This window comes from Filicampus tigris, chromosome 8 (genome assembly GCF_054856515.1).
Source record: "Filicampus tigris isolate MCC_2025a chromosome 8, RoL_Ftig_1.0, whole genome shotgun sequence".
NCBI lineage: Eukaryota > Metazoa > Chordata > Actinopteri > Syngnathiformes > Syngnathidae > Filicampus > Filicampus tigris.
In genome coordinates, this window is record NC_141224.1 from 26,996,985 (window position 1) to 27,141,163 (window position 144,179).

Here is a 144,179-nt window from a genome sequence, read left to right on the forward strand (position 1 = left end):
GAAGGATCCCAAGGCGTTCCCAGCAAGCCGGGAGACATAGTCTCACCAGCGTGTTCTGGGTCGTCCTCGGGGTCTCCTACCGGTGGGACATGCCCGGAACACCTCACCTCACCGCTGGTCCCCTGTGTTGGTTAAAACATTTCTTAGCGGGCCAACAAACGATTAACGCTAACGTATGTGCCGTTCACAGGTGCACTCGGTAGTAATTACGGTGCGTGTGCATTGACTTCACAGTCTTTATTTGAGCTATGTAGAAGGCTAAATGTGCACAAAGTTGTAATCCCGATGTAATTGCAGCACTGCAAAGTACTTGCTCTAAATTGCCGTATAGCGCAGGTGACTGCTATGAGTAACACTCGACGTGAAATTAACAGAACTTAGCTTGGTAAGAAGAAAACCAAAGGGGTCAACACCATTCTGTCCTTCAGCGTAACTTTTTTTTTTTAACTAGGAGCACAGTGGCCCATCACCTGGAGTTTCAGGGGGGCAAGTTAAAAATCCTAGGGCCCATGCCACAAACAGACTTCCATCCATCCATTATCCAAACCACTTGTCCCAAAATTGAAAAGAAAAAAAGTCACTTTCTAAAATCTTAAGGGGGAAATGCCAACAGAGAATGTAGTCCTGTAGTCCTGCATTTTTGGCAGACATCATTTCGACAAGAACTACATAAGAGCAGTTGCTATTTGCAGAGTGGAAAATTTGCATTACAGTATAACCACTACACTGAAGAAATGGTCTTGAGTTTACTTTATTATTTTGTCAGTGCAAATAAATGAAATCAAATCAAATTTATTTAAATAGCACTTTTCATACAAAAAGAATGCAACTCAAAGTGCTGTCCAGTAAAAATGTCCAAAACACAACATAAAAAGGATGACCCGCCCTTCCTCCCAACAAACCCAAAGATATATATCCGCCAGTACATCAGCACTTGCACCTACACACATACACACACCCCACATATACACACAAAGCACACAACCGTATAAACTTTGTTAAAAAAGACATGACAAGGCAGAGAGGAACCATATGGGAAAGGGTACCCAAGGGGGGCTCGTTCACGCTGAGGGGAATGACAGTGCACGGGCCACAGGGAGTGCCGCCATCACAGAGACCCCGGGCCCGGATCAGCCGGGTGGACCCTACACAAAGTGTAGAGGCCCCCGACCACCCGGACCCAAGGAGCCCCTGCGATGACGGCCCCTGCGGGAAGGGCAGCCACCCCCCCCAACGCGGAGGGCCCCCCATGAGGAAACACTGGAGCTAAAAGCTAACAACAGTAATATAATTGAAGAACTAAAATCAGTAAACTAAGAGAAGAAGAATCCTGAGTCAAAATAAAAGATAAATTACTTAAAATTAGGTAAAAACCAAACTAAAAAGGTGTGTCTTGAGCTTCCTCTTAAAAACATCAATAGTCTCTGCGGACTTGACGTCCTCTGGCAGGCTATTCCAAAGTTGAGGACCAAAATGGCTGAATGCTGCCTTGCCATGCGTTTTGGTCCTCACCCTTGGAATAATTAAAAGAGGACCTCAGGATCCGCGAGGGCTGGTACGATAAAAGCAAATCAGATAAATAAGATGGCCCAAGATCATTAACACATTTATAAACTAATAAAAGTCCCTTAAAATCGATCCTGAAACACACGGGTAGCCAATGCAGCGATTTTAAAACTGGTGTAATGTGCTCCCGCCCTTTGGTTCTCGTCAGCACCCGAGCTGCTGAATTCTGGAGTAGTTGTAAAGAAAAAATACTCTTTTTGGGGAGGCCAGAGAGCAGAGCGTTACAATAATCTAAACGACAGGAAATAAAAGCATGCATCAGCACTTCCGTGTTAGCCTGAGAGAGAAACGGGCAGACTCTGGCGATGTTCTTAAGGTGATAGAAACCTATCTTGGTTACATTTTTAATATGAGGAATAAAACTGAGCTCAGAGTCAAAGATGACGCCCAGATTCTTCACACATTCTGAGGGTTTAAAATCATGAAACAGTTCTTTGTGCACTATATAAATAAAGCGGTACTGTATTGTATTATAGGAAATATGAGTAGTGTAAATGGCTACAGTTTTTCTCACTGTGTTGCATGCACTTTTTTTTTTTTTCATCAGTTTTTTTTGTCCTTACTTTTAGTCTCCCAAGAGCATCTTAAATAGCTCCTCAGATTTGGGGTGGGATGGGCGATAACCCATGCCCGATATGAAAGTGGACGGTGGTGAGAGTGGAACATCCCACTTTAGCAATGTGCTTCTGGAATTTAAGATTGCCTGGCCATTACAGAAATTATATAGAATATTGTAATCATTTAAATGGGAAGTCAACCCAAATGTTTTTTTTCCAAAAATATATTCTGTGCAGGCCCACTAGTTGAACCATGCCATTCTGATTAGTATTACGTTTGTGGAATATGAGTTAAGCAGCAAAATCCACCACTTTTTAGCCATTAGCTAGACTGGGGATACTCACCCCGAGGTCTCACAAATGTGGCGGTCTTGCTTCACACTTCCATCCATTTTAGGTAATATAAATTAAATGGGTGTCATTGTGAATGTATATTTTGCATATCAATTTGTGATTCATGTGGCCACTGATTTTTCTACTTGCACTACTAAAATGTCCGGTTATGCCTATGCCTCGAATAGATAAAAGATGTCTGGAGCCGTGGGCCTTACACATACAATGCTGTGCGTGTCCACTGCTGCTAAACATTTGTCTATTCCCAAGCATGTGGACGGATTTGTTGGGTCCACAGCAGCATGAAGTCATGCCAGTTCCTCGGATGTCAAAGGGCAGTCAATCTCCGGGACATGGACACAATAGCTGGAATCACTGGACACAAGGCCACTACTTTCCCAGTAAATCATGGGGATGTGCAAACCCTGTAGGTGATGTGTAATAATTCATTATGTTGCCTGAAAAACTGCATGTTTTGTGTACCAAAGTTCAAAAGGACTTACGCAATCATTTGACTCTTGTAACTTGTGCCACAATTGGTAAGCGGTACCATTTGACTTAGTGCTCATTGGATGATTGTCCCAGCCGTCTTTGAAAACATTGTTGGGCTTGTAAGCGGGAAACACATTGACAGGCGATAAGGTGGACTCTGCTGGACAGGTTCAGATCATCTTCCTCCAGCACGGCATGTAGTGGAGCCAGGTGATTGCTGCGTAGACATCTCGTCAGAGAAGTTCAATTCTGCCAAGTCCAAATGTAATTAGTTCAGCTTTTGAAATACCCTTGTCTAGAAAGAAGATAAGTAGGTATCATTGCAAACCATGTGAGTCATAAAAGAAAAAATAAATTGAGTATAGGTTCAAAAATGATTCTACTAATCGGCTATCATATCAAGCTTTCATAAAAAATGATTATTTTCATACTTGGTTTAAAATGTTCCAAATACTTCAATTTTCACCCTCTGAACAGTAAATATTCTCAGGTCTATGCAGCCTTTGATGAAAGCACCTATTTTTTTTGCTTTTTCAAAAATAAGACATTTGAAAACATTTGCTTTTACTTAAAAAAGAACGATCAACATTTTTCAATATGCTTTGATGTGCCAAAGACAGGGACATTAGCTAGACTGGGGATACTCAACCGAGGTCTCCCAAGTGTGGCGGCCATCTTGGACAGGGACATTAGCTGGACTGGAGATACTCACCCCGAGGTCTCCCCAGTGCGGCGGCCATCTTGGGAAGAGACATTAGCTCGACTGGGGATACTCACCATGAGATCTCCCCGGTGCGGCGGCAATCTTGGACAGGGACATTAGCTAGACTGGGGATACTCACCTCAAGGTCTATCAGGTGCGGCGGCCATCTTGGACAGGGACTTTAGCTGGACTGGGGATACTCAACCGGAGGTCTCCCCAGTGCGGCGGCCATCTTGGGCAGGGACATTAGCTAGACTGGGGATACTCACCCCGAGGTCTCCCCGGTGCGGCGGCCATCTTGGACAGGGACTTTAGCTGGACTGGGGATACTCAGCCCAAGGTCTCCCCAGTGCGGCGGCCATCTTGGACAGGTGGCCATCTTGAGCAGAGACATAAGCAGGACTTGGGATACTTACCCCGAGGTCTCCCAAGTGCGGCGGCCATCTTGGACAGGCGGCCACCTTAGGCAGCGACATTAGCTAGACTGGGGAGACTACCTCTGTTTTCACCTCATTGCGGCGGCCATATTGGACAGCGACATTAGATAAACTGGGGATACTCACCCCAAGATCCCCCCCAGTGCGGCGGACATCTTGGACAGTGACAACAGCCAGACTGGAGATACTCACCCCGAAGTCTCCCCGGTGGGGAGGTCATCTAGGACCGGGACTTTAGCTAGACTGGGGATACTCAACCTGAGTTCTTACCAGTGCGGCGGCCATCTATGGCAAGGACATTAGCTAGACTGTGGATACTCACCCAGGGGTCGCAACAGTGCGGCGGCAATATTGGGCAGGGACATTAGCTAGACTTGAGATACTCACTTCGAGGTCCCCCAGGTTCGGCGGCCATCTTGGACAGGCGGCCATCTTTGGCAGGGACATTAGCTAGACGGCGGATACTACCACCATATTGCGGCAGCCATCTTGCACAGGGACATTCGCTCGACTAGGGATACTCACCCAATGGTCGCCACAGTGCGGCGGCCATATTGGGCAGGGACATTAGCTAGACTGGGGATACTCATCCCGAGGTCCCGCAAGTGCGGCGCCCATCCTGGACAGGCAGCAATCTTTGGCACGGACATTAGTTAGACTGGGGATACTACCCCCGTGGTCACCACATTGAGGCGGTCATCTTGGACAGGAACATTAGATAGACTGGGGAAACTCACCCCGAGATCTCCCCAGTGCGGCGGCCATCTCGGACAGGGACAACAGCTCGACCGGGGATACTCACCCTGAGGTCTCCCCAGTGCGACGGCCATCTTGGACAGGGACATTAGCTAGACTGGGATACTCACCCTAAGGTCTCCCCGGTGGGGCGGCTATCTTGGACAGGGACATTAGTTAGGCTGGGGATTCTCACCCCGAGGTCTCCCCATTGCGACGGCCATCTTACACAGGGAAAACAGCAAGACTTGGGATACTTACCCCGAGGTCTCCCCAGTGCGGCAGCCATCTTGGAAAGGCGGCCATCAGAGGCAGAGACATTAGCTAGACTTGGGATACTCACCCCGAGGTCTCCCATGTGCGGCAGCCAGCTTGGACAGGCGGCCATCTTGGGCAGGGACATTAGCTAGACTGGGGATACTCACCCTGTGGTCACCACAGTGCGGCAGCAATCTTTGGCAGGGACATTAGCTAGACTGGGAATACCCAACCCTTGGTTGCCACAGTGCGGCGGCCATCTTGCACAGGGACATTAGCTAGACTGGGGATACTCAGCCAGAGGTCTCCCTGGTGCGGCTGCCATCTTTGACAGGGACATGAGCTAGACTGGGGATACTCACCCCGAGGTCTCCCCGGTGGGGCGGCCTTCTTGGACATGCACATTAGTTGGACTGGGGATTCTCACCCCGAGGTCTCCCCGGTGCGGCGGCCATCTTACACAGGGACATTAGCTAGACTGGGGATACTCACCCAGTGGTGGCCACAGTGCGGCGGCCATATTGGGCAGGGACATTAGCTAGACTGCGGATAGTCACCCCGAGGTCCCCCAAGTGCGGCGGCCATCTTGGACAGGAGGCAATCTTAGTCACGGACATTAGCTAGACTGGGGATACTACTCCCGTGGTCACGATGTTCTGGCGGCCATCTTGGACAGAAACATTTGATAGACTGGGGAAACTCACCCCGAGATCTCCCCAGTGCGGCGGCCATCTTGGACAGGGACAACAGCTCGACTGGGGATACTCCCTCCGAGGTCTCCCAAGTGCGGCGGCCATCTTGGACAGGCGGCTGTCTTGGGCAGGGACATTAGCTAGACTGGGGATACACACCCTGTGGTCGCCACAGTGCGTCGGCCATCTTGGGCAGGGACATTAGCTAGACTGGGGGTTATCACCCCGTGGTCGCCACAGTGCGGCGGCCATCTTGGACAGGGACATGAGATGGAATGTGGAGACTCACCCCGAGGTCTCCCCAGTGCGGCAGCCATCTTGGACAGGGACATTAACTAGACTGGGGATACTCACCCCGAGGTCTCCCAAGTTCAGCGGCCATCTTGGAGAGGAAGCCATCCTGGGCAGGGACATTAGCTAGACTGGGGATACTCAGCCAGAGGTCTCCCTGATGCGGCTGCCATCTTGGATAGGGACATTAGCTAGACTGGCAATAATCACCCCGAGGTCTCCCCGGTGGGGCGGCCATCTTGGAAAGGGACATTAGTTAGACTGGGGTTTCTCACCCCGAGGTCTCCCCGTTGAAGCGACCATCTTGGACAGGGACATTAACTAGACTTGGTATACTCACACCGTGGTCTCCCCGGTGCGGTGGCCATCTTAGACAGGGACATTAGCTAGACTGGGAATACTCACCCTGTGGTCACCACAGTGCGGCGGCCATCTTGGATAGGGACATTAGATAGACTGGGGATACTCACCCCGAGGTCTCCCCAGTGCGCCAGCCATCTTGGACAGGGACATTAGCTAGACTGGGGATACTCACCTAATGGTATCCACGGTGCCGCGGCCGTCTTGGACAGGGACATTTCCTAGACTGGGGATACTCACCCTGTGGTCGCCACAATGCGGCGGCCATCTTGGGCAGGGACATTAACTAGACTGGGGATACTCACCCCGTGGTCGCCACAGTGCGGTGGCCAGGTCTCCCTAGTGCGGCAGCCATCTTGAACAGGGACATTAGCTAGACTAGGGATACTCACCCCAGTTCTCCCAAGTTCGGCGGCCATCTTGGACAGGCAGCCATCCTGGGCAGGGACATTAGCTAGACTGGGGATACTCACCCGATGATCGCCACAGTGCGGCAGCCATCTTGAACAGGGACATTAGCTAGACTGGGGATACTCACCCCGAGGTCTCCCAAGTTCGGCAGCCACCTTTTTGACAGGCGGCCATCTTGGACAGGGACATTACCTAGACTGAGGAAATTCACCCCGAGGTCTCCCAATTGCGGCGACCATCTTGGACAGGCAGCCATCTTGGGCAGGGACATAAACTAGACTGGGGATAATCACCCCGAGGTGTCCCCAGTGCGGCAGCTATTTTGGCAGGGACATTAGCTAGACTGGGGATACTCACACCATGGCAGTGCTGCGGCCATCTTGGACAGGGACATTACCTAGACTGGGGATACTCACCCCGAGGTCTCCCCGGTGCGGCGACCATCTTGTACAGGGACATTAGCTCGACTGGGGATACTCATCCCGAGGTCTCCCCGGTGCGACGGCCATCGTGGACAGGGACTTTAGCTACACAGGGGATACTCACCCCGAGGTCTCCCCGGTGCGGCGGCCATCTTGGACAGGAACATTAACTAGACTGGGGATACTCACCCCGAGGTCTTCCAAGTGCGCTGGCCATCTTGGACAGGCGGCCATCTTGGGTAGCGACATTAGCTAGACTGGGGATACTCGCCCCGTGGTCGATACAGTACGGCAGCCATCTTGTGTGTGATGAGCTACTGCAGGTGCAGTGGATTGCGGTACTAGTGATTTTTAGTAAATTACTTTGTTTTTATTGGAGAACTATTTCCTGGGTTAACCCAGTGCTTCATATTTGGACTCATTTCTTCTTTTGTTCTCTCAACTCCAAGTCTTGAGAGCTCAGCCGCTGCAACACCCGGTCCTCAGTTTCTTTGTTACTTTGATTCTTCTCTTAATAAAGTTTGTTACTTCAACTGTCTGCTCTTGGGTCCTACCATCTCCAGCCTAACTTGCAACAGAAAGCTAATATAAGAAATATAAAAATTAATTAACCAGTATTAAGGGAATACCTGGAGGTGGGGCTCGATGGTGAGCACCTGGTGGCCGGGCCTGCACCCATGGGGCCCGGCCGGGCTCAGCCCGAAAAGGACACGTGGGTCCCCCTTCCCATGGGCGCCTGTACATTGGGGTTTACCCCGGTGGACGAGAGGGTAGCCTCCCTCCGCATGAGGGTAGGGGGACGGGTCCTGACTGTTGTTTGTGCTTATGCACCAAACAGCAGTGCAGAGTACCCACCCTTTTTGGAGTCCTTGGAGGGTGTGCTGGAGGGCGCTCCACCTGGGGACTCCATCGTTCTGCTGGGGGACTTCAATGCTCACGTGGGCAATGACAGTGAGACCTGGAGAGGTGTGATTGGGAGGAACGGCCCCGCCGATCTGAACCCGAGCAGTGTTCGGTTACTGGACTTCTGTGCTCATCACGGATTGTCCATAACGAACACCATGTTCAAACATAAGAGTGTCCATATGTTCGATGATCAAATTTGTAGTCGTATCATCGGATTTGCGGCCACATGTTTTGGACACTCGGGTGAAGAGACGGGCGGAGCTGTCAACTGATCACCATCTGGTGGTGAGTTGGCTCTGATGGTGGTGAAAGATGCCGGTCCGACCTGGCAGACCCAAACGTATTGTGAGGGTTTGCTGGGAACGTCTGGCAGAATCCCCTGTCAGAAGGAGTTTCAACACCCACCTCTGGCAGAACCTTTCCCACGTCCCGGGTGAGGCGGGGGAGATCGAGTCCGAGTGGACCATGTTTCGTGCCTCCATTGTTGAGGCAGCCGATCGGAGCTGTGGCCGCAAGGTGGTCGGTGCCTGTCGTGGCGGCAATCCCTGAACCCGCTGGTGGATACCAGCGGTAAGGGATGCTGTCCAGCTGAAGAAGGAGTCCTATCGGGCCTTTTTGGCCTGCGGGATCCCGGAGGCAGCTGACAGGTACCGGCTGGCCAAGCAGATTGCAGCTCTGGCGGTTGCTGAGGCAAAAACTCAGGTGTGGGAGAAGTTCTGGGAGGCCATGGAAAATGACTTCCGGACGGCTTCGAGGAAATTCTGGTCCACCATCCGGCATCTCAGGAGAGGGAAGCAGTGCACCATTAACACTGTTTATAGTGGAGATGGGGTGCTGCTGACCTCAACCCGGGACGTTGTGGGTCGGTGGGGGGAATAAATTGAAGGCAATACTGTGGCTTTAACATTTTTAGCTGTCAAGGTTTAGTGTATTTTAAAATGGAACCAAAAACTATTGTATATGTGACGAGGGTGGTGGTAACGCCAAACTCATCACTTTCAATGTAAAACAACATAAATTTGACATGTTAGCTTCTTCTTTCCCATCAATTGACCAATACAATATTATAAAATGTTCATTGCATAAAAGAAAATACAAGTCTTAAACTCACCAAGTCCCGTTCAGTAATTAGTACATCACCAATGTAGAACAGGTTGTGAAAAATAGAAAAATAAGTCTTTCTTCGTACAAAAATAGCATTCGATAGCTCGGGTTCCTTCTATTTCATCTTTTTCGTTTAGCAGCAGCTCCGTGAGGACTTAACAGGTTCTTATTTTATGACACTATGTTAACCTGGTTTACATATACATATATAGATCGGGGTGACCAGCAGCCTTGATCAATGCAGCCGCTGGTTACTCTGGAAACCTCAATCGCGCGATAAAAAAATTAATGGCCTCAAAAGGGATTTGGGTTAACGCCGAGAATAACGCGCTAAACTGACAGCCCTACTAACACACACACTAAAACACAAGATTATCCACAACACAAATGGCAATCACATAGATACAATAATACAATACAATTTTATTCATATAGCGCATTTCGTAACAGCTGGAGCTGTAACAAAGCACTTTACAAATAATAAACAATAAATAATAATTAAAAAAACAAATAAAAAGGCCATAATACACAAGTGTTGATCAATAAAGTAACATAAAACACTATATACAATTGACACCGAAAAGAGCCGAAAATGTCAGGTCTGATCAAAAGCCAGCGAATAGAAATGCGTTTTCAACCGGGTTTTAAAAGTGGACAGAGAGAGGGCTTGCCTAACATCCAATGGGAGGTCATTGCAAAGGGAAGGACCAGCAGTTGAAAAGGCTCCATCCCCTCTGAGGGTCCGCTTGGTCCTTGGCAGCTGGAGCAGCGCCTGGTCGCAGACCTGAGGCTGCAGGAAAGTGCGTAGGAGTGGAGGAGCTCGGAGAGGTACACCGGGGCCAGGCCATTTAATGATTTATAGACAAATGGGAGAATCTTAAATCGAACCCTGAAATGCACTGGGAGCCAGTGAAGGGAGGCCAGAATTGGTGTTATTTATTTATATACAGTGTATATATAAAACACACAATCAGTTGAACCAGTTCACTGGAGCAGCACCCTTCTTACATATACACTATGCATACTTTTACTATGAATGCTATGAAAGTATCCATAAAGAAAAGTAAAATAAATTGTATCGGTGTATATGTACCTTTATGTATCCAAAACATTTTGCTTTGCTTCACAAAGGTGCGAGGCACGGGCCATCCCATCCGGTGCTCGGTGAGACTTTGGAATTTCTAACTTCAGTTTAATAATAAAAAAACTTTATTTGACAGGGACAATCCAGTCAAACAAATACAAGCTTGCAGCTGATGTGATGCATGTAGAGGTTATAGCTAATACTAATTCTCAACTCCAGTCCCTAGCTGGGTTTATTGTAGTACAATGCAGGTATAAAATATACATCAACTAAAAAAGCTAAAGAAACCAGACAACTCAATATTCGATTCGCAAAAATTGCAATTACGGTATATGACATAAAACTTCACTTAAAATAAGAACAAAAACAAAACATGTTTTATAATTCAGTAATACCACATAAGACATTACAAGTGAATACTTTTTTACCTCCAGGGCCAGTTTCTGAGCTGGGAAACTTAAAAATAAGCACTGTGAGTAGTCAATTCACCCAAGGCGCGTGTGGGAGACACAGCACTTAATGCCACTTTGTTATTTGCCCTAGGGGCGGCTCCCTCCCCCAACAACGGGTTCGCTGCCGCACCAGCCGATAAGCTATGACACTTCATCAGAGGGCTCCCCGTCAGCCGGCCTCGTGCTGGTGTTCAGGTGGACAGCTCCTCTGGCCCGCGGGTCCCTCCCCAGCACCGCAAGCGACCACGCCAATGCCGCCCTCTTCCACACCCGGTGCACCCGCTCGACTCTGAGGCAGAGACGCCCCACGATCCAACCAGCCACAAAGCCCGCCACCTCGTCAGCATTCCTTCCTCCCCCGCCCCCAGTGATGGAATGGGAGCCCCACGAACCCTCTAAGTACTCACAGCCGCGACCTGTAACCTAAACTTGGAACCTTCCAAGCCTTTGTATGATCGCAAGGACTCACCACTGTACATAGTCCTCACCATCTGCTGTCGCAATAGTTGAAAAAAAGCACTACTACTGCTTGTTAGGGATCTGTAAGATCCAACTTGTCCAGCTTGCACATGTATCTCATTATGTCCTTTTCAACAAAGTGAGATGCTGTGAATTCACTTGGACGGAATGTTGACTGATAAACACTAATTTTATCACTGCTGTCCATTGTAAATGCTTCGCCAGTCACCACTACTATTTTGCCAGCATGGCTGCGTAAACAATTGCACATGGGGATCAGTCACATTATGTTCAGAGCTCTTTTGGTAGCATGTAAGACACAAACATGTATTTTGAAAGAAGGAGGGGGTCAGCGTACGAGTAAATTATAAAAACACTTTTTCGACACACTAAAGAGACAATATAAGGGACATTTATAAAAAAAATTGAATTCAGTATAGATAGATTAATTGCCAACGAGGTATCAAGTGGGATGACAAAAGAGTTGGTAAAGGTGGAAGCTGCTACCCCTTACCAACCTGTAAAACGCCCTATGCATCTGAGGTCTAAGTGTCTAAGAGTCTGATGCGTTCCGTGATTGTTTTTCACACAGGTGCATAGTGTTTCAAAGTTAACATAACTGACACACTGTCACATTGTATTTCATGACAAAACTACACTTGTGATCATGTTCTTTGGGGCTTTGTGTTAAAGTTGGGAAAGTAACAGCCTGACATTTGACCACTGGATGGTGGCAGCAGAGGCTCCTACAAGCAGCGAAATGCCACTGTCGCTTATTGTTCTCTATTGTCAGGGCTGATATGAAACCCATTTTCACCCTTTGAATACATCCTGTCAGGCAAAGAAAGTCCCAAAATCAAATCTTCTGGTGCTACTTTTTTACTTTGCCCTTGTGACAGTTCTGGGCAATCCAAGAAGAACTGTCTCTCTCGATACTCTTAATATCTTCACACTACATTGTATGTCACCTGCCACACCAGAGACAATAAAACACCTTTTCTATGCCAGCACCAAGGAGGCATACACATCACTGCCCCTCCCCCCGCTGAACAAAGCTGATCACAACCTGGTGGCTCTCCAGTCTGTGTACAAACCTCTGGTCCGCAGGCAGCCAGCTGTGACCCGCACGGTTCAGAGATGGTCAGGCCGAGGAGGCCTTAAAGGACTGCTTCAGCAGAACTGTGGGGGAAGTATTCAGCGATGCTCACGGGGAAGACATTAGTAGTCTAATGGACACTGTTACAGACTATATAAATTTCTGCATGGAGAACACCATACCCACCAGGATAGTAAGGTGTTTCTCCAACAACAAACCCTGGATCACACCGGACATAAAAGCTCTACTGAAGGAGAAGAGGAGGGCTTTTGCATCAGGCAACATAGAGGAGCAGAAGACTGTGCAGCGCCAGCTGAGGAGGAGGATCAGAGAGGGGAAAAGGTCCTACAGGAAGAGGATGGAGAAGCAGCTGCTGCAGAATAATGCCAGGGGAGTCTGGAGGGGCCTGAAGACCATCTCAGGGCACGTACAACCCAAGACCCGGACTGGGGGGACCTGCAGTGGGCAAATGAGCTGAATCTCTTTTTCAATAGGTTCGATCAGATGCCTGCCCCCACTCAGTCTCTCCTGCTGCAGCCTCCATCTACTCCTCCTGCTGGGTGTGTCACCCCCTCCCCCCTTTTCTCCACAGTCTCCAGCTCCCAGCTACACCAGACAGCCACCACTCCCTCCTGCCCAGCCTTGGCCTTCACAACATCTCAGGTGAAGAACCAGCTGAAGAAGATGAAGGTGAGGAATGCAGCGGGTCCTGATGGCATCAGTCCCCAGCTTCTCAAATCCTGCGCAGACCAGCTGTGTGGAATTGTCCAGCACATGTTCAACCTGAGCCTGAAGCTGGGCAGAGTCCCCCAGCTATGGAAAACATCCTGTCTGATCCCGGTGCCAAAGACCCCCCACCCGAAGGAGCTCAACAGCTTCAGACCAGTGGCGCTGACGTCTCACCTGATGAAGACCCTGGAGAGACTGGTCCTTGTCCACCTGCGCCCCCTGGTGAGCTCCTCAATGGACCCACTCCAGTTCGCATACCAGCCTGGCATCAGTGTGGATGATGCCATCATCTACCTCATCCACACTTCACTCTCCCACCTGGAGAAGGCGGGGAGCACTGTGAGGATCATGTTCTTTGATTTCTCCAGTGCTTTCAACACCATCCAGCCCACCCTATTGGGAGACAAGCTGGAGCGGGCGGGGTTGGCCCACCACCTCACCACATGGATCCAGTACTACCTCACAAACCGGCCACAGTATGTGAGGACACAGGACTGTGTGTCTGACGTGCTCCTCTGTAGCACAGGGTCCCCACAGGGAACTGTCTTGGCTCCCTTCCTGTTCACCCTCTACACCTCGAACTTCAACTACAGCACCCCTACCTGTCACCTGCAGAAGTTCTCTGACGACTCTGCGATTGTCGGCCTCATCACAGGCAGAGATGATCGGGAGTACAGAGAACTTACTCAGGGTTTTGTGGACTGGTGCCAGCAGAACCGCCTCCTGATCAATGCAGGGAAATCCAAAGAAATGGTGGTGGATTTCGGTAGGCGCCATCACTCTTCACCTGCACCAGTGAATATACGGGGAACAGATGTTGAGAGAGTCTCAACTTACAAGTACCTGGGTGTTCATCTGAACAATAAACTGGACCGGAGCGACAATACAGACGCCCTTTATAGGAAGAGTTAGAGCAGACTCTTCCTACTCAGGAGACTGAGGTCTTTTGGGGTTCAGGGGACACTCCTCAGGAACCTTTATGACTCGGTGGTTGCATCGGTCATCTTCCAGGGAGTGGTCACCTGGGCAGGCAGCGTCTCGGCCCGGGACAAGAAGCGGCTGGACAAACTGATCAGGAGGGCCGGCTCTGTCCTGGGCTGCTCCCTGGACTCTGTGGACTCGGTGGGGGACAGGAGGATGTTGGCCAAGCTGTCATCAATGCTGGACAACCCGGACCACCCCCTCCAGGGCACCCTAACAGCACTCCACAGCTCCTTCAGTGACAGACTGTTACACCCTCGCTGTGCAAAGGAGAGATTCCGCCGCTCCTTCTTGCCTGCTGCTGTCAGACTCTTGAACAAGAACATTGTGTAGTCCATACAGACTGGCGGACATTAGTGCAATCGTGCAGTCCTGCACCTGAGCTCATATCGTGCAATACTCAACATTCCCCACTACTGTAATACCGTGCAATACTCAACATTCCCCACTACTGTTAGTCTAGTTTTATTTTTATCCAATGCTGTTCCTTACATTTCACTACAGCACTGCAGCACTGTCACTTACTTAGAGTATTTTTCTTCTGTACTATGTACAGGCTAAAATGAGTGTTCCTCATACTTTTAATGTAGATGTATGTTGGTGTGTAAATACATGTGTATATACACATGTTACTGCGTATGTTTATATAGGTTTGATCCTGAACGTTTGCCATTAATGTTATACATTAATGGCTGCATTATGCCACTGTCCCTGTGTGACCTATATCTTTGCTGCTGTAACACTGAAAATTTCCCCACTGTGGGATCAATAAAGGCCTTCTTATCTTATCTTATAATGTAGCTGTTAATGTACAACATTAGCAGCAAACATTCGGAAACAAACCTATGTTGCGTTTCTTGTAATGTTTCTTAGGGAATGACGTTCTATTGTGACAGCCGATGGCTAGTTGCATGGCCAGTCGTGCAGCACTTGACTCAAGTGCATTGGTCGCCCCCCAAAAATGCAACTTGTGCAATTCGGCCCATTTTTTGGATTGTTACTTCAAACACCAACAGCACAACAAGTTGTGAAGCTGAGCAAGGCACTTTGAAATGCTACTGGGGCTGACAACGAGTTAAGAACCAAGAGACAACGAGAGAGCAGTTGTTTTACCGTGATAGAAAAGTCACTACTGTACTTGGCATTTTGCCATGAATCGCTTAAGAACTACAAGTACAAATTCTGCACTGGTTAAAGTGTGCCAGCTTGTGGCATTGTGGGTAGAGTGCCCGCCGACGAAGGTGCGGCTTCATTCCTGCACGTTACAGGTTAAATCTTTGCTCCGTGCCGTTTCATTTAATTTATTTTTACTATATCACTTTTATTTTACTTTTTTACTATGTTTCAGCGAAAGACTGCTGCTTCCCAACAGACTCAAAAACTCTTTTGTCCATCATGCCATCATGCACATTTACTTCACACTTGATCTTTTAATCTTTAGGTTGCAGATGTGTTTAAATATTATAGTCAGTATATGTTGTTTAGTTGTTTTAATAAGATACTTGTGTTCTCTTTGCACTGCGAATGTCTTCACTTGTTCTGTTTGTTCATGCTGTTAGATGTTGTGCTTTAGTTGGTGTGAAACACTTTGAGTTGCCTTGTGTATGGAATGTGCTATATAAATAAAGTTGCCTTGTCTTGTCTTGCTTATTGTCAGCAATCTAAATGTAGCTGGCTTGCCTCTACAATTTATGCCCCTTTTGTCCATCAAATCAGAGACAAATAATGCGCTATTTCTGCTTGTCTTGATTCATTATTTGTGGCATTTACAAAATAATAAACATCATTAAGAGCCTCACTTTTGTCTTTTGTCAATCAGCTTGTCCATTGTGCAAATACATAACTATCTTATGTCAGGCACAGATTAGTCTGAGTTGATTCTGTTTAATCTCCCACATTTCTTCCAAATGAAATGTCAACATTCTTAGGCATGTTTGCTGCAGGAATAAGCAAGGAATTGGGCAAAGCTTTCTTTGTGACCTAGAGGGATTTCAAGAGCCTCTCTCCCATATCTGACCTGGCAGTGTGTTTCCAGCCCGTCAGACGCCACTGTGGTATTCAAGCAACGTGCCTTCAATCCTTCATGACTCTACAAGGCTCTTCTATGAACACCACTAACTTAAAAAAAGACACAAAGGACTCAAATACATTTACAGCCTTGAAAAACTTAAATATTATACCTCTATAAGACTTTGTCTTTTATAACGTGGATATAGGCAGACTTGTTTTATTTAGTTTACCAATATCAGTGCCAGGGAGGACCTTTTAAATGCTACCAACATGATAATATGAGGTCAAATTGGGAAACACACAAAAATAACTTCTCATTAAATCTATGCTAACAGAGGTTTTGTGGAGGTATTTATAATTCAGTAATTGAGTGCTCATTGTAGACTTTACTAATGAAGCTCCAACTCTAATAAAGATAAATACATATGCTTGCTGCTACAGTTGTAATGTATTAAATCAACTTTGAATAACAGTAATTTGTTTATTTGTCCATTGACTCCATTTGACTGTAGCTGCGGCAGAAAGTAATGAATATGTTTTGGTGAAATAATGTTTTTTGTTTAATACAGCTGAACCAACTGATTTTATTAAAGGTACAACAATGACAACAAAGTGGTACAGCAAAATGTGCATGTATATGTGCAAAGGGATTGGGGTGTAGGCCTGCACTGGGGGCTCTCTGATTTTATTCACAGGATAAATCCCCTGGTGGTCACAACAACCAGGCAGCAAACCTGAGCTGTGTGTGGAAAGACACACACACACATACACATGACATCATCTGCTTCTCCGATGACACTATCACATTGCCCCCCTCTGTGATCCAACCCTTCCTGAAGCCCCAAAAACACTGGAATAGTTTAACAAAGCAGGAATGTCCCAGTGTGTCTTCGGCGAGATAGAAAACACAGTTTCCACCATTTATCTGCCTACATGTCTGTCTGTCTATGTCTGCAACTGTGTTCACACAAATACATACTTTTACAGCACTATAGTGAATTATTTTTTAAATGGAGTGGAATAAAATATTAAAAGCTTGGGCAGACTTTAAAACAGATGCCGAAACAACAGATGAATCTGTGAACACTCACATAATTTTCATAGATCAGAACATTGTGATATTCAGAAAGGCACAACCATGACAATGGCAAAAGAGTGTCACTTAAATCGTGTTAAATCTCCAAATATAACAGCAAACACAATAATAATAATATTAAAAAAAATATACATAGTCAAAAAATGAAACCAGCTCAATAAGATACTGTAATAACTATTCATATTGTGATACAAAGATAAAACGAAAAGTAAATTATAAAAACCAATAACTCCTTCCTTCAATGACAAATGATAAAGACATAGTGTGAAGGTCAGTCAAGCAGGTTATACTGTATGTATTTCACATTTTAAGATTCAATATAAATGAAACTAAAAAGAAAAGCAAAAAACAAAACAAAAATACTCAACTATGGGCCCAGAGTCCTCTTTTGATGCTCATGGACGTGAAATCTTGTAGCTTTTCCCACAGTATGCTGATGTTTTATTTAATGTTAGACATGACAGTGGTGTTAGTTTGGAAGATGATGTAAAAAATATATAAAAAGCCAAAGGAAAAGGAAAAAGTGCAAATCAGTGCTAATGAAATGATGTCTTGCGCGATATGTTGATGTTTTGCGGGACGCCATACATGAGTAGTCTTTCTTTGAGTTGATCCTTTGATGATTGATGACACCTGTGGTATGACCCCACCCATGTTGAAAGATTTTTTTTTTTTTTTGCCTCAATTGAGGTGGATTTTTCTCAGATTTTGTTTGATTTACAAATTGTACTACCTAAGGGACATTTGACTTTATCTCTGTGGACGTGTTTTGTCCATCTATCTCCAGTAGTTTCCACTCCCCTTTATTCCTGAAGTTATGTATGATGGTCTGGACACAGACCTGTGCTCTTCACGTCTTGCTACACGTGATTCGGCCTGATGTGTCACTCCTGTTTGAATAGCATGGATACTATTAGCTCTGTGGTGAATGCTACCCCAAACTGGGCTCCACGGTGATTGGTGTGTCAACACAGGCTGCCTTTCGACAGCCTGTGCAATTGTGACTGTTATGCCTACCGCTTCAAATCCGACTGAGATCTCACGAATAAATGAAAGAAATTTCATCAGATTTGAGCAGGCACTGCAAATGTAGCCTGTGTTGATTGATGCACCAATCAGCAGGGAGCAGAGCGGGAATCCGTTTAACTGCCTGCCCCCTAAGCCATTGTGCTCACTAATTGCCTCTCTTAACTGGAAACAATAACTACTTTAGAACTATCAACATTCCTTGAAAAAAGCTCATTGTGTAAGACATGTACGTAAAAAAAATAAATACTTGAGTTGGCAGTTAGAAATTCTAATTCCAGATTGCTGGTGCCGCATGCTGTGTCTTTTGATAGAACTGAGGACATTACAAGCAAATCAGTGCAATTATTAGAAAAAGCACAGGGCTATAGTGCCCCCCAGTGTTGGCATGATGTACTGTATGTGTCTCCGCCATGGAGCTGGGACAAAGTTAGAAAAATTCGGAATAATTGAGAGCAGAAACATTATGCAAATAGATGTGTCTTCAATTGAGTGCTTTGATGAGGATTTGAAAGAGGTGAGAAAAATGTGTTACCGCAACACTAACCTAATCAATTGAAATAAACCTGGCAAAACCTTTTCTATTGGCTTCCTTTAAATCACAGGTCTTCATTATACAACGACATCTTCAAAAATTCTATATTTCCAGCAGTTTGTGGAAATGGCTTTTTGCATTGCAGCATAAGTGTGCACAAACCAAGCTCCTAGAACGCAGGGTTGGGTGAGTTTGGTGAAGAAAAACCCCAAGAGCCCTGACCTCATCTCCATCAAACAACACTGGGACAAACTACAGCAGATTGTGAGCCAGGATCTCTTGTCCAAACAGGTACAATTCCCACAAAGTGAAAGCACAGACTCCAAGCCACTGTACAGCTGCACATTATACTGCCATGTGGGATCATCCGGCTTGCTGCGGGAAATTATCCAATTTTATCTAATTGGTTTGAAATGTATTAATTGTTTACTACGCTTATGTATTTTGGGCGGCACGGTATCAACTGGTCAACTGGGTTTGATCCCTGCTCTGGCCTTCCTGTGGAGTTTGCATGTTCTACCCGTACCTTTGTGGGTTTTCTCCGGGTACGCCAGTTTCCTACCACATTACAAAAACATGCATGGTAGACTAATTGAACACTCTGAATTGCCCCTAGGTGTGATTATGAGAGTGTATGTTTGTTTGTCTCTGTGTGCCCTGCGATAGGCTGGTAACTAGTTCAGGGTGTACCTACTGCCCAAAGACAGCTAGGATAGGCTCCAGCACCCCCGTGACCTTCGTGAGGATGAAGCTGTATGGATGTATTATGTATCTTTATTCAATCAATGCCAGCTGATGACATCAGAACAATTAAATCATCTTCCACTAGATGGCAGAAGGTTCAGTTACAGTAAACTGTATCTTCCTGTAGTGATTTATAGAACAGAATAATATTTTTTGTGTTCAACTAAACAGACCTAGAAAAAAATAGTATAGCCCTATTTGTAAATGAATTGAGAGGAAGTCGTTATTAGTACAGTAGGTATAGGCCTAAATTTTGTTACATTTTTGTTTTGGTGGTTGGTTGCAGGATTTTTTAGCTTTAAAATATGTGCCCAGGTTCAATGAAGGTTGCACTCTCAGTCTGACTGATTTAGCACTGACCTAGCATGAAACGTTACTTTCATTTTTGTCCGCTGCAGAAGAGCCTTGTTAGCTTGTCATGTACCACATTAAGTAGTATATTTGAAAATACGGAATGTTTTGCTTTACCAGACATATTTAAGGTATGGGTACATGAATTTATGTGAACTCAACTTTTCTCAATTCTCTTGTGGTTCTCACTGTATCCCCTTCAGTTAAAATTCCCCAAGGAGAAACATTAAGACTGCGTGGACCTACATTGCTTCATGTATTTTTACCATTCGTTGTGTCTTTGGCGACTGTGCCTCATTGTAGAAGAGATGTACTGTAATCTCCCTTTATATAATGTTTAGGAATCAACTGTCACTGGATGTCTCCAAACCCCCCCCCCCCCCCCCAATGCACCAAAACAGCAGATTAGGAATACAGAAGTAACAGGTGACATCCACTGACAAAATGCCAAGCTAGTTAGTTTAATGGCCTTTTAAGAACTTCATCTGAATATCCCATTGAACCTAATGAGGGATACATCATTTCCACCTGCAGCTAAAGCGCTGTCCTAGCTCGATGGAAATGTGCAGATAGCAGGTAGACTTTGCCCTAAGACAGGCTGACAACACAGGAAGAGCAGAGGAGACTAAAACTGACATTGGTAAGACTCATTTCAACCGACATTCATTGATTTGAGTGAAAAGACCTATTTTAACAGTTTGTGTTTGTTTTTTTTGGGAAGGCTTGAAATGCAGAAAGAGTATTTTGAGAAGTTGTTACATTTTGTTGTTTCCAATATTATGTAATTGAACATTACGGAGCCCAGATACATGTACTTTGCATATTATGGCTTTTATGTTTGTAAATGTACCATGACGATGTTAACAATAAATCAGTTAAGGACAATTTGATGTTATGCATAGTAATAAGTTCAGTATAGTTTGATTAGTTACAATGGTAACATTATTGTAAATGCTATGCAGAACTACATTTTCTTGAGTATTGACAATTCATTAGGTACACCTTCCATTGATATCAAAATGCTCCATTTTGATAGTTGTTGCTAGAAAGCATGAATATGTTTATTGTGGTTATGTATTGCAGTGGTGTAGAGCTTCAGTTCAACCCAATATACTGAATGTGTTTCCAATGTTTCCCCAATAATGATGAATACACTTCTCTGTGTAATGCAGTGCAGTAGCCTATTACAAAGTAGAACCATTTACCATATATAATTATTTCCTTGAGAAATTGAATGCAGCTTTCAATATATGATAGTGTTGCTATGAAGTGGCTGAGTAATGTCATTTTAAATCAGGTTCAATGAAACAGAATTTGTCATCGTAATAGTATTAGTTACCTCTTTCATGTCAAATGTTTTAAGGAAAATACTGTCCCCTCTTGACTGTATGTAAAAAGGAAATCATGGTTTTAGTATTTTTGTACTCTCTCTGAGATCAATTATCCACCTATGTGGCTATCAAATATTCTGTACATATAGGGCTTTTTTAAATGCACGCTGAAAGACATAACCAAGAATGTTATACTTGCGTGGCTCTTCGACGCTGCATAATACCTTATTTTGAAGCTAATCTTGAATTTTTCACATTGGCCCAGTTGCCAAAGGAAAATCACTGCTGAAAGCATCGACACTATTCCAAACAATACGTTTATCTCACAACTATGACCTACGTTCTTGTGTGCTTCTCTTGCCAAAAAGTCAGTTAGCTTTGAGAAGAATGGATGATGCTAATAGTAGCCGAAACGATAGATATGGACCTTCACCTCCACCCTACAATCCTGACTGTGAGCAGAAAGCATATACAGGACAGACCTATCAGGTGGGTTCAATTTTTTAAAATGTTTGCACTTTTTAAGAGAAAAAATTATTTCTAAATGTTTATCTGTATTTTATGAAACTGAGTTTCTCTGTGACATAGGACAATATTTGAAATTCAAGTACAGTTGAAAATTAACTGGTGGCACACTGAGTAGAAATTATTTTACTCAACAATTGGATAATTGACCTTTGGTTAGCCCAAACATCTACTCTTTCCTTGCATGAGCTGCAATGTTTCTTTGGACTAGGTAGGGAAAGGAGGCATTGCAGTGGTGACTCCACCAAGCATCTATGAAAACATGGTGCACTCAGAAGGACAAGCAGCAGCTGAAGACGAGCACCAGTTTGACCAAGCACCACCTGTCTACTCTCATGGCTTGCAGGACAGTGTTTTTGCAGATTCTGCTATACGCAGAGGTAAGTATGAGTAACATGTCAATAGAAACACAGTTGTTTTAGTTTGAGTGTACCTACTGTAAGTTTAAAGGGACGGGATGGCCACGTTTTCACTAAGTTTATTTTATATATTTTTTTATCAGGAAAATGAAAAGACTTGTCATTGTCTATTTAATCAATAAATTTGGGAGGAATTAGGAAATAAGTGACACCATGAATAACGCCCCTTGATAATAAGAACAATGGCCGTGCCCCCACCGTTCTATCCTTGTTCGGCCGTAGTCACGGGGGGAACCGATTCCAAACTCTCCATTGGAAATCATTGTACTTTCCTTGCTTACAACGTCCAAAAACGGTGATCAATTGGCACCAAAATTTATGTGGACATCCCTACTAATGCCTACTTCAACATATCAAAAGAATTAACCTCTCCGTGGGTGATTTAATGAGAATTGGGAAATGTGGAAGTCAGCAGAGCTACATAGATTTAAGATGGGACCAGCGCACACTGCTTCTTTGCTTAAAAAAAAACAAAAAAACACTGCTTCTTTTCTTTAAAAAAAAAAAAAAATGCTCCTTTGCTGATCACGGTTAGGAAGGGCGAGGCATTAAACACCAGTCAAGATATTTACAGAGACTGAAGTGGGAATGAGTAGACGTGCACATTTATTTGGATGAGGTTTTTTTTCTCTCATCACGTGTGGGGTCTCTCAGTGTTTGGAAGTCGGCCGACAATTTTAAAATCCTACCGTATGAACCAGGCTAAAAACATGCATGTGAGGTGAGATGAAGCCAGAATACTCAAAGAATAACCACGCAAGCACATGCAGAGCATAAAGTCCTGACAGGAAGGCTGAAGTCTGGATTCAAACCGCTTACCTCAGAAGTGGATGTGCACCATGCCACCGTTTTTGCAGTGTTTTCTTTGCATTAAGTTGAAACTGGAAATGTTTCCCTGATCGCTGCTGCAACCTGTCTCAGCTCTTCACCTCCCACGCACAAATCTTATAAAATATAAGACTAGTTGGTAATAATAACCCTAACCCTGAGTAATATGATGCTGAGGAACAATTCCGCATTCATTCTTTAAACACTTGGTGACCTTCAGCTCTCACTGGCAGGGCACATTTCATTTAAGTTTCTGCTTCCAATATCCTAGCACTGTCTTTCTTAACAGGTTTCATAAGGAAAGTCTACCTGACCTTGATGATTCAGCTGCTGGTGACTGTTGGGATCATCTGTGCTTTTCTTTACTGGTGAGGCACCAGTACCTTATGAACCCCTGCGAGCTCTGAGTCCTCTGATTCTAGGCTTTTAGAAATTCCAAAAGTCAGGATACACACGTTGGGTCTGGCATATTTTCAGTTTTATGGCCCCAGTTTATGGAACAGCCTGCCAGAGAATCTCAGAGCTGCAGAGAATGTTCTTGTAAACTTTAAACTTTAAAACTAGGCTCAAGACCCATTATTTCAAATCTAGCTGTTAACTAATATTCATCTTTCTACTTAAACCTTTTTAAGCTTTTAACATTTATTGACTTATTTTTATTTATTTTTAGTACTTTCAGTCTTTTATTAGTATTTATTTTATATGGCTCTTAGATTTTAATCTGTCATTTATTTATTTTGAAATTATTTTAGCCTTTAGAGTTATATATATTTTATGTTCATAATTGTTCATCTGTTCGTTATTGTTTATCTGTATTTTAGCATTTCGTTTATTTTCCAAATGTTTCCTCGCAAGTAGCCGCTGTTATGTACAGGCATAAGTGTGGACAGCCCTGTGAAGGCGTCTGTGTGGAAGGACCCCGAGAGTGTGAGTTAGGATGTTAGCATTAGCGGTTTGGAATAAAACGAGCTCACCATCACGTCACTGTCCGCGAGTTATTCCTACACAACAGCCCCCTGCTCTGGGAGCTGTGGTGGGCCATGGCCGTGGTCCCGCCACTTGAGTCACCGGTTGCTATACGTGCAGCTGGGCGCTCAATGTTGGTTGTGGCCCGCAATTTGGCCCTGATGAAAACGGCTCCATGAGATGGTGTTTTCCTCACAAGAGGCTTGTTGTTATTTTAATCATCTACTCTTCTTTTACCTATTTATTTGTTTATGTGCATATGTGTGCTTTGGTCCCTGTGGGTGGTGGGTGGCTGTTGGTGCGGCGGGCAGGGGTTTAACAATGTGAAGCACTTTGAGTCACATGGTCAGATACGAAAAGCGCTCTACAAACACCAAGTAACACCTTCTGTTCGAGAGGAAGCGGTGTCAGGCAGCTAACTGCTCAGAGCAAAATCTGAAAAAACACTCGGGTGAGTGCAATAATAATGTAGTAGATTTCTATTGTTTTTCTATTTGTTTGTTTATGGTTTTTGAGCAATGTTATTTTAAGTCAATTTGGATGCAACTCAGACTGCCAGATATTGCGCAGTAAATCATGAAGAAAACTAGAAATCTAAGGTCATAGAAACCCACAATGTATCCCACTAGACAGATTTTACCCTAATATACTGTAAGTTAAAACAATTATAATTGTGGTGTTTCCATTATTACCATTTTATATTGTTATCTGACTTTTTAATTCAACTTAATTGTATGAGGAAAACATGTCTGCTGGAATACACCACCACAAAGTAAAATAGTATTTCTCTTTTAATACTAGAATGCCCAAACTCCTCATTTGACACTTCTACCGGCTGAGCCCAAAGTGTTGTCAATTGACTCCAAGGCGAGCTAATATTCCACATCAAGGTGTGAGCAGGTGCTTTTGTTTTGGAAACAAGGCAATTACTGGCACACGGAGGAGTCGGGGGGTTACGCCAGCCCATTTGGAGGAAAGTTTAGTTGCGCAGTCACTTTGTCTTTGAATGAGTTATGACCTGGATTGCCACAGAGAAACTTCAAAAATCAAAACACACGTTTTTTCTGTTCTTGTTGATGTTTATTGATGAGTGAATATAGTGTGCAACTGACTGAAAGATACAGTATATACAAAGAAATGGAATTTGAAGTCAATCCAATCACAATTTTATTTCTTTAAGGAATACACCAAGAACAAAATTACAAGTACCAGAATCCTATCAATTATTCAAAATATACTGCATGTATAAAAATTTGTACAATATATGTAAAGAAATAATTTTGAGCTGAGAGGTGTTGTTCTCATAGGTTTGTGATGGCCTGGATGGCCTGCCATCGGCTGTGTGCATCTCTGCAGTTTTTGAAGTGGGAGGTGATCATTTGGTGTAGTCTTGGTTTGCTTTCCTGATGCCACGGGACATGTTGGCTCTCATTGTTCTCAGACCGGATTCATCCACAGCTCTGAAGTCTCTGGCCTTCAACAGCCTGTGTACGTCCCCTGACCGCCATGGCTTCTGGTTAGCCCAGGTGGTGAGGTTTTTTTTATGTCATCGATGGAACTTGGTGATATAGAAACTTATGGTTTGTGGTTATTGTATTATTATTTTTATTAATATTGTGGTTGAGCCTTTCGCAGCATGTTGTATCATAGCAGCCTTGAAGAGCAGATGAGGCCCTCTCAGGCCTTGTCTATACGTAGCTGGGGTTTTTTAACAAACGTATATCCTCCTCCCGCCTGCGTTGGAATACACATAAAAAAAAACGCATCCACATGAAACCGCGAAAGTGCATTTCCAAACTCATGCCAAGCCTCTAGGCGGCAGTAGTGAGCCAAATACTGTCCATTCAGAAGGAACTTCCGTCCTTTGACGTCACTTCTACGAAACCAAAAACACGTCGCCAAACGCGTTCGGGAGGACCGACAAGAGGTCAGAATTGCTTTTAAACCTTTCAAAGAGAAGTAGTGGTTGGTTGCGGACAAATAAGTAAGCAAGAAGCACCTCGAGAATGGCTATAACCAAAGCAGCGCCACAGGAATCCATGTTGATTCGCATGAAAACACAAGTCGCGCAAGTGACATCAGAGCATTTTTGTCGCATAGTGACAACGTAAATCTCCGGGTCTGACTGTCCACAGCCAAACGCGTATCCAGAGGTATCCACTGTGGCCGGAGTTTTGCGTGTTCAATGAAAAAACTCCGGGGACGTGTGGATGATAGGGCTAAATGCAGGCTAATATCCGCCGTTTGCAAAAACGTGTCTACGTGTAGACAAGGTCTCAGGCCACACTCTTACCTGCTTCAAAACTGGTTTGGCAACTTTCAAACTGTCTGTATGATGGCATTAGCATAACAGTGATGTGATCAGAGATTCTGATGTGGGGGAGGGGGAAGGGTATGTCTTGCCTGGTGAGTGGTGTAAGCTAGAGATGCAGGGTGTTGTCTCTTCTTGTTGGTATATGTACATGTTGATGAAATTTAGGTAGGACAGCATTGAGATCAGTATGATTGAAATGTCCAGCAAGGACGATGAAGCCATCAAGATGTGCTGTCTCATATCTGTCAACTTGTACGTTTCCCCCGGATTTTATTCTTTTTTTTTTTTTGATCAGTTCAAATTGTGTACGCCGTATAACAAATTGTGTAGGGGTGGGGGGGTGGGGGCGTGTTTTTTGTTAGACCGATCTCGTCTTGCCCATTTCGGCTCTAATCCAGAGCGTCCGTTAGGGATTCCGACTGCAAACGTCTGCCGACTTTCACGAGCAAAGCGGAACCCCCCCACCCCCGGTTGAGCGATATACACTGTGTAAGATTCTATATAGAAATGTCCGTTTCGTTTCCCCCACCTCTCCCGCTGAGCGATAAAGACTGTGTAACATTATATACAGATACTGTGTAAGATTATAGACAGAAATGTACACGCAAATTACTACTTTTGTAAAATTCAGCACAGCCCGGGGGTGACAGGCATGTGTCTGTTGCTCACTGATGGCCTGATACAGTTCATTGAGTCGTGCGTTCTTGTCACTGTTGCTGGAGTGGTGTTGTATGTAAACAGCAACTAGCAGAATCGCTGTAAACTCTCTTTAGTGCTCTAGTACACGGCAGAGTCGGGAACGTTGTCATGTAGCCATGTCTCAGTGAAAACCATCACACAGCAATTACTCAACTTTCGATTCGCTGATCTCAGCAGTTGTATATGTTACATTTTGTCGTCCAGCAAGCTTGGATACCTCTGCGCTTGTCCCTTTTCTGCTTCCTACCACACCACTTTCGGCTCCTCTTTTTTGGTGGACGACTAGTGGTAGCAGGCGAGTCCAGTGTTGTGACAGGCTGGAGGAGTGATCTTGGTCCCTCTCTGGGTCCCTCTAACTTTTTTGATCATCCAAAAATATTGCAAATTGTGTTTTTCAAAATGTCCAACAAAGTCTGTCGACTGTATTTGTATTCCCTTGTAGCTTGAAGGGAAAAAATTTCGGTCAAACAATTTTCTGACAAATAAACAAAACACAGAACGCTTGGGAGATCAAGAGATCGCTGCGTCTACACACGCCGCCATTTTGTACCGGCAGTAGCAACTATCTTGGACTGTATTGCTAAGATTAGCAACTATTTGCAACTCCTTTGCCACTGTTTGGGATCGTTTGTGACCTTTTCTCAACTCCTCGAGTAGCAGGCGAATCATTGGATCCAACCCAATAAAAAGGTGTGCAAACATTACCCAGTATTCAGTATTCTGTTGTCCACTGTCACGTCGAAGATGTATTTCAACAATATGGAAATGAATTTCTGCCAAGTAGAGGCCAACGTGCTGCTGCCATTGAAGAGCAGAAGCCTCTCTTCAGCACCCTACAACAGTCATTTGCTTCCCAAAACAGGTATACAAGTGTGTCACCTGTAAAAGCAGATTCTCAGGGTTTCCATGGATGTTCGAGGCATCATGGCTGGCCTGCATGAAACTATGTTCATGTGGTTTATAGTACTGGCGAATCAAAAATAACTTACGACAAAATGCTGATGTCTGCTTTGCTGCTGTTTGCGAGAAATAAAACTATTTGCAAACATGTTTGCAATATTTTATGAGCCCTGATGAAACCCAACATTTGCTACCCTGCAAACACTCACAACTCAATGAGATATGACCTTTAGGCTACTCAGTCATTGCTACCCCTGACAAAAATAGTCAAAGTATTGTCGTTGACTATTTTTGCGCCAGGGGAAAAAAAAAATCAAAATGTGAGGACACGGCTGAAGTCATTTTGAGCTTTTCTTCTCTTCACCTCATTTTTGTTATTTTCACCAGCTTCTGTCTGTGTTTGTGAGCAGCAAAGTCTAATGATGGGTAGGCTACAAAATGTAGGCTTCCCCCCCAAACAAATGGTCAATGAAGTGAAGTCAGCTTGTAATACCAGAGAGCAACCACATTCAACTGCTTTGCGATGCAATTGCCCCCCTACCCCCACTCCTTCTGAAATTCTGCAGGTGATGGCCACATTTACAAATGAAAGGTGGCTAATTGTAGCCAGCAGAGTTGTTAGATAAGAATCTAGGTGTCTTTTGACAGTGTTCTGGGCATTCAATGAGGAGTAAAAAAAAACCTGGGCATTCTTAAGTATGTGAGCCTCCTAAGCGTTTCATTTTATGGTTGAAAATCTGGGAAAAAATTGAATTGCTTTGATAATTAAAAAGAATCGCGCCTCTGCAGTCTTTGCTTGTACACCATAATTGAAAGAATTGTTTCTTGACCCATGTCACACAGTTCCGCAGCGCTCCAGGGATATTGGTTAAGATGCGTTTGAGGTAAATATATGAGGCAAGTTGGTAGAGAGCAAAATAGAAATTCTCACTATATGTTTGCTTGCAGTTTTTATAGAGCTCGATATGTTGCATAATGGATACAGTGGAACGATGCCATAGTAATTTCTTTTCATAAATTGCATTCAGCTCCCATCTGCATGATACTCTGTCCTCTGTTAATATTTAATGCAGTGATTCTAGTGTCTCTGCCCAAGAAATAGCAACTCTCTTAAACACAGCTTTCATCTCCCATTTTTCTTTTCAAAATAACAGGGATTCTCTAAAAGAATGGACATGGACCAACAACTGGTTCTCCTACGCCATGATGTAAGCCATCAAAAGACATTTATTCAAATTGTTTAAACATGTTGGATACCTACATTTCTCTTGTTGGTATGACAATTAAATGAAAATGTTAATTGTGCTAATAAAAACCATAAAAGTAAATCATACTGCCACAGCACTGAGTTCCAGTAGATGAAAATGCTGACTCCACAATAAATAAATAAATAACACATTCTGTAAGTCATGCTGAGCACAATGGCTATTATTATTTTCCTTTGTTGTTTATATTCGCTTTATATTTATATATTTACAATAGTCTCAATATTCTGTGTGAAATAGGGCGATGGTAACTGTACTTATCGTGGTCTTGTCCTGCTGTGACAACATTCGCCGTCGGGTCCCCCTCAATTTCATCGCCCTGGGTTTGTTTGTGAGTGGCACACGGCCAGCCATTAAATCAAAACCTCACCTCACCTGCTCTCTTTTACTACCTTTGCTGTTTTGCTGTTGTTGTCGTATTTACATATTATTTTTCTTCCTCTACCTCCATATTTTTGACAGACTGTTGCAGAGGGCTTGATGCTGGGATCAGTAGCAGTGTAAGTACCTTTATTTATTCTCCAACCTCATGCTGATCCATAAACAGGAATGACCTTCCTGCAAATCTGTGGGTACTACACTAATTTGATCTATCTACATCAGGGGTCTCCAACCACCAGAAGCCAAGTTGTCTCTGTTGCGTAACGCTAATATTAAATGCACAAGCTAGCATCTCCGTCGCGTAATGCTAAGATTAAATGCACAAGCTATTAAATGAGTAAAACAAATAGACGTATTGGGCACCACTCGCACACTAATTTTTGGAGTGACTTGAGGGGGAGACCATATAGAACAGAGTTGCAATACTCTCGGCGGGAACTGACGAGGCTATGAACAAGGACGGCAGTAGTATGGGGGGTGAGGGATGGACGGAGTTGATTGTTATATAAGTGAAAGTATGCAGACCGGGTGATGTTATTTATGTGTTATTTACGCTAGAGAGCGTGCTGTCTCGGATGACACCCAGACACTGAGGGCAGCAGCGGAGCCAGAGGGGAGGCCGGGGTAGCACTGGACCCCCCTGAAATCTAATTAGACCCCCCAGGTGCCACCCCAGATGATTGACATATCGCAGCACCGTCAGGTTTCAAATTTCCCGCAGTCAAACGCGAGCGAATGAGGACGAAGCGGAACGCTTCATCCGCGATTGGTGTGAACGTAGCATAAGTCCCTCCTGTACAGTGGTTGGCGCTATGTACAGGGGTGCACATAACTGGTACGCAGGTATGAATGCGCAACAGAAATCACTGATGCGTAACGTCATGTGAGTGACGACGCGCCTTTGCGTACCTGTACACAGTGGAGCAACAGATCATCTTTAATCCGTGAGCGGTATGGATCAAGCATCACAGTTCGGGCCGGGCGCGATCCGCAGAATGGTTGGTGTATAAAAACTGTGCGCGTTCACATTAAGTCAATGTAATTAGTCCGCATTCACTATAATAGCAGCAGAGAAAATTGAAAACCCTCATGGCACACATAAGTCGCATATGGGAGCGCTTTGCAAACATACTCAACGAACACACCACCTCTGCAAAGGCTAACTTCAAACTAAAGCTTACCAAATAATACATTGCGTCATTGATGCCAATGGCCTTAGTAGACTTTTACTTTGAAGTTGACCTCCGTGGTTGCGTAACAACCTACCTTAACTTCTGTTTTCGACATCTCAGCTTGCCACCTACATCAAGACAACCATCCCGAAGTCATATTCAGTCGCTAATTTAGGACGCTAACAAACTGCTAGTTAATTACGCTGTCGTTGTATGATATGGCACAAGTCTCCTGCGTTAGTGGCTAGCAGCTGTTATCATTACCAAAAAGTGCCTTGCTGGTAGTTCAACAACTGTTCCTAGGCTTACTTTTTTTTTTTTTTAACTTCTTTTTCAATATTGTGGAGATTATTTTGTAATGTGCTGTCCATGGGGCGGCACGGTGGTCGACTGGTTAGCATGTCCGCCTCACAGTTCGAAGGTCGTGGGTTCGATCCCGGCTCCAGCCTCCCTGTGTGGAGTTTGTATGTTCTCCCCGTGCCAGAGTGGGTTTTCTCGGGGTACTCCGGTTTTCCTCCCACATTCCACAAACATGCATGGTAAGTTGATTGGACACTCTAAATTGCCATTTGGTGTGATTGAGAGTGCGGTTGTTTGTTTGTCTCTGTGTGCCCTGCAATTGGCTGGCAACCAATTTAGGGTGTCCGCCCACTGCCGAAGACAGCTGGCTCCAGCACGCCCGCGACCCTTATGAGGATAAGCGGTATAGTTAATGGATGGATGGATGGTGCTGTCCATGTGTAAAGCAAGGTGCCTTGCACTTCAATGTCTTTTTTATTATGAAAAAAAACAATAAAATCTTGTCTTCATTTTTTTTATAAAAACACTTTTGCTCATTAAAACATTTTAAGAAAACATTCAGCTCAAAATGTCTGGCAGAATACCTTGTTATTTTTAACACTGTACCACGTATAAAATAAGAGCATTCATATTTTATACGTGGTACAGTGTATAAAATAACAAGGTATCCTGCCTTATTTTGCGGTTTAAATCCTAAATGGCCATATTAGAAATTAGGAGGTTTTTTTTTTAATGGGCAAAAGTGTTTTATAAAATAAATGAAGTCAAAGTTCTAATTATCTTTTTTTTTTTTTTTTGCTGATCCTAAACACAATCCGATCCATGATTTAAAATCCGTGACCGATCTGAACCGTGACTTATGTGATCCGTTGAACCATTAGTGAGTACCAAAGTCACTCTCCTGGTACACATGTGAGTAACCCATGAAAAAAATTATGTGCACCCCTCTACATAAATCTCATCTCCTGTGTGCTTAGTATGTAAATTTCAACATTTGACACTCCGAATGTAATTGATAAGTCGAGAAACAAATTTATTGTTATAGTCTGTGGACCCCCTGAAGTAGCCTTGGCCACCCCCTGGCCACCCCAAGGATAAGATAAGATAAGATAAGAATGCCTTTATTGATCCCACAGTTGGGAAATTTTCATTGTTACAGCAGCAAAGATATAGGATAAAAGTCTAGCTCCACCGCTGCCTGAGGGGAGGGTGAAACAGAGGTATTGTCAAGTGTAATGGAAAAAACTCTCAGTTTTGGCAAGAGTGGACTTGGAACTTATCAGTAGGATTTCAGTTTTATCACCGTTGAGTTGTAGAAATTGGATCTGAACCAGTGTTTACGTTCAGAGAGGCAGTCAGTAAGGGAGGAAGGAGGAAGCGTAGCAGTCGGTTTTGGTGGAGAGGTAGAGCTGGGTGACATTCATATAACAGTGAAAGTGTATGTTGAAGTTGTGAAATATATTGCCAAGAGGTAATATATTTAGATAATAAAGAGGAGGGGGTCTAAGGGAGCGCCTTGTGCGACACCAGAACAAACGGGAAATGGACTGGATTTGAAAGAATTCATTTGAACAAATTGGGTGCGGCCGGCGGATAGGTAGGAGTTGAACCATTGAAGAGGTGTGTGTTTAATGCCAATGTTATGGAGTCTGGTAGGGAGGTTGGTGTGAGAAATTGTATCAAACACTATAGTCAGATCGAGGAGGATGAGAATGGTAAGTAGGACAGAGTTGGCTCCCAGGAGGAGGTTGTTAGTGATCTTGATGAGTGCTGTTTCTGTACTGTGGAGTGGGCGGAAAACAGACTGGAATTGTTCATAGAGGTTATTGGAGGTAAGGTGGGAATGTAGCTGGGAAGCAATGGTCTTTTCCAAGATTCTTTAAAGAAATGGGAGGTTAGAGATAGGACAAAGGTTATTGAAATTATCAGAATCTGAACCAGGCTTTTTAAGTATCGGGGTTATGGCTGCTGTTTTGAATGCTGTAGGAACATATATATATAATATATATATATATATATATATATATATATATATATATATATATATATATATATATATATATATATATATATATATATATATATATATATATATATATATATGTATAAGATAAGATAGAGAAAGAGTGGAATAAAGAAACACATTGTTCAAAAGCAGAATGTGATGTATGAGTGACCCAATGCAACGTTTTCGGTTGAAGGCTTTGTGTAAGTAATGCATTGCAATCATCTTATTCATAGAAGTCTGTCATAAGTGAAACTGATATAAAATGAAGATGAACAACACATCACATAACATGCCAAGGAAATTACATCACATTTTTATGTGACAACCATACAGGACTAAACCCTTCTGCTCATGGGGGGCCTGTCTAATTACATTTGCCTTTTGTTTTATTTGGCTCTCTGCAGGTTCTTCTCAGCTGAAGCTGTTATGTGGGCTGTGGGCGCGACAGCGTTAATGTCCTTCTCCCTGAGTGTATTTGCAATGCAGTCAAAGGTGAGGTGTGTCACACACTCCACATTCAGTTGGCAGCAGTAGGTATGTCATCATAAAACCCCAGTGACTTGGCTCTGGGATAAACACCCATATTATCCATAAGGTGATAAGTTATGCATGCAGTCACCAGCAAAGCTTTAAATATCGATGAGCTCTCCCCTGGTAATAGTATGATAACTGCTAAAACCAGTTCATTCGTCAATATCGGTTTCATCCTTGTTTCTAGCACAACACAATCTCCCAGTGACCCTGAACCAGGCTAGGCTACAGTATCCGCTGAATACCATTCTTCATTTTTGTGGGGGTTCATATTATGAAAGCTACTTTTCCACCAAGTGATAAAGTTCGGCTCAGTCGGCCATAGTAAGGTTTAATGTGGAAAATTCTGATCTGGATTGCAAGGTTAATCAAGGCAAATTTATTTATATAGCCCTTGATCACAGAAAGGTCTCAAAGGGCTTCACATGCCCAATGTTAAAAGCTCATCCAAGTGTCCATTTAACTAGAATCCTGTGTCACATTTTATCCAAAGGTCCTTATTGATATCGAAATCGAAAGTTAATTTACCATGATTACTTCTAGTGACAGAGCTTCTTCTTTATCGTTGTCTTAATAATAAGTGAAGAAGACGGCAACAAAGAAGAAGAAGAAGCTGCCGCCACCACAACCAACAACGAAGAAGCAACAGCAGCAAGAGCAGACGTATTGACAGTCCTTTTCTTCGCACAAAAACAAGGGTTTAAAAGTGCATTCATCCATTAGGGTCGTACCTTTGGCTAAAATGCACGGCGGGATTCTAGTTAAGACAATTTTAGGATAAAAATTAAAGCTTTAAATCGGTGAGCGATATTTGAAACTAAAGACTCAGAGCCTCACCAGGGACTAAATGTGTCTCCTTTTAGCACCTTCCAGATATGACATTTTTTTCTTTGTGCGGGGATGGGGGAACCCGTGCGTCATAGTGGAAAGTGACAAAGATGTGATATGTTTTTCATATCACCGTAACTCATGAACCGTTTGTGCTAACAATGTAATTCCAACAGATTCTGAAAGCATGTATAACACATGGGGGCGGAATTGCGCGAAAATAGACGATTACATAGACAGGGGAAAAAAATGGGCTTCCGACTATACTCCGGCTATTTTTTTAAGTGTCCCGTCTATCGTTTATCAACTACAAAATGGGTGTCCATCATAGGCGGATAGGCGGACCGGTCCATCTCATAGGTGGAATGCCCAGTTCTGGTAATAAAAGTGTGTCTGGCTCAGTCCTTTTGGGTACAATGGTAGCCCAAAGGAGATTTGCACGAATAAAGATGCCCTGTTGGATCTTTTGGTGCCCTCCACAATGTATATCCAATTAGAAATTCCACCATACCAAACTGAAAGAAACCATACAGCTTGGTGTAGACATGGCCAAATTCATGCTGAGCAGCAAACACCAAGATTCTACAGCTGAAATTATTGGTTTGTTTGACTTTCAACTAGTAAGGGTTGGTCAAGTCTGGTCCTCAAGAGCCACAATCCAGCCTGTTTTAGGTTTATCCCTATGGCAATACACCTGATTCAAATCATCAGGCTCATTATCAGGCTTTTGCAAATCTTGCTGATGAGCTGATCATTTGAAAAATGTGTGTTGCTGTAGGGATAAACCTAAAACAGGCTGGATTGTGGCTCTTGAGGACCGGACTTGGCCACCCCTGAACTAGTAGATTTCACAACAGCTAAGGCAGGGGTGTCCAGCTCCGGTCCTCAAGGGCCGCTTTCCTGCCCATTTTCCAATTCTCCTTGTGGCAACACACCTGATTTAAATGATCAGCTCATCAGCAAGCTCTGAAGAAGCTTGATAACGATCATGATCTCTTGAAACAGGTGCGTTGCAACTGGGATAGATGAAAACAGGCAGGACCGAGTCTGGACACCCCTGAGCTAAGGTGTGTGTGACATTTCAAAGTCTCATTACAAGGTGTGGTATCGCATGAGCAAGCATTGCTGTATTGAGAGTTTGGGTAATGATGACTGCAAATACGTCTTTTAAATGGCTTATAGTTGTATGGTGCATTTAGCATATAGTGCATAGACAGAGTGTATGTTGTCTTATGTTATGTATATAAATACAGTACACGTGGGCAAAATAGAAATGCAGTGAGAGTTGCCTTTTGTTTAGATGTGGTTTGAAATGTAAGAAAATGTTATTAAAATCAGAATTGGCTGATTCTGTGTCCAAAAAGCATAGAGGCAATACAGGTGCATATTTGGCCATGAAAATGATCATAACTGGCTCAATACTGCATTACAGTAGATGTCACACTAATGGCTCTATAAACCTCTGTGCACATTTTCCACTACTGAAGTTTAGAAAAAATAAATAAATGGGAACTTGTTTTCTTAAAGCATAAGCAAAGCATGTAGTCTATAAAATACAAATAATCAAGTATAGAAAGAAATTGTCATATATATCTCTCATTCTCCCTCATGTGTGCAAATGTTCATAAGTGTTTAACAATGTTTAAAATGTTATTATTAGTATCAAAGTCAAAATGTTGGTACCGTGACAACACAAGTATATGCTTCATTTTGTTGTCCAGCGACTGCACATTAGCCAGGAGGACAGATGGGAGAGTTGGATTAGCCTCTTCCTAGCTCAGATACCTTCTAGCTTGTCCCTCTTCTGCTTCCTATCACACCGCTTTCGGCTCCTCTTGTTTGGGGGAGGAGTAGTGGTAGGAGTGGGGTAGCAGCAACAGGGGCTGTTCAAAGAGGCACTCCACGGACCGGGCGTCCAGGCCTATCCGACCTCTTTCATCCGACCTTTTTCAAATCAGCTGCATGGACATAAAAACAGTGTCCCCTGGGAATAAACAAGTTCACATTCCAAATCTCGTCTCACTCACTTCGTCGATCGTTACAACGGCGAGTCCGGTGTTGTGGTAGGCTGACGGAGTAATCCGAGACCCTTTAGTGTCTCTGTTTTTGATCATGCAGAAATATCAGCAAAATCTTGTTTTTCCAAATTCCCAACAAAGTATGTTAACTTATTTGCATTCCCTTGTAGTTTGATGGGAACAACCTTCGGGCAAACACTTTCCTGACAAACAAACAAAACACAGAACGCCGGGGAGAGTGAGAGGTCGTTGCAGCTACACACGCCACCATTTTGTATCGGAAGTAGCAACTATTTTGGACTGTATAACTAAGATTAGCAACTATTTGCCACTCCTTTGCCACTGTTTGGGAATGCTTGAGATGGACCTTTAGCCAACTCCTCGAGCAGCAGGCTCGGCCGACCCAATAAAAAGGTCTGGAAACATTCCCCATCATTCAGTATTGTGTTGTCCACTATCGCATCGAAGATAGATTTCAACAATATGGAAATTAATTTCTGCCGGGTAGAGGCCAAACTTACTGCTGCCGTTGAAGATCAGATGCCTCTATGCAAGGCACAACGTATCAGTTGTTTGCATCCCAAAACCAGTGTACAATTGTGCCAGCTGTAGAATTTGTTTTTACCGGCAAATGGCTCTCTGCAAGGCACCCTGTGACAGTCATTTACTTAACAAAACAATTGTACAAGTGTGTCACCTGTGAAAGCAGATTCTCAGGGTTTCCATGGATGTTCGAGGCATCATGGCTGGCCTGGAACTATGTTCATGTGGGTTCTAGTACTGGCGAATAAAAAAGAACTTACGACAGTTTGCGAGAAGTAAAACTATTTGTGAACGTATTAGCAATGTTTTGTGGGCCCTGACGAAACCCAACATTTGCTACCATGCAAGCGCTTGCCACTCAATGAGATATGGCCTTTAGGCTACTCAGTCATGGCTACCCCTGACAAAAATGGTCAACAAAGTACTGTAGTTGACTATTTATGCGGCAGCTAAAACAAGTGGACAGGACTAAAGTCATTTTGAGCTTTTCTTTTCTTTCTTCTTCATTTGAGTTATTTTCACCAGGTTTTGTTGATGTGTTTGTGAGCAACTGAGTCTAATGTTGGGTAGGCTGTGAAATGTAGGCTTCCCCGCAGACCCCTCCCCCCTAAAAGAAAGGGTCAATGAAGCGTAGTCTCCTTGCAACACCAGAGAGCAACCACCCCTCCTGTGGCTTTGTGCTGAGGGGGATAAACTGCGGAATTTCTTCTTCTCCTTCCTCATCTTCTCCTTCTTGATTCATGGGTGGATTCCAGCTCTTTGGTGCCTACCGCTACCTACCGCCGCGTTCCACCCTGCATATTTAATCGACCACGTGGTCCCGGGCCATCCCTCGTTGGCGACAAGGAAGCAACCCCACTCGTATTCAAACACACGAGACAGTCTTGAATATATTTATATATTATAATATATTTCACCAAGATTTAACAGAAAATCACAATCATAAAGGTTAAAATGCAAATAAATACACACACATAAAATAACAGACTCTGAAACCCCCATGAACAAACACACACAAGACAGGCGGGGCATGTTTCCTGTTAGTGGTCAGCAAAACGGGTGTCGGTCAGTGATTGACTGAACCGGTTCTTCATCTGGGGTCTCACTTATCAAATAGTGCATAGGATTCAAACTAAAAGTGTACATATGCACAAAATCCAGAAATGGCGTACGAAAAACATCCGACCTATCAAACCGTGCGTACACACACACACACCTGTAGGACATTTTCCCTTGATAAGTCACTGAACTTGAATGTACTCTCTAAGGCCAAATATATCCTTATATGGTCAGTGCAAAAGCAGTACATGAAAATGAAAATGAATGGGCCAATGCTTTGTGAAAGATGAATCATGACGACAATGCTTTTCAGTGGGGAGGAACCGGAGTTGGCATCGTACAAAAAATATCAACAATCACAACCGGCAGGACAGAAGGAAAAACAAAGTGCTCGGACTTTAAAGGAGATGATTATACAATTGCGATGGTGCGACTCATATAGCCTTAATTGCTGCTCTATTGTTATGGATGGAAGGCGCAGGTGTGCACTCAGACAGAGTAGCCTATTCAATTTACGTAATTGGTGTACATTGGTTGCGCATATGGTTAAAATGTGATAAACTTGTGTATTGTGGTGCTCACGAGTCAGAGAGAGTAGAAAGTTATTACAGTATATTACAGTAAAATCTACAAAAATATAGAGAAAAAATTGCCGGCTGCTTCGTTGGTGGCCGGGATGTTTAGCTCATCAATCAGCGCAATTTGGTTCCCAGCCGGTGACCCCAAAGCACAACCCAGCAAGTGTAGCCGCGCTGCGGGTGGGCTGCGCCTCAACACCATCAGCTACTGAAAAAAATTCTATTGGATTTATTTCATTAGGACATGTACATCGGTTGCACATTGTAACGTATTCCAAAGACACGACATCAGAGGTATCTTAATTATTTCCCTTTTTTTAAAATTCCAACACGGCTACTGCGGGCCGACGCCAACTACAGTGCAAAAACAGAACACCGTCATAAGTACACATGGATCTCTATTCCTTCTCGCCCTCCGCTCACTCCTCCCTCACTCGCTGACATCGCCCATCCAGCGAGTCACACGATGCATTCAGGAACCTCGGGAACAACACAACTCAGCAAAACACAAATGTCATCACAACACAGATAACTCAATTCGTTACACTATATTCAAATATTTTTAAGAGTAATCAATTCCGTCGGTTATCCGTCAGTTATTTTTATTCATGTGCAACCGTCCGAATTAAGTAAATCCAAAGCCCCCATAGTTGATGATTTTTTTTCGTGTGTGACATATTGTCGCAACTTGAGTCATCGATGCCTACGATCAAGAAAATGAAGCACTGTTCAGTCTTTCATTGACAAAATACAATAAGTGCAAAAGTGATAATAAAAGAATAGAGTGGTTTTGAGTCCTTTGTTCAGTCCCTAACCGCCACCCGCCCCACCCAGCCATACCACACCGATCAAATATGCGATTTTGCAATCAAAACACTTCATTTATCCCGGAAGGGCACTTTAAAAAACATGAGCAGCATCTTTATAAAAGGACAGACAAAACATAAAGAACAAAGTTGCACATAAAGTGCAAAATCAATAAATATAATCCGCGCAATGTACATTTGATTCTAAGTGAAATGGGACGCGTGTCAGAGGCATGATCTTCAATTCACTACCTCACCATCTGCATAACTGAATTTTCTTGTCCCTAAAATGTACGTACGGATAGGTTAAAGCGTCCATGCATGTGCGCACATTTTGCCCTAAATTTTTGGGGGAGAGTGTCACATACTTAACGCAGCACATTGCGTACGCATCTTTCACGCCTGTTTTGTGCGCACACAGCGTTGATAAGTGAGACCCCTGGCTAGTGACGATTACACTGACGGACGAAAACCCACTTCCATCAGTCCTTAGTCTATCTTTTTTTTTTTTTTTTTTTCGCTGCCAGACATTTTCAGACCGTTTTTACCCAGACGTTTGAAAAAGTTGGGAAAAAATATAAATACATTTGTGGGATTGAATGGCTGGACTGTAAAAAGACAAGTAAATTTGTCAATGGCAATGAATGAGTTAATTTCCCGTCAATCGTCAGCAAAACGTGGGTCCGTCAGTGACAGTCGGATGGACCATTCCATCAGTCTGACGGAATGCCCACCTCTGCCATTCACCTTTTACTCCACACACTCATTCCTCAATATAATTAATCCCCACACTTGTTTTCCCTTCACCTAGCCCATTTGTGTCCACATTCAGTAAAGTTTTCAGTAGTATACTGTAATAATAATAATAATATACAATCTTGAGTGATTTTTGTATATGTGAAGCAGAAATAGAAAATAAACCTTTGTCATATACAGAAATCAAAGTGTAAATCCCAAATCTGGTAACTCGGATTTACATTTTTCAATGTACATTGTGTTATATAAAGACTAATTTAACAAGCATTTTTCCACCCATTTTTGTCCGAAATTAATCAAAAAGGGCATGGTTGCCCCTCATGATGATCGAGATTTAGTGCAGGCATCGAATCTTGAGTCGCCGTCTATTTTTTAAAGAATACTTAAACCTTTTCACACTACAAGATCTCGTTACTCTTGTGAGTTTTCTTTTACACATTATATTATCTTGCAGTTGCAGGTTGGGTAATCAGTAATCATGATTCTCCTGTGGTAGCTGCCATCTTTTTCTCTCTCTGTCTCTGAATAGGGCAGGAAAGCAGGCCAAAATGCCGCCTTCCTTTCTCTGTGCTAGTGTTGCATCTGGTTGATTAATTATCCAGGATCATTATACCCGTAATCGGGAGTATATCCACGTGTTTAACTGCAATGTGTCTTCATCACTCAGTAATCTGGGATGCCTTGCAGCCTGACTGTAATGTTAGACGACCTTGAGTGGCCTCTATTGTTGTAATGAGCATAAATGAAAGATGTTCTGCCAACAATGCTGTGTATTTTTCAAGGTTGGTCACATTCTCTATCTCTCTTGGTCTCTCGCTCTCTCTCTTCCCCCCACCATCCACCCTCTTTGTGTAACCAGTGGGACTTCACCATGGCAAGTGGAAGCCTGTGGGTGTTTGGCTGGACCCTCGTTTCCTTTGCACTGCTCTGTGCAATCCTTCGATCACAGGTAAATGATGCAGGCATGATTGCATCCATGTTAGCAATGAGATGTTGGTGGAATAAACACAGACAACAATAGCTGCACTGATCTCTCACTGACATCCTAAAGTACACATAGCAGTTTACTCTGACAACAGCACATTTGTTTGCATCAGGCCAGCTATTTACAATTACAATTAGGATTGATTAAAAAAATATTTAAAAAAAAAATGTCACCAGGCAAATGATCTGGAGCCAAAACTATGTAAGTATGTCTGTGCCATCATAGTTTGAATTTGAATTTCTAAAATATTTTTTCTTTAGCATAAATTCTTAACACTGAACCTTTCAGCATTGAAATTAAGCATTGAAATTCAACATTTAAAAAATTCAACTCAATTCATCTCAAAATATTTAAATGTAAAAATATTCAATCTAAAAAATTCTACATCTCAAAAAATTCAGCTGCAAAAAATTTGGCAGCTAAAAATTCAGAAACAACATCCGGTTACCCAAGGAGCAGCAATAGATCCCCAACTCAATTCATCCAACATCCAATCAATCAGGTTTTGCTATGCTGGTCAAGTGACTCGGACACGGAAGGAGAGGTCGGCTCATGTCTCCCAACGGAAGTGATGGTGCTGCGGTAAGGTTGCCAACCGTCCCTTGAAAAACGGAATTGTCCCGTATTTAGGAACATAAGTCCACGTCCCGTATCGAGTTGTAAATATCGTCCTGTAATATCGTCAGAGTAAAAAATAATCGTTAAAATATCGGAATTAATGAACAACAGTTCCCTTTATATGACAACTTCTGGTAACGGTCCTCGGCCCTCCCCTGCTATGTGACTAATGAGCTGACAGTACATTCGTGCATATCAGGATACATAATCCATTTATCTTATTGGTCGATGTAATGTCGCTTGCCAAAGTAGACAGCGGAAGTCAACAAAGCAGCATGACAAATTTGTTGTCCACCAGGCAATAGATACGGTATGTAAAGAATTATTTGCTTTTCAACCCTCCGATCAAGGTTAATATGGTAATGTGCAATGAATGTAAGCATTGTATGGACAAACAACATATGATTTTGGGGTGGAATAAACAAGTACAATTGATTGACAAGTACGTTATATAGATTAATAATAAGATAAGATAAGATAAGATAAGATAAGATAAGATAAGAATGCCTTTATTGATCCCACAGTGGGGAAATTTTCATTGTTACAGTAGCAAAGATATAGGTCACACAGGGGCGGCGGCATAATGTGGCCATTAATGTATAACATTGACGGCAAACATTTAGGATCAAACCTATGTAGATATACGCAGTAACATGTGTATATACACATATATATACACACCAACCTACATCTACATAAAAAATATGAGGAACACTCATTTCGGCCTGTACATAGTACAGAGGAAAAAATACTCTAAGTAAGTGACAGTGCTGCAGTGCTGTAGTGAAATGTAAGGAACAGCATTGGATAAAAATAAAACTAGACTAACAGTAGTGGGGAATGTTGAGTATTGCACAGTATTACAGTAGTGGGGAATATTGGGTATTGCACGATATGAGCTCAGGTGCAGGACTGCACAATTGCACTAATGTCCGCCACATAAAAGTAATACATTGATGAATAATAGATAAAGAATATACACACACACAGCCTTGCATTTATTAGTAAGTTCAAACAGATATGAATATTTTTTTTTACTGTACAGGCAGTTTAACTATACTACACTTTAACTATAAAAATAGTAATTGTTTACATTATTTTTCTCTTTTATGAAGAGTAAGTGGACAAATATGTGAAAATGTTCTGCTGAACGGATTAAAGGTGAGCTCATTTTGAGCCTCAACTATGACATGTCTTGCTTCGTGGTTTACTCTGCAGTAGTCAAGGCAGAAAGATCATTGCCCTTGGCAACACACAGTGGAAATTCTGATTGGATGACAGTACAACCTTCTAAATTATTCGTCGCTGTCTTGTGAAAAACACTTATGTCGAATTTTGGAAAAAAAATAATTTTAACGTTAATGCGATGTCTGTAACGCAGAAACACCATTCATGTAAAGAAAATTGAAAAAAATGGAGGTAAGTGTTTTTCACATGACAGCGACAGTATATATGAATTAATTGCAAATATCACTACTTTATCTTTAGGATCGATACATAAAATTGAGGACTCTGGATCAGAATATCAATATTTTGGTATTGATATGCCCATATGCCCTAGTTGAAGGCAGTCAGGTCGGCCATCCCTGCCGAGAGGCGTCCCTTATTTATTTTTCAGGGAGTTGGCAACCCTATTCTGCGGTGAGGTTGTTTACTCGGTTTGCCCTTTGTGCCCTAGTTTAGAAACAATGACGGAAGCCCAGGGGGGCAGTGCGAGTGAAAGTTCATAGTCGGACCCCAGGCGGACGGCCGTTTAAAATTAGAGGCGGACCGGCCTATACATTGCTACTTTTTTTTCCCCTGCGGGAAAAATGATGGACGACCTTCGCTGCTGACGGATGATGTTAACTACATTTTTAGTAAAATGCCCAGTTCTGCAGTTTTGAACGTACTGTGTGTGGTGTGCAGCCATGCAGCAAGATCAACACATCACGCACAAACCGATTCATTCACGGATATCCCCATGTCAGAAGGAAAATCTTGCGAAACCCCTCGAGATTTAATGAGACTTAGGAGTAAACAAACATGGCGGATTTAGAGGCTGCAAGGGTGTCATCTTGATGGTGGCGCTAGTTTATGAATTATTTTTAGTGGGAAAAAGTGACAAAATAAAAGATGGGCTCTGCTGCGCCATGGCTGTTTTGATTTTTGATTCCCACCGCGAATTCAAACTCCAATGGCATATATATACTACCATACAAAACTAAACACCGTTGTCCAGATAGAAGTACGTACTGAGACACAGCTGATGTTGTTTTTCAATATTTTGATTCTGACAATTAAAAATTCCTTTGACAATTTTGTCTTTGAACAGTTTTTGTACATTGCTTATGCCTGCCTGGGCACCTTGCTGTTTTCCTTGGTAAGTACTCTGCACCTGTCAGGAATGAAATAAGCTCTGCCTTTCCTTTCCAAGTGTACTGAATCACCATCAAAGGCTTAATGTCACCAGTGTGAATGAAATGCAAAATTTGATCCAAGGGCTAAGTGGCATATATCCAATTCCAGTTTGAGTAGTTACCGCAAATAGATGGACACTGATGTCCTTGTGTCCGTTTATTTCAGTTATACACCTCTTAACCAGGGGGTTTCATTTTCACAGCCATCTCTATGCATGCCCTCGGCTGACAGGAGCAAGTCACCGCTTTATTTTCAGCTGCGCAACTACTGCCCTGTTAATTTCTTTCAAACTGTCCCCTCTTGCTACCACAATCTCTCTTTAATCACCCAAACAAGCTGTCATCACTGCTGCTGTTGAAGCATATCTTCTCTCTCCCTATGTCTGCAGTACTTGGTGTTTGATACCCAGCTCATCGTGGGCGGGAAACACAGAAAATATGAGGTCTCTCCTGAGGAGTATGTGTTTGCTGCTCTCAGCCTCTACCTGGATATTGTTGTCTTGTTCCTTTTCTTGCTGAAACTCATCAATTTCTGTCGCGGATAGCGAGCCTTCTTGACAAGGCCTTTGCAAAAGCTAAACTAAGACTCAATATGTGCTTTAGCATATACAATGGACACATATCCTGTGGCCTTCTTACATGCTATTAGTTTTTTTATTTCCTGTGTACACTATTAGGAGATCATTTTTAGCAGCTATTTATCGTTTGAACACCATTCCTTTGTTTTTTGTTTTTAGCAGTTTATTCTCTGCATTACCGTTTATAGACCTCCCCATCATTCCACTTCTTTTATTACAAAATTTTCAGAATTCTTATCCATTTTATATTCCAGTTATAACAGGATTTTAATAACTGGCGATTTTAATATACACATGGACAACATCTCGGACCCATTATCCAGAGATTTTTTAAACCTTTTAAACTGCTTGGATTTTAAACGGCACATCTTGCAGCCACCTCACAACAGAGGACACACCCTGGATTTGGTTATAACCTATGGCTTGTCTGCTGGTGTGTCCTCTGTTGTTGACTTGGCAGTGTCAGACCACTACTGTGACTATTTTAACATCGCCAGTTTTAACCATCTAGCAGTCCCGGTGAGAACAGTGAAGAAACGCTACCTATCTTCTGAGGTGGCTGCAAATTTTATCGAGATCTTAAAAAGCACTCCTGCTGACATTTTACCTGCACCCTGTGATCTTATTGTTGACAATTTTAACCTACATCTTAAATCATCATTAGATTCAGTAGCTCCACTTTTAATTAAAACAACAAAAACAAAGTCTGTAGCCCCGTGGAGAAACAATGCTATCAAAACATCAAAGAGAAAATGCAGGAGTGCAGAGAGGAGGTGGAGAAAAAGTAAACTTACAGTACATTATGAAATTTTATGCGAACAACTGAAATCCTACAATAAAACAGTCAAACTGGCAAGATCTTCCTATTTCTCAAACCTCATTACAGTCAATAAAAACAACCCCAGAGTTCTCTTCTCCACCTTTGAACTTTTAACTAGTTCTGATTTTAATAAGTCCCCACAGAGACCAACAGAGTCCTCTGTGAGGACTTTGCAGACCACTTCAGAAATAAAATCGATGACATAAGATCTAGTCTTTTAGCCCGTCAAAACACAAGTTTTAATAAACCTGGACAATCATATTTACATGAGGAAACACTGGAAAGTTTTGCCCTGGTTGATGCAAAGACACTTGTTCGAGTTTTCTCCCAGACAAACCCAACAACCTGCCTTTTGGATCCAATTCCCACATTTCTTTTTAAGACATTTTATGGATTTTTTGAGGAACAAATTTTGAATATAGTCAATTGCTCTCTTCAGACGGGCGTCTTCCCCATTGCCTTTAAAACGGCGGTGAAGCCCCTTCTGAAGAAGAACAATTCTGACCCGAGCGTTTTTAATAAATACAGACCTGTATCCAATTTACCGTTTTTAAGTAAGATTTTAGAAAAACTGGTTTTCATCCAGTTGAATAATTTTTTAAATACAAATAATATTTTGGAGAAATATCAATCTGGTTTTAGGATGAACCACAGTACGGAGACTGCTCTTTTAAGGATTTTAAATTATATTGGGTGCTACTGGATCTAAGCGCTGCTTTTGATACTGTAGATCACTAAATTTTATTAAATAGACTTAAAAATCTAGTGGGCATCTCTGGTACTGTTTTTAACTGGTTTTATTCCTATCTCACAGACCGATATTTCTTTGTAAGTATGGATACTTGTTCCTCCAAAACCCATGAAATTAAATGTGGGGTTCCCCAAGGTTCGATTTTAGGCCCCCTACTTTTTAATCTTTATATGCTTCCCCTTGGGGATGTCATCAGGGGACACGGCATCAGCTTTCACAGGTATGCTGATGACACGCAGCTGTATATGGCAGTGTCTCCTGATGACACAGGACCCATTGATACCCTTTTAAATTGCATTTTAGATATCAAGTCATGGATGGCAGATAATTTCCGACAGCTCAATCAGGACAAAACTGAGGTTTTAGTTATCGGTCCCGAAGGTCAGAGAGAGAAGCTTTTACCAAAACTACACATTTTTAATCCCTCACATTGTGTGAAGAACCTTGGCGTCATTTTGACTCTGAGCTCAGTTTTATTCCTCATATTAAAAATGTAACCAAGATTGTTTTTTTTATCACCTTAAGAATATCGCCAGAGTCCGCCCGTTTCTCTCTCAGGCTAACACGGAAGTGCTGATGCATGCTTTTAGTTCCTGTCGTTTAGATTACTGTAATGCCCTGCTCTCTGGCCTCCCGAAAAAGAGCATTTCACCACTGCAACTACTGCAGAATTCAGCCGCTCGGGTGCTGACGAGAACCAGAGGGCGGGAGTACATTACACCAGTTTTGAATTTGCTGCATTGGCTCCCTGTGTGTTTCAGGATCGATTTTAAGGTACTTTTATTAGTTTATAAATGTGTTAATGGTCTTGGGCCATTTTATTTATCTGATTTGCTTTTATCATACCAACCCTCGCGGATCCTGAGGTCCTCTGGCGCCGGCCTTTTATTTATTCCAAGGGTGAGGACCAAAATGCATGGCGAGGCTGCATTCAGCCATTTTGGAATAGCCTGCCAGAGGACGTCAGGTCTGCAGAGACTGTTGATATTTTTAAAAGGAAGCTCAAGACACACCTTTTTAGTTTTGCTTTCAACAACTTTTAAATAATTTATCTTTTCTTTTGATTGAAGATTATTTTTTTCTATCTTATCTTACTGATTCTAGTTCTTAGACTATACTACTGTTCTGTCTTTTAGTTTTGTTGCTCTCTGCCGTTGTCAGCTTTTAGCTCCAGTGTTTCCTCATGTTGGAGCCTCCGCTTTGAGGGAGGGGTGGCTGCCCTTCCCCCGGGGGCTGTCATTGCAGGGACTCCTTGGGTCTGGGTGTCCGGCGGCCTCTACACTTTGTGTGGGGTCCGCCTGTCTAATCTGGGCCTCTACGGTGGTGGCGCCCCTGTGGCCGTGGGCTGTCATTCCCCTCGGCGCGGAGAGCTCCCCTTGGGTACCCTTTCCTCATATGGTTTCTCTGTGCCTTGTCATGTCTTTTTAACACATTTTATCAGGTTGTGCACTTTGTGTGGGTGTGTGTGAATGATTGCTGTTGTACTAATGGATATCTGTCTTGGGTTTGTTGGGAGGGAGGGCATGAACGGATTTTTTTTTTTTTTTTCTAATTATCTATGTTTTGCTTTGAATGTTTTAAAGCACTTTGAGTTGAATTTTTATGTATGAAAAGTGCTATATAAATAAAATGTGATTGATTGATTGATATTACTGCTGAATTACTGGACTAATAAAGGTTATCATATTTTAGTTGATCTTATCTTGTATGCATCTAGGTTTGTATCAAATAGGTACAAAGTCACTCTTTATCTGCCGTGAGCTCTGTGGCATATCCGTGATGACGGTATTACCTTTGGAACGTTTGCTGCACTTTTCCCATTTGCAAGTTAGATCAATGGCCGCTGTGCACGCATCACTTCCGTGTTTGGTGGAAGGTGTCATTTTAACTTCCAGATGGCATGAAAGGCATCCATCCATCCATCATCGATACCGCTTATCCTCACAAGGGTCGCGGGGCCTGCTGGAGCCTATCCCAGGGCAGTAGGTGGGGGACACCCTGAATTGGTTACCAGCCAATCGCAGGGCACACAGAGACAAACATCCGCACTCACAATCACACCTAGGGGCAATTTAGAGAGTCCAATCAACTTACCATGCATGTTTTTGGAATGTGGGAGGAAACCGGAGTACCTGGAGAAAACCCACGCAGGCACGGGGAGAACATGCAAACTCCACACAGGGAGGCCGGAGCCGGGATCGACCCCACGACCTCTGAACTGTGAGGCGGACGTGCTAACCACTCAACCACCGTGCCGCGGCATGAAAGGCATATTATCAAAATTAGAAACGTGTTAAAACTCATTAGCAAGTTGATGCTGAACATTCGAACGCCACATCAGTGGTGGCTAAGGGAGCTCTCTCGTCGTCTTTAAAAAGTCAAAACCTTTGATGCCATATCGATCTGAAAAAGTACTAGCACCAAACTACTGGCCATCGGGGAAACAGGGAAGATGCTTGGTGGGCCAGCATCTTTTAGGGCCGATGAAGTGCTGTTTAATTATTATTTTCCTCCATTTTACCTCAAGAGACTGACTCACAACTTAGAGGAAGAAGCCCTTTAATTGTTTTACAATTTAGAGAGAAAACTGAACCAATCAACATCAGTGGTATACCTACATGGTAGCCTGGGGTGGTCAGGAGTCATGTTTGAATACACATTTTATAAGAATCTGTCATTAGAATAGATGATTGCAGTCAATTTCAATTATAACAATTATTTTCACACCATAACAATCTAACAACATAGCTGAGAAGTAATTGTTTATCATACCATCGCAGTCATGGTTTCATGAAATAAAATGCACACTTTTTCTGAACCTTGCTCAACACATTCATAATACAAGCAAGAATAAACCAAAGTAAAAAGCAGCTTTTAGAATTGTGAAGAACTAAGAGATTTGTGTCATTCTTGTGCTTTTTAGATTTGAATGAATGAGCCATCAATCACAGTATGCAAAATGATGTCGGCTCTGGTTGGCTGTTAGCCAATAGTCTGTTCGAAAATGAATCAGGTAAAAGCGTTATGACTGGTTGTTACGTGATGTATCAATTGCTATGCAGTTGCTATGGTCCTTTAAGCATTGTCCTTTATGATGTCATATAGGCCTAAAGGTTTGAGTTACTCAGTGGCATGTTGTTAGTACGTCAAACCTTTTTTGAGTGAGGATGCAAACTCTCTTCCAGTCCTGAGCTCTGTTGTTACTTTGTATTTTTGTTGATAAAGACTTTTTACTCTTCAACTTCCATGTCATGTCTGCGTATGGGTCCAAATCCCGATTCTCACGTGACTAAAAGTACTCTATAAGCAAAGCAATGGCAAATAAAATGGCATTATCTATTAAATTAAACTCAGCAAAACATTTCTTTTTACTTGATCATGCTTGTATTATGAGTGTATTGAGCAAGTTTCTTGATATGTGTCCATAATAAGGCTGGACAATAATTCTATATTACTGTATATCATGATAGACACCTGAACGATATCAATAAAAATTTCCACTCAATAGAATATTGATTGAAAAAAATCAAGAAGTAAAACCAGACTCCATCATTCTGCGTGCCGTAGACAGGCAACCATATTTGTACAATACAATACAATATAATGCAATACAATACAATACAATACAATTTTATGTAGCGCATTTCAGCTACAGCTGTAATGAAGCACTTTACATACAACAACAAAATATCAATAATATAACAAGTAAAAGCAATAACTGAACACAAAATACTATATACAATAGACACCAGAAAACAGCAGAGAATTGTCAGTCACACATTGAATCAAAAGCCAAAGAATAGAAATGTGTCTTCAAACGGGTTTTAAAAATGGACAGAGAGGGGGCTTGCCTAACATTTAATGGAAAGTCATTCCAAAGGGAAGGACCAGCAACAGAAAAGGCCCCAACCCGTCTGAGGCACCGCTTAGTGCACATGATTGTGACCTGGAAAGATTTCGACAAGTTGGCATGCAACATTCAAAAGTTCGAACCTAAACCAGGAGGGTCACTTTGCTTAACCAACTGCAGGCCAGGTTGCAAACCAAAAATAGGTGGCTCTGCCTCCAACATTGCTCCGCATATTTTCAGGCGTTCGCGTTAACCGACATGCATTTGGACACTTTGGTGTTCTTGAAGTGTCCAATTGGTCCAGCCGGTCTACGCGTCTCCTGTGGAAGCGATCCCTCTGCTCATTGGCCAGGACCTGCTGGACCGCTTCGCACCCCTGATCGATTACTGTCAACGCAAAATCCAGGCACAGGTGCACCGCCCCGGCCACTTGCACCACAGCTCAACTCACCCGCCTACTGCTACGCTCTAGGCCTGTCAGATGCATCAAGACCTTGCCTTGAATGCACATGACCATCACTAGGTCGATGACCTGTCAAAAAGGGGGACTGAGCTTGTTGTCCCTGAAGCGACCACTACAAGTCACCCTTGGGACACTTACCTTCCCCTCTGCCAAATGGAACTACCCACCCGAGGCGCACAACACTGCCCCTCCTTTGATAGCAACCGTTTGCTGACTCACACGCGAACCAGGGACGCTGTCCTCACTGCGTGCTCCAACATGACACCTGACGAACAATCTCACACTGTCGTCAATCTTGTCGACCCTGAAGGCTCGCTATGCCTAGTTCATGATGACTTTCTAATACATTTTGGAATATTAAACATGTTTTCTGTCATTAAACATCGGTCAGATATATCATAGGTCATTTGGGTAAGGGAAAAGCTAATTTTGTAGTGGACTAAGCCAATGTTTTTTATTTCAGCGGGGCGGGGCGGCATGGTAGAGTGGCCGTTTCCCAACCTGGAGGTTCTGGGATCGATCCCCGGCCAATTTTGACCATGTCGAATTATCCTTGAGCAAGATACAAAACTCCCAGTTGCTCCTGATGCTGCGTCATCAGTAGGTAGATGAGTGTAAAGCGCTTTGACTACTCAAGGTAGAAAAGCGCTATATAACATGGGCTATATATAAGCCCATTTACAATATTTTAATTCCAATTTAGATGATGGTTGAATGTTGTGTGCTAAATGGTTGAAAAGCAAACGCTGACCCAACATTTTATCAACCTTGCGCTTTCAACATCGATTCAACACTTAAGCCGAACCATATTTCAACATTGATTCACCCATATTTTGCTATCTGGGACGCCACTCTCTCTGTGTCGTCCAGCTGCGTGCTTCACTTTCTTCCTGCAGCAGTGTCCATACCCGACTGGATCTAGTCATGGCCGGTCTTCTTTGTGGCCCCGTGGAGCGCACTGCGCCAATGCATGTGGCCCAAAGGGGGTCATAACATCAAACGGCCATGACACACAAAGCACATGCCAAAGGGGGGCCGAAACACGGAAACTGAATCAACCAGGACTGCTAATAAGAAATTGTTACGCACAGACCCAACGAGTGCTCGCCCAACTTAAACCCCGAGATGCAGTCATCCACACCATGCTTGACAGTACACACATGCTCAAACAACAGTTTACAGTGACTCAATCTAAACACAGCGGGAACCCCTAACGCCCAAAGCAATTTGTGGGAGACCTGCTCTTAGCTGCCGCATCTACTTGAACCCTATTTAGCATAGGAACCTCTGACCTTAATGCCGTGATTTTGAACACTGTCAAGGAACGTGGGGAGCCTCACGCGAAGGTACCCACCAACCAATGGAACATGGCAAAACAAGTCCTTGATCTACAGGCTCAGCGAAACACTGACCGGTACTATCCTAGGTTGCAAAATACATAGAGATCGGCTGAATCAAATGAGAAAAAACAAACTATGAACCGAAGCTCGTCCATGCTTAAAGTTTTTTATTTTATTTATTTATTTATTTAGTCATTTTATGAATGTATTTCATGTCCGCTGATAGTGTAGTGGTACACACGCCTGAGTTGACTCCACTGACTCCAGGTTCTGCGGTCAGCATGCGGAGTGGTTCGGACCAGGTGGGGCTACCCGTGCAGGCGGCCAGACACTGGTCGCGAGGGCACGTTGGCTTTTTGCTGGATGCATGCTGTGATCCCTGTTTTGAGGGGAGTGCCGCACCTTTTTGGGGATGCGGCCGCACTGTGCTGGCTAGGTGGAGGCTAGAACCATCGGATCGGACCAAACAAAATTTTGAAGGTCCCCACGTGTGCCGTGGTTGGTCGACGGGCGACTCAAAAAGTAACAAAAAGAAGCAAATGTTCTGACCCGGGATGGATCACAGGGTGGCTGGTGACAGAGTTAGTGAGCCACGCTCAGAAAGGGTGTAGAGAGTTCACAAGAGTTTCCCAAGAGAGTGAGTTTCGGATGCGTTTTGCCAGAGTCTTGAGAAGAGCTTCCATAAAGAGAGAGATTCTTTTTTTCCAGGCGAGAGAGAGAGAGAAATTCTGCACGGTCTTTTACAGAGGCTGTGCATGTTAATGAAGCTGGCTGCGTCCTCCCCCCACGTTTGGGAGCTAGCTGAGGGAGCGATTTCCCAAATTTGTGAAATAAAAATGTTTTAGAGCTTGGCACACGTGAGCAGAAAAGTTAAAATACCAGTTGTTTTGTTTTTTTTCTTTGAACAACAGGTCGGTCACATTCCGGGATGATGGAACGCATAATAAAGTTGTTGTGGGTTTTTTCTTGCACTAGTGGTCAGAAATTGAATACAACTACAACTGCAATATAATTCAAACATCATGCATTCAGTGTTGTTTTCATTTCATATGTCCTGTGGAGGCAGATCTGTCATGTGAGGAGCGGGATTTGGACCCATTCGCAGATATGACACGGAAGTTGAAGAGTAAAAAGTCTATCAAGGAAATTACAAAGTAACAACAGAGATCATGACTGGACGGGAAGAGAGTGCATCCTCACTCCAAGAAGGTTTGACGTACTGACAATGTGTCAATGTGTAACTCAAAGATTTAAACTGTAAGACTTCAAGCCTGTATGACATCGGCCCGGCACCAGCAAGCGAGCCAGCGAGCGATGGCGGCCCGGCAAGTCCTTCCTGGGGTCGAGAGCCCGATTCACCGGCCTCTGTGGTGGAAGGCAAGTGGCGGTCGACCCTTGGGTCCGGCACTAGCTGCTAGCCCCACCACCAGCTGCCAGCACCAACACTAGTTGCTAGCCAAACCACCACTACCACCAGCGGCGCCCAGGACCGAGCCTCGAACTGTGAAACTAGCAACAAAACTGAGAGACACAAAATGCAGCCGAGAAAAGCGGCGGGCAAAGGTGATGAGGAGCTTGTGTCGCTGACAAAGGTGAACGAACTGCTTCCGAAGCAAAAGGATATGTACATAACTCTGTTACGACAGCAACAGGACACTTTTAAAAGTTTTGTCAAAACAATCATGGACTCAACAAACAATAGACTGGATGCACTGACAAGAGAGCTACAGGAAATAAAAACAAGTCTACAATATACTCAAAAGGAAGTGGACGACTTAAAAACTGACAACAAAAAACATGATGAGCATTACAAATCTCTACAGGGTGATGTCTTCAAACTCTGTGACAGCCTTCTGCCACCCAATCAACACAAAGAACTGCTCAATACAATGAACTGGAACTAAATACTTTTCAATATACTGAGCTTCACTCACAGGACATAGAAAATGACATTGACCCAGAAAATAACTTTTTTCATACCTTCAACAATACCTGCAAGTATTGCACAGAGAGCAATATAACACCATTGACTCCGCCCAAAAAATATAAATTATTCACTTTAATAGCAGAAGCCTGTATGCCAATTTTCATCATATCAAATCTTATCCAGACCAGTTCACACAACCCTTTAACATAATTGCAGTATCGGAAACATTTTTATTTACGAAGAAAGAGACATGGGCTTTGAAATAGATGGATATGAAATGGTTTGTAAGAATAGAGATAACAGGAATGGAGGTGGGGTGGCTTTGTATATAGACAGGAGTTTTTGTTTCAAGGTAGTAGAAAGAATGACACATATGGTGGATAACATGGTAGAATGTATTACAGTAGAAATATCCTTGGAAGAACAGAAAAATGTGTATGTAAGTTGTATCTATAGAACACCAGGTTTGAATATTGACGCATTTAAAAACTGGATGGAGGAAGTCTACACAGAAACAAACAAAAAAAACAGTGTTCATCTGTGGTGACTATAATATTGATCTTCTCAATCCAAACCAACATAAAATGACAGAAGAGTTTATTCACACAGTATATAGCCTCAGCCTTCATCCTAGTATTACTAGGCCCAGCAGAATCACTACCCACACTAATAGATAATTCATTCATTATCCATACCGCTTATCCTCACAAGGGGCGTGAGCCTATTCCACCTGTCTTCGGGCAGTAGGCGGGGGACACCCTGAATTGGTTGCCAGCCAATCGCAGGGCACACAGAGACAAACATCTGCACTCACAATCACACCTAGGGGCAATTTAGAGTGTTCAATCAACTTACCATGCATGTTTTTGGAATGTGGGAGGAAACCGGAGTACCCGGAGGAAACCCACGCAGGCACGGGGAGAACATGCAAACTCCACACAGGGAGGCCAGAGCCGGGATCGAACCCACGACCTCTGAACTGTGAGGCGGACTAGCTAACCAGTCGACCACCGTGCCGCCCCTAATAGATAATATTTTTAGTAATATCATGGAGAACAATTTGGTGAGTGGACTACTGATAAATGACATTAGTGACCACTTACCAGTATTTATAATTTATGACTGTAAATGTAGCAAAAACAACCAAGATAGAAAATCACAAATAAGGACTGAAGAGGCTATGAAAGCACTAAAAATGATTTACTGAAAGACAACTGGAATACGATTTACAAAGAAAAAGGTATTGCTAAAGCTTATGATGAATTTCTCAAAAAAGCGATTATATGATATTAACTGGCCAATCAAACAATGTGAAATAAAACCAAAGCATAATGACAATCAGTGGATAACAAAAGGGCTAATAAATGCTTGCAAAAAGAAAAACACTCTATATAGGGAATTTATTAAATAAACTAAAGAAACAGAAAACAAATGCAAGAAATATAAAAACAAGTTAACCAGTATTTTGAAAAGATGTAAAAAAAGAATATTATACCAAATTATTAGAAAATAATAAATCTAACATTAAAGGATATCTGGAATATTTTAAATAATGTAATTAGAGATGGTCACAGAGAGGACAACTACCCACCTTATTTCATAGAAAATGAAATAAACATTAACAATATGGACGAGGTTGTGAATAAAGTCAACAGATTTTTTTGTCAGTGTAAGGTAGTGATTAGTGGCTGCCACAAGGTGTTGCCCTTTGACCATTTTTTGTTTTAGTAGATATGCATGTCTGTACTTTTTGTCCCTGTTGGGACCCAGTAGTATTGCCTGTAACTGCGGCAGCGTCCATTTTGTGGCAGTCTATCTTTGATTTTGAAAAGGTGAGCGTCGCTGCTATCGTCCTCTATTCGTTATCATTAGCTTAATATGCTATCCATGCCTTATGTTCAGTTAATATTGTTTTTAATGCGTGTTGACATGCCTGTTAAGTTTATGTGAATGAGGTTAAAAAATATTGGGTGGGAGATTTGCCACGTTTTGAGTTCTTCAGAAATTAAGTGTTTTATGTTGTATTTTGTATTTTTATATTTCACTGCACAATCGTGATCTGAGTCTATCTTTGATTTTGAAAAGGGAATTAAAGCACAATCATCTCAGCCACATTCTGAGTCCCGTTCTGCTTTCTCTCCACATCACCACGCGCCCACAACAACACAACGCAGAGCTCATCAGTGCGCAGAGGCTGGCAGCAGCACGTTTGGGTTACATCTAAGGTGCCGTGACCCGGATGTGGCGTATTGAGACATTCGAATGATCTTGTTTCAGTGACGCCCGGTTGGGGCTGAAAAGACCCTCTGCCTCGGCCTCCAGCCTTTCTCCAGTCTTGTAACGAGCATCAACATCAAGTGGGTAGAATTGAAGTTATGCACTAGTTTACACGTATAATGGCAGATGACAGCACAGTGCATCCTCAGCAGACAGGGGGACTCAAGCGTGGTGAGTACAACATCAGTTTTGTTGATCCTCATCTGCAGCTCAACACATATGAACCGGTGACGCATAGCCCACGCCCACAACAACACAACGCAGAGCTCATCAGTGCGCAGAGGCTGGCAGCAGCACGTTGGGGTTACATCAGCGTTGGACCAAACCTGGCAAAAAAATACACAATCATGACACAGCGAACAATACTTACACGGACTTAATTGAAAGAAATCCATGTTAAATGTTTCTTAAACCTGTTGAAGAAAAAGAGGTGATTGATATTGTTAATGGTTGTAAAGAAAAAACATCTACCGACTGATGAAATTGACATGAAGACAGTGAAAAAGGTCATTCTGGGAATCTCCAAACCACTTACTTACATTACGAATCTATCATTTCAAACAGGGCAATTTCCAAGTAAAATGAAAACTGCAAAAATCATTCCCATCTACAAAACATCTCCCTTCTTCCACAATTCTCCAAAATTCTCGAAAAACCCTTCAATAATTGACTAGATAAATTCATGGAAAAACACAAACTACTCTCGGACAGTCAATATGGATTTAGAGCAAATCGGTCAACCACATTTGCCTTAGCAGAACTTATTGAAGAGATCACTGATTCAATCGACAAAAAGAAACACATATTAGGACTGTTTGTTGATCTACAGAAAGCATTTGACACCATAGACCATAATATTTTGATTAATAAACTAGAGCAATGTGGGATTAGGGGTATGGCCCTGAACTGGTTAAGAAGCTACTTAAAAGATAGGCAGCAGTTTGTGAAGTTGGGATCATTTCAATCTAAATGTTTGGACATCGTGTGTGGTGTACCCCAGGGGTCAGTGTTAGGACCAAAATTATTTATATTATATATTAATGGCATATGTAAAGTCTCCCACTTATTGAAGATAAGATAAGATAAGATAAGATAAGAATGCCTTTATTGATCCCACAGTGGGGAAATTTTCATTCATCGAGAAATTTGTTTTGTTTGCAGATGATACCAATATTCTGGTTTCTGGTGAAAAAATGCAACATATTCTGGATATAATCACATCAGACTTCCAAGAAGTTAAAATATGGCTTGACAAAAACAAGTTATCAATAAACCTAAGCAAGACAAAATTGATGGTGTTTGGAAATGTCAAAGCAAACAACCAAGTTAAAGTACACATTGAAGGTGTAAACATAGAGACAGTGGAGGAGACAAAATTCCTTGGGGTAATTATTGACCGGAAAATTTGTTGGAAGCCTCATATTAAATATTGTGGCATAACAAGGGGACGTGTAGTGGAAGGAGGCTACATTCCATTTCAGACGCCGGTGCCACACCCCAAGATGGCCGACAATACAGGCACTACATTTCCCAGAATGCCCCATAACCCCAACAGGTGTGGCTGCTTAAGCCACTTGATTGAAGCCAACGTGGCTGGATTTAAATTGGGGGAAATCAAGGAGCAGAGTGTGTGTGGGAGGACAACAGGAAAGAACCGAACAGAAGCAAGAGGAAGAACAGACTCCATTTGGAGGAAAGTTGTTTTTGGAATTTTGAGAACAGTCTTTATTTGGCGCCTTTTGTATTTTTGTCAATTTTGTTTTTCCTTACACCAACTGACTGAAAGAAGATAATAAATCTTGATTTTTGTTGAAACTCTGGCCTAAGAAGTCTCCACTTGCTCTGTTGAAGCTAACGTCATGTCATCTTCCAAACCGCTTATCCTATATAGGGTCGCGGGGAGTTGCTGGAGCCTATCCCAGCCGTCAATGGGCGAAGGCAGACTACACCCCGAACTGGTCGCCAGCCAGTCGCAGGGCACACATAGACACTGTCACTGAGCGGGAATCGATCCCACGCTGCCCGCACACAACTCAGGCGTGTGTACCACTACACTATCAGCGGACTGAAGCTAACGTGATGTCACATATGGTGGAGAATGGGGGCGGGGCATAGAGGTGGATGAAGATGGATGACCTGATGAATTGACCCAGCAAGTTTCTCAGCTCTACATAAGCCAACCCCACCGCCAAATGGAGCGATTAATGCAGGTACTGTTGGAGACCTAGAAGGCACAGCAGGAAACCAATGCGGCCCTGCTCCAGCAGCAAATCAAGGCGAACCAACTCAAAAGAACAAGAGCTACGCTGTTTGGCAAGAGCTACACCCAAGGCAAGCGATTCCATCCCCAAGATGGGGGTGACCGATGATGTAGACGCGTATCTTCATGCCTTCGAAGCTACGGCCACACAACAAGTGTGGGCGAAAGCACAGTGGGTGGGTCTCCTGGCGCCATTCCTCTGAGGTGAGGCACTCAAAACCAGGACTTAGATACCGACATAGCCCAAGATTATGAACAACTGAAAGCAGAGATATTGAGCAGAAATGGCCTTACTAAATTTACTATGGCACAGCGTTTTCACAATTGGGTGTGTAAAAATGATGCCCCTCCTCGCTCACAGATGCATGAGCTCATCCGACTAACAAGAAAATGGTTAGAAGCAGAAAAGAAGAGCCCTGCTGAAATAATACAGACGCTAGTGATGGACCGGTATTTACGAGCCCTCCCCTATGAGGCCTATGCCCACAGCATCGACTACTAGTAGCACTCACACCCACTTTGCTGCCCTCCTAGGGGAAAGTGAGAGCCCCCGACCCACTTGTCCTGTCAGGATAAATCAGTGCGATGTAGAAGCCCTGCTCGATTCCAGAAGCGCCAGAACCCTGGTCCAGGAGGCAGAGGTGCACGCCACTCCCTTTTCTGAAGGAGAACGAGTGCCTGTTGTTTGTGTCCACGGAGATATTTGTGAATATCCTACCACCCTGGTGAAGCTCACCATCACTAAAGGCACTTTTAATTTAGAGGTGGGAGTGATCAAGGCCCTTCCTGTTCCTGTACTAATTGGCAGAGATTGCCCGGCTTTTCAGATGCTGTGGCTTGAAGCACGGAAGCGTCGCAGTCGGAAACCCCGAAAACAGTGCGCCAAAGCCTTCGCGGCTGAAGCATTGGGACCGGAGGTCGCGCAGGGGAACTGGGCAGGCTCTGGGTCCCAATCTGTGCCCAAAACGACGTGGTGCACCCATAAGCAGAAGTGCCCCTTAAAGGTCAGTATGGGACAGCACAATTACAGGACCCCACAATGTTTTAAAAAACCTTCAAATAATAGAGGGAACATTTGTAGGAACACGAACAACTCCGACCTACCCCCACTTTGCAGGAAAGAATGGTCTTTTGTATCAGGTAGTTACAAGTAATGATAAAATACTGGAACAGTTACTCGTTCCTCAAATACACCGCCCCACAGTGTTGCAGTTGGCTCACACCCACTTGATGGGGGCTCACTTGGGGGTGGAGAAAACAAAGGAAAGAGTGTTACAGAGGTTCTTTTGGCCTGGAGTCCACAAAGAAATAGAAAACTACTGTCGCAGTTGCCCAGATTGTCAGTTGAAGGCTCCAAAATAGTCATATAGGAACCTGCTCATACCGCTGCCTATCATAGAAATCCCATTTGAGAGGGTGGGGATGGATATTGTGGGCCCGCTGCCGAAGAGTGCTCGAGGACACCAATACATACTAGTGATCATAGATTATGCTACCCGGTACCCAGAGGCCATCAGCCTTAAGAAAAGCAAACGCTACCCAAATAGCCAAAGAACTCTTCCTCTTCAGCAGCAGAGAAATTCAAAAGAAATTCTCACAGACCAGGGTACTCCCTTTATGTCGCGAGTTACCAGGTAGTTGTACAAAACAGTTGAGAACCTCCGTCTACCACCCTCAAACAGATTGGTTGGTAGAGAGGTTTAACAAGACCCTCAAAACGATACTGAGAAAAGCTATCGACAAGGATGGAAGAAATTGGGACCAGCTGCTCCCCTATCTCTTATTCGCGATAAGTTCCTCAGGCTTCCACCGGCTTTTCGCCATTCGAATTGCTATACTCCCACAAACCTAGGGGCCTACTGGACATTGCAAAAGAGACATGGGAAGAGCAGCCCTTCCCTCACCGTACCATGATTGAACATGTAGAGGCCATGAGAGATACAATGGCCGCTGTCATGCCCATTGTGCAGGAACATATGATGAAAGCTCAAAGAGAACAGAGTGGTACATATAATAGGACAGGGAGTTTAAACCCGGGGATAGAGTTCTAGTGCTGGTCCCCACAGTCGAGTGCAAATTTCTTGCGACTTGGCAAGGACCCTTTGAGGTAATGGAGAAAATAGGGGACGTCAACTACAAAGTGCGACAACCTGGGAAGAGGAAAGGTGAGCAAATACATCATGTTAATCTCTTGAAGATATGGCATGTGCGAGAGGCATTGTTCACTTGTCTCCCTCCCAGAGTTATTGCCACACCTGCTCGGGATCAAGTCCAGTTTGGGCCGGACCTTGATCCTCACCAACTCCAGCAGGCAAAGGAGTTAGTGGATGGGAACCAGGATGTCTTCTCATCTGTCCCTGGATGCACCCACCTGGTAGAACATGTAATTCGCACACAACCAGGAAAAACTGTGAACCAGAAGCCGTACTGAATACCGGAGGCTCGCAAGAAGACAGTGGGGGAGGAGGTAAGGAAGATGCTGGAATTAAAAGTAATAGAACCCACTAAGAGCGCCTGGTCGAGCCCCAAAACATTTTAGTTGGCGCTTTTTGTATTTTTATCATTTTGTCATTTTGTTTTTCCTTACACCAACTGACTGAAAGAAGATAATAAATCGTGATTTTTGTTGAAACTATGGCCTAAGAAGTCTCCACTTGCCCTGTCGAACCTAACGTGATGTCACAATATATAAAATCTAAACTTTCAAAAAGTATTTCTCCCCTGTCTAAAGTAAAACATTTTCTCAACCAAAAATCCTTGCACATTCTTTACAACTCACTAGTTTTACCACATTTAAATTATCGTTCAGAGGTCTGAGGAAACACATACAAGAGTTCAATGCAACCTCTATTTATACAGCAAAAAAAGAGCTATGAGAGCAATCGACAACGTCAGTTATCTGCACCACACAAATCCACTGTTTCTATGCTCTAAAAGATTAAAATTGTTTGATCTTATAGAATATAAAACTATACAACTAATCTACAAAGCAAAACATAATTTACTTCCGGGTAATATTCAAAATATGTTCTCAGAAAGAGAAGGTGGCTAGAATCTAAGGGGAACACATAATTTAAAGACAAAGTACTCACGCACCACAATGAAAAGTTTTTCTGTATCTATATGTGGAGTAAAACTATGGAATAAACTGAATACTGATCTACAACAATGCCCATACATACACCAGTTCAAAACGAAATATAAAATAAGTATTTTAGAGAAATATAAAGATGAAGAGGGGCTGATAGAGATGTAGAAATATTATTATATTATTTCACATATGTATTATATATTATTATATGGTCATTACTGTGTGGTTATATTATCATTATTGCTATTATTACTATCGTTCTTGTGTCATTATGTAAACCCATTTACCCATATTTCTAATAGGTGAACCAATCCGTATCAACAGAATCTAGTATAATTGAATATTGAACTACACTTAAAAGCATTTATTAATATAGTAATCGGTAGTGGATATGGAAGTGTATTGCCTGTTGTTTCTATTATATATAATACTATTTCTTGTTATAGAATTAGTGGAAAATTGGAAAAGTATTTTAATATCTTATTGATGAAATGGAGATACAATGGGTAGGAATATAAAAGTATACATACACTTCCTACACCTTTTCGAACATGTAATGTATGTCTTGTTGTATGCACTTAAATGACACTCTTTTTTTTTGTTGTTGTTTTTTTCTTATTTTATTTTTATTTATTATTTTCTTCTTTGTTCAAAATAAAGCAAAAAAATAAAGGACAAAGCATAAAAGGACCATAGCAACTGCAGAGCAACTGATACATCACGTAAACAACCAGTTATAACAGTAGCCCCCCCTCAACGGACACCACATGGTGCCCAAAATCTAAAACAACAACAGAAACAAGGTCACAAAGAAAATAAAAGAAAAAAAAAGAAAAACAATTAGAAAACATGAAACTAAAGTCTAAATCAAAACCAAAATCAAGACAGATCGGAGAAGGCCAGACAAGAGGTTCCCAGGCAGAACCAGTCTGGTGTGCATCCATGGGGTCACACAGGGGATGAAGGCAGCCTCAGGCCTTGCGCCGCTGTAGCAGAATCAGAGTGCAGCCACAGAGGTTGCGCCACCAGAGCTGAGTCAGAGGGCAGCCAAAGGTCAGAGCAGAATTAGAGGGCAGTCCAAGGCTTTGCGCCATCGTAACAGAATCCAAGGGCAGCCGTCGAGGTTGCGCTGCGGGAGCCGTCATTGCAGAATCCAAGGGCAGCCACAGAGGTTGCGCCGCCAGAACAGAGTCAACGGGCTGCCGAAGGCCTTACGCCCCTGGAGCAGAATCAGAGAGCAGCCGAAGGCCTTGCGCCGTCGTAGCAGAATTGAAGGGCAGCCGCAGAAGTTGCAGTGTCAACGTAACGTAACAATGCAACGTAACTGCGTCAGAGTCTGGTGGTGCTGAGGAACTCGGATAGGGGCCTGCATTTGTTGAGGTGCCGGGAAGAGGGCTTGGCACTGCAGAGGTGCCGGCATGAGAGCCCATAGTTGCCGAGGTGCCGGGAAGAGGGCATGGCACTGCTTAGGCACCGGGTGCAAAGGAGCTGGCATGGGAGCCTGTAGTTGCCGAAGTGCTGGGAAGAGGGCCTGGCACTGCAGAGGAACCGGTATGGGAGCCTGTAGTTACCGAGGTGTCGGGAAGAAGGCTTGGCACTGTAGAGGAACCAGCATGAGAGCCTGTAGTTGCCGAGGTGCCGGGAAGAGGGCCTGGCACTGCAGAGGAATCAGCACGGGAGCCTGTTGTTACCGAGGTGCCGGGAAGAGGGCTTGGCACTGCAGAGGAGCCGGCATGAGAGCCTGTAGTTGCCAAGGTGCCGGGAAGAGGGCCTGGCACTGCAGAGGAACCGGCATGAGAGCCTGTAGTTGCCGAGGTGCCGGGAAGAGGGTATGGCACTGCTGTGGCACCTGGTGTAGAGGAGCTGGCATGAGAGCCTGTAGTTACCCAGGAGCTGAGAAGAGAACTTGGCACTGTAGAGGAACCAGCATGAGAGCCTGTAGTTGCCGAGGTGCCGGGAAGAGGACCTGGCACTACATAGGAACCGGCATGGGAACCTGTAGTTACTGAGGTGCCGGGATGAGGGCTTGGCACTGCAGAGGAGCCGGCATGAGAGCCTGTAGTTGCCGAGGTGCCGGGAAGAGGGCCTGGCACTGCAGAGGAACCGGCATGAGAGCCTGTAGTTGCCGAGGTGCCGGGAAGAGGGTATGGCACTGCTGTGGCACCTGGTGTAGAGGAGCTGGCATGAGAGCCTGTAGTTACCGAGGAGCTGAGAAGAGAACTTGGCACTGTAGAGGAACCAGCATGAGAGCCTGTAGTTGCCGAGGTGCCGGGAAGAGGACCTGGCACTGCATAGGAACCGGCATGGGAACCTGTAGTTACTGAGGTGCCGGGATAAGGGCTTGGCACTGCAGAGGAGCCGGCATGAGAGCCTGTAGTTGCAAAGGTGCCGGGAAGAGGGCATGGCACTGCTGAGGCACCGGGTGCAGAGGAGCTGGCATGGAAGCCTGTAGTTGCCGAGGTGCCGGAAAGAGGACCCGGCACTGCAGAGGAACCGGCATGAGAGCCTGTAGTTGTCTAGGTGCCGGGAAGAGGGCCTGGCTCTGCAGAGGAATCAGCATGGGAGCCTGTAGTTACCGAGGTGCCGGGAAGAGGGCTTGGCACTGCAGAGGAGCCGGCATGAGAGCCTGTAGTTGCCGAGGTGCTGGGAAGAGGGCTTGGCACTGCGGAGGAGCCGGCATCAGAGCCTGTAGTTGCCAAGGTGCCGGGAAGAGGGCATGGCACTGCTGAGGCACCGGGTGCAGAGGAGCTGGCATGGGAGCCTGTAGTTGCCGAGGTGCCGGCATATTCAAAACAACACTTGTGGGTTGTGCCCGCACGTATAAATTCAAACTGCGCGTAGCGCTGCAGCAGTGACACGTTCACGGATGTCTTCATTGAAGTTGAACAACCTCGCTCTAATCCACCTCTATCTCTCTCTTTCTTCTTCGCTCCAGAAATACGCTGTAGCAAACCTGCTGTGTAATGGTTGGCTGGTATGGTTTTATTTTGAAGGTCGGGAATAAGAGTAGAGGGGAAGTGTGGAAAATAAATAACTTACTGGAATGCGACTTCTTGCCGTCTGTTGGACCCACATAATTATACAAGACGGCAAAACCAACCGCAAAAGGAACAAATACTTAGCTGAATAAAAATAAATATGTACCACAACACAATAATGTAGCATGTTAGAAAAATAATAAATCTCCCTCCCCCGGTTTGTATGGAAGGGAGAAGAAGAATGAGACGAAGAAAAAGGCGCGCTGGTGTTTGACCGTGGGAAATTTGAAACCAGAATGCCGCAGCTGCTTCATTTGCCCACATCGGGGATGGGGTGCTTTTGCTTAGAAGACTAAGCCTGACAAAACAAATGACACTCCCCTGCGTGCAGACCCTGTGTAGTGACAGCGTCCGTTCCCTCCAGGGTTCGCAATGGAAGTAAGTACACGCAGTTGGGTATCTACTAGCGGCGCGTTTGAAGCGTGTTTGATGCATGCTTGAAGCGTGTCCACAGCGGGTTTGAATAGTAAATTAGCCAGCTAATGATCTTTAAATAAACATTTGCCGACATCTCTCACGCAGCGGCGTCATGCACAGATGCCTTCTTTTTTTTATTTTTTATTTTTTTTCAAAACGGGGCCGGGGGCGATAATTTTTATGAATAAGGGAGGAGGGTCGAGGCAGGAAGGGTACTCAGGTCAAGGGCGGAGGGTCAAGGCTGGACCGGCAAAAAAGGGTCAATTGCCCAGTTCTGTAAATAAGGCATTTGGTCAGATTTCGTATTCACCACCTGGATTTATTAACTAAAATAAAAAATACCAAACTATATAAAAAAGGTATGGAAAAAGTTCAAAAGCAGCAAAAGCATATGGTTTTGAGTGCAGAGTCTAACAGCAGGGCATGTAGTAAGTTGTGCCACCCAAGGTAGAAAAGCGCTATACAAGTGACAGCCCATTTACCATTTACAACTACAATGCTCGCATTGCATCTGCTTGTTTGTACGCAGGTACAACATCCTGAAATAAAGTGTATATTTATGTATTAGTTTGCCAACAACCTCCCTGTGGTGATCCTGAAAAGGAAAAGTGGCTCAACTTACCCCATGATGTCCTAAAACCTCCCCCACAATAGAAATATGCTTGAATAGCCAAACAGTGACTAGATTGAGAATTCCACTTGCTTTCACATAATAATAATAATAATAATAATAATAAAGGGTTGTGTGAATATTTCACAGCAAAATAGCTGACCAATATTTTCTGATTCTATATTTTCTGATCAGCTGACGATTACAATTCTGTTTCACTTGAAAATGACAGATGACAAAAGCCGACCAGCAAAATTTAGTAAAAAACTGACCTCTGCTTATTTCTCTGGACCAAACATGAAACGCACAACTAGATATGAGTAAACTGGTTGTAGATGACAGTGTGTGTTCCCTGCAATGTTGTGATTTGTCAGCATCAAGGAAAAAGAAATGGTAGGTTGTGATAAAAACAGATGGCCTTTGACACCAACTTCCTGGAGCAGCTTGGGTCAGTGCTCTTGTAAAATCATAAAGTGCTTCAATGAGAACCGCTGGAAGTTGGTTGAAAATTCTGATTCTTCGGTACAGTGGTACCTCTACTTACAAACGTCTCTTCATGCGAAATGTTCAAGTTACGAAACGCCTCAACAGGAAAATATTGCCTCTTGTTACGAAATTTCAGGATACGAAAGGTAAAAATACAGTATGGGCTGCTACTCGCAGCTCCAGAGTTTCCTGAACGCAACATACTCATAGCTCCTTTGCCATTGGCTATTATTACCTAGCATCTTCCTGGCATCCCATTGGGTAAGAGGGACTTCTACCGTATGTGTCTGTGTGTAGATAGACAGGTAGATAGATATATATGTGATAGATATGTCTATGCAGCGTCCTCGTCATTCGCCCCTCGGGCCATGAGGTGTTCCGATAGTTTTACGTGAATTAGAAACGAGGAAAAGAAAAAAAGGAGAAAATCGTTTTTTTTTGTCCATACAAACAAAGCAACAGATAATAGAAAAGTATGAAAAAGGGCTGCGTTTGGTTGATCTCGCCAAAGAATATGACCGTAATGTATCGACAGTCGCCACGTTATTAAATCAGTTCTTTACAAAATGATAGGTAAAAACCACTTCTGAGAGAGAACAATAACCAAAGAGGGCAAAAAGCGTTGAGGACAGCAATTAAAAGATAAACGACCATCATTTTTATTTTTTATTCTTTGTTTTTTTACATTATGCACAACTCTCATTTATTATGCAATAATCTAATTGTAACATGTATTTGTTACATGTTTTGATGCATTTTTATGCTTTAAAAAACACCTATGTCTAAATATTGGGGGGCTTGGAACGGATTAGGGCATTTACATGGAAAACACGTCTCTACTTACAAAATTTTCTACTTAAGAAATTTCTTCCAGAACCAATTAATTTCGTAAGTAGAGGTACCACTGTATATGTAGCTGATCCAGAGTACACAGGCTACATTGTACGGGTTATAGTTACTGGTTGACTGTCAAAACTCTCCATCAAACATGAACATAACACATAACATTTTAGATTGGACAATGTAGAATGAATATGCTGGTTGGGATCACTGTCAATTTTCATCTTATGCAGGAAAAGCAACAAATTGTCGGTTTCATCATCGCATGATCCATTTACGAAATATATTGTCAGGTGCTACCTTGCCATTTCTTAGAGCAGTGGTTCCCAACCTTTTTCAACGATGTAGCCTTTGTGAAATATTTTTTCAGCCAAGTACCCCTTAACCAGCACGAAGCATTTTTGGGTGGAAAAAAAGACTTAAAACAGAGTTTTTTTATTTATTAAACTTTGGAACACCATTTGGAGTTTTATCACAACAAAAAAAAGACAAGAAATAATTAACTTAATTATAAGTATTGGTAGGGCGGCACGGTGGTCGACTGGTTAGCACGTCCGCCTCACAGTTCAGAGGTTGTGGGTTCGATCCCGGCTCCGGCCTCCCTGTGTGGAGTTTGCATGTTCTCCCCGTGCCTGCGTGGGTTTTCTCCGGGCACTCCGGTTTCCTCCCACATTCCAAAAACATGCATGGTAAGTTGATTGGATACTCTAAATTGCCCCTAGGTGTGATTGTGAGTGCGGATGTTTGTCTCTGTGTGCCCTGCGATTGGCTGGCAACCAGTTCAGGGTGTCCCCCGCCTACTGCCCAAAGACAGCTGGGATAGGCTCCAGCACGCCCCGCGACCCTTGTGAGGAGAAGCGGTACAGATAATGGATGGATGGATAAGTATTGGTGCACATACAGATATTTATCATGGTACAGACCTGTGTCAGGGTCTGCCCTTGTTGATTTTGGTTTTTGACATTACTTTCATGTTTTTCCTTGTGTTTCTTTGTCTATGTCTGTTTTGTTTGGTTATTGGGTCAATCTGTGCGCATCATCCCGGTCCCTTGCGCTAGCCAATCAGCTCCCTCTTACCCTTCGTGTATGGTCCATGTGTTCCTTGTTGTCTTGCCAATTTATATTTTAGTTTACTGCTTTCTTTCAGTTCTTGTCGGTTCATTGTCCTTTGTCACGTCAAGTTGCTGTTCGTTTGACTGTAGTCCAAGTCTTTTTTTCCAAGAATGGAGGGACGAGGCTGGAAGGGTACCAGGTCGCGGACGGAGGACGGAGGACGGACCGGCAAAAAAGGGTCAAGTACCCAGCTCTGTTAATAGCAATTTAATAAGCATCTTTAACCCACGACACGCGTTATCATACGTCATCGTTGGGATTAAAGTAATCAAAAAAATTAACCACCTGCTATTAAAATGCATTATGGATCTAATTTGTGGAGTTGTTGGTGTAATTAAACACATTTGAAATATCTACTCAGCCTATACATTTTTTACTGTGCCGCAACACCACCATCGCATGGAAATCTATGGCAATTACGACCTGACAGCCAAATTTAAAAGTTATTGCACTCCAAACAACTTTTGCTAGAGTAACTGTGAGTGTGGCCTTCCTTCCTATAATAAGTAATTCACTTTGGATTTAAGTCAATTTGGGAACTTTTTGGTAACATTTCACACGTTTATTGAATTTTACTTATATTTTCATGCTCCCCTACTCAGTTGTTTTTTATCTTTTGTTTGTCAGTTAATCAGTTTTATTTTTTGTTTGTTTGATTATCCCATCTCTATTACAGGACCACATTTTTGCTGGTGAACGATTCTATTCTCATATTGATTCGCAGAACTGGGCAGTACGTCCCGGGGCCGGAACGGTTTGTCGCTCCGAGTCAGCCATTTCACTTCACTGACAGAAACATGACCAGCCTGTCTTGTGTGTGTAATCCGGAATAGTTTTTTTAACTAACTGTTCACATTTAGTACCTCACCCCTTTGCTTGCGAAGTATGTCCTCATGTGGGACATCTTTAGACCATAAAAATCTCTACCAGCGTATACATTTAAACGACCCGGATGTGGAAGTTTTTGTTTCCTCTTAAAATAACCTTGCGTTATTTTGCAATACAGTGGTACCTCTATTTACGAAATTAATTGGTTCTGGAAGAAATTTCTTAAGTAGAAAAATTTGTAAGTAGAGACGTGTTTTCCATGTAAATGCCCTAATCCGTTCCAAGCCCCCCAATATTCAGACATAAATGTTTTATAAAGCATAACCTGGCAGACCCTGACACAGATCTGTACCATGATAAATATCTGGTGACTCTCCAGTCTGTGTACAAACCTCTGGTCCGCAGGCAACCAGCTGTGACCTGCACAGTTCGGAGATGGTCTGGAGAGGCCGAGGAGGCCTTAAAGCACTGCTTCAGCACAACTGTGTGGGAAGTATTCAGTGATGCTCACGGGGAAGACATTAGTAGTCTAACAGACACCATCACAGACTATATAAATTTCTGCATGGAGAACACCATACCCACCAGGACAGTAAGGTGTTTCTCCAACAACAAACCCTGGATCACACCAGACATAAAAGCTCTCCTGAAGGAGAAGAGGAGGGCTTTTGCGTCAGGCAACATAGAGGAGCGGAAGACTGTGCAGCGCCAGCTGAGGAGGAGGATCAGAGAGGGGAAAAGGTCCTACAGGAAGAGGATGGAGGAGCAGCTGCTGCAGGGTAATGCCAGGGGAGTCTGGAGGGGCCTGAAGACCATCTCAGGCCACGGACAACCCAAGACCCGGACTGGGGGGGACCTGCAGTGGGCAAATGAGCTGAACCTCTTTTTCAATAGGTTCGATCAGATGCCTGCCCCCACTCAGTCTCTCCTGCTGCAGCCTCCACCTACTCCTCCTGCTGGGTGTGTCACCCCCTTCCCCCTTTTCTCCACAGTCTCCAGCTCCCAGCTACACCAGACACCACACCACTCCCTCCTGCCCAGCCTTGGCCTTCACAACATCTCAGGTGAAGAACCAGCTGAAGAATGTGAAGGCGAGGAAGGCAGCGGGTCCAGATGGCATCAGCCCCCAGCTCCTCAAATCCTGCGCAGACCAGCTGTGTGGAATTGTCCAGCACATGTTCAACCTGAGCCTGAAGCTGGGCAGGGTCCCCCAGGTATGGAAAACATCCTGCCTGGTCCCGGTGCCAAAGACCCCCCACCCGAAGGAGCTCAACAGCTTCAGACCAGTGGCGCTCACGTCTCACCTGATGAAGACCCTGAAGAGACTGGTCCTTGTCCACCTGCGCCCCCTGGTGAGCTCCTCAATGGACCCACTCCAGTTCGCATACCAGCCTGGCATCAGTGTGGATGATGCCATCATCTACCTCCTCCACACTTCACTCTCCCACCTAGAGAAGGCGGGGAGCACTGTGAGGATCATGTTCTTTGATTTCTCCAATGCTTTCAACACCATCCAGCCCACCCTATTGGGAGACAAGCTGGAGCGGGCGGGGGTGGCCCACCACCTCACCACATGGATCCAGGACTACCTCACAAACCGGCGACAGTATGTGAGGACACAGGACTGTGTGTCTGACGTGCTCCTCTGTAGCACGGGGGCCCCACAGGGAACTGTCTTGGCTCCCTTTCTGTTCACCCGGACTTCAACTACAACACCCCTACCTGTCACCTGCAGAAGTTCTATGACGGCTCTGCGATTGTCGGCCTCATCACAGGCGGAGATGATCGGTTATGTGGACTCGTGCCAGCAGAACCGCCTCCTGATCAATGCGGGGAAATCCAAAGAAATGGTGGTGGATTTCGGTAGGCGCCAGCACTCTTCACCTGCACCAGTGAATATCCAGGGAACAGATGTTGAGAGAGTCTCAATTTACAAGTACCTGGGTGTTCATCTGAACAATAAACTGGACTGGAGCGACAACACAGACGCCCTCTATAGGAAGAGTCAGAGCAGACTCTTCCAGGGAGTGTTCACCTGGGCAGGCAGCGTCTCGTCCGGGACACGAAGCGGCTGGACAAACTGGTCAGGAGGGCCGGCTCTGTCCTGGGCTGCTCCCTGGACTATGTGGACTCGGTGGGGGACAGGAGGATGTTGGCCAAGCCGTCATCAATGCTGGACAACCCGGACCACCCCCTCCAGGGCACCCTAACAGCACTCCACAGCTCCTTCAGTGACAGATTGTTACACCCTCGCTGTGCAAAGGAGAGATTCCGCCGTTCCTTCTTGCCTGCTGCTGTCAGACTCTTTAACAAGAACATTGTGTAGTCTCTACAAACTGGCGGACATTAGTGCAATTGTGCAGTCCTGCACCTGAGCTCATATCGTGCAATACCCAACATTCCCCACTACTGTAATACCATGCAATACTCAACATTCCCCACTACTGTTAGCCTAGTTTTATTTTTATCCAATGCTGTTCCTTACATTTCACTACAGCACTGCAGCACTTACTTAGAGTATTTTTTCCTCTGTACTATGTACAGGCTAAAATGAGTGTTCCTCATACTTTTTATGTAGATGTATGTTGGTGTGTATATACATGTGTATATACACGTTACTGCGTATATTTACATAGGTTTGATCCTGAATGTTTGCCGTTAATGTTATACATTAATGGCTACATTATGCCGCCGTAACACTGAAAATTTCCCCACTGTGGGATCAATAAAGCCTTCTAATCTTATCTTATCTTATCTGTATGTGCACCAATACTTATATCCATCCATCCATTATCTGTACCGCTTCTCCTCACAAGGGTCGCGGGGCGTGCTGGAGCCTATCCCAGCTGTCTTTGGGCAGTAGGCGGGGGACACCCTGAATTGGTCGCCAGCCAATCGCAGGGCACACAGAGACAAACATCCGCACTCACAATCACACCTAGGGGCAATTTAGAGAGTCCAATCAACTTACCATGCATGTTTTTGGAATGTGGGAGGAAACCGGAGTACCCGGAGGAAACCCACGCAGGCACGGGAGAACATGCAAACTCCACACAGGGAGGCCGGAGCCGGGATCGAACCCACGACCTCTGAACTGTGAGGCGGACGTGCTAACCAGTCGACCACCGTGCCGCCACCAATACTTATAATTCAGTTAATTATTTTTTGTCTTTTTTTTTGTTGTGATGAAACTCCAAATGGGGTTCCAAAGTTTAATAAATAAGACACTGAAGGCACAGCACTCTGTTTTAAGTCTTTTTTTCCACCCAAACATGCTTTGTGCTGGTTAAGGGGTACTTGGCTGAGAAAATATTTCACAAAGTCTACATCGTTGAAAAAGGTTGAGAACCACTGCTCTAAGGAATGGCAAGGTAGCACCTGACAATGTATTTCGTAAATGGATCATGCGATGATGGAACCGACAATTTGTTGCTTTTCCTGCATAAGATGAAAATTGACAGTGATCCCAACCAGCATATTCCTTCTACATTGTCCAATCTAAAATGTTATGTGTGATGATCATGTTTGATGGAGAGTTTTGACAGTCAACCGGTAACTATAACCCGTACAATGTAGCCTGTGTACTCTGGATCAGCTACATATACAGTGGTACCTCTACTTACAAAATTAATTGGTTCTGGAAGAAATTTCTTAAGTAGAAAATTTTGTAAGTAGAGACGTGTTTTCCATGTAAATGCCCTAATCCGTTCCAAGCCCCCCAATATTCAGACATAAATGTTTTATAAAGCATAAAAATGCATCAAAACATGTAACAAATACATGTTACAATTAGATTATTGCACAATACATGAGAGTTGTGCATAATGTAAAAAAATAAAGAATAAAAAATAAAAATGATGGTCGTTTATCTTTTAATTGCTGTCCTCAACGCTGTTTGCCCTCTTTGGTTCATGTTCTCTCTCAGAAGTGGTTTTTACCTATCATTTTATAAAGAACTGATTTAATAACGTGGCGACTGTCGATACATTACGGTCATATTCTTTGGCGAGATCAACCAAACGCATCCCTTTTTTTCTTTTCCTCGTTTCTAATTCACGGAACACCTCATGGCCGAGGGGCGAATGACGAGGACACTGCATCTATCTACGTATCTATTTACCTGTCTATCTACACACATAGAGACATATGGAAGAGGTCCCTCTTAGCCAATGGGACGCCAGGAAGATGCTAGGTAATAGCCAATGGCAGAGCAGCTATGAGTACCGTATTTTCCGGACTATACGTCGCTCCAGAGCACAAGTCGCACCAGCCATAAAATGCATTATAAAGAAGAAAAAATATATAAGTCGCACTGGAGGATAAGTTGCTCCACCCCCTCTCGGAATCCAAGTTGTCTCTGTCCCGTAACGTAAATAAATGTGTCCAAATAAATCAAATTAATAAAATTGTGCGCTTAGTACACATCATTTCTGTAGCTAACATCCATATATGTAGCATTACAACAAACACTTTAAACTCACCAAAACGGTCGTAGATTGATTAAATAAGTCTTTTATTTATCGCCGACTATGTGGAATGTTTCCAAGTCTCCAAAAGTATTTTTGTATTCTGTCGTAATTTTCTTCCTTTTTTTATCTCCTGTTCTTTCCTCCTCCTCCGCCCCGTGCGTGTGTGTGTGGGGGTGCGTGTGGGCGTGTGTGTGTGAGTGTGTGCGCGTGGCTGGCTGATGATGCAAGACCACAGGCAAACATGGCGCATTTAAAGAAACAGTACACTATTTTGTATAGATGGATTGATAGACAGTCAAATTGTCTTTTTGTCATACTATTTTACACTTATTTAACAAAATATTAGATTTTAACCATTTAAATTATTCATGCATTTTAATAGCTCTTAGGATTTATCTTATGTTTCTTTATGTGGGTTACAATAACATGTGCAATTAATATAGAGATAATTGTCATGGCTTGTTAGTGTTGACTTCTATTTATGATGTTTTGCCTCCCTCTGAAGCTTGACCAAGCTGTAAAATGGCTGTAAACACGTCAAGATGTCGCTTAGCAGACTACTTGAACTATGAACTGGAGGTGGCGTGATTAAATCTGCCAATAAGAAGTCAAGTTAGAAATATTGGGGACTGATTCAATTACGGTAAAGCGCCTGCAGAGGGAGACAAAACATCATAAATACAAGTCAGCACTAACATGCCATGACAGTAATAATCATGTTCTACTGCAACTATGTGTTAATAATTTCACACATAAGTCGCTCCAGAGTATAAATCGCACCCCTGGCCAAACTATGAAAAAAAACGGTGACTTATAGTCTGGAAAATACGGTATGGTGCATACAGGAAACTCTGAAGCTGCGATTAGCAGCCCATACTTTTACCTTTCGTATCCTGCAATTTCTTTCGTAACAAGAGGCAATATTTTCCTGAATTATAATCAATTCAGTCCACTCTTGATACTCCCAGCCAGTAAGTGGATGTGCACTGGAAATTAGCCAGCTAATGATCTTTAAATAATGTTTATGAGTGCCGAGAATGGATGGGTTCCGGGGGCAATATTTTTTATGAATAAGGACAGAGGAAGAGGCCAGAAGGGTACCCAGGAAGAAGGACGGAGGACGGACCGGCAAAAAAGGGTCAAGTGCCCAGCTCTGTTGATTCGGTTAAGGCCCATCAGCGAATGTACTTTTCTAGGAAGCTCAGAGGTTTTAATGTTGATTATGTTTTCATGAAAATGTTTTATTCTTGGTTTGTTGAGTCACTTATTACATTTTCTTTTATCTTCTGGTTTGGATCCCTTACTTGTGAAAACAAAAATGTGCTTGCAGCACATTGTTAAGGTGTGCAGTAAGATTGGAGGCCTGAGTTTCCAGGGACTTTACTCTTTATCCAGCAAGAGTAGCAGCAAAGGCCCATTCCATCATAACAGACTGCCGTCATCCTTTGTCTGCTGAATATAAACTGTTGCCATCAGAGCACATACTGAATGCCCAGGTGCAGGACAAACAGATTAAGAACTCATTCATACCAGTTTCCATTGCCCTCTCATATTATTCCATTGCAATAATAGTATGACATAACACTATATACTTTGCATTTGGTTTGTGTGTGAATGGATCATTGATGTTTTTTAATGTTGACTGATGGCTGTAGAAGGAATTGCCCCTTGGGGATAATAAAATTTATCATGACCTTGAGTCAACACATTTCCCAGCTCATAAGCTTGCATCGACTGCAACTATTTTGTTATGGCTGTGACTGGGTTTGGGTCTTTGGCTCCTTGATGTTGCTAGTTGCTTTGTCCTATATTTGGTCACAAAGGGTTGGGCCTGTTTTTTCTGTATGCAAGCTTGAGTGACTCACTTACACGTTGTCAGAACGTTTAGCCTTCCATGTGCTGCTCTTTTTTATTTAAAATGTTTGCATATAAAGGCATTTATTTCGCCACTTTTGTCTTCTGTTTGCTTTTGGGTCCAATTCCTGCTCGACACATGACAGTAGGTTCTGACCTGTCAAACACCCAGCAGACTTAGATGACACAAGCCACCAAGCCGTGTGGGTACAGGGAGTACTGCTCAGCAGGATCACCTCCTGAGAAAGATTATGGACTCTATTCAGAACCTTTCCACCACTATCAACTCAATGGCCGTCCAGTTGACACGGAGTGCTCCACAGGTTTCATCACCTACTCCACGGGCTTCGTCACCTACTCCAGCCCAGTCCCACACCTCTAATCAAGGAGGGATCCACTCACCGACTACTGCAGTATCTTTTCCCAAAGAACCCAACATTCCATCACCTGAACATTATTCTGGAGAGGTAGGAGCTTGTGGCTGATTCCTGTTGAACTGTTCCTTCGTTTCTGTTCCTCATTTGCATGCCTTTAAAGCTAGCTTTAACGGTTAAAGCTATCATCCCCATGTGGAACATGTGAAAAGGCATGTAAATGAGGCAATCACTGACATTCTGAGCCACCCTCAGGAACTTGTTTTGCAAGATTTCTTGACCAGAGTTAAGCCTTTGGCTGACGGAGGTGTAACCCTGTAACTGGGAAATATTGTTGCCAAATTCACCACTCTGCATTGATTTCCCCTGCACGATCCACACGTCAATCCCCCTGCCTAATCCACCACCATAACCCACCTCCCCGCCCTGGATTTTTTTTTCTTCTTTTTTCGAGTTTTGATTTTGACAGTGTTTCCTGGGAGACCCCATTCGCTGTCCGGGCTGCATGTAGAAGGGCCAAGGGTACCTGAGTTGATGATGTGCCTAACCAGCTTGACTGTGCCAGGACCACCCCACCTCTTTCTGTTGCATATTATTTTTTTGAGAAATAATAATAATAACAATAATAAATAATTCCTACAACAAAACAATTGGGACAAATTTCTACAAAAACTATAGGGACCTCAGAGCATTCGCTGCTTGGGCCCTAAAAATATGCAAAAACAATAGGGACATTGCAGTGGTTGTGGCTTGGGTCTTAATAAAACAGAATCCCTGACATAAAGAAAAAAAATACACCTAATTTAAAGCCCAATCATTCATTACCTAAAATGCTCTCACTTGGATCATCAGGGTCAGTTGTGTTGCTACGGTGACTGACCATGTCACCTCGCCTCCGCTGTCTATGTCTCTGTCTGTACTGGAAATCTGCATACCTTGAAAAAAAATTGCAACATAGAAAGATTACTAATAGTGGCAATTCTTTTAAACAGAACATGAAAAATCATTATTTCTCTTATTCTAAGGAAAACTACATTGCTCTTGCACTAAATTAAAAAAAATGCATCTTCAAAAGTAATATGTATGTGTGTAAGGCAGTTATATGCCTTCAAACCAACATTTTTTGGTAACAATGAATCACTGAAGTCAGCAGTTCAATAACATTAAATTTATGGCATGGTAATTAACACTTAGATTATCTGTATCACAGTAACTGCGGGAACTAATTTACTTCTTTTATATTTAACCATCAAAGCTCATTGTCACATTCATTTAATCAAGAGATTGTTAATACAACTCTATCATCTATGTTTGTGCTCATCTAAAAATAGGTTGTGATGTACTGATGTAGAGACACTTTTTGGGTGTTTGAGAGCCAATGTCTTCAGGCTTTGATTATAATGTTGTTTACTTAACCACTGCTGCAGAGCCAGACTTTGTGAATTAAGGACCTGAAATAAACCTATATTTTGTTTGGTTCATATATAACAGACAATCATTGGTTCATATATAACAGACAATCAAGATTTTAGGTCGTTTAATTACCTGGACATGTTTCGGTGTGTACTTCCGCCTTCATCAGAGTCACTCTGATGTGTGATGTGCCTTCATCAGAGCCACTCTGATGTGTGACTCTGATGAAGGCGGAAGTCCACGCCGAAACATGTCCAGGTAATTAAACGACCTAAAATCTCGATTGTCTGTTATATATGAACCAACCAAAATATAGATAACAAGGAAGACAAAATGAACTTAATACAACTACTGAAATAAACCTATTTGTCAGTGTAGTTTGGTTTTCAACACCTGGTGATTTTTATATGTAACATGACCTCACTCATAGCCTTAGGCACACATACTGTATTAATTTAGGTGTTTTACTGTGATAAGACGGCTTTATATACAACTAGAGCTGCAAGCAGCCAGTGTTGTTTTTGTCAACGTCGATGATGAAATTATTTCGTTAACGCCTCTTTTCATGACGATAATGGGATGATGATGAGCTAAACGTGGCTCTTTGATGAGCAAAATATAATGTGATGTATATGAGTTTTCATTGATGAGACGAGACATCCCTGCATGACATCCCTTCCTATTGTTCATGTATTCTGTCAGAAAATACCAGCAATGCTGCTGCAACCTATCCTTGTTTGGTCACACCTGCCACCTGGCCGGCACGCAGGGAGCATGCACACACCGGCACAACAAAACACGTCTACAGTCATTAGTCACACACACTGACACGCTTTCCATTGATGGACCATGGTGGCAGTGACACCAAAGGGGCTTGGCGGTTGGAAATGAAGAAAAGATATGGACATACTTTCTGTACAACACAGCAGAAAGAACAACACAATGCATTGTAGACAGTTCGTAAATATGGCCACAAACTAGGTGGAAAGAATACTACAAATCTCAAGCAGCATCTGAAGGTGCAACACGCTGATATTTTTTCGCAGGTAAGCCGCAACTAGTCCTGTATACATAGTGCTTGCATTCTGTTACTCAATCGGCTGGTGATACATTTCATTGTAAGCTTAAAGTTTTCCACAGAACACATGGCGCAAATGGTTAAATTAAGTCTTAAATTTAGTAGATTAAGGCACATGTAAGTATTATGACATAAGTAGGCTATGGAGCATTTTCTGCTATTTAGTTGGATGATGAGATGAAATGTGTGTAATATTTCTCATCACACGGTGTAACGAGTGGTGGTGAGCTGAGGGAATACTTAGTCATGGACGATTGTCGTTGGATTGCCGAAGGAGCAAAGACTTCTTGATGTTCCACAAGCTCTTGTTTAATTTGTAACAAAACAATACTTCCCCAGCATAACGCGCGTTACTTAAGAGCTACCCGACCGAGTCCATGACAAAAGGTGCACTGAAGTTCAGGGGAAAAGAAGTGACTATCTGACATAATAAAACAAAGAGGCGCCACTGTACCACAATAACTGACTGTTACAACGGGTGTCTCATGTTATTCTGAGCTGCAGTGATGGAATTGGAGTGTCAAATCATCCACACTGTCATACTGAGGATGATTTTGAACTAAAACTGACAAAAAATAAGACTAAAACTTTTTTGAGTTTTCACCGACTATAACTAGACTAAAATTATCACAAATAGGAATGACTAAAATGTGAGTAATAAGCATTTATATAATAAGCATTCTAAGACTAAATCTAAAATGCCTGCCAAAAACAACGCTGCCAGCAGCAATAAAGGGCCCTCGCAGCCCTGGCAACGTTGGGATACTGGCACGTTGTGATGCTCGCACATTGGAATTGTAATTTTTTTAAAATGGTGTACATCAGATTAAAAGCAATTAAGATCAAATATGACCTCTATAAATGGCCGAAAATGAGGCAAAATGTGGAAGAAAATTCAAAATGGCTGACTTCCTCTTCAGTTTAGTGTAGGGCTTCCGAGACGACATTTCTCTGTCCACGGCAGCCCACACCTTCTGCTTTCGGACAATAGGAATTTCCACAGTCTAATTGACTTGCTGAAAAGGCTGTCAGCAGGGCAAAGAGGTTGTTAGAGAGGTCCAGGCGTGATCGAACAGATGTTCGATCTTGAACATTCTCAACATACGGAATGTCGCATGAGATGCAACGCTCGCCATCTGAGAGGCTGATGTCCAGACAGACACGCACGACTCTCCCGAGCAGCAAGGTACTGCTGACTCCCTCTGTCAAAGATAATGACACTGTTAAGGCTCAACTCCTCAGGAAGCGGCAGTATCAGAAGTCGTGCTACGACAAAACAAGCAAAGCCCTTCGCACGCTCACTGAGGGTGAAGTGGTGCGGATGCAGACGCAGCGTGGTCATGATCGCCTGGCGACGGTGTGGCGGATCTGCAAGGAGCCGAGATCCTATGTCGTCGAATCGGATGGGCGCGACTACAGGAGAAATCGGAGGCATCTGTTACCTGTCCAGGAAGTACCTCCACAGTCGACACCTGAGACGTGTGACGGTGACCAGGCAGCTGTCATCCCACCAGCGAGTGACTTGCCACAAGGTGAGGGTCCTGCGTCTCCAACCGAGGGCCGGGCGGACGCTGACGATGGTGAGGCGACACCCGGGATTCCGACACCCTCCCTGCAGCACTCTGGGGGTATGTATGTCACATGGGCTGGACGCATCTGCAGGCCCAACCATAAGTACCAGCAGTAGTTGCTGCGTAGTCATAAGACTGCCTCACAGACATTCTGTTTGACTGTTATAAGGTGTACGTCGGGCTGTTCTGTTCTGTTGTCTCGTTGAAAAAAAAAAAGAAAAAAGGCTGAATCACATTTGTTACATTATTTCTGTAAAGGTATGTTTGTTCATTTGAAATTATTAAACCTCAAATATTTTTTTTTTTACTTTATGTGTATACAGTACGATGTCATTAGTACAGGCAGGAATTTGTGCCCTCACCAAGGTGCCTTGGCAATATGTAGTTACACCAGTTTTGTTTAAAATTTGGTGTTTTAGTTGTGTTATGCATGTAGAAAATTAAGAGAGAGAGAATGTAGAACTAGGCGTATTGTTCATACGCATTATGTCACTTACAAAATACCATACGAGTTCAAGGGTGGTATGTGCGCATGCGTGGAATTGAAGGTCTCGGTCTAAGTTGTTGGATCGCTATCCGGTTTGGAAGTGTTAATAAAGACGTTGTGTGAAACCAACGGCTGTCATTTATGAAAACCACATAAAACATGAAATACCACTTTTGAATGTTCTTAATAGATCCCTTTACCATTTGATTGTCTTAACAGTAAAAATTCACATTCTTTCCCTTATTCCATATTGCGCCATCATCCGCATAAAGGGAACAGCAGTGACTTGCGTGCGATAGCTGTGATTATACGAATCGAACACTAGAGTGCGACAGAGACTAATAAAACAGGAGCACAGACGCCAATTATCAAAATTAAAAATGTATCCTTTTCTTTTTATAGAAAAGCTATTTTCTGTGAGCGATCCCAACCTTTTGAATGCTTTTCGATGGATAGATGGTTGGATGGATGGATGGATGGTTGGATGGATGGATGGATGGATGGATGGATGGATGGATAGACAGGGCTACAAGGGAAGTTCCTCTTCCCTAATTTCACATTGAAAATGACAAACTACCAACTGACTGAAACCCAAATACTAACCTCAACCGTACGTCGTGTGCGCCCTCCGCCCTCCCACTCATTTATAAGCAGAGGGTGTCTTTGACCCCTTTCTCCTTCACAGAGCCGGCACACAGGTGAAGTGCGCGGATTGGGGTCTGTGTGAGAGTGCAGCGTCGTCATTTAAGGTATGCATGTTTGGTCAACTCAGCCTAGTTTTACACATGTGCGCTGCATTTAATCCAGTTCCGCTCCGTTAGTGCAGTGTGGTGTGACTTGGAGCGGGACTGCTTCGTGGTGACTGTGTGGGCGCGGGGCGCTTCCAGCGGGTAAGGCACTGGCTGCCTACCTTAGGTAATTGGTTGGGGAGGGAAATAATAGTTTTCCCCCAGCCATCAATTGTGGAGCCGGGTTGCATGTTTTTTCAAGTCGCTCACTGAGCTCGTTACCATTCCCTCCGGTAGGACTTTTTAATGTTGTATTGTTCATTTTGTTTTCAACATTTTGATTAATTAAATTTGTTTACTTTTCAGTGTTGGTGTCACTCTCCACTGGTTCTGGGCCACCCTGCCGTCTTGGCTCTTATAAGACATTTTTTAACTTGTGGAGACCGGTGACAGTTATCTGTTTTTTATTTCAGGTTGTACCTGACGGCAATCTGACTTGCGACAGCTGGGCCCTATACGCTGCAATCAGGCAAAGCATTGCCCAAGCTGGCCCGTGCAGCGTGCCCCCGCACCTTTCTGACAGCTGTACCAGCTCCTTTGAATTGCTTTATATGCATCATTATTTTGTTAGCTTTATTTCTTTTTTGTCTCCATCCCGAGATGTCCAGCACTGACCCCTTTGGCCCCTCCCACAGGTGGTGAGCTCATGGGAAGGGGGACCCACGTTTCCTTTTCGGGCTGAGCCCGGCTGGCCCCGAAGGGTGCAGGCCCGGCCACCGGGCACTCTTGTGACCGGTTGCGGGTGCCAGGCCAACCGCCGTGTACCCATTTGCCCCAACGAATGACGCACGTCAATGGAGTACAGAGGATCAGCAATCTGCTTATTTTATTTATTCTAGCCCAACCTGAAAGCGTCTAGTAACACCAGTCTCTTGAATAGCAGGCACTGTTGGGCGCCGTGGGAGTCTCTTGCCGGGCTCTTGAAGGCCACTTTCCCCCCCCTCACTCAATGGATATCGCGTTACTTTAGGTTCCCGATCAATCCAGCTGCCATCCCTGTCCAGTGCCACCTCGGTCCAGAGCCTGCGGTTATGACCTCACAGTAACGTCGCATTAAAACTCATCACACCACAACATGCATTTAAAAGCAAGAGAATAAAAAAAAGAGTTCAGTGAGGGACAACCCGCAGTCCACGTCCAGACAAGGCAGGCAAGCACATCAGGGAATGGCGGATGGGCAGCAGCTCGGGAGTGGGGGGCTCGAACCAGCAGGTCGGCAAGAACTCCGTCACTCGTTGAGTGTTTGGTTCTCAGTCCAAAAATCACCCTGCCCCATGGACAGTGCAGTGCAGTGCAGTCCAGTCCAGTCCAGTCCAGTCCAGTCCAGTCCAGTCCAGTCCAGTCCAGTCCAGCCCAGCCCAGCCCAGCCCAGCCGTCACTTCAGCCCTCTCACACGACGTGTTGCACCTGTGTCTCTCTGCACTGTCTGACAGAGAGGGGTTTAAGAGGACAACTCGTGTACCCTGTCCTCCAATCACAGTCCCTTTGGCCCAGGCTGCGCACCTGCATCTGGTTGGGATTAATTGTTGCCAATCAATGCGTCAATTATGGGTCAGGCTACGGCCGAGTCACCTGGTGACACTCGGCAACGAGTTTGTTTTATTGTTGTGTGTCTCAATTGCTTTCATTATGTTTTTTTTTTGGTTGATTGACAGGTTCTGAGGGCCTGGGTGTGGCAGCGGTTCCCTGGTGTGGTCCTTTTGTTCACTTATTTTGGTGTGTATTCCACTGGTGCTGTGTAGTTTTGGATCCTCCCTTTTTTTTTTTTGTTACCGTTGCCACAATAGGGCCCAGAGTCCTGGCTGTGTTCTTTTGTGGCAGGTCTCATACCACTCTTCTAATTTAGTTTTTTTCCATTTTATTAAATTTGTAATAAAGAAACAGTATTTTCCAGAGCTGGGCACTTGACCCTTTTTTGCCGGTCCGTCCTCCGTCCGGGACCTGGGTACCCTTCTGGCCTCATCCCTCCGTCCTTATTCATGAAAATTATCGCCCCCCGATCCCATCCGTCTTCGTAATTTTAAAGCACTTCCGTCCATTATGTAAAGATCATTAGCTGGCTAATTTCCTGTGCACATCCACTTACCAACTGGGAGTATTGTGAGTGGATTGAATTATTTAGAATTGTTTATCCAAGATAGTATTTAGCTGCAACACAAGCCCATCGTGATGTGATGAAGATGAGCAAGTCCCCAGGTGGAGTTGTCCCCCTTTTTTTCTTAAACCCACATTGCCACATAAGGACAACGACACTCAATAAAATTAAAAGATGATAGACCTCACTTGTGTCACTACATTTCAGTTTAAACTAACTCGCAGTATAACAAAATAGCCCTCTGTAATATGCCTACATTGTACAAGACATATTTTTTTTATTTGCATTAAACACTACAATGTCCTAGTTTTTATGTGTTCTGTGAGACTACTTTAATTAATCAATAAAAACAGAGCAACCAATTTACCTAAAGCTATTAACAGTATCCATACAATACATACATTTTTATTGACGTGCTAAATTGTGGGTACAGATGACGAAACTATAGTTACACATTACTAAACTGTGAAAACAGAGCTACATTAGCCACATACTTAGCTAATTAGCTAACAGTGAAACGTGCCATTAGATTGCAAGCCATAGCCGTTAGCCTGTGAGCCCAAAGCTATTATTCGAGAAGAGCAATTTTATGGAATAAATAATACATTGGACACAGGGGCGGAGCCAGAACGTGGCTAATGGGTGGGCCTGGAAAAATCAGGGTAGGCCTGAATATTTCTCTCACTGAGCACAATCCTCCTGTCCTGACACATCGTATATTCAAATAAAATGACAAACTGAATAATATGAAGTTCGGATATTCTGTAGACAACCACAATTATGCCATTTTTAATATTCAATAGAATAAAAAACACAACGTAACTCCACTTCAAAAATCATTCAATAACATGAATCCCACTGGGTGGGCAGTCTGTCAATCTGAGTGGGCCTGTGCACATCCAGGCCCACCCATGGCTCTGCCCATGATTGGACATACACATTGTTGACTTTACCTGGTTTTCAGCACATTATTTGCTATAATTTAACACAACATGTCCCACCCAGCAAAACCAAACTCAACCTTTGAGTTGGTCAGCCATGGTATGAGAAATTTTGTGTTCTGTGGCCTTGTCATCCCACTTTTTGAAAGCAGCTGCAAACCCAAAGAAACAAAGAAATGAAAAAAATGTATTCCTGAAAATAAAGTATAATCAAGTGAACGGAGCTCACTTCTAGAGCTGGACTGCCCTGACTGAAAATGAATCACGGCTCATGAAACGTTCAAAAGTTGAGCAGTGATTGGTCATTACCTGAGCCCTTAGTACATGTGATGTCATTTACAGTCGACAACAAGTGGCAAGATGCACTTTTAAAGGTGTTAATTGTACATGAAAAATAATGTTATCAAATTTATTATAGACTCAATATTAACTTTATATAAATAGAATGGGCGGCACGGTGGACAACTGGTTAGCACGTCCGCCTCACAGTTAAGAGGTCGTGGGTTCGATCCCGGCTCCAGCCTCCCTGTGTGGAGTTTGCATGTTCTCCCCGTGCCTGCGTGGGTTTTCTCCGGGTACTCCGGTTTCCTCCCACATTCCAACAACATGCATGGTAAGTTGATTGGATACTCTAAATTGCCCCTAGGTGTGATTGTGAGTGCGGATGTTTGTCTCTGTGTGCCCTGCGATTGGCTGGCAACCAATTCAGGGTGTCCCCTGCCTACTGCCCAAAGACAGCTGGGATAGGCTCCAGCACGCCCCGCGACCCTTGTGAGGATAAGCGGTACAGATAATGGATGGATGGATAAATAGAATGAACGTAAGGTACACAGACCAGTATGGGTCCGTGTACCTTACGTTCATTCTATTTTTAATTGTGTAACGCAAATAAAAAAACAAATTTAGGGTTGTATTTTCAATTTTCATTTTTGAAACAAAAATAGGATAGTCGTTTTAACGCCCCTTTTAAAAACAAACTACAAAATATGTGGAGTTTTCTGGAAAGGGCTCGAATTTCCGTATTTCCAGTTTCAATATTAAATTTTCAATTTTTACGCTTTTCAGGAGTTTATTCGCGCTGCAGGAAGCACAGGAAGTAGTATAGTAGCCACTAACTTCGCTTTCAGAGCGAGAAAAAGTTGCCTTGACATTCTGACGTTCGATACAGTATTCAGTTAGAGTTAGAGACCGACCACAAATTTTATGCGCGATGGTATCAAAAATTGACAAAACTCCAAAATGACCTATATAAAATACAATTCGAGGTGTAGTAGTTAGAAGCTTTGCTTTGCCACCTAATACAGCAATCAGAATGAGAAAAAGTGTTTCACTTGATTTTGGGTGAATATTTGTGACAGTTTAGCACTATATTCATCCTTGAATTGGCTCCAACTTCTCCCAAATGATCTATATAAGGAACATTTGAGGTGTAATAGTTAAATGCCTCCCTATGCTAGTCTACTACAGAAATCAGAACTACAAAATGTTAATTAACTGATCTTTGGTGAATATTTTTGTCCATTTATGACACAACAATAACATTTGTAGACTGTCCCTAACTCGTGAATATCGAACGTCAAGCCAACTTTTTCTCGCTGAGCTGCACCCCAATTGTCATAAAATGGTAGAAATGTTCGCATGCGAGAATTTAGCGCGACCATTTCTCTTATTAAGTATCCTTAGGGTCCGAGGGACACCATTGTGTTGGTAGCTCTAAGTGCGGGCTCCACTAAATAGACGAGACCGAGACGGCTCCGAATTGAAGGGCTTGCAATCGTTTATTTTGCAAAGTCAAAACAGTAACTCCCCTGGGCCACAAGAGGGCGCTCAGGGTTAGCGCATATTTAGTCCCTACCTGTTCTACCATAACAACTATGTCGCCCAGACTTCAAATTCGTGCCAAACCGAATCTACTTCTGTTAGCGCTGCCGTTGAAGACAGGCTAAAGTACTGCTTCCGGATAAAGGACCTTTGGTCACTTTGTAATCGAGATTTTAAAATATCCCTGCAATTTCGCATTTTGGATGAACATATTTTGGATTCTTCGCGTTTATCTGTGAATACAAAAAATAACAACAGAAAAACCATACATAATTTCAATTTAATAGCTACATTTTTATGCAAAATGGCTCGTATTTCATTTTTTAAACCATCTCCAATTTTTGAAAAACACCCCGTTTTTTGTTTTCAGATTTGCGTGCCTAAATCAGAAATAGAATGAACGTAAGGTACACGAACCTGCCCACAGGGTCCGTGTCTCTTTAGGTCATTGGATGTTAGGTTTGAAACAAGATATTAAAAATTGGAAAACGACTCGTTATTTGATTTTAGTTTTAATATCAAAATTGAAATACAGCTTGATTTTCTAGTTTGTTGTCTGGAACGAGTAATAAAATATCTAAAAACAGTTTGATGTTCAATTTTTAATTCTAAAACGCAAATAGAATATATCATGAGACACAAATCGAAATACGGCTCATATATTGGTTTAAGATTACCGGAAGTTGTCGCCGAAAGCATTTCTCCTAGTGATCAGGAGATGGCGACAGCGTAGTGCCTGAAGACTGTGAAGTAAGATAGCTGTCAAAACGGTATAATTTTTTCCAGTGTAGTTTGTAGACATGTCACTGAGTCCGATTGTTATACACCGAAAACATTATGGTTGAATTTACTCAATTATATTTCGTCAGGTGGTTGCACAAAATAGAATAATCTGGAGCCAGATACATTTTTAAGTAGATGTATGGTTTACTTACAAAATGTATCTGGATTCAGTGTGCTTTGGAGTGGGGAGTGAGGTACTACTGTTAAGAGCTCATTTACTGTCAGTATATCTATTTTGAAGGTTTCATAGACAAGCCAGTTGTGCACATTTTAATTGAAAATTTTAGTTTCAATGTCATTTATTAGTTTCCTTTAATAGTAGTAGCCACAAGATGGCTCATGTCATGCCTCGAGAACAGTAGTTGTATTAATTCGATCAAAAAGACAAGGGTAACTAATTCATTTTCTTTCCAACATACAGTATATGCAGCTAACAATATACTGTATGTATATTTTAATTCAGAGCCACATTTATTGATGTTATCATTTAGTTTAATAATTTATTTTGATTACATATTGTCTAAATTACCATCATTTCAAACAGTATACTTTGCATGATAAATATTTTTTTGTAATTATATTTTCAGAAATGTACACAGTCATGTCCAGGGTGATCTCTTCGGGGACGGTCGCAACTCTGACCCTGCATGCTGAGTCGTAGTGTAACTGTAAGTCACTGTTGACGGCTGGGATACAGACGGAGTGGGCTGAAAAAACAGCAGAGTTGGAGATGGAGACAAACGCTGATAAGCCAGATAGACGATGAACACATGCCCTCACATGGACCGCCTGACTTGAGGGACTGTCAATGAAGATCTGGAGATCGAAACAGAACCACGAGAAAATGACAACATAGAAATTAAAACACTTGACAAAATCATGAGTACTATAAATTGCATAAATACACAACACATCATAGTATAATAGACATCATAGTATTAATTCACCAGGTACTGTATATTATTTGTAGGCATAACATTTATTATTCAATATCAGTGGATGCTATGAAAAGGCAATACTTTTTAAGTGTGAAATTGTATTTATGCACATCAGTTGAAATCTTATTTCTGACACCACTCATGAAGAATTTACACATTGTTTGATACATTTTCTAAGGATGTAACGATTAATCTAAAATCAATTTAAACTGCTTAAAATATGCATCGATGTAAAAAGTAAAAGAATCCGTTGGCAACGCCATGTTAACTATAGTCGCTCTCATGTTTCTGCTCTAAACAAACTGCATACGCGCATTGTGTAAATTACTTGACTCTAGAGCTGCCAACATTAGTTGACTAACACGAAAACGTCAGAGATCAAAAGTGTCGACACATCGTTTATATGATTATTGGCGCTAATTTTTTTCTCGAAAATGCCTCATCTCCCGGTGGAGAAAAAAGGATTGGTGCCCAAGAAGAGTGAAATATGTTTACAGGTACGGTATTTCTTTTAGTATTTATAGGTAGTTTCATAGTATTAGTGCAACTCAGCATAGTGTATAGTTTTTGGTTCCATTTTAAAACGTACCCAACATTCAATAAAAAACATAAGGCCACAATATCACCTTCAATTTCAATTACTGGTACTCCACTAAAAACAAGTCAGAAATGCTAGTACAAGATGCACAGTTTATTACAAGTTGAATGCGCTATAATCTTGTCTTTATTCTTTTGTACATACCATAAATAATTCTAGCTGTAAGCTACCGATAGTCATATAAGAGCAGATGCTTGCTGGTTCGATTATGCCACAATTTACATATGATCCGATTCGTCGACTAATCTCAGCTACTGTTGGTGAATAGTTGACTAGCAAAATAATCGTTTGTGACAGCCCTACTTGACACGCTAGCACCAAACATCCTGGAGAACCTGGAGAAAACCCACGCAGCCACAGGGAGAACATGCAAACTCCACACAGGGAGGCCGGAGCCGGGATCGACCCCACAACCTCTGAACTGTGAGGTGGACGTGCTAACCAGTCGACCGCCTATAACAGACATCATAGTATTAATTCACCAGGTCTATTATTTGTAGGCATAAGATTTATTCAATATCATTGGACACTATGAAGAGGCAGTACTTTTTGTGTGTGAAATTGTATTTATTCACATCAGTTGAAATCTTCACAATCACAATCACACCTATGGGCAATTTAGAGAGTCCAAATTAACTTACTTTTCAATTCAATTACATGAAATTGTAATTTCATAATATGAGAGTTGTAATAGAAGCAGGTAGTTTCCATCAATGTGTGATGTGATTTGGGGGGGTCTAATTATGTACACCCATGAAGTTATTGAGCAGTAATAACACCCAAAAATTTAAAAAAATTCTGAAAATTACATGAAATACTATTTTCACAAAAGAAAAGTTTTAGGATAAGCAGGTAGTCCCCATCAATATGTGATTTAATTTTGGAGGTCTAATTCCATACTATCATGAAGTTATTAAATAGTATTTAACAATCCATTTTTCTAAAAAATGCAGAAATTTTTATTTTCATAATATGAGTTGTAGTATAAGCAGGAAGTCCCCATCGATGTGTGACGTGACTTTTGAGACCAAATGATTAACACTCATGAAGTTATTGAGTATTGATACAAACTCTTCCTTTAAAATCTGTTCTTTGGGGTGGGGTGAGGGTTACACAAAATGAGGGTTGTACTGTAATCAGCTGATGATCTTTTATGTGTGTAATTAAAGAAGAAACACGACAATGAATAATGACGTTTTATATTTGAAATAGTTCGTTTTCTTGTCGGCGATTGCTATTTGTTGACGGTCCCTGGGCACTGCCTCCGCGTTAGCCCTTCATAGGAAACAACAGCATATTCCTCGCTTCGATGACAATCAGTTGTGCTCAAAATCAACTCATATCAGCTTGTAGCTCGTTGGCTACATCACTGTGGTTGGAGAGAAGCATTGTTTGTATTTTAATAATGCTGCGTTACATCACTGTGGTTAGAGAGAAGCATTGTTTGTGTTTTAATAATGTTGCGTTATTACGTTATTGGACCGACAACTCCGAATGTGCCAATCTAGTGCTAACTTTACCGGACTCAAAAAGTCTTGTTGTCCTTACATGTTTTTTTTTTGGTACAAATATTACATATTCATAAGTACAGTATACTATGCTTGTAGACACTTATGAGATAGTGTGTGTTGTGTAAATTTTTACGAGTTGGTAGAGTAATATCTTGAGATATTAATAAATACATGCACGCACGTCAGCTTCATCGGAGTTGGCTTTAATGCAGGTGACTTAACATTACAACAGGACTGACTGGCAGTTCACCCTTCGTCTCCTCGGTAACTCTTGCATATCCAAACCACTAGCACCTATTGGCACCTAGCTGTATGACAGTTGAGTCACTATATAACATGTATGCATGTATGCATAAAAAGAGCAAATTATGAATCAGCCCCATGGAGCAAAATTTGATTATAGTGTATTCCTAGAAAACATATGAAATGTCACTGTGTGTGTAATGTTGTCGCTGTCCTGTGAAAAACACTTGTCCAATTTTGGGGAAAAAAATACATATTTTCACATTTATGTGATGTCCGTAAGGCGGAAACACCATTCACATAGAAATAAGATTTTTTTTTTTAATTGACATAAGTGTTTTTCACAGGACAGCGATGATAGGCATCATATTATAGTTTGTCAATACACTGAAAAAAACAAACAAACATTGAATTCACAAAATTTTATTTTGACAAGTGGTTGCATGAAATAAAGCCATCTGAATCCTGTTAACGATTCTCTTTTTCTTTTGTAGTTTCTTCATTCTGAGCAAATCAGCCCAGCTGCAGCAATTTGTAAACCGCCCCCAAAGTCCACTCCAATATCATCATCAGCATATCTGTTCAGCATACCCTAATACGTTTTCTCCTGAAATTATTTTAATAGATCTACTGTAAATGTTAGGAATGTAACGATTTACACCAGCCCAGATTCATTTTTTTAAAAATTGCTAACATGCAGGTCTGTGTGCGCTAATGTGGTGCTGCAGCCATCCACAAGCACAATATGCTAGGATGTTTGGTGCTAGCGTGTCAAGTAGGGCTGTCACAAACAATTCTTTTGCTAGTCAACTCTTCACCAACAGTAGCTGAGATTAGTCAACTAATCAGATCATATGTAAATTGCGGCATAATCGCACCAGCAAGCATCTGCTCTTATATGACTATCGGTAGCTTACAGCTAGAATTATTTATGGTACGTACAAAAGAATAAAGACAAGATTATAGCACATTCAACTTGTAATAAACTGTGCATCTTGACCTAGCATTTCTGACTTGTTTTTAGTGGAGTACCAGTAATTGAAATTGAAGGTGATATTGTGGCCTTATGTTTTTTGCTGAATGTTTAGTGCGTTTTAAAATGGAACCAAAAACTAAACACTATGCTGAGTTGCACTAATACTATGAAACTACCCATATATACTAAAAGAAATACCGTACCTGTAAACATATTTCACTCTTCTTGGGCACCAATCCTTTTTTCTCCAGCGGGAGATGAGGCATTTTCGAGAAAAAGATTAGCGCCAATAATCATATAAACGATGTGTCGACACTTTTGATTTCTGTCGTCGTGTTAGTCAACTAATCTTGGCAGCTCTAGAGTCAAGTAATTTACACAATGTGCGTATGCAGTTTGTTTAGAGCAGAAACCTAAGAGCGACTATAGTTAACATGGTGTTGCGAACTGATTCTTTTACTTTTTACATCGATGCATATTTTAAGCAGTTTAAATTGATTTTAGATGAATCGTTACATCCTTAGAAAATTTATCAAACAATGTGTAAATTCTTCATGAGTGGTGTCAGGAATAAGATTTCAACTGATGTGCATAAATACAATTTCACACACAAAATGTATTGCCTGTTCATAGCATCCACTGATACTGAATAATAAATGTTATGCCTACAAATAATATACAGTACCTGGTGAATTAATACTATGATGTCTATTATACTATGATGTGTTGTGTATTTATGCAATTTATAGTACTCATGATTTTGTCAAGTGTTTTAATTTCTATGTTGTCATTTTCTCGTGGTTCTGTTTCGATCTCCAGATCCTCATTGACAGTCCCCCAAGTCAGGCGGTCCATGTGAGGGCATGTGTTCATCGTCTATCTGGCTTATCAGCGTTTGTCTCCATCTCCAACTCTGCTGTTTTTTCAGCCCACTCCGTCTGTATCTCAGCCGTCAACAGTGACTTACAGTTACACTACGACTCAGCGTGCAGGGTCAGAGTTGCGACCGTCACCGAAGAGATCACCCTGGACATGACTGTGTACATTTCTGAAAATATAATTACAAAAAAATATTTATCATGCAAAGTATACTGTTTGAGATGATGGTAATTTAGACAATATGTAATCAAAATAAATTATTCAACTAAATAATAACGTCAATAAATGTGGCTCTGAATTAAAATATACATACAGTATATTGTTAGCTGCATATACTGTATGTTGGAAAGAAAATGAATTAGTTACCCTTGTCTTTTTGATCGAATTAATACAACTACTGTTTTTGAGGCATGACATGAGCCATCTTGTGGCTACTACTATTAAAGAAAAATAATAAATGACATTGAAACTAAAATTTTCAATTAAATGTGCACAACTGGCCTGTTCATGAAACCTTCAAAATAGATATACTGACAGTAAATGAGCTCTTAACAGTAGTACAGCATTGCAAAATGGAATTTTTGAGGGAGTGTAACTCAAAATCCATTAAATACTTGAGTAATGTGTTCTGATATATCATTTGCTGTTCTTGTTCATATACAACCCAATATATACCCGCGCCTACAAGTTTGTACCACAAAAACACCAATGTAAACCTCACTCCCCACTCCAAAGTACACTGAAAAAAATGCTGTGCATCAGTTACTCAATTTTAATTCTTCAAGTGGTTGCACGAAATAGAATGATCTGAATCCAGATACATTTTGTAAGTAAACTATACATACATCTATAGTCTATATTTGTGTCAGTTTAGCACTATATTCATCCTTGAATTGGCTCCAACTTCTCTCAAATGATCTATATAAGGAACATTTGAGGTGTAGTAGTTAAATGCTTTTCTATGCTCATCTACTTAGCGCGACCATTTCAATTATTAAGTATGCTTAGGGTCCGAGGGACACCATTGTATTGGTAGCTCTAAGTGCGGGCTCCACTAAATAGACGAGACCGAGACGGCTCCGAATTGAAGGGCTTGCAATCGTTTATTTTACAAAGTCAAAACAGTAACTCCTCTGGGCCACAAGAGGGCGCTCAGGGTTAGCGCATATTTAGTCCCTACCTGTTCTACCATAACAACTATGTTGCCCAGACTTCAAATTCGTGCCAAACCGAATCTACTTCTGTTAGCGCTGCCGTTGAAGACAGGCAAAAGTACTGCTTCCGGATAAAGGACCTTTGGTCACTTTGTAATCGAAATTTTAAAATATCCCTGCAATTTCGCATTTTGGATTAACATATTTTGGATTCTTCGCGTTTATCTGGGAATACAAAAAAATAAAAACAAGAAAACGATACATAAACCAATTTAATAGCTATATTTTTATGCAAAATGGATCGTATTTTATTTTTTAAACCAGCTCTTGTTGAAAAACTAAAAACACCCCGTTTTATGTTTTCAGATTTGCGTGCCTAAATCGGAAATAGAATGAACGTAAGTACACGGACCAGTATGAGAAATGCTGCCAGTGTTTTCGTTTTAGAATTAAAAATTGAAAACCAAACCGTTTTTAGACTTTTCCTTTCTCGTTCCAGACAACAAAATTGAATATTAAGCTGTATTTCAATCCTGGTGTTTGTATTCTAAAATGAAAATCAAATAACGTGTTGTGTTTCCATTTTTCATATCTGCTTCCAAACATAATATCTAATGATCAAAAGAGACACGGACCCTACAGACACATTTGATCGACGTACGCCCGACGGTGACCTATGCATTGTCAACAGTTCACACTACCATTACTTTAACTCAATACTCAACAACAATGACAATACAAAAAAGTCATACTTACATCACTTCTAAAGTTATTTTGCTTCTTCGAAGTCTTTCTTCGTTCTCCCGTACAATTCAACTCATTTCGCCTCGCTCCTGCGCCAGGGGGCTGGTATGGTAAGCCCGCCCACCACCACGGCTTTCCAAGAGGATGTCCAATCTAATTCCTTTACTTGCTGTGACGTCTCCTTCGTGCGGAACGTCATTCTTCGGTGGCGGAAGTCCATCCCCATTCAAAATGTGTATATTTAAATGTCTTTATTTGATAAATGCCAATGACAATAACCAAGAAAAATTAAATTTTTCGAAACAATAGTTTAACATCATTTAGCATTAAATACAATACAATACAACTTTATTTATTTAGCGCATTTCACAACAACTGCAGCTGTAACAAATCACTTTACATATGAAATAATAATAATACATCAACAAAGACAATTAAAACACAAATTAATTATACTGACGCATATATGGACATGCTTGAGGAGGAATAGCTAACTCCAAAATAAAGCCTGTTTCAGATCTAGCTGAGATGTAGCAAAGTTGTACTATTTTTGTTGAGGAAGGAAGGGCTTTACCTTAGCCAGCTGCCTAAAATGTAAGAAGCTGTATTTAACAACAGCACTGATTTGCCGGTCCAATTAAAAACCAAAGTTCGACACTGTTGTCTTAAGATAAGATTGGATGAGTGTTGTAGAGTGACTACAAGTAGGTTAGGAAGTAGGAACGATTGTTCAGGTTTGTTTTCCTCCCGGTCCGGGTTTTGGGCAGGAAAGCCCCCCCCGCCCCCCCCCCCCCCCAATTTGGTATACTACTGCATTGGTGGACTGTAGCAGCTCTCATTATGAAAGTGCAGACGTTCTGAATATACTCTAACGTTACGAAGTGCAATTCTGAGTCAGCGTGCTTACACCAGCCGGGTTACAAAACTGGCGACGAGGATTGAACTGGATACATTAGGTTGAAGAAGTTTGAGAGTAATGTTAGTTTATAACGATCTGTTGGCATGGCGACGGTGGGTTCACTGACGGAGTTCGATGACAGGAGCGGCGACTGGATTGAGTACGTCGAGAGGCTTGAACATTTTTTTCTGGCGAATGACATTGACGACGAGGCAAAACAGAGGTCCATTCTTCTCAGCGTTTGTGGGGCGAAGACGTACAGGTTGATAAAGAGCCTAGCCACACCACAAAAGCTGGGGGACCTGAAGTTCGGGGAGTTGGTGACGCTGGTGCAGGAGCACCTCAATCCGAAGCTGTCTGTGATTGTTCAGCGTTTTACATTCCACATGCATTCTCGCAAGCCATGAGTCTCAGTGGCATTATTTGTGGCGGAGCTGCGGCAGTTGTCGGAATACTGCAAGTTTGGAGAGACGTTGGATGACATGCTGCCGGACAGGTTGGTGTGCGGAATTAATGATGACAAAACACCGTTTGTTGGGTGAGCCCACACTGACTTTTAAAAGGGTGCTTGAATTGTCTGAGGCTATGGAAACAGACGAAAGCAATGCCAAAGACATTCAAAAGGCTAATGAACTGCCAGCTGCCATTCAAAACGTGTCGGAGGAGAGACCGAGCAAGTCATGTTACAGATGTGGGGGGACAGATTTGGCAAATGACTAAATTTAAAGAGGCGGTGTGCCATTCCTGTCATAAAAAGGGGCACATAGCTAGGAAGTGCAGAGGGCTAAAGATAAACTGAAGGCGGGGGAAGGGAAGCCAAAGCCCAAGATGAGCACACATCACCTACAGAGTGAGGATGAGGAACCCGAGGAGCGGTGTTCCTACAACTTGTTTAACCTAGACGTGAGTGATGAGGAATCCGAGGAGCCGTGTTCCGAAAACGCGTTTGACGAGCCAAGGGCAGCCCCCATTCAGGCCACTCTGTTGATGAATGGGAAAGAGTTGAAGATGGAGGTGGTCACGGGGGCCTCGGCTTCAGTGATAAGTCAAGACACCTACAGAAAATTGTTCCACTCTGGAGAAGCACCTGTACTTAAGACGACTAAGATTAGACTAAAAACATACACAGGAGAGTGCATTCCACTGGTGGGAGCCATTGAAGTGAAGGCAGAGTATCAGGGGCAACAGGCAGCAGTGAGACTCCTTGAGGTCAAGGGGAGCGGCCCTAGCTTGCCTGGATGAGACATCCTACTGAAAGTGCGATTGAATTGGGAGGAAATCAGGAATTGGTGATTCCTAACATCTTATCAAATACCCCAAGGTATTCAAAGAGGATGCGATTGGCTGGCAACCAATTCAGGGTGTCCCCCGCCTACTGCCCGAAGACAGCTGGGATAGGCTCCAGCGCGCCCGCGACCCTTGTGAGGATAAGCGGTATAGATAATGGATGGATGGATATTCAATGAGGAGTTGGGTACCCTCCGAGGCACCAAAGTGAACCTTTTTATTGATCCGAAAGTGCAGCCGCGCTTTTTCAAGCCTCGGTCTGTGCCATAGGCCATAAAGGCAAAAGTGGAGGCAGAATTGGAGAGACTGCAGCGACTAGGTGTCATTGAGCTTATTAAATTCTCATACTGGGCAGCTCCAACTGTACCGGTGCTAAGGGAAGACGGAGCTGTATGGATCTGGTGGGATTGCAAGCAAACAGTGAATCAGGCCACACAGCTCGACACCTATCCTCTTCCGCGAGTGGAGGATCTGTTTGCTACACTGGCAGGGGGCAAGACGTTTTCCAAGCTAGATATGAGCCAGGCATACACCAACAGTTGGAGCTCGAGGAGAACTCCAAACAGTATGTGACCATTAACACACATTCCGATACAACCGCTTGGTGTTTGGCGTTGCATCTAGCCCAGCCATTTTTCAGCGCACCATGGAAAATCTGCTACAGAACATTCCCCACGTAGCTGTTTACTTGGACGACATCCTCATCACAGGCAGGACGGAGGAGGAGCACCTAGAAAATTTGGACCAGGTGTTGAAAAGAATGGCACATGCCGGGCTGCGGTTGAAACGCAGTAAGTGTGTGTTTCAATCTCCCAGTGTCTCTTATCTGGGCCACCAGATTTCGGCTCAGGGGATTTCGCCAGTAGAAGAGAAGGTGAGGGCAATTAAGGAAGCCCCGAAGCCGAAGAACGTGACAGAGCTCAGGTCGTTTTTGGGCTTAGTAAACTACTACGGGCGGTTTTTGCTGGACCTCTCTACGGTGCTTGCTCCCCTCTACCAGCTGCTGCATAAAGACTGCTCATGGAAGTGGCAGAGAGCCCAGGAGACAGCTTTTCAGAAAGTTAAAGAGCTATTACACTCTTCACATCTGCTAGTGCACATGCCGTGAAACGATTCCACCAGTTCCTGTATGGACGCCCTTTTATTATTTTTACAGTCCACAAACCACTGATGGGTCTGTTTGGGGAAACTAAGGGCATCCCACCCATGGCATCGGCACATGTGCAGCGCTGGGCATTGACCCTTTCAGCATATCAGTATCGCATTGTCTACAAGGCAGGAAGTGAAAATAGCAATGCAGATGCATTCAGCCGTCTCCCTCTTCCATATACACCAAGACTGACGGACCTGCCCCCAGAGACTGTATTTTTGATGGACCGACTGTCTAACTCTCCTGTGATAGCAAAACACATCAAAATGTGGACAGCAAGAGACCCTGTGTTGGCACAGGTTAGGAAGTGGGTGATGCAGAGCTGACCAGCAACAGTTGAGGAGGAGGAGCTCAAGCCCTATGTAAAGTGGCAGCGGGAGCTAAGTGTACATGATGGCTGTTTGCTGTGGGGGAGCAGAGTAATTGTCCCTCCGCCCGGGCGAGCACAAGTGATGAATGAGCTGCATGAGGCCCACCCGGGCGCGTCAAGGATGAAGGGACTCGGCAGGTCATTTGTGTGGTGGCCGGGGATGGACAAAGCCTTAGAAAAAAGGGTAAAAGTGTGCTCTCCGTGTCAAATAAATCAAAAGATGCCAGCATCGGCTCCCCTTCACCCATGGGAGTGGCCAGGCTGTCCCTGGTCCAGACTCCACCTTGATTTTGCTGGCCCTTTCATGGGTCACATGTTCTTGGTGCCCGTGGATTCTCATTCAAAGTGGCAAAGTCGAGCATAACGACCTCAACCACCATAGAGAAGCTCAGACCAATCTTTGCCACTCAAGGATTGCCAGACACGGTGGTGACCGATAACAGAACTACTTTCACAAGGGAGATGTTCCAAGAATTTATGGAGAAAAATGGAATTTGTCATGTCACAGCCCCATACCATCGGGCCTCAAATGGTTTAGTGGAACGGGCTGTGGGCACCATTGAGGAGGGACTGCTAAACATGACAGGACCTTCACTGGAAGTCAAGCTGCATCGGTTCTTGTTCCAGTACAGAATCACTCCTCACACGACTACAGGAGTGCCCCCAGCGGAGATGTTAATGGGAGAAGACCGAAGTCACATCTTGATGTACTCCACCCAGACATTGGAGCGAGAGTTACCCAGTCACAGGAGGAGCAGAGAGAGAGAGACATGATAGACATGCAAAAGAGAGGCTGTTTAAGCACACTGTGTGTATGTGAAAAACTTTGCCAGGGGTTTGCCCTGGTTGCCAGGCGTTATTCACCACCAGTCAGGTCCAGTGTCATTCGTGGTGGATCTGCAGACAGGAAGACAGGTCCGCAGGCACCATGATCATCTGCGGTTTCGTTATGATGCGGAAGAGGAGGAGCCGCGGACCATGGGACAGGAGGACAATGTGAGCGGTTTCGGTGACTTGGCTGCGGTACCAGCGAGAGGTGAGGAGCTGTCAAAGGAAGCTGAGGGACCATCCATGTCCGCCTCACAGTTCAGAGGTCATGGGTTCGATCCCGGCTCCGGTCTCCCTGTGTGGAGCTTGCATGTTCTCCCCGTGCCTGCGTGGGTTTTCTTTGGGTACTCCGGTTTCCTCCCACATTCCGAAAACATGCATGGTAAGTTGATTGGACTTTCTAAATTGCCCCTAGGTGTGATTGTGAGTGCGGATGTTTGTCTTTGTGTGCCCTGCGATTGGCTGGCAGCCAATTCAGGGTGTCCCCCGCCTACTGGCGTGAATGAACAGGATGACTTGTTGAATCATGAGGCCCAGGTCTAAGTCAAGTCAAGTCATTCCAGTGTTTTTGGCAAGCAAGTCGCAAGTCCTAAAAATAGCAACTCGAGTCAAGTCATATAACTCGAGTCCCCCATCTCTATTATTGTGTGAAGGCGAAGGCCAACTTCAATATATTCCAAAAATTCACGCAGCATGGATTCCTTTTTTTTCATTTTCCATTTCCACCATTCCAATTTCAAATTCACAAGATTCAACTCATTCAACTCATATTGGTCAAGTTTTTCAACACACCCAAAATTCCTATTTCCCACACACTCAACTCAATCACCCTTAAAAAAACGACAAAAATTGAACTATTCACCATTAATTTCCATTGGCAAATTCAAGTTTTCACATTTACACCATTCCAATTTCCACACATTCAAGTCATTCAACTCATTCAGCTCACATTCAAAAATGGGCAGGGACATTAGCTAGAATGAGGATACTCACTCCGAGGTCTCCCCAGTGCGGCGGCCATCTTGGGCAGGCACATTAACTAGACTGGGGATACTCACCCCGAGGTCTCCCCAGTGCGGCGGCCATCTTGGGCAGGGACATTAGCTAGACTGGGGATACACACCCAGAGGTCTCCCCAGTGCGGCGGCCATCTTGGATAGGGAGATTAGCTAGGCTGGGGACACTCACCTCGAGGTCTCCCCAGTGCGGCGGCCATCTTGGGCAGCGACATTAGCTAGAATGGGGATACTCACTCCGAGGTCTCCCCAGTGCAGCGGCCATCGTGGGCAGGGACATTAGGTAGATTGGGGATACTCACCTCGAGGTCTCCCCAATGTGGCGGCCATCTTGGGGGAAGACCCAAAATCAATAGGAAGTGACCCAAATCACCCGGAAATGGACCGGAAGAGACCCAAATGACCTGGAAATGAACCAGAAGTGACCCAAAAGACCCAGTAATGGACCGGAAGTGACCCAAATGACCCAGAAATGGACTGGAAGTGGCCCAAATGACCCGGAAATGAACCGGAAATGACCCGAATGACCCGGAAATGCACTGGAAGTGTCCCTAATTACCCGGAAATGGACCTGAAGCGACCCAAATCACCCGGAAATTGACCGTGAGTGACCCAAATCACCCGGAAATGGACCGGAAGTGGCCCAAACGACCCAGAAATGGACCGTAAGTGACTCAAATGACCCGTTAATGGACCGGGAGTGACCCGTAAATGGACCGGAAGTGACCCAAATAAACCGGAAATGCACCAGAAGTGACCCAAATGACCCGGAAACGGACCGGAAGTGACCCAACTGACCCATAAATGAACCGGAAGCGACCCAAATGACCCGAAAATTGATTGGAAGTGACCCAAATGAACTGGAAGTGACCCAAATGACCTAAAAGTGACCCGGACGTTTCCTAAGTGACCCGGAAGTGACCCAAGTGACCCGGAAGTGAAGTGCTTCCTTACTTCCTCTTTTCTTCCTCCCCTTCTGTTTATTATGTCCTCAGTCCAGGCCATTGTACATCATCAAGATCATTCAACTTCATTCAACTACGTTCCACTTCATTCAACTTTATTCCACTTATTTCACCTTACATTGGTTAAGCTTTTCAACTCACCTGCAATTCATACTTCCCAAAAATTCAAATTATTCAACCATAAGAAAAACATTAAATTCGCCATTCAGTCCCACTTCCAAATTCAACATTTCAGTTTTACAGCCTTCCAGTTAGGTCAGTGACGGTATAGTGGTACACACGCTGAGTTGTGTGCAGGCAGCGTTGGATTGATTCCCCCTCATTCCAAAATATTCCACAATTTTTCATAGAGTTCATACAACTTCATCCCACTTTATTAAACTTTATTCAGTATCATTCAATTTTTTTCAGTATCATTCAATTTTATTCCACTTTATTCAACTTTGTTCAACTTCATTCCACTGTATTCAACTTCATTCAGTATCATTCAACTTTATTCAGTATCATTCAACTTTATTCCCCTTCATTCAACTTCATTCCTACGCATTCCGCAGTTTCTTTTCAGCTTCCTTCACCTTCACACAGAATTTCTCCAGAACTTGCATTCTCTAGTTGACTATATAATCCATTCCAGATTCCCCCCGCCATCCATGTATCAATGTTGATTGTTTTCCCGCCAGCCATGAATAATACATTTTCCCATCAAAGACAAGAGGGTAAGGATTAACCCTCCTGCGGCATTTCAGATCAAAGAATTTTACATCAATAAAAATGTAAAAGGATTAAAAAAAAATAACACTGGGGAGCTGTACTTTCACCCGATGGTCAGAACATGCCGAAGTTCAAAATGGCACCATGCTGTCATTTTTTAAATGAGTCCTACATGAGTTAGCTGGTTTCCTTTTTTTTAACTACGCAGGACGTATTTTGCCATTTTTTGTCCCATTGACTCCCATTATGAAGCATGATTTTGGATGCACTGTAAACCTGATGTGTTTTCGTGCATTTTCAATGACTACCCGATGAAAACATTGTGTGACGGATCTACTAAACCGTGAAAATCTAAAATTGGAGTTTAGAGTTTTAACAGCCCTAATCCACCAGGTGGCGCGAGAGCACAACTAATGATTTTGCTTTGAGACGTTTGCATGAGTCGATTTTTTCCAGGTCACCTCTATTTGAGAAAAGACAGTTGTGTGTGTGCGTGCACATACAGGAATATACACTCACGTACACGCGCCTCAGCCGTGCGCTCGTGTGCAAGTGAATATGTGCGCTCATATTTGCAAAATGAAAATGCTGTATGCAAATGGCATCTCATTGCTTTCACTGGTGTATGCGCTGTGGGAGTGGCGCTCCATGCATAAAAAGCTGCATTGTGATTGATAAGAAACGTACGTGTGCGTGTGCGTGCATGTTTGTGCGTGCGTGTGTGTGTGTGTGTGTGAGATGAATGGTACAATTATGACAAATAGTGTTTTAGTGAAGTAAGAGTACTTATCAAATGTTCGTGTGGATATGAATGTGTGCGTGTGCGTGCGTGCACGTGAACATGCACGGACGTTCACACGCACGCACACCCAAGACTTTCAGGCTGTGTACGTGTCTGCTTACACCAACCCACAAAACGCGCGTGCGCACACGTTCATTCGCATGCGCACACAAACGTTCAGGCCTTTGTGACCATGTGTGTGCGTGCGCGTGCACTTGCGTTTGAAAACGTTCAACAAAACGCACTTGTTGACTGAATGGTTCAGGGAATTTTGAAGAAAAAGAAAGCCAAGAATAATTTTTAAATTATGTCAACTACAACCACAGCAAAGAGACTGTTGACCACCTGGACTAGTTGTCAGAGTTTGTTGTAATTGTTATAGTGCTTAATTCTGTAGTTGTTCGTTTGATTTACATGAATTCTGTTCTAAATTCTTCAGTTGTGATTTGTTTTAACCTTTTGTGGTTCAATTACCTTATACAACATTTCACTTTGATTTATAATATATATTTAAAAAAATATTTAAAATATTCATAAATGACTTAGTTCTCATAGCTGCTTTTATTGTTCATAGAGGGCATCATCAATACATAAATAAATATATAACAACTATATATGTATATGTATATGTATATGTATATGTATATGTATACGTATAAGCATTGGTCTGATCCCCCTGAACATTTTGAGTGGTTGAAAGTAAAAAAATATTCAGAAATGACCTAGTTATCATATTTCCAATTGTCACCACGAGGGGAAGAACAATTGGGAAATTGCCCTTGTCAAAACAATGGGCATGCAAAAAAAATCTGTTATGACTTTTTGACCTATTCAATGCTCTAATGATGTCATATGACGTATTTCAATTAGATTTTTTTTTTTTTTAGATAAATACAGCATAGTTAGTTTTGTTATTAGCATAGTTAGTTTTGTTATTAGCATACCACAGCTGTTAGTGTCCATAGAGGGCATGAAAAATAAATAAAAACTATATATGTATGGATAGGTCTGGTGCCACTGAACATTTTGAGTGGTTGAAAGTGAAAACATATTCAGAAATTACTTAGTTATCACACTTCAAAGTGTTGTCCATTTTTGGTCAAAATACCGCGAGAGGGGTAAAAAAAAAAAACTGAGGCAGAAGGGTTAAACAATTCTTTTTAAATTGACTATGTATTGCTCTAGCTATTTTACACGAGAATATGTTTTGGTTTATACTTATCAGATTTAGGGTGATAACAAAAAGAAGGTAAGGAAACATTTTTGCAATCCTCAGATATGATTTCCTGGTCTAGTCATCCAAATCCACTTAATCTTTCTTATAAACCCAGAATAGCGGGTATACACCATTATATGCTAAATAATGTGCAAACACATCTGGTATCCCTAATCCACCCTTCTTCCTAGGGACAAATGTTCTTTTCAGGTTACTTCTATTTTGTTGTTGTTTTAATCTCTCCATAAGAACAGACAATTTATTAATCCCCTTGAACCATTGTGCAGGATTTCGAAAGGGATAATAGAGATAAGGAAAGTTGGGAGCATAATGCTATATATTAGTTTTGTATATGAGCCATTCTACCGAAATGGTTGCAATTGAAGTCCCACAATGAAAATCAAACTTTAAAAAACAATGAAGTGTTCAGACCTTGCATATTTAGTCATATCTTGTTATGATCTATTTTACCACAAGGCATTAATTGAGTAGTGGTACACAGGCCTGAGTTGTGTGCAGGCAGCGTGGGATCGGTTCCCGCTCAGTGGGTGTAGTTCGCCTTTCGCCCATTGTCAGCTGGGATAGGCTCCAGCACCTCCCCGCGACCCTGTACAGGATAAGCGGTTTGGAAGATAACACATGATGGCATTAATTGAGATACTATTGAACTGAATGTATAAAAAGTCATCTTTTCTTTGTCACTTTCTATTGGTAGGTGGCGGTCCCAATCTCTAACTCCTGAATTTCAATTCATGAAAAAAAATGTAGAAGATTTTTGCCAATTTACAAAATACTTTACTTTAATAGAACATTTTGGTTGCTTTTAAATGTATTGTGAAAGAGTTACTTTGAATTTGTAGATTTTTTGTCAAATTAGAAGTTTTTATGTAAAAAAACCTGTCCCAGCTTTTCATGTCACTACCGAAACGCAAAGAGTATTTGTCTGAAGGCAGAGCTTGGTTTTAGCCACATCTCCAGAAATTTCACCAGTAAGAGACATTACCTTCATGTTCATCATTGGCCACCCGGCGAGTAATTAGTTGACAGCATTATTAAGTTATGTGCCCTCCAAAGTCTGAAAATCAGCATGTGGTTTTAAGGACCTCATTTCGGCAATAAAATTAGCACTTTTGATTTTAATGCTAAATGTACTGTTTTCTATCTCTGTACACATGCTCAAAACTGTCTGTGGTAGCCACGTTGTGCCTAGAATTGTTGAGTATTGTCAACAACTATCAGAAAACGTCACTACCGAAACGGTCACTACCGAAACGGTCACTACCAAAACGTTTCGGTAGTGGGATAATGGTTTCGGTAGTGACAATATGATGTTCCTTTATGAATAAAGTAAGTTTTAAATAATATAATACATAGATCTTTCTGATTTTAACAATATTCTTAACAACATTCAATTTAATATTTTAACTTAATTTGAAGTGAAAAACACAATATGCCAAAAAGCCTAGCAGAGACAGATTTCAGGCGAAGGGTTAGAATGACCCAGTGAAATCCAAAGAATATTTAATAAAGGAAAGAGAAAGAAATAAGAGATGGAAGGAAGAAGGAAAGCTGAAGTCTACCAATGAAGTATCCAGCACAGAAAGTCAGAAGAGCATGGAGCAAAAGACAAGACCACCAGATGTCTCTCAAAAAACAGAGAGAGAGGGAACATACACGCAGGGAAATGTATGTTACAAAATGTCTGTCATTCCAATTCAATTTTCATTTGGAAGGTGAAACCACAGTTTTTCAATGATGAAGAGGCTGTGATGGACAGGTGATCGGTCCAGCGTGTACCCTGCATTTGCCTTAAGTCAGCTGCGATCAAATCCAACCCCCCGCAACCCTGAGTACAGCACAAAGCACTAGAAAATGGAAAAAATAATGTTTCATTAGTTATAATACACATTAAAAGTTAAAATATAGCAAAACTAGTTAAGTGATTACAATGCTACCCTCACACAAAGTATTACTGCAACAGCAACAACAATATGGTCACATCTGAAATTTTGCAGTCACTACCAAAAAAACTGTAAAGTATTGAATTATCAACCAAGAATTTTTGATAATGATTGTGTAACTGTATGTTTGTTGTGTATGTTTAATTAATGATTACTTTTGAAGTCAATAGGATCAACTTTCTACTTTTTTACAATGAAAAACAGCATATCAATTTTGATTTATTTTGGAAAAACTAATATTAAATTCTGTTAAAAATTCATTTACATTGATTTTGATGTCAAAACCATGTATATTAATTTATAAAAATACTCTGTAAAGGGGGGAATGGAAAAAAAGATGAACCGGCTTGTAGAATTATTTTTATTCTTCTGTAATTGTGTGTTTCGGTAGTGACACATTTTAGGGACAGGCAAGATATTTGGGAAAAGCTAGAAAATACTATTGGAAAATTGACTGTACTTTTACTATATTTGTGCCCCTTAGATATGGTGCAACATGAATACAATAAAAAGTTTTTCTGAAATAAAATACAAATTTCACACATTTTCCAACTCTGAATTTGAACCAATTCAGTAGAATGGCCCATATATAAACAACACATTACCAGATCACCCATGCAGACTTGCAAGGTGAGATGTCAGAGTGAGTGCTGTGCTCAAGGGCACCACAAGATTACGAGCGTTAAAACGCATAAACTGAGGTTAGTAAAGCGTGTTGCAGATTAAAATATTTATTGGCACTTCAACCAAATATTTGTATGAAATACATGCAAGTTTGTTTGGAAAAAATTCAAAATTCCATTGAGGACATAGAGGCGTTTTAATGTGAAGTATTTAACATTGCAATCAAGATTTGGTGTAAGCAGCAAACGTTTCTCACATTTGACAGTGCACTAGTTTTATACTGGCCTTCAGTAAATAATCTGTAAACAGGATTCCTCAATGAAAAGGCAAATTCTTTAATGTATATAGGATTCAACTTAAAAAACTTGGTTAAATACATTGAATTTAAAATGCTTAAAAACAATCTATTGCCCAAAGTCATACATGTAAGTCACTTCATGGGGTGGTCAAATAATGTAGGAAAAGTACAGTTCACTTTGTGCCATAACTCTGCCTTCTTACTTTCAATTAGAATGAATAAATAATATGTATGTGATTTTTCATTTGTCAGCATAAATAGAAAATGTATCACAGCAGAGACAAATGAGGTGTGTGCATGTAACATAAGGACTACAGTATGCGACAATATGCTCAATAACTTGTGTAAAAGGAATAGTAAGCTGCCATTCCTTTGGATGAAGGTGCTTCCTTGCTATAGGAGCCATTGGCAACAGAGACTATGTCTTCACACTTAATGTCGATGGGTGAATCCTCTGTGCTTGGCCCATTAAGAGACAAACGCCTTCGCTTGCAGACTGGCGTATAGGAATCAGTCTTCTCAAGAGAAAGAGAAGATGGCTGTGTCTCTACCCATGAAGATATCAAGCCTCCACCAGTCACCTCATCCTCTAACTGTGGATTCACCTTATCGAAGTCTTCTGGGAAACCAGCGGTGGGACTGGGCCTCGGGGACCACGGCAGATTTGGAGTCATCTTTCTCTGGTATGCTGCTCTGGGGCCCCACACATTTGGCATGTCGCTAAAAGGAGAATCTGGGTAGTAGCTGAGACCATGGGACGTTTGCATGGAAAGTGACTTGATACCATAAGGTAGCAGGGAGCTGGAGTAGTCCCCCTCATATGGTGTCAGGTCTAACTTGTGACTGGTGCTGCTGCTAGTCCCATGTTGCATGGCAGTGACAAACCATCGCTGAGAGGCTCCATCTTCTGCCTGAGACGAGATAAGGCTGCTGGTTTGAGGCACAGCTTGCTCACTGTTGTAGAAACGCTTTTGTGTAAAGTTGTTGACAAACTGGTCCTGTAAGAGGGGCTGCATGCTGTAGCGGGCACTGGGGACAATCTGGTGGGCACAATGAGAGCCGGTCGGGGAAGGGGTGAGGCGGTCGTTGTCTGGAGCTGTGTACATCCTGAAAAACAAAGAACAGGCTCTTGTAAAATCTATACCATTTAGCTTTGATCATGCCCTCATGCCCTCTCTCTCTCTCTCTCTCTCGCTCTCTGTATATATATATATATATATATATATATATATATATATATATATATATATATATATATATATATTAGTGCTGTCAATCGATTACATTTTTTAATCGCAAAATTTTCCATAATCATATTTTTCTACTACAATTTTTTACAAAACTTGGAACCGTTATTTACTTGAGTAAAATCTTGGAATTAAAGTGGAAAAAAAAAGTATATTTCGATTGAAAGACTGTGTCTAATAACTTTCTTTGATCCTTGAATACGATTCTTTTCCTGTAAATACAGCACTTGAACGATACACCAAAGGCATACAGCTAATATGGTATTTGAATTTGGTTGTGCAAAGTGTGCAAATTATTTTGGATTTCTCCAAAGAGCCGTCAAGCAACTTTTTTTAAAGTAAAACCACGTAAAAGTCCGTCTTTGTGACAGTGACTCTCTAAGTTTGGCTGCACAGTGATCAGAGGTCAGCTGCTACAGGAAGTAAATAAAATGGGGTTAAATGAGTTATTTTTTTTTTACTGCGCGTTTCATTTAAATTCATCTCCATAGTTAATGCTTTAATTTTGACAGCCCTAATATATACAGAGCTGGGCAGTCCGTCCCTGGGCCCGGAACCGTCGGACCCTCCGGCCCGGCCGGCATGCCCATTTTTGGGGCAGGGCCTGGGGGCTGACAAATTTGAAAAAATGGCTGGACTAAGCATGGCCGGAAGTGGATTTTAGTCCGGTCCACTAATCGGCCTTCATGTGTGTGAACATGCTCGCGAGGCGGCCAAAAAATCATCTCAGCCTACTCTGTGAAAGGCTTCTTTTTAGCTTCTTTCTACTCCTGCGTCCGCGCGAGCGACAACTGCTGTTATAGGGATTATGGTATTGCCCCTCCGCCCCCTCTTGTAATGGTATGCCCGAGTTGCAGGTGGGAGGCGCGGGTTACGTGATGTGACAATGAGGAAATACAAACACGCTTGAGCGCACGTTGCTGTCTCACATGTTGCGATGACATACAGTTTCCCACACGGAGACGGATGAGCCACGCAGCTCGTTGCTGCTGCTGCAAAGTCTCATCACTCAAAGTAAACAAGCTACCCACCCACGTTCCCCCTTAGCCGCCAGGCTTCCCAGATCGTTTTCGCAATAAAATTAAATGCATCGGTCTAGTCATCCCTTTATTGTTGTAGTAGGCACGATATGCATTGTTGTCGCTGTCTTTTGAAGCGACGCCCCCTGACTTGCTTCAAAACAATTTGTGTCCACGAGTATATTCAGACGCTAGCACATCAAGGTGGAGTTCATGCACTTTTTCTGGCGTTCACTACTTACGGAAAATACGCCATAGCAAACCTGCAGTGTATGGTGGTTTGCTGGAATGCTTTAATTTTGAAGGCCGGGAAGGAGGGCAAGTGTGCAAAATAAATAAGTAACTTGACTACGACTTCTTCTTCTACGACTCTTCTCTATAATTATTGGACCCAAATAATTATACAATAAGACAAATCCAATGGCTCGCAAGGAAGCACGCAGTTGGGTAAATACTACTGGCGTATTTGAAGCGTGTCATATATATATATATATATATATATATATATATATATTATATATATATATATATATATATATATATATATATATATGTATATATATATATATATATGTATATATATATATATATATGTATATATTATATATATATATATATATATATATATATATATATATATATATATATATATATATATATATATATATATATATATATATATCCATCCATCCATCCATCCATTATCTGTACCGCTTCTCCTCACAAGGGTCGCGGGGCGTGCTGGAGCCTATCCCAGCTGTCTTTGGGCAGTAGGCGGGGGACACCCTGAACTGGTTGCCAGCCAATCGCAGGGCACACAGAGACAAACATCCGCACTCACAATATATATATATATATATATATATATATATATATATATATATATATATATATATATATATATATATATATATATATATATATATATATACATATATATATATATATATATATATATATATATATATATATATATATATATATACATATATATATATATATATATATATATATATATATATATATATGGGCGGCACGGTGGTCGACTGGTTAACACGTCCGCCTCACAGTTCAGAGGTCGCGGGTTCGATCCCGGCTCCGGCCTCCCTGTGTGGAGTTTGCATGTTCTCCCCGTGCCTGCGTGGGTTTTCTCCGGGCACTCCGGTTTCCTCCCACATTCCAAAAACATGCATGGTAAGTTGACTGGATACTCTAAATTGCCCCTAGGTGTGATTGTGAGTGCGGATGTTTGTCTCTGTGTGCCCTGCGATTGGCTGGCAACCAGTTCAGGGTGTCCCCCGCCTACTGCCCAAAGACAGCTGGGATAGGCTCCAGCACGCCCCGCGACCCTTGTGAGGAGAAGCGGTACAGATAATGGATGGATGGATATATATATATATATATATATATATATATATATATATATATATATATATATATATATATATATATATATATCAGGAATAAAACCAACAAAACTTCCTTGACATTAATTTTGGTTAATTTGTGTCACTTTGATATTTTTTGACATGTTTGGCAACAGAAAATACAAATCAATACTCACGAATCATAATTATCTCTGAATCCTTTGGCAAAAGGGTTGTGGTCAATTTTCAGCTGTGTAATCTACAGGTAAAATAGGACAGAATGTGAGGAATTAAAGTGCTGTATAATCATTCTCTTGTGGGAAACAATACATTATGCTGTATTACTGACACTCATCAACATTGAAATTTTAAACATAGCACACCCAACAGACAAACTGGGCTATGCTTTTTTTTTTTTTTTTTTTTACTTTTTCTTGCTTACATCAGTGTTCTGGTAAGCAGTGACTGCTATGAATTGAGTCTCCGGAAATATGAAGCTCTGAGTCTTTGGATCAGTGGTGAAGTCCTCCACACTGCTCTTGGTCACCTCCACGATGTGCAGCCTGGGCTGATACTTGTGTAAGGATTGCAGGATGATCATCTGCAGACATGCACATTGCAGGACAAGAATTTAGTTTATACATAAATAAATAAATACACACACGCGCACAAACAAACACACACTTATTTTAGGACAGAACATTGTCCTTTGGCTTATTTCAAAATGTTAAGATTTTTAAGATTTATTATGCACATGTATTGCTGGAAAAAATGCTTTTGTACTTATTTGCAAAATTCACACAAGCACTGTGGAAACAGTAATCATGCATATTTAAATGGTACATTGTCATAATTTTAAAACGCAACAGTAAAATCTGAAAGTTTTGTGTTGTGCAAGAGCTCATCGAAATTACTTACATATATTATGTATACAAGTGATGAATAATCTTTTATTTTAATGTCACTAATTATTTTCTTCATTCTATAATGCCATAAATCATGACGCAAAACAAAAATAGACAGCAGTTGGAATATGTTGCAAGAATAACTCTACATTTTAATATTGCAACACACACACACACATTCATATAGTACACGCATACATGCTGTAGATACAGAGTGTCCTATAAAAATGTATACACACTTTAGCATCTGATCCATTTTTTTCTTGCAAATTAAACGCTTTGGAATTAATGATGGCAGACAGACTAAACTTTGAAGAAAGAAAATTAATTCTAAATTGCTCCTGGAAGTATGAAAACACAGTTGAAATGCAAATACCAAGAGAATTGTTTCGCAATACGTGCGATTTCATTGTTTCGCATTGCCGGATGTCAGTTAGAAAACAGGTGGTGACAAAACAATAAATGGTTTGTAGATTATTTTAGTTTTTGAAAATTAAAGGAATTTTGTTACACGCTTAACTTACAATTATTTAAAGTGTGCAGAATTTTGGGGGGGACACCCTATGTGGGCGTGTGACACTATTTAATATTTTCCTTCTTTGTTGCAATACAAAAACCTATAATTATTCTTGCAACATATTTCAAATGCTATCTATATTAACTTTGCATCATGATTTATAGCTTTATAGAATGACAGAAATTATTATAGTTGCAAAGAAAATTTCAAAGTATGAAAGCATATATACAATATAATAATAATATTTGTAGTAGAATGTACGGTAATATCTGTATATGTAAATAACTTATTCGGGGTAATGAATGGACCTTTTATTTACCTGTGATATGCTTTGATTTGTGCCTTTGTTGTTGGTGAGTTTTAGTTTGCTGAAGGAGATTTCTTGTCTCATCCAGTGGGCCCCCGTGTTTGGAGATTCTGGGTGGATGTACACTTTGTTCCCTATGAAATGAACAGATCCAAGATGACTTCAAAGCACATATATGGCTCTTATTTCTGGCATGGCAGCGAGCAGTACCTTGGCTGCTATTGTCTGCTTTCCCACAGGTGACCCACTTGCCACCTTGAAATCTCCAGTGGTTTGGATCTGCCAGTGCCACCTCCACATATACGTTGTAGTGCGCAGTCAAGCTTAGACCTGCAATGTTAAAGCTCAGAAACGGGAACATTCGCCTGCAAAAACAAATTTCTAATATATAATCCAAGAAAAAGTATTGGTGTTTTAAACCTGCCATTTTAATGATGTTGTATGTGTATACCAAAAGAAAATATAGATTCTGCAAATGTTAAGAAATGGTTTCTAAACCACAATCTATTTAGATATATTGCAATCGGCCAGTGGTGTCATCTGACCTGCCCTGCTTGGTGATGATCATCTCTGTCTGGTGTCGGTGGAATTTGAGCCACAGAGGCCGGTTGCACAGATAGACGTGGGCCCTCGCGGCTGGCCCGTTCGCACGGATGGCGACGCTACTGAGAGCCGGGCCTGAGCCGCTATACGGCGGGTAGAGGCCGCTGGGACTCGGCCCGATCTGGTAGGCCGGGCTAAAGTGACTGTGCGGACCCGCGGTTCGGGAGAATCCCACGGAACCCAAGTGAAGCGATGTCGGGTATTTGGCTGTGCTGGACGGGGCGTAGACTCTCCCACTGGGGCTGTAGGGGATGAAGGAGCAAGGCGGAGTTGAGTCTGTGCTGGATTTGGGCGCCGTGGGCGGACTGGAGTAGCGCTCCGGGTCGAACCCGTGTTCCGTGTACCGGCTGCCCGCGGTCGGCTCTTTGCCTCCCGCAAGTGGAGACTTGCGCCTCTCTTCCGCCGAGTCTTTGGAGGAAAAGAAGTCAGTCTTCCCCTCAGCACCGAGCATGTTTAATCAGCTCACAGGATACAAGATGGAACTATTGCGGGGGGCTCATTCACCTGCGGCCAGCAGTTGGACCTAAAAGAGATCAGGTGAGGCCGTGACCAAACCAAACGTCGACTGATACCTACCCGGTTTGTTCATTATCTATCTATCTATCTATCTATCTATCTATCTATCTATCTATCTATCTATCTATCTATCTATCTATCTATCTATCTATCTATCTATCTATCTATCTATCTATCTATCTATCTATCTATCTATCTATCGAGTTTGACACATAATGGGAAAAAAATAGAATCTAATTAAATCTAAATGAAATGTGAGAAATATTCATGATAGCTGTCGTCAAACTATTTAAATAATGCAGCGACTCAATGAGTTTCGTTCAATTTGTATTAACTCGCCAAGGCAATGCCTCCTTGTCCCTCATATAATCATAAACTTTGTTCAGATTTTTGGTGGAAAACTGAAGACGCTCACCCAAGATAATTTGTGACAAAGACGGTAATTACCAAATTCCATTCAGCAAATATCCTCGCGATCTATAAAGTCATGTTTATGTAGGCGGGCATTTGTCCAACGAGCTTGAGTGTATGTGATCAAACAATTCCACACGTTTTCTTGTTTTACCCGTATATGCTGCCGCTAATCCCCAGTTTTATTATTCATTTAATTAATGATTTTTGATTCATTCAATTTCGGATGCGATTCTGGGTCCCAAGGGGATGTCTGATGTGAAAACGGGAAATAGGCAATTATTTTTCCGTTCGAAGAAACCTGTGATGCTCCATAGATCAGACAGCCGTACGTGCGGGAATCTATAGCGACCTACCTTGTCAAATATTTTTGAAGATAGTTTTAAAACAAACAAACAAACAAACAAACAAACAAACAAACAAACAAACAAACAAACAAGCAAGAATAAAAAAAATAAAAACGCCTATTATATTTCACATGTTTTGAAGTTATGATATGTATGATCAATTTGTGAAATGATAAAAATCAATACAATAGTAGATAAATAAGCTTACCTGGAGCTATTTTCCACTTGTCCTGTTAGCTCATCAGCAACTGAGAATAAATGGTGTTAAATAGAAGAGTTTATGCTAAATGACATGAAGTTGTGTTGGACGGGATCAGCAGCTCTGTCCTTGTGGCCACAGCTCCCTTGTAAGCAGCCTGTTCCCCCCAGTCTCTGGGGGGAGGGGCAGAAGATCCTCAGCCTCACATTGAGGCTTGTGAGCAAAACTACTCCTTATCCATTCTTATCAGAAACCTCAGTGAGACTTTCACTGGGTTTTAGTATGTAATTACTCTCATTTATAGGACTTGTATCAGTAATACCAACATTTCCTTTTTCGTTGATTACATTTATTCAGTTAATGATTTTGACATTTATGAATTAATAAAAACTGAAAATGTCGTTTTAGTGATACAAGTTGTGTAAACAAAAGTAATTAAATGCAAAAACATGGTATTTTAATTATTTTATTTTAAAAAAAAGACCTCTAACTCCTGGTAATGTGTAACAAAATCCGAATGCAGTTCACATTTTGTGCATGATTTGCCCAGCAAAAAAATACTTTACTGTTCATAGTAGAATGTTGATGGTACAGTCAAATGCAATACATCTCGGACATACTGTAAATAAGCAAAACTGCAAAACAAAAAAGACAAACAGAATCCTCTCATGGGGAAAGAAAGTCAGTTGTCCCTAATTGGAGATTCTGTTTCAAACAATGTCGAATAATGTGCTCAATGTGATTGCAAATGGGAAAGTTGTCACTTAAAGACAGAACCAAATCATGAAAAAGCCATTATGTTCACCGTGAAAAGTGGTTTAGGCTTCCAAGAAGTCTGTTGTAAATCTGTAAACCTTTATTGGCAATATTAGGTTGGCCTAGGTGTCTCCAAGTCTGATCCTCTTGAGCCCCTATCAAGCCTGTTTTATACAGACCCCTGTTCCAACACACCTGACACAAATGATCAGCTCATCAGCAAGCTTTGCACAAGCATGATTACAACCCCAATCTATTGAATCAGGTGTGTTGGAACAGGGTTACATAAAAACAGGCTGGATAGGGGTTCACGAGAACCGGGGCTTGGAGATCCCTGCATTAGCGCTTCAATAGATTGAAAATATTAAGGAACAGGTCTGCTATTAAACTGCGTACTATCTTGTGTGGATTTTTTAAAAATGGTCAAAGGTCACAAGCAATTTTTGGGGGGTTTACCGCGGAGGGCGGACGGGGGCGGTTTAGACAATAGGCAAGGCACTTAAAGAAGCTTTAGCAGAAAAGTAAAAAGAATTCAAGGACAATCTTGGAAATGGTCAACTTTTCCACTGTCCTCTCCTCAAGTCGTAGTTCCTCCATTTCCCCAGTTCAAAGGGAACTCGAATGAGTTCAAATCATAGTGCATTAGTGTGATAATGAGACACCTTTGAGTTGTGCCATGCACTCAAGAGGGAGGGCCAGACCAGACTCAGATGCTTTTGCTTGTTTTGAGACGTTTGCATGTAAAAGGCAGAGAGAGGATTACAGAAGTGGGTTGCCACCTCAGAAATAAACACTTCCTAACATCAAACAGGGCAAATCAACCCCCTGGGAAAACTATTAGAACTAGTCTGATCACACTTATGCATGTGTGCTGACTGCACTGATAAATGATTGTGGTTGTTGATTATTGCAGGAAATCTATGGAGTAAGATAGCTGCCATAAAGGCATATGCGTGATTAACGATTCATATCCGTAATAGTAATAATTTGTGAGTACAAATTAAAATTTTGAGGGTTTGACTTCTTTTCTTGAGAGTACAAATCAAAATTGTGAGGGTTTGAATCCTATTTACTTTTATTATTAGTCCACTGCAATATCATCATCAGCATACCTGTTCAGCATACCCCATTATGTTTTCTCCTGAAATTATTTTAATAGAAATACTGTAAATGTTATGGATGTAACGATTTACTCCTGCCCAGATTCAAGTGTCAATTAGGGCGATCACAAATGATTATTTTGCTAGTTGACTATTCACCAACAGGAGTTGCGATTAGTTGACTAATCGGATCATATGTAAATTGCGGCATAATCGCTCCAGCAAGCAGCTGCTCTTATATGACTATTGGTAGCTTACAGCTAGAACACTTTAAGGTATTGTACAAAAGAATATAGACAAGATGATAGTACATTCAACTTGTACGAAACTGTGCAGGTTGTACCAGCATACCTGACTTGTTTTTAGTGGAGTACCAGTAATTGAAATTGAATTGTGGCCGTAAATATTTTATTGCTGAATGTTTAGTGCATTTTAAAATAGAACCAAAAAACAATACACTATGCTGAGTTGCACTAATACTATGAAACTACCGATGAATACTAAAAGAAATACAGTATTTGTAAACATATTTCACCCTTCTTCGGCACGAATAATGTTTTCCCCAGCGGGAGATGAGGCATTTTTGAGAAAAATTAGCACCAAATAATTTGAGAGCGTCTATAGTTAACATGGTGTTGCGAATCGATTCTTTTATTTTTTACATCAATGCATATTTTAGGCAGTTTAAATTGATTATAATCGTTACATCCCTAGAAAATGTATCAAACAATGTGTAAATTCTTCATGTGTAGTGTCAGAAACAAGATTTCAACAGATGTGCATAAATACAATTTCACACACAAAAAGTACTGCCTCTTCAGTGTCCAAGGATATTGAATAAATCTTATGCCACAAATAATAGACCTGGTGAATTAATACTATGATGTCTGTTATAGGCGGTCGACTGGTTAGCACGTCCACCTCACAGTTCAGAGGTTGTGGGTTCGATCCCGGCTGCGGCCTCCCTGTGTGGAGTTTGCATGTTCTCCCCGTGGCTGCGTGGGTTTTCTCCAGGTACCCTTGTGGATAAGCGGTATCGATAATGGATGGATGTCTGTTATATTTATGCAATATACTACTCATGATTTTGTCAAGTATTTGAATTTCTATGTTGTCATTTTCTCGTGGCTCTGTTTCAATCTCCACGTCGTCATTGACATCGTCCCCTAAGTCAGGCGGTCCATCATGTGTTCATCGTCGATCTAGATTGTCATCAGTGTTCCTCCATCTCCAACTCTGTTTTTTCAGCCCACTCTGTCTGGATCTCAGCCGTCACCTGTGACTTACAGTTACACTACGACTCAGCATACAGGGTCAGAGTTGCGACCGTCACCAAAGGGATCATACTGGACATGTCCGTCGACATTTCTGAAAATATAATTACATAAAAATATTTATCAGGCAAATTATAGTGTTTGAGATAATGGTAACTTCGATGACTTGTAATAAAAATAAATTATTCAACTAAAGGATATCGATAAATGTGGCTCTAAATTAAAATATATATATATATATATATATATATATATATATATATATATATATATATATATATATATATATATATATATATATATATATATATTGTTAGCTGCAATCATAGCTGTCATGTGAAAAACACTTATCCCCATTTTTTTTTCTATTTTCTTATTTTTACGTGAATAGTGTTTCAGACATCGCATTACAATGAAAATTAAGAATTTTTCAAAAATTGGACATAAGTGTTTATCACAGGACAGAGACGATATACTGTATGTTGAAAAGAAAATGAATTAGTGTAACCCTGGTCTTCTTGATTGAATCAATACTACTACTGCTCTTCAGGCATGACATGAGCCATCTTGTTGCTACTACTATAAAAGAAAAATAAATAAATTACATTGAAACTAATATTTTCGATTAAAATATGCACAACTTGGGGCGTCACGGTGGTCGACTGGCTAGCTAGTCCGCCTCACAGTTCAGTGGTCGTGGGTTCGATCCCGGCTCCGGCCTCTTAGTGTGGAGTTTGCATGTTCTCCCCGTGCCTGCGTGGGTTTCCTCCGGGTACTCCGGTTTCCTCCCACATTCCAAAAACATGCACGGTAAGTTAATTGATCACTCTAAATTGCCCCTAGGTGTGATTGTGAGTGCCCTGCGATTGGCTGGCAACTAATTCAGGGTGTCCCCCGCCTACTGCCCAAAGACAGCTGGGATAGGCTCCAGCACGCCTCGCGACCCTTGTGAGGATAAGCGATATGGATAATGAATGAATGAATGAAAATCTTGACCAATATGAGTTGAATGAGATGAATGTGAATTTCAAATAGGAATGATGTAAATGTGATTTGTTGAAAATGGCAATGGGAATGAATGGTCGAATTTTGTGTTTTTTTTATGGGTGAATAAGTTGAATTTTTGGGAAGTAGGAATTGTGGGTGTGTTGAAAAGCATTACCAATATGAGTTGAATCTTATGAATTCGAAATTGGAATGGTGGAAATGGGAAATGTTAAATATGCCGTTGGAAAAGAATGGGTTTTTTTTGGGTGAAAAACGGGGAATTTGGGGATGTTTCCCTTCGGATGTTTTTCAAGGTCATTCAACTTCATTCAACTTTATTCAACTTCATTCCAACGCATTCTGAGGTTTACATACAGCTTCCTTTGCCTTCACACGCAATTTCTCCAGGAATTGCATTCTTTAGTTCATAAAAATGATCACCCCCCCGCACCGTTCCGCCCCCCCCCCCAAAAAAGTGTCTGTGATTGACGCCGCCGCAGGAGAGACGCTAACGGCAGACGCTTTTTAAGGATCATTATCTGGCTAATTTACGATTGGAACCCGCTGTGGACACGCTTCAAAATTTGCCACTAGTACTTTACTACTTACCCAACTGCGTGTGCTTACTTCCATTGCGAGCCCCAGGGTTGGTTTTGTCATATTGTATAATTATTTGGGTCCAACAGACGGCCAGAAGTCGCATTCAACAAGTTATTTATTTTCCACACTTCCCTTTGTTCACATCCTTCAAAATAAAAGCATACCAGCAAACCACTATACACAGCAGATTTGCTACGGCGTATTTTCGGAAGTAGGAAAGACGCCAGAAGAAGTGCATGAACTCCACCTTGATGTGCCAGCGCCATACTTGGAGTGCTGCGCACAGCTTAATATACTCCCGGACACAAGTTCTTTTGAAACAGTTGAGTCGGGGGGCGTCGCTTCAAGAAGACAGCGACAACAATGGATATCCTGCCTGAATTGAGATGAATAGACTATGCATTTAATTTTATTGCCAAACTAGTTTGCTTTTGCAGCAGCAACGAGCTGCGTGCCGCATCCTCTCTCTCCTCCTCTCCATGTGGGAAACTGTATGTCATCGCAACATGTGACATAATGGACTGATCAGAGCAGCAACAATTCCTGATGGGTGCGTGGCATGTGTTGCAGACCTGTCGCCAACAGCACAGTGCGTCGGTCACATGAATCAATGCGGCAGTTGTCGCTCGCGCCGACGCGGGAGTAGAAAGAAGCCTAAAAAAAAACCTTTCACTGAGTAGGCTGAGATGAAATTTGGCCGCCTCGCAACCACGTCAAAACGCATGAGGGCCGATTAGTGAGCCGGACTAAAGTCCACTTCCGGCCATGCTTAGTCCAGCCATTTTTTCAAATTTGTCAGCCCCCAGCCCCTGCCCCAAAAATGGGCATGCGGCCGGGCCGGAGGGTCCAACCGGTCTGGCCCAGGGACGGACTGCCCAGCTCTGATATTACGGATACGAATCGTTAATCACACATATGCCTTTTTGACAGCTATCTTACTCCATAGAAATCATGGATAAATTTAAAACTCACAGAGCTTGGCGGGAACATGTACCTTCAGTTATCCAAAATGAAGCCATTTCTTTTGTCGTAATATGCAAAAGACTAAATATTTATACTGCATACCACTCATCTTAGACTGCAACCACATTATTCACATATAAGTTGTTCATTTCTCTGTGGGGAATTAAACTAACACAACAAACTTTAATGATAATCCATTTTGAGAATAATTTTCTTTTTTTTCACTACTGGCAGTCCTCGAATTACGACGTACGCGACCTACGACATTTCGACTTTACGACGAACGTGCCTCTCTTTTGTCCCTAGCACCATAGTGACTACGTTCACATGCAGTCAATACTCGGGTTATGGTCAAAATTCCGATTTCTGAAACATTCTGAATATCCCGCTTACATGAATGAGCGGACAGATTTGCTCCGGCATTTGAATAAGCCACACGTGACTCAAATGGACATCATTTCCGTGTGTTACTTTCAATTGTCAATAAAACCCTAACCCTAACCCTAACCCAATAAAACACTTGATATTCATGTCACTCACCACAGGAATGAAGCAGCTGGTTTCCTCCTCGCTACAAAAGTGTGCTTTTGTGCTGCATCTGTGAGCTTATTTACCTCTGCTTGTGTATTTGCTGTGGTTGCGCGCCAAATACCGCACTTCCGCATACAAATACTTTCTGTACTACAAAGACCAGTACAGTATTCCTTGCTTGTTGTGCATGCGCAGTGTCTCGATCGTGTCCGTGCACGCCGGCAGTATCTTTGCCTTTTTCACCCTCCTCTCATTCTTCTCCATCCACCTCTTAGCAGTAATGCTAAGTACAGCACCTTATATTTCCATGTCATGTCATCTTCCAAACCGCTTATCCTATACAGGGTCGCGGGGAATTGCTGGAGCCTATCCCAGCCGTCAACGGGCGAAGGCAGACTACACCCCGAACTGGTCGCCAGCCAGTCGCAGGGCACACACAGACACCGTCACTGAGCGGGAATCGATCCCACGCTGCCCGCACACAACTCAGGCGTGTGTACCACTACACTATCAGTGACCCGACCTTATATTTTCATTTGAGTGTATTTTCATTTTTTTTATACCAAGTATTTTGAAGTAAATTTCGACTTTAACGGTGAAATCCGACATACGCAGAAATTCTGATTACATCGCCAGTGTAGGAACGGAACTCGTTCATAAATTGAGGACTTCCTGTATTACATTTAGGGGTGTCCCGAGACAACTTTTTTTCACTTCCAATACGATACCGATGTCGCGCTCTAGAGTACTCTCGGATACCGATATCGTCCAATTCGATATCAGCAGGAATAATACAAGAAGAGACTTCATTAAGTGACACTATTCAAACAAAGAACAATGGTCAGCAACATCTATACCGTATTTTCCGGACTATAAGTTGCGTTTTTTTTTTTTTTTCATAGTTTGACCAGGGGTGCGACTTATACTCTGTAGCGACTTATGTGTGAAATGATTAACACAGTATTACTGTCATGGCTTGTTAGTGCTGACTTATATTTATGATGTTTTGTCTACCCCTGCAGGCGCTTTAGCGTAATTGACTCTGTCCCCAATATTTCTAACTAATGTTTTGTTAAATAAGTAATTAAGATAGTGTGATAAAAAGACAATTTGACTGTTAAGGCTTTGCTAGTCAAGGAAGCTAGCAGAGCTGGGCACTTAACCCTTTTTTGCCCGTCCGACCGCGACCCTCCACCCTTGACCTGGGTACCCTTCCGGGTGCGACCCCCCGGCCATATTCATAAACACTGTTGGCCCCCGCCCCGTTCCAAAACTGCTGTGTAGTGGTTTGGCATGCTTTTATTTTGAAGGCCGGGAAGTGTGAAGGAGGGGACGTGTGGAAAATAAGTTACTTGAATGGTTACAGACTTGTCGTCTGTTGGACCCAAATAATGAGTAAGTGACGCGTTTGAAGCGTGTCCGCAGCGTGTTTGAATAGTAAGTTAGGCAGCTAATTGTCTTTAAATAAACCTCTTCCGTTAGCATCTCACCCGCGGGGGCATCGTGCACGTTTTTTGTGCACGTTTGTTTTTGGGGGGGGGGGCGGAGCTCGGAACAGGCTCGGAACAGGCCGGGGGCCAACAATGTTTATGAATTTGGCCGGGGGGTCGTGGCCAGAAGTGTGCCCAGGTCAAGAGTGGAGGGTCGCGGCCGGACGGGCAAAAAAGGGTCAAGTGCCCAGCTCTACGGAAGCCAACAGTCTTAAACTTGGGTTTTAAAATGGACAGTGATCTTAAATTGGACCAGTAAATCAGCGCTGTTGTAAAGTCGAGCTTCTTTCACCTTAGACAGGTAAGGTAAAGCCCCTCCTTTCCCAGCAGCACTTTGAAACAGTCATCCTTTGTTACATCTCTGCTAGATTACCGCAATGCACTTTATTTTGGAGTCAGCCAGTCCTCCCTCAAACGTCTCCAGTTGGTCCAAAATGCTGCTGCCCGCCTACTAACTGGAGCTCGGAAGATCAAGCATATAACACCAATTCTGGCCTCCCTTCACTGGCTCCCAGTGCGTTTCAGGGTTCAATTTAAGATTCTCCTATTTGTTTTTAAATCACTAAATGGCATCGCCCCGGCGTACCTCTCTGAGCTCCTCCACTCCTACACACCTTCCCGCAGCCTCAGGTCTGCGGACCAGGCGCTGCTCGCGGTGCTGCGGACCAAGCGGCGCCTCAGAGGGGATCGAGCGTTTTCTGTTGCTGGTCCTTCCATCTGGAATGACCTCCCAAATTTTCGACTCTCCGGTGTCAATTGTATATAGTGTTTTATGTTAATTTATTGGCTTATTTATTTACATTTTTATTTATATTTTATATATTATTTATTTATATCTATATGTATTAATATGTGTATCACGGCCTTTTAATGTTTTTTTTTAATTTATTGTATTGTTTGTTAAGTGCTTTGTTACTTTGTTTGTGCTGTTCATGTTGTGGTTACAAATTGTAATTAGGTCACAGAAATTCCCAACCATCCTGTAGGTACTGTATGAATATAAATAAAATAATAACTAAGCGTGCTCAATGAGGGACCCTCCAGAAAAGATGCCACAAGACTGATGCTCTGGTACCTAACGCTTCGTGTATGTTGTCATAGTACTGCCAGGTGCCCACGGTATTTTGACCACCTTCAGTACCTGAGCCTGTTTTGGACATTTAATTCCTTCAAAAAGACATAATTGCAAAATTGTGACAATCATAACATTTTCAAAAATCATTTGCTATAGCATTGTAGGGTTGGAGCTAGAAATCTACATTTTATTTTTGTTTTAGATTTTCCCATTTCTTGGAGGCTTGCTGTCCCGTCACATTTCCTTCAAGCCCCAACTCTTCTTCCTGTAACATGAACAAGAAAAAAACACAAATGTCCCGCACTACTTACAACACAACTCAAGAGCACACATGTAAGGGTAAATATTTGCATATTACACTCCTGCAATTTCTTATTACATTTGCTTACGGTATTTCTAGACTAGTGCAACAACAGTCAACCGACGTCACTAATAATTAGTATGTTTTACTAAGTCATGCAAACAGGATCTCATTTGCAAATGCAAATTAGAAAACACTGAGTCTTTGCAGAAGGGTTGAGGATATCTCCATGGGATAGCTGGAACATGTCAACTCACCAAGCACCCACACTGAGCACCAAATCTGACGGTCCTGTTTCTGCTCCTGCCTTGAACAGAATATGGGACTCCACTAAAAATACAAAACCTGGAAAGGCTTTTTCACCGGAGACTTTGTCTTCTCGCATATGAGATCCTAAATGCAGTGTTTGAATATCTCTCAGATTTCACATAGTGTCCATTTTTTTAATTCTAATTTGTTTAAATTTAGTCATACAAAAGACTAAAGTGTAAGGGGCAAGGGCTAAAAAAAACATCAGAGGACCATCATCCCACAAAAAATGAATGTTTAAACTTAAGGCTTGGTACTGAAATAGATGAATAGAAATGATTTTTTATGTATTTGCTGCTGTGAAATTGTCTTTTATGTCATAACATACAGTACATAGAGTATAACCTTAAATATTTAATTTTCTGAAATATCTTGCCACACATGAGAAAGGATGGCTGTTAAGATGAGACCCCAAGAAGTCCAAGTGTCAGATCACCTATCAGATCGCGCCTCTAAGGGGCCACTATATGCTGACATCACAAGCAGCAATGGGCAGAGTTCTTGCCATGGGTTGCAACCAACAGACCTTCTGCTGTCAGCTAGGTGGCGGTGGCCCAGGACAGCACACTCATTGCCAGGTCACCCTCCTCTCCAGCCTGCCTGGCATAAGCACTGCGGGAGTGGGAGGCTGGCAAGATGGCACAGTGTCAGAAAGAAGCCTTTATACGTGTCAAATGGCAAGCACAGCTAGGTCAAGATGCTTGGAGAAGCCACTTGGAAGCCTTGCTGTACACCCAAGGTTTTCAAACAGATTCATTTCAAGTAGTCTTTGATTTACTATTGTATTATGAGCATGAGCAACATACTATGACAGAAAAATATACAATATTTGTGCTTGATACAGTCTAGTGTCATAATATGTCTTTTGTTGATTTGGTTTTGATTAGATTTAAGTTTTGTCACATTTTCTTTGTGTCCCTTTTTATCCGTGTCTGTCTTCTTAGGTTATTGTGTGTGTCCACCTGTGCTTGTCATCCCCATCCCTTGTATCTTACAATCAGCTCCCTCAGCCACTCGTCTTGTCCAGGTTTCTTATTGTTTTGTCAGTTGCTTGTATTTAGGTTTCCTGATTTCTTTCTGTCCTTGTCAGATCAGTGTTGGTTTGTTACTTTTGATGATTTCAAGGACCTTGTTTGCGTTTTTGTTATTATGAGAAATTGTTTTTTGAGTACTTCCTGCCTCCCTGTAATTGGATTCTCAACCCCACGCTTAATGTAACAAGCAGTGGTTCTCAAACGTTTTACACCAAGTACCAGCATAAAACCTACATACAAATACAGGAGCTTTTTTTTACTAATAGGTAATTATTATTGTAAGCGAATTTAACATTGTTGACAGTTTGAACATTAACACTGCACATAATGATGAGAAAAATAGTACTTACACACGTGGACAAAATTGTTAGTTCCCCTCTGTTGATTAAAGGAAAATAATAAAAGAAAGAAAACAATAATTAAAATAATAAATAATAACAATAACAATAATAACAACAATTCAACACAAATATAATAATGAATAAAAATATATTGCTGTTTTAATAATGATGCAATTCAATAATATTAAGGCAATTTGGATACGATATATTGACTCAGTAACAATGGCTTTTTCTGTAAATAAACCTATACTCTTCAAAGGTAACTCCAAATAAACACAATAGAATGCCATGTGATTGGATTTTATTTTAAGACCAAATACGCCTTACTGATTCCAAAATGTAAAAAACAACAACATTGCTATCGAAAAATACTAGTTCTCTTAATATTGTAGCATAAACAAAGGGCAACAGAACAAGATAGTTTTCTTTTTATACACTGGTTTACCTTATAATCTGAATAATCTGGTTCTTTTTATGCATTAAGACATCAACGTAAACCAGGGGTGTCCAAACTTCAACCTCAAGACCTGCTGTCTTGTCATTTTTTAGATGTGTCCCTCCTGCAACACACTTGATTCAAATGATCAGGATAATTTTCAGACTTCTTCACAGCTTGCTGATGAGCTGATCAGAACCCCTTCAATAAAGTGCTTTATATATATATATATGAACAGTATTCAAAAATTCTCTTTCGTGGAAAAAAAATACAAGTATTAAACTTGAATATTTTCACATGAAATTAACCTGCTGCTGTGATCGTTCTGTATAAAGAACAACTGTCTGTAACAGAAAACACATTTGCCAATGGCTTACATATTCTTTTTCAAATATATCAGCTGGTCTACATGTTGTCTGGCAGCAAGACACTCTGCGTGCGTAGCGGGTCCCAGCTGGCAGATATATAGATAATCCCTTGGTCTGGAAACATGCAAAATAATGCACACAAATCAGCGACACTCGTTGCTCGTTGTCCATTAACCTTAATTATGTTTATTTATATATTCCTTTTAACTTTCAAATTATCATGAGATAATTCTGTTGATTTGCCTGTTCTACGTTGAATCTGATGTGTACATTGCAGGGCAAAAGATCAATGTGGTAACAGAATATAAATATCTGGGAATTATTTTAGATTCGTAGTTCACATTTAAAAAGAATGTAAAAAAAAAAAGTTAATCAAACAGTTAAATTAAATGTAATAATTTTTCATGCGGGCGGCACGGTGGTCGACTGGTTAGCACGTTCGCCTCACAGTTCAGAGGTCATGAGTTCGATCCCGACCCCGGCCTCCTTATGTGGAGTTTGCATGTTCTCCCCGTGCCTGCGTGGGTTTTCTCCGGGTTCACCGGTTTCCTCCCACATTCCAAAAACATGCATGGTAAGTTGATTGAACTCTCTAAATTGCCCCTAGATGTGATTGTGAGTGCGGATGTTTGTCTCTGTGTGCCCTGCGATTGGCTGGCAACCAATTCAGGGTGTCCCGCCTACTGCCCGAAGTCAGCTGGGATAGGCTCCAGCACGCTCCGCGACCCTTGTGAGGATAAGCGGTATCGATAATGGATGGATGGATGGAATTTTTCACACGATGATCATGCTGCATCTGTCAAATTGTGCGTGCAGCTGGTCGCGGGGCTGCAAGACAATATTAAAACCAATTTATTCTGTCGATAAGCAGGCTCTAAAAGTCCTCGACATGAAACCTTTTTGGCACCACCATTGCAGCATACTGGACAAATACAAGCTGATAAATTGAGAAAATGTTGTCAGCTTCCAAGATGCTATTCTTGTGTTTAAAATTTTACAGGGCATGGCCTCACCTCCGCTCTCAAACTCCTTAACCCTTCTGCCTCAGTTTTTTTTTTTTTACCCCTCTAACGGTATTTCGACCAAAAAATGGACAACACTTTGAAGTGTGATAACTAAGCCCTTTCTGAATATTTTTTCACTTTCAACCACTCAAAATGTTCAGTGGCACCAGACCTATCCATACATATATAGTTTTTATTTATTTATTTATTTATTTATTGCCTCTATGGACACAGCCGCCGTGGTATGCTAATAGCAAAACTAACTATGCTGTATACATCTAAAAAAAAAAAAATCAAATTGGAATACGTCATATTACATAATTAGAGCATTGAATGAGTCAAAAAGTCATAACAACAATTTTGAGGGGGAATGTCCCTATTTTTGACAATGGCAATTTTATATTTTGACCAAAAAATGGACAACACTTTGAAGTGTGATAACTAAGCCCTTTCAGAATATTTTTTCACTTTCAACCACTCAAAATGTTCAGTGGCACGAGAAAGATCAGAAAATCCTCCAATTTTGGAAACTTTTTTAATTTTCACATTAATGCGATATTTGTAATGTGGAAACACCATTCTTGTAAAAATAAGAAAATGAAAAAAAAATGGAGATAAGTGTTTTTCACATGACAGCGATGATATGTAATACATAGATCTTTCTGATTTTAACTATATTCGATTCCATGTCATGTCATGTCATCTTCTAAACCGCTTATCCTATACAGGGTCGCGGGGAGTTGCTGGAGCCTATCCCAGCCGTCAATGGGCGAAGGCAGATTACACCCCGAACTGGTCGCCAGCCAGTCGCAGGGAACACATAGACACTGTCACTGAGCGGGAATCGATCCCACGCTGCCCGCACACAACTCAGGCGTGTGTACCACTACACTATCAGCGGACCTATTCGATTCCATATTTTATCTAAATTTGAAGGGAAAAATAAAACCGAAACAGTCACTACCGAAACATACATAAAGGTTTCGGTAGTGATGTTTATTTTTGAATAAAGTAAGTTTTAAATAATATATTACATAGATACATGGTCCCTGATAGTGTAGTGGTACACACGCCTGAGTTGTGTGCGGGCAGCGTGGGATCGATTCCCGCTCAGTGACAGTGTCTATGTGTGCCCTGCGACTGGCTGGCGACCAGTTCGGGGTGTAGTCTGCCTTCGCCCATTGACGGCTGGGATAGGCTCCAGCAACTCCCCGTGACCCTATATGGGATAAGCGGTTTGAAAGATGACATGACATGACATAGATACATACATCATACATGGGTCACTGATAGTGTAGTGGTACACACGCCTGAGTTGTGTGCGGGCAGCGTGGGATCGATTCCCGCTCAGTGACGGTGTCTGTGTGTGCCCTGCGACTGGCTGACGACCAATTCGGGGTGTAGTCTGCCTTCGCCCATTGACGGCTGCGATAGGCTCCAGCAACTCCCCGCGACCGTGTATAGGATAAGCGGTTTGGAAGATGACATGACATATGTCATACATAGATCTTTCATATTTTAACAATATTCTATTTCAGATTATATCTTAATTTGAAGGGAAAAACACCAAAATGCCAAAAAGCCTAGCAGAGACAGAGTAGAGGCGAAGGGTTAGAATGACCCAGTGAAATCCAAAGAATATTTAATAAAGAAAAAAAGAGAAAGAAATAAGAGATGGAAGGAAGAAGGAAAGCTGAAGTCTACCAATGAATTATCCAGCAGAGAGCAAAGGAAAGTCAGAAGAGCATGGAGGAAAAGACAAGACCACCGGATGTCTCTCAAAAAACAGAGAGAGAGGGAACATACATACAGGGAAATGTATGTTACAAAAATGTTTGTCATTCCAATTAAATTTTCATTTGGAAGGTAAAACCACAGTTTTTCAATGATGAAGAGCCCTGTGATGGACAGGTGAGCGGTCCAACGTGTACCCTGCTTTTGCCCTAAGTCAGCTGCGATCAACTCCAACCCCCCGCAACCCTGAGTACAGCACAAAGCAGTAGAAAATGGAAAAAATTATGTTTCATTAGTTATAATACACGTTAAAAGTTAAAATATAGCATAACTAGTTAAGTGATTACAATGCTACCCTCAAACAAAGTATTACTGCAACATCAGCAACAATATGGTCACTATTGAAATGTTGCAGTCACTACCGAAAAAAACTGATGTTTTAACAAAAATAAAAAGTATTGAATTATCAACCAACAATTTTTGATAATGATTGTTTAAGGGTATGTTTGTTTTAATTAATGATGACTTTTGATGAAACAATGAAAAATAGCAGATAAATGTTGATTTATTTCGGAAAAAGTCATATTAAATTCTGTTAAAAATTCATTTTGATTGGTTTTGATGTCAAAACCATATATATTAATTTATAAAAAATACTCTGTAGAGGGGGGAATGGAAAAAAATATGAATCGGCTTTTATTCTTCTGTAATTGTGTGCTTCGGTAGTGACACATTTTAGGGAGAGGCAAGATATTAGGGAAAAGCTAGAAAATACTATTTGAAAATTGACTGTACTTTTACTATATTTGTGCCTCTTAGATATGGTGGAACATGAATACAATAAAGGTTTTTCTGAAATAAAATACAAATTTCACACATTTTCCAACCCTGAATTCGAACCAATTCAGTAGAAATGCCCATATAGTTGTTATATATTTATTTATTTGTTGTTGATGCCCTCTATGGACAATAAAAGCAGTATTATGTTATGAGAACTAAGTCATTTATGAATATTTTAAATATGTTTAAAAAAATATATGTTATAAATCAAAGTGAAATGTTGTATAAGGTAATTGAACCATGAAAGGTTAAAAAAAATCACAACTGAATAATTTAGAACAGAATTCATGTAAATCAAACGAACAACTACAGAACCAAGCACTATAACAATAACAACAAACTCTGACAACTAGTCCAGGTAGTCAACAGTCTCTTTGGCGTTGTTGTAGTTGATATTATTTAAAAATTATTCTTGGCTTTCTTTTTCTTAAAAATTCCCTGAACCATTCAGTCAACAAGTGCATTTTGTTTACGACTGCACGTTTTCAAACGCAAGTGCCCGCACACACACACACATGGCCACAAAGGCCTGAACGTTTGTGTGTGCGTGCGTGAACGCACGCACAGACACGCACGCACACATTCATATCAACACATGAGCATTTGAGAAGTACTCTTACTTCAGTAAAACACTTTGTCACAATTGTCCAATTGATCATGAACACGCACTCACACGCGTGCACGCACACACACACACACACACACACGGTCACAAAGCCTGAACGTGCGTGTGAACGTGCATGCGCGTGCACATGCGTTCACGGACGCACACATTCATATCTGTTAGAACGCATGCAACAAACGTGCAGTTTTGTAGAAAGCATTTCGCAATATGACCGCACATATTCCTTTGCACATACGTGCACGGCTGACGTGTGTGAACGAATGTGCGTGTAGTTACACACGTCTGAAAAGGCAAAGCAAAAGGCAAAGCAAAATTTAGCAGGCAGCCAATGTCACCCCGGAAGCAGAAACACTACTAGAATGACCCGAGCATAATCAGAAGGTTCTTAGCTTGGCGCCACCTGGAGGATTGGGGCTGTTCACACTCTCAACACTAATTTTATACTTTGACTGCGTAGTACACTCGTCACACGATAGTTTCAAAAGGACATCACAACTGCTCACAACGACCAATCACGGCTGATCTGTTTTCTGAATCTGAGCCGTGATTGGTCATTGTGAGCAGTTGTGATGTCCTTTTCAGTCGACAGAAGACAAAATGGCAGCCCCCAGAGATGGCTAAAAACGAGTGAATTAACACTTATTCCACAAAGGCAATCATCATAATGCTCTGTTTCAACTAGTGGACTTGCCTAGAACATATTCTTGAAAAAAAAAATGTTTGTGTTGACTTCCCCTTCAAACGTGAGCAGGAGGTAGGCTAGATCTGCCACCTCCAATAATTTGTTTCTCTCTGAGGAAAAGTTTTTTCAGCAAATCATTTTTGGAACACCATTCCTCCCCCTATACATTATGTGTTTTAAAAATATTTTCAAATCATGGTTTAGAAACAAATTTGCACACATAATGACCAGTGATTTAACTTTTTTGCTTGTACTGTTTTGTGTTTCCTGCCTGCTCCTATTATAATGTTTATGTGATGTAATGTGTTTTCTGGATACTAGTATCTGTTTTTATTATTTTATTATTAACTAATGTTGAAATATTGTTTTCTGCTGCCGCATTTGACACCTTGCACAGGGACAACAGTTGGAAAGTAGCTTTTTAGCTAAAACTAGCGCATTTACAGAAATGGTGATTAATGTGCAGTCCCTGTTTAAAAAAATAACCAAATTATTTTTAGTTTTATATTATTTTTAAATCGCTGGTTATTATCATTGATAACATCATTCAATATTGCCAATTCACTTATCCATTTTCCCTTGTAGAAATTTACACAAAAAAAACCCAACTTACAAAACTTGTATTACATCAAAAATACACATCTTCCACTTTAAAGTCCTAGTGTGAATTAACTTGATAAAATGCCAAATGAAGTCTAAGGAAGTAATTAAACATTGTACAAAAAATAAAGTATAAAAAAAAACATTTTTATTTCACATATTTGACAAAGTAACAGTTTTTCTGAAGTGAGAGGTCGTCTGCGACAAAACCGGAAGTGTGACGTCATTAGATGAACAACAAGAACAGCGCTCAATGGGAAAAGTTTACAAAGCCACTCAGAAACTGACTCAGAAAGCGATATTTCGAACTTAGGGGATCCAGGTGTTTGAGGAGCTAGCGGAAGAGGAGGTGTTGTTGAATGTTGGACTGTACATGTACGAGCCAGATGATCAACATGATGAAAATGTTGTGCCCAAACGACCGGACATGGAGTGTCAAACGACCGAACATGGAGTGTCAAGTCAAGTCAAGTCAAATTTATTTATATAGCCCTTAATCACAGGAAAGTCTCAAAGGGCTTCACATATGCACCAGATCATATACACGACATCCCCTGATCTTAACCCCCAGGAGGGCAAGGAAAAACTAAAAAAAAAACATCTGGGGAAAAGTGAGAAACCTTGAGAAGGGACCATGGGGGAATCCCCTTTCCAGGATGATCAGGCTGCAATGGATGCCGAGTGGGCAACATTGAACACACATTATAGTACTATACAGTGTTTGTTAAAGTGATGTGAAAGAAAGTGATGTGAAAGTTAATCAAATGAAGTGCTGCAGGAAGATGACATCGATGAAGTGAGCAGGGGCCCAATGGTCGTCAATGTAGAAATATCCATAACAGCGCCTCCGAGGATGTGGTCAGCCTCCAATCTTGTAGCAGTCAGTTGCTGTTGGATCGAAACAGCAACCTCCAATTCGGTCGTCATCACCTGATTCCCAAGCCTGGGAAAAGGGGGCAGAAAAAGAATAGAAGCGGCAGGAAAGAGGCCAAAACAAACAGTTCAACTAAACGCAGAATCATACAAATAAGTCTTAAGTCGTTTTTTAAACATTTCTACTGAGGTAGTGCCTCTAATATCCGTGGGTAGGGCATTCCAAAGCATTGGTGCCCGAATAGAAAACGCTCTAGAGCCTGCGAACTTCTTTTTGGCTCTCGGGATCACTAAAAGGCCGGCATTTTGTGACCGAAGGTTTTGGATCGGAACATATGGTATCACTAAGTCGACGAGATAGGAAGGTGCTAAGCCGTGCAGTATTTTGTAGGTAAGTAGCAAAACCTTGAAATCGTATCTCAAGTGGACTGAGAGCCAATGCAAATTGGCTAATATCAGAGTAATATTATCAAACTTTCTCGTCCTTGTCAAGAGTCTTGCTGCGGCATTTTGGACTAACTGCAGACTTTTAATACTAGACATGGGAAGACCAGAGAGCAAAACGTTACAATAATCGAGGCGAGACGTAACAAACGTGGATTAAAATTTCTACAACTATTCGACAGAATTGGACAAATTTTAGTAATATTATGGAGATGGAAAAATGCGGTTCTAGTAATATTCTTAATGTGCATTTGAAAAGACAGAGTCCAATAAAACACCAAGATTTTTTGTTGAATCACTTTGGGTAATAGTAAATTTATCGAGCCTCAGAGTGGTGTACATAAATAGGTGCTGATGACGAGCAGGGCCAATAATCAACATCTCGGTTTTATCGCAGTTAAAAACCCAAAAATTGAGAAACATCCATTGTTTAATCTCGGCAAGGCACACCTTTAAATTGCAGCAATAAGCCGGGTTTGTTATCTCGAGCGGCATATATAATTGGGTATCGTCAGCACAACAATGAAAACTAATGTTATATTTACATATAAGATCACCAAGTGGAAGCATGTAGATGCTAAACGATAGGAGTCCAAGTACGGATCCCTGCGGGACTCCACATGTAACTTTACAAAACTCAGAAGTCGCATTGCCATGAATTACACAGTGCGTCCTTTCTAAGAGGTAAGAATTAAACCAAGAAAGTGCTGAGCCTGAGATACCAACACATCCTTCAAGGTGTTCTAATAGTCTGTTATGATTGACGGTGTCAAAAGCAGCACTAAGGTCAAGTAAGAACAGTATTGATGAGGTGTCGGAATCCATAGCTAACAGAAGATCGTTAGTCACTTTAGCAAGAGCCGTCTCAGTGGAATGATGGGCTTTAAATCCTGACTGAAGAATTTCAAATCGATTATTAGCGGCCATATAGTCCCTGAGCTGTTGCGCTACAACTTTTTCGAGAATTTTCGCAATAAACGGGAGATTTGAAACCGGCCTATAATTACTGAGGTTCTCTGGATCAAGGTAGGCAGAGGTCGAATAACAGCGGTTTTAAAAGCTGCTGGTACAGTGCCCGAGGTGAGTGATAAATTAATGATATTCAAGACAGAGGGTCCTAGGGTTGTAAACAATTCTTTGATGAGTTTACCAGGAAGCGGGTCGAGCACGTAAGTTGTCTCTTTTGCCACACCAACTAATTTTGTTAGGCTTTCAAGAGATACTATTTTAAAAAGGGATAGGGTTGTCAGACAGTTATCAGCCATAATACCCCTAATAGCATCAGTATTCGAGGAATTCATCAGGGTTTTAGGAGCGGTGTCCTTAATCTCGTCCCGAATGCGCTCAATCTTCTGCGTAAGGATTTGCATGAAGTCATGGGCTGAATGAGAGGAGCTATTGGAGGTCAGCAGCTGTTGCGTTAGCATTGCCACTTTATCAAATAAATATTTAGGATTGTTTTTATTTAGAACAATTAATCTGGAAAAGCAATTAGTTTTGGCTAAGGCGAGTGCTTCTTTATACTTAAGAAAGCTATCACACCATGCCTGATAGAAGACCTCAAGTTTAGTCGCACGCCATTTGCGCTCTAGCTTCCTACATGATTGTTTAAGTGAGCGGGTTTCCTCAGTAAACCACAGAGTAGGCCGTTTTGCATGAGTTTTATGTCATAATGGTGCAACGGAGTCAAGCGCATTTAACAGAGCAGCATTAAAATAATCGAACCAATATAGCTCGGAAACGAAGCAGTTGCCAGGGGCAGTAGCTCAGACAGCGCAGCAGTGGTCGAAGAACTAATATTTTGGCTGCTAAAGCTTTGATTGTGGTCAGGAAGATGATAATGAGCCCACACTTCAAATTTTATAAAGTAATGGTCAGACAACAGTAGAATACAATAACACCATTACATTTGAGCATGCTAAACCTCGGGTTAATACCAAATCTAAAGTATTACCATTTTTATGCGTCGCTTCGTCAATTATTTGCGTGAAATCAAAGCTATCAATTATTGTCTGAAATGCTGCTGTAAGTGGTTCAGACGGGAGATTCATATGAATGTTAAAGTCACCCATAATCACTATATTATCTGCATGAGTTACCAAATCAGCCAAAAACTCAGAGAACTCATCTAAAATCCAGCGTACGAGCCGGGGGGACAATAAATAACTGCGAGAAAAAACGGCAATGAGGCTGTAGATCGTATAATGAACACTTCAAATGTTTTAAAGGCGTCGCTAGAATGCGTGCTAAGTTTGAAATCAGATTCATAAATAAGGGCTACAACCCCACCTTTCTTATGAGGGCGCGCAACATGTGAACTAACGAAGTTTGGAGGCGGGGCCTCATTTAGCGGTAAAAAATTATCAGGTTTTAACCAGGTCTTGCAAAGCCCAAACATGTTAAGTTTATGGTCTCTTATGAGGTCATTTACTAACAGGGCTTTCGAAGAGCGTGATCTAGTATTAAACAAACCGAGTTTCAGTAAAACAGGTTTAGCCGGATAATTGCCCATAATAGGATTCCTAATCATAATATTAATAAGATTGCGTTCCCTGGGCCTTGTATTGTACCTCGAACAACTATAAGCGAGGCGGGAGGGTACGACTGTTGGAATATGGTAGTTATTTACTGGCCCTCGAGTACTATTTTTATCATATTGCACCACCTCAGTAGAAACAATATTGCTATGTGATGCAGGAATATGTGGTGTGTACGGCTCTAATCTAAATAAAAAACTATGTGTGTTGTCAGAGTCTAGCATAGCGCTAGTTAACTCTAGCCTTACAGACTTCATACGCGTTCTTATCTAATCGCCTGTAACCCGACCTGCTCTGATGTGAACTGTCATGGAAGGCTCAAACAGTAATCTATATTTCTAGAAAGAGTGATGGCGCCTTCCCAGTTAGGGTGAAGGCCGTCCACCTTAAGCAGGTCGGATCGGCCCCAGAAAGAAGGCCAATTATCTACAAACTGCAGTCCCTGCTCACTACAAAAGATAGCCAACCACCGGTTAAGCGAGAATAATCTGCTAAACCTCTCATCATTGCCTCTCGCAGGCAAGGGGGCAGAGACAATTACTCGATGCAGACTCATCTTTCTAGCGAGATCACAAGTCCTAGCTATGTTCTTCTTTGTGATCTCTGATTGCCTCATCCTAGTATCATTGGAACGGACGTGTATCACTATGTCGGAGTACCTAGTGTTGTTTGCCCTGTGCTGGTGTCTAGTCTTTTTGTGAGTCAGCTCCCTAAGATTAGCTTCAATGTCGGGTGCTCTGGCCTCAAGAATACACATTACGGTGGCTGGATTTTTTAGCTTAATGTTACGGGTAATGGAGTCACCTATTACTAAAGTGCGGGAGCCAGTTGACCGAGGAGGAATGGGACGAGCTAACGGGCTGAATTTGTTATGCGTCTGATCAGGCTCACCGCGATTAGCAGGCCGCTTAGGGCTAATGCTAACCGGACTAGCAGGTTGATTACAACCCATATTAACAGTTGTGTCTGCCACATCTATGGTTACCACATTATTGTGCTCTATCTGACGGACACGTCCCTCTAGCAGGGAAAGCCTTTCAATGAGACGAGTGCAAGTGGTGCACGAAGACATAGTTGCGCGTAGTCGTCCGGTGGATGAAGGCAGTTGAGCAGCTGAAGGGCAGCCGAGGAAGCTGAGGAAGCCCGCCAGTGTCCGAGTTGTTGTGCGGCCGAGATTGATGGAATCAGCGATTCGCTGCTTCCAAAAAAACTTTAGAGTAGTCTCAAAAAAAAGAAGAAAGTCGTAGGATGCGGGGGAAAAAGACTCGCTCGTTCATCGCCCGTCTCTTCGGCGAATCTCCATCACGAGTCGGCGCGATGGAGTGAGAAGAGACCCACTGACATTGGAAGAATGGCTACGGTTTGTAGCCTAGCACAGGGGTCGGCAACCTTACACACTCAAAGAGCCATTTTGACCTGGTTTCCACGGAAAAGAAAGCCCTGGGAGCGGCAAACACTTGTTGACATTAATCTCCAAAAAACGTCTTTCAAATTGTATAATACATTATTGCACAATCACGTCCACATATTACTACCTACAAAATACATTAAATCAGTAATTTGACACTTGAATTGATTAAAATAGTATAAAAACCAAGCCGGCAACATCCGAGTACTTTGGAGACTTGCATCACGACACACATTTGTGGGGCGGGGTTCTTTCGCAATGAAGCATCTCATTGATCCATACTAAACAAGCCAACGTAATCCAGCGAACCTTAAGAAAAACAAAAAAAGGCTGCATTCAGCCCCCCGTGAGCCGTCACCTTATCGTGGTGGAGGGGTTTGCGCGCCCCAATGATCCTAGGAGCTACGTTGTCTGGGGCTTTATGCCCCTGGTAGGGTCACCCATGGCAAACAGGTCCTAGGTGAGGGACCAGACTAAGCACGGCTCAAAATGACCCCTTATGATGAGAAAAATTAACGGACCACGTTTTCCCTCGCCCGGACGCGGGTCACCGGGGCCCCCTTCTGGAGCCAGGCCTGGAGGTGGGGCTCGACGGCGAGCGCCTGGTGGCCGGGCCTGCACCCATGGGGCCCGGCCGGGCTCAGCCCGAAAAGGATACGTGGGTCCCCCTTCCCATGGGCTCACCACTGGTGGGAGGGGCCAAAGGGGTCGGGTGCCGTGTGAGCTGGGCGGCGGCGGAAGACGGGGACCTTGGCGGTCCGATCCCCGGCAGCAAAAACTAGCTCTTGGGACATGGAATGTCACCTCTCTGGCAGGGAAGGAGCCTGAGCTGGTGTGTGAGGCTGAGAGGTTCCGATTAGATATAGTCGGGCTCACCTCCACGCACAGCTTGGGTTCTGGTCCCAGTCCTCTCGAGAGGGGTTGGACACTCTTCCACTCTGGAGTTGCCCAGGGTGAGAGGCGCCGAGCAGGTGTGGGCATACTTATTGCCCCCCGGCTTGGCGCCTGTACATTGGGGTTTACCCCGGTGGACGAGAGGGTAGCCTCCCTCCGCCTGAGGGTGGGGGGATGGGTCCTGACTGTTGTTTGTGCTTATGCACCAAACGGCAGCGCAGAGTACCCACCCTTTTTGGAGTCCTTGGAGGGTGTGCTGGAGGGCGCTCCACCTGGGGACTCCATCGTTCTGCTGGGGGACTTCAATGCTCACGTGGGCAATGACAGTGAGACCTGGAGAGGTGTGATTGGGAGGAACGGCTCCCCCGATCTGAACCCGAGCGGTGTTCGGTTACTGGACTTCTGTGCTCATCACGGATTGTCCATAACGAACACCATGTTCAAGCATAAGGGTGTCCATATGTGCACTTGGCACCAGGATACCCTAGGCCGCAGTTCGATGATCGACTTTGTAGTCGTATCATCGGACTTGCGGCCGCATGTTTTGGACACTCGGGTGAAGAGAGGGGCGGAGCTGTCAACTGATCACCATCTGGTGGTGAGTTGGCTCCAATGGTGGGGGAAGATGCCGGTCCGACCTGGCAGACCCAAACGTATTGTGAGGGTTTGCTGGGAACGTCTGGCAGAATCCCCTGTCAGAAGGAGTTTCAACTCCCACCTCCGGCAGAACTTTTCCCACGTCCCGGGGGAGGCGGGGGACATCGAGTCCGAGTGGACCATGTTTCGTGCCTCCATTGTTGAGGCGGCCGATCGGAGCTGCGGCCGCAAGGTGGTCGGTGCCTGTCGTGGCGGCAATCCCCGAACCCGCTGGTGGACACCAGCGGTAAGGGATGCTGTCCAGCTGAAGAAGGAGTCCTATCGGGCCTTTTTGGCCTGCGGGACCCCGGAGGCAGCTGACGGGTACCGGCTGGCCAAGCGGAATGCGGCTCTGGCGGTTGCTGAGGCAAAAACCCGGGTGTGGGAGGAGTTCGGGGAGGCCATGGAAAATGACTTCCGGACGGCTTCGAGGAAATTCTGGTCCACCATCCGGCGTCTCAGGAGGGGGAAGCAGTGCACCATTAACACTGTTTATAGTGGAGATGGGGTGCTGCTGACCTCAACTCGGGACGTTGTGGGTCGGTGGGGAGAGTACTTCGAAGACCTCCTCAATTCCACCGACACGCCTTCCACTGAGGAAGCAGAGCCTGGAGACTCTGAGGTGGGCTCTCCTATCTCTGGGGCTGAAGTCACCGAGGTAGTCAAAAAGCTCCTCGGTGGCAAAGCCCCGGGGGTGGATGAGATCCGCCCGGAGTTCATAAAGGCTCTGGATGTTGAGGGGCTGTCATGGTTGACACGTCTCTTCAACATCGCGTGGACATCGGGGACAGTGCCTCTGGATTGGCAGACCGGGGTGGTGGTCCCCCTTTTTAAGAAGGGGGACCGGAGGGTGTGCTCCAATTACAGAGGGATCACACTCCTCAGCCTCCCCGGCAAGGTCTATTCAGGGGTGCTGGAGAGGAGGGTCCGTCGGAAGGTCGAATCCCGGATTCAGGAGGAGCAATGTGGTTTTCGTCCTGGCCGTGGAACAGTGGACCAGCTCTACACCCTCAGCAGGGTCCTCGAGGGTGCATGGGAGTTTGCCCAACCGGTCTACATGTGTTTTGTGGACTTGGAGAAGGCGTTCGACCGTGTCCCTCGGGGAGTTCTGTGGGGGGTGCTTCGGGAGTACGGGGTACCGAGCCCCCTGATAAGGGCTGTCCGGTCCCTGTACCACCGATGCCAGAGTTTGGTCCGAATTGCCGGCAGTAAGTCGGATTCGTTTCCTGTGGGGGTTGGACTCCGCCAAGGCTGCCCTTTGTCACCGATTCTGTTCATAACCTTTATGGACAGAATTTCTAGGCGCAGCCGAGGTGTCGAGGGGGTCCGGTTTGGTGGCCTCAGTATTGCATCTCTGCTTTTTGCAGATGATGTAGTACTGTTGGCTTCTTCAAGCCGCGATCTCCAACTCTCGCTGGGGCGGTTCGCAGCCGAGTGTGAAACGGTCGGAATGAAGATCAGCACCTCCAAATCTGAGACCATGGTCCTCAGTCGGAAAAGGGTGGCGTGCCCTCTCCGGGTCGGGGATGAGATTCTGCCCCAAGTGGAGGAGTTCAAGTATCTTGGGGTCTTGTTCACGCGTGAGGGTAAGATGGAACGGGAGATCGACAGGCGGATCGGTGCAGCGTCTACTGTGATGCGGACCCTGTATCGGTCTGTCGTGGTGAAGAAGGAGCTTAGCCGAAAGGCGAGGCTCTCAATTTACCGGTCGATCTACGTTCCTACTCTCACCTATGGTCATGAGCTGTGGGTCATGACCGAAAGAACAAGATCTCGGATACAAGCGGCCGAAATGGGTTTCCTTCGCAGGGTGTCCGGGCTCTCCCTTAGAGATAGGGTGAGAAGTTCGGCCATCCGGGAGGGACTCAGAGTCGAGCCGCTGCTCCTCCGCGTCGAGAGGAGCCAGTTGAGGTGGCTCGGGCATCTGATTAGGATGCCTCCTGGACGCCTCCCTGGTGAGGTGTTCCGGGCATGTCCCACCGGCAGGAGACCCCGAGGACGACCCAGAACACGCTGGAGAGACTATGTCTCCCGGCTTGCCTGGGAACGCCTTGGGATCCTTCCGGAAGAGCTGGAGGATGTTGCTGGGGAGAGGGAAGTCTGGGCTTCCCTGCTGAAGCTGCTGCCTCCGCGACCCGACTTCGGATAAGCGGGAGATAATGGATGGATGGATGGATGGCTGCATTCAGCAGACAGAGAAAACGTCATTGTGTTCCACACACCTCTGGTCGTGAAATTGCGCTTTGAGTATTTGCTATTTTCATCACTTTAAATTGGCTAGAATTGCATAAAAATTACAGACGAAGTAAGGACGGACCATTAGAATCATGTATCATCTTCCAAACCGCTTTTCCTGGACACGGTCACGGTGAGGTGCTGAGCCTATCCCAGCCGACAATGGGCGAAAGGTGGACTACACTCCGATTTGGTCGCCAGCCAGTCGCAGGACACACACAGACACCGTTCCTGAGCGGGAACCGATTCCACGCTGCCCACACACAACTCAGGCGTGTGCACCACTACACCATCAGTAACCCACCATTAGAATTGATTTATGATAAAAAATTAATTTGACATTTGGACTGGAGATTTTCGGCCGACAGTGACTATATAATTTTATGTTAATATTTCGGGGTCCCAATAATGTTACAATTTACAACTACAATTAAACGAAAAAACACAAATAAAATACTTTGTTCCAATATTGTGCAATTTTAGTGTCACTGAGCTCAGAGCACGCCAGCTTCTTGCTGGCACGTCGTCATGGGCTGTCAAACGTCTCTGAAGAAGGTGAATGCTGATCACCAAAATTGCACAAGATCTGAAGAAAGAAGTTAAACTTTGATTTACTAAGAAAACATGATGCACGTTTTTGAGACAAATAACATACTGTAACGAATTAGGTTGTCTGGATTATGGTGATGTTTGTGTTTTGCTAAATTGTGTTATTTCCGAGGTTCCTGAATGCATCACACGACTTTGCTGGATGGGAGGGGTGAGAGAGGAATGAGCAGACGGCGAGAAGAACGAAGAGATCCGTGTGTACTTACGACAGAACTGTTGTTGCACCGTAGTTGGAATAATAAAAGGCAGTTGTGTTGGAATAATAAAAAGGGAAATAACTAAGCTACGTCTGACATCGTATCTTTGGAAGACGTTACAATACACCTCATTCGGACACTTATGGCGGAGCCATCCTGGACAGTGGGGTCGTGAATCTCCCGCCGGCGGTGAGTCCCTTGGCGTTCCCTCCTCACGTCACCCACCAACCACCGTTATAATTGGCGACAGCACCATTAGACGTACTCACTATCCCGGCTCCGTCACCCGCTGTTTTCCTGGAGCGAAAGTCATGGACATAGTTAACATCCTGCCGGGTGTTCTTGACTCTCTGCCATCATCCATAACCCGGCTCATCGTTCACGTTGGGACAAACGAGACAATACGCCGACAGTCTGAGCAGACGAAGAGAGACTTTCACGCCCTCTTTGCCTTGTTAAGAACCTGCGGTCTGTCGGTCTGGGTGAGTGGCATTTTGCCGGCATTGTCTCGCGGAGTCGAGCGCTTCAGTCGCCTTTTAAGCTTGAACACGTGGCTCCTACGCACTTGTGGCCACCTTGACTTTGCTTTTATTGACAATTTTAACCTATTCTGGAATCGCCTGTCTTTTTACCAGCCGGATGGTGTTCATCCGAACTCTCTTGGTAGCAAGATTTTAGCAGCTAACATCCACCATGTCGTAACCAATTCCACTCCCAGCTGACTCTTGTTTACCAATCATATTTCTTCTTCTACTCATAAACGCTGCAATGACAATGTCACTACCATCACTTACAGGCCAATACCAGCTGCTCACAGCACCACCACCCTCACTAGCTCCCCCTGCAGGCCCTCATTATCATTACCACTATCGGACAACTTTCCCATTGAAACCATCACCGGCAGACGCTTCCCTTGCACACACAAACAACGTGGTTTTAACAGTGGTAATCTAGTATATGTTAATACTGCTCATTCATACCACCATGAGCGCACGTCCAGCACAAGAATTAATCTGGCCGTGCTGAACGTGCGCTCCCTTTTAAACAAAACTTTTATCATAAACGACCTGATTTTAGACAATAATTTACATGGTATACTTTTGTCTGAGACATGGCTTGGTACAGATGCTCCAGTTGCTCTCAACGAGGCTTGCCCACCGAATTTTAACTTTTTATTTTCTACAAGGGATGGCAAAAGAGGAGGCGGGACTGCATCAATTTTTATTAATACTCTTTTATCAAAGGAGATCATTTTTAGCAGCTATTTATCGTTTGAACACCATGCCTTTGTTTTTAGCAGTCCCCCTATTCTCTGCATTACCGTTTATAGACCTCCCCATCATTCCACTTCTTTTATTACAGAATTTTCAGAATTCTTATCCATTTTATATTCCAGTTATAACAGGATATTAATAACTGGCGATTTTAATATACACATGGACAACATCTCGGACCCACTATCCAGAGATTTTTCAAACCTTTTAAACTGCTTGGATTTTAAACAGCACGTCTTGCAGCCAACTTACAACAGAGGACACACCCTGGATTTGGTTATAACCTATGGCTTGTCTGCTGGTGTGTCCTTTGTTGTTGACTTGGCAGTGTCAGACCACTACTGTGTCTATTTTAACATCGCCAGTTTTAACCATCTAGCAGTCCCGGTTAGAACAGTGAAGAAACGCTACCTATCTTCTGAGGTGGCTGCAAATTTTATCGAGATCTTAAAAAGCACTCCTGCTGACATTTTACCTGCACCCTGTGATCTTATTGTTGACAATTTTAACCTACATCTTAAATCATCATTAGATTCAGTAGCTCCACTTTTAATTAAAACAACAAAAACAAAGACTGTACCCCCGTGGCGAAACAATGCTATAAAAATATCAAAGAGAAAATGCAGGAGTGCAAAGAGGAGGTGGAGAAAAAGTAAACTTACGGTACACTATGAAATTTTATGCGAACAACTGAAATCCTACAATAAAACAGTCAAACTGGCAAGATCTTCCTATTTCTCAAACCTCATTACAGTCAATAAAAACAACCCCAGAGTTCTCTTCTCCACCTTTGAACTTTTAACTAGTTCTGATTTTAATAAGTCCCCACAGAGACCAACAGATGCTCTCTTTGAGGACTTTGCAGACCACTTCAGAAGTAAAATCGATGACATAAGATCCAGTCTTTTAGCCCATCAAAACACAAGTTTTAATAAACCCGGACAATCATATTTACATGAGGAAACACTGGAAAGTTTTGCCCTGGTTGATGCAAGGACACTTGTTCGAGTTTTCTCCCAGGTAAACCCAACAACCTGCCTTTTGGATCCAATTCCCACATTTCTTTTTAAGACATTTTATGGATTTTTTGAAGAACAAATTTTAAATATAGTCAATTGCTCTCTTCAGACAGGCGTCTTCCCCGCTGCCTTTAAAACGGCAGTGGTGAAGCCCCTTCTGAAGAAGAGCAATTCTGACCCGAGCGTTTTTAATAATTACAGACCTGTATCCAACTTACCGTTTTTCAGTAAGATTTTAGAAAAACTGTTTTTCATCCAGTTGAATCATTTTTTAAATACAAATAATATTTTGGAGAAATATCAATCTGGTTTTAGGATGAACCCCAGTACGGAGACTGCTCTTTTAAGGATTTTAAATGATATTAGGTGCACTGCAGACGTGAGAAAACTCACAGTCTTGGTGCTACTGGATCTAAGCGCTGCTTTTGATACAGTAGATCACCAAATTTTATTAAATAGACTTAAAAACCTAGTGGGCATCTCTGGTACTGTTTTTGACTGGTTTTATTCCTATCTCACAGACCGATATTTCTTTGTAAGTATGAATATCCTCCAAAACCCATGAAATTAAATGTGGGGTTCCTCAAGGTTCGATTTTAGGCCCCCTACTTTTTAATCTTTATATGCTTCCCCTCGGGGATGTCATCAGGGGACACGGCATCAGCTTTCACAGCTATGCTGATGACACGCAGCTGTATATTGCCGTGTCTCCTGATGATACAGGACCCATTGATACCCTTTTAAATTGCATTTTAGATATCAAGTCATGGATGGCAGATAATTTCCTACAGCTCAATCAGGACAAGACTGAGGTTTTAGTTATCGGTCCTGAAGGTCAGAGAGAGAAGCTTTTACCAAAACTACACATTTTTAATCCCTCACATTGTGTGAAGAACCTTGGCGTCATTTTTGACTCTGAGCTCAGTTTTATTCCTCATATTAAAAATGTAACCAAGATTGTTTTTTATCACCTTAAGAATATCGCCAGAGTCCGCCCGTTTCTCTCTCAGGCTAACACGGAAGTGCTGATGCATGCTTTTATTTCCTGTCGTTTAGATTACTGTAATGCCCTGCTCTCTGGCCTCCCGAAAAAGAGCATTTCACCACTGCAACTACTGCAGAATTCAGCCGCTCGGGTGCTGACGAGAACCAGAGGGCGGGAGCACATTACGCCAGTTTTGAAATTGCTGCATTGGCTCCCTGTGTGTTTCAGGATCGATTTTAAAGTACTTTTATTCATTTATAAATGTGTTAATGGTCTTGGGCCATCTTATTTATCTGATTTGCTTTTATCATACGAGCCCTCGCGGATCCTGAGGTCCTCTGGCGCCGGCCTTTTATTTATTCCAAGGGTGAGGACCAAAATGCATGGCGAGGCTGCATTCAGCCGTTTTGGTCCTCACCTTTGTAATAGCCTGCCAGAGGACGTCAGGTCTGCAGAGACTGTTGATATTTTTAAGAGGAAGCTCAAGACACACCTTTTTAGTTTGGCTTTCAACAACTTTTAAATAATTTATCTTTTCTTTTGATTGAAGATAATTCTATGTTTTGGTTTGAATGTTTTAAAGCACTTTGAGTTGCATTTTTATGTATGAAAAGTGCTATATAAATAAAATGTGATTGATTGATTATAATATATTTTCCCAAGCTACGCAGAGCCGTAACATTAGGATGGAAGAGCCACGTGCAGCTCCGGAGCTGCGGGTTGCCGACCCCTATCCTAGCATTATTGTTTGAAATTCGATGCTGTGCCGTGCTGTAAATTGCATATGATGAGGTAAATTACTTGGTCTGTTTATTTCGTTAGCATTGATTAGTTAACACACGTCATAGTGTGTTGGTGTCCCACATCGTCAAATTAGCGTTATTCCTTGTCATGTTGTGATAGTACTTGCAGGCACAACTATGGTATATTTAATAAATCATAAAATGCAATTGAATCTATAGTAAGATTGACTTGATTGGCAGTTTTCCAAGAGGACGTGGCATGTTCAT

At 42.6% G+C, this 144,179-nt stretch overlaps 4 protein-coding genes and 3 long non-coding RNA genes across 17 annotated transcripts; 3 read left to right on the forward strand and 4 right to left on the reverse strand.

Annotated features, from left to right (window-relative positions):
• The first annotated feature begins 20,374 nt into the window (after positions 1-20,374).
• On the forward strand, positions 20,375-47,904 carry LOC147144184 (protein lifeguard 1). Of its 3 annotated transcripts, none has more exons than XM_086039358.1 (11): positions 20,375-20,470; positions 21,534-21,650; positions 21,898-22,066; positions 23,223-23,301; positions 28,967-29,020; positions 29,318-29,408; positions 29,540-29,577; positions 33,343-33,430; positions 40,917-41,006; positions 43,975-44,022; positions 44,449-47,904. In XM_086039358.1, the coding sequence occupies exons 2-11, from the start codon at positions 21,549-21,551 to the stop codon at positions 44,602-44,604; spliced, it is 915 nt and encodes a 304-aa protein (XP_085895484.1). In that variant the 5' UTR covers positions 20,375-20,470; positions 21,534-21,548; the 3' UTR covers positions 44,605-47,904. The 3 variants fall into 3 exon arrangements, with proteins under 3 accessions (XP_085895484.1, XP_085895483.1, XP_085895486.1); XM_086039357.1 differs by having other exon boundaries at positions 20,409-20,470; positions 21,530-21,650; XM_086039360.1 differs by lacking the exon at positions 20,375-20,470 and having other exon boundaries at positions 21,558-21,650; positions 21,902-22,066.
• A 7,667-nt stretch (positions 47,905-55,571) lies between these two features.
• On the forward strand, positions 55,572-56,665 carry LOC147144185 (uncharacterized). Of its 2 annotated transcripts, XR_015087865.1 has the most exons (3): positions 55,572-55,620; positions 55,963-56,145; positions 56,275-56,665. It is a non-coding gene; the product is annotated as an uncharacterized LOC147144185 (long non-coding RNA). The 2 variants fall into 2 exon arrangements; XR_015087864.1 differs by lacking the exon at positions 55,572-55,620 and having other exon boundaries at positions 55,640-56,145.
• Positions 56,666-70,072: 13,407 nt separating this feature from the next.
• Positions 70,073-71,126, reverse strand: LOC147144186 (uncharacterized). The gene is made up of 3 exons (XR_015087866.1): positions 70,784-71,126; positions 70,471-70,632; positions 70,073-70,196 (listed from the first exon to the last, which is right to left on the reverse strand). It is a non-coding gene; the product is annotated as an uncharacterized LOC147144186 (long non-coding RNA).
• A 3,886-nt stretch (positions 71,127-75,012) lies between these two features.
• Positions 75,013-82,677, forward strand: LOC147144187 (uncharacterized). Of its 5 annotated transcripts, none has more exons than XR_015087860.1 (3): positions 77,091-79,564; positions 80,680-81,015; positions 81,089-81,173. XR_015087860.1 is itself a non-coding variant. In XM_086038360.1 (3 exons), the coding sequence occupies exons 1-2, from the start codon at positions 79,045-79,047 to the stop codon at positions 80,694-80,696; spliced, it is 537 nt and encodes a 178-aa protein (XP_085894486.1). In that variant the 5' UTR covers positions 77,091-79,044; the 3' UTR covers positions 80,697-80,743; positions 81,196-82,677. The 5 variants fall into 5 exon arrangements, 2 of the variants coding, with proteins under 2 accessions (XP_085894486.1, XP_085894487.1); XM_086038360.1 differs by lacking the exon at positions 81,089-81,173 and adding an exon at positions 81,196-82,677 and having other exon boundaries at positions 80,680-80,743; XR_015087863.1 differs by lacking the exons at positions 77,091-79,564; positions 80,680-81,015; positions 81,089-81,173 and adding exons at positions 75,013-75,538; positions 81,196-82,677.
• Positions 82,678-90,119: 7,442 nt separating this feature from the next.
• LOC147144188 (uncharacterized) lies at positions 90,120-93,590 on the reverse strand. Its single transcript, XR_015087868.1, has 2 exons — positions 93,478-93,590; positions 90,120-91,736 (listed from the first exon to the last, which is right to left on the reverse strand). It is a non-coding gene; the product is annotated as an uncharacterized LOC147144188 (long non-coding RNA).
• A 9,603-nt stretch (positions 93,591-103,193) lies between these two features.
• Positions 103,194-113,165, reverse strand: eomesb (eomesodermin homolog b). Of its 4 annotated transcripts, none has more exons than XM_086037841.1 (8): positions 113,018-113,165; positions 111,478-112,814; positions 111,143-111,297; positions 110,945-111,066; positions 109,646-109,804; positions 109,401-109,462; positions 106,176-106,677; positions 103,194-103,294 (listed from the first exon to the last, which is right to left on the reverse strand). In XM_086037841.1, the coding sequence occupies exons 2-8, from the start codon at positions 111,984-111,986 to the stop codon at positions 103,229-103,231; spliced, it is 1,575 nt and encodes a 524-aa protein (XP_085893967.1). In that variant the 5' UTR covers positions 111,987-112,814; positions 113,018-113,165; the 3' UTR covers positions 103,194-103,228. The 4 variants fall into 4 exon arrangements, with proteins under 4 accessions (XP_085893967.1, XP_085893964.1, XP_085893965.1 ...); XM_086037838.1 differs by lacking the exon at positions 103,194-103,294 and having other exon boundaries at positions 105,548-106,677; positions 111,478-112,058; positions 112,764-112,814; XM_086037839.1 differs by lacking the exon at positions 103,194-103,294 and having other exon boundaries at positions 105,548-106,677; positions 111,478-111,777; positions 111,865-112,814.
• A 21,054-nt stretch (positions 113,166-134,219) lies between these two features.
• LOC147144190 (uncharacterized) lies at positions 134,220-134,984 on the reverse strand. Its single transcript, XM_086038539.1, has one exon. The coding sequence runs from the start codon at positions 134,982-134,984 to the stop codon at positions 134,220-134,222; it is 765 nt and encodes a 254-aa protein (XP_085894665.1).
• Positions 134,985-144,179: the final 9,195 nt, after the last annotated feature.

Coding starts and splice junctions, on each gene's coding strand:
- LOC147144184 (XM_086039358.1), top strand. CDS start 21,549: ATGGATGATGCTAATAGTAGCCGAAACGATAGATATGGACCTTCACCT. Junction 29,578..33,342: donor ATGCTGGGATCAGTAGCAGT/GTAAGTACCTTT, acceptor GGCTCTCTGCAG/GTTCTTCTCAGCTGAAGCTG. Junction 33,431..40,916: donor TATTTGCAATGCAGTCAAAG/GTGAGGTGTGTC, acceptor TTGTGTAACCAG/TGGGACTTCACCATGGCAAG.
- LOC147144187 (XM_086038360.1), top strand. CDS start 79,045: ATGTCGCATGAGATGCAACGCTCGCCATCTGAGAGGCTGATGTCCAGA.
- eomesb (XM_086037838.1), bottom strand. CDS start 111,986: ATGCTCGGTGCTGAGGGGAAGACTGACTTCTTTTCCTCCAAAGACTCG. Junction 111,298..111,477: donor ATCATCACCAAGCAGGGCAG/GTCAGATGACAC, acceptor TTGTTTTTGCAG/GCGAATGTTCCCGTTTCTGA. Junction 109,805..110,944: donor CAAATCAAAGCATATCACAG/GTAAATAAAAGG, acceptor GCATGTCTGCAG/ATGATCATCCTGCAATCCTT.
- LOC147144190 (XM_086038539.1), bottom strand. CDS start 134,984: ATGTCTTCGTGCACCACTTGCACTCGTCTCATTGAAAGGCTTTCCCTG.